Here is a 102,869-nt window from a genome sequence, read left to right as displayed (position 1 = left end):
ACTAAACAGCTTACGCCGGAAGAGTAAGTTTCTGAGTTTATGTCAACGAACTTCGACAAGATTAGTGTCATTCGAGAACTACAGTTTTTCTCTCTACCTCTTTTTTAAATACTTTCAGTGTTGAGAACTTTCTTTGGTATTTCTTCTGTTGTTGTTGTTTTTTTAATTATGTAAGAATTTCCATTATTACAAAAATAGTAATGTTCAGCGTAGAAGTGGAATCTTCCAAATAGGATTAATTTTTATATGCTTATATCATGGAACATTCAAAAACTACTGTAAATCTCAAACTGAACCTAAATAAAAGCCCATAAATAAAATATTTGCTGAACAGTATATGTTTGTTTTTGAATTTCGCACAAACCTACTCGAGGGCTCTCTGTGCTAGCCGTCTCTAATTTAGCAGTGTAAGACTAGAGGGAAGGCAGCTAGTCATCACCACCCACCGCCAACTCTTGGGATACTCTTTTACCAACGAATAGTGGGATTGACCGTCACATTATAACGCCCCCACGGCTGAAAGGGCGAGCATGTTTGGCACGACAGAGATGCGAACCCGCGACCTCTCGGATTACGAGTCGCACGCCTTAACGCGCCTGGCCATGCCGGGCCGCAAACAGTATATGATTTGAGAAGTGTCACTTGAGTGAAAACATTGCTTCTTATGCGTTTTACTACAGATTATTACAAAAAAAAGCACAAAAATATTTTTATAAGTCTAAGAAGTAATAGCTTTTTTTAAATTATTTGATTTTAAAAGCCCTTGAGCTTTTAAATTAATAACTGTTTTCTTATTGTTACTAGGACCAATGTATTTATAATAGTACTTTGCGGTTTTTTGAGTGGGTTACATGAAAGTGGGTAAGTGTAGCGCCATCTTTTCATTAAGTAGAATACTAAAGTCTTATTGGAAACTATTGCCATTTATCAACTTTTATTTATAACATAAATTTGTTAACAACAAACTGTGTTGACCTTTAATTAAGACGATAGGAAATATAAGGTAGGCCTAGCCCTTCTAATAAGTATTATATCTATGAATGTATTCCAAACTACATCTATCTTAATGCTTTTTCAGTTATAAATAAAATTTGTTTCATACTAAATGACATGTGATTTCCATTAAAAACTAGAGGTTTATTGTTTAAGATAGTTCAGCAATACATTTTAACATAATAGGCCACTAATTTGACATATCATTGCTTAATTTGAGGTTTATGTTTATACAGTCTCAATATTTGTAGAAAGTCTTCAGTGTGTCAACAATTTTGATTTATACTAAATTATATATATGCCACAAACACTGTCTTCTATACAACAACTCTTACCACATATTTGCAAAATTACATATATTATTAGCTATCCTTACAAAAGAACTATTAGCAATGAATATTTGATTACAATGTATAAACATAAGATGTTAGATAGCATAACCAATTAACAGTTGCACGATATTTTATCCTATCACTCCAGTGCAAATGTAAATCGTCTTAAATTTATTCTTCTAGTGACCAAGAACTTACCGATAATCTTGACATATTAACCAATTATGATTTACAGATATTAATGGGAAGAAATCCTAAGATTTAAGGATGTCCTTGCATTAATTGACAAAACACAAAAGAAGTGATTATCAAATAGTTCAGTTCTACATGAATGCAATACAAAAAATGAAGGTAAACGCGTTTAGAAAACGGTTGGACACAGTGAAAGACACAATCCACAAATGTGGGGCATGGACTGGCCTTGTGATAGGGATCTGGTTTGGAAACGTGTGAGCTGAATTCGAATCTGTGTAGTACCACAAAACATTCCACACACATTAAGCTGTAGCTGCATTATAACAGTGACAGTCACTGTCCTTTAACATGGATAGTGGGTGATAGGGTGCAAATGATAGATTGATTTCACTATGATCAATAGCTAAAAATTAAAAATGGCGATAATTAGTTTTTTTTTTGTTATAAATACAAAATGTTTGTTTCATATTGAAGCAAGAAGCTTCCGAAAGGGCTACCTGTGCTTTTCTCACTACGGGTATCGAAACCCAATTTCTACCTCTGTAAGTCCTCACACATACCGCGGTGCTACTGGTGCATATAAAAGATACAAATCCAAATCAATAAGTGCATAACATACTTAAATAAATTTATTAACAACAATGAACATTTTATGAGTAAGGCACATTTTACCGAATATTTATATTATTTACAGTCGTTAACAATTTTGTTTGCGTATCTAAAAATTATATAACAATTTTACGTTTGTTTGCTTCTTTAATTTCACGCAAAGCTACACGAGGGCTATCTGCGCTAGCCATATCTAATTTAGAAGTGTAAGGCTACAGGGAAGGAAATTAATCATCACCACCTACCGCCAACTCGTGGGCTACTCTTTTACCAACGAATAATGGGATTGACTCTCACATTATAACGCTGCACGGCTGAAAGGGTAAGCATGTTTGGTGCAACGGGGATTCGAATTCGCAACCCTCAGATATCGAGTCCAGTGCCTTAACCACCTGGCCATGCCGGGCCTACAATTACATCTTCTAATTGGGATTTAACTTAGAAACATTAAAAACTATAAAATAAATTGGTTTGGTTTGTTTTGAATTTCGCGCAAAGCTAGTCGAGGGCTATCTGCACTAGCCGTCTCTAATGTAAGACTAGAGGGAAAGCAGCTAGTCATCACCATCCACTGTCAGCTCTTGTGCTTCTCTTTTACTAACGAATAATGGGATTGACTGTTGCATATAACGTCCCCACGGTTGAAAGGGCGAGCATGTTTGGTGTGAAGGGGATTCGAACCTGCAACCCTCGGATTGCGAGTCCAGTGCCTTAACCATCTAGGTGGCTATGTGGGGGCCATGAAATAAATTCTTCAGACGTTTCACGTATTTACATTATTTGAATAACATTTTAATAGCTACTGGATTAACCAATAAACCTCTGAAATCTTTTTTCAATACTTGCGTTTTCTTTATCCTGTGGGTTATGCGTAAGATTCATGTGTTGTAAAAATTTAAATGGTTTACGCGCTAAACTATTCACAGAAGACAGGACTATTGGATGAAAAAGTTAGTTACGATTTACCATGATGGTCTTAACAATCTGGTTAAACTAATATGTACAATTTACCCTTATAGTTTTAACAATCTGGTTAAACTAATATGTACGATTTACCCTTATGGTCTTAACAATCTGGTTAAAGTAATTTTCTAGATGTTACAAAAATACAAAAAGCTTATTTCGAGACCTACTTCAAGTTTTTATTCAAATTAAGAGTTTTAGAAGGTTACATGTTACGAAGTGAATAAACACGTAGAAATCGATATAGGAAGTGTCATTTCGAAATACCTTACAGTTTGATCAGACTTTAATGTACAGGCCCGGCATGGCCAAGCGTGTTAAGGCGTGCGACTTGCAATCTGAGGGTCGCGGGTTCGCATCCCCGTCGCGCCAAACATGCTTCTCCTTTCAGCCGTGGAGGCGTTATAATGTTACAATCAATCACACTATTCGTTAGTAAAAGAGTAGCCCAAGAGTTGGCGGTGGGTGGTGATGACTAGCTGTTTTCCCTCCACTCTTAGACTACTAAATTAGGGACGGCTAGCACAGATAGCCCTCGAGTAGCTTTGTGCGAAATTCAAAACAAACAAACAAACAAACAAACTTTAATGTACATTCTGTTAAACCTTACAATTTGATAATTAGATTATTTTACGGTCGTGGGTTTAAATCCCCCTCCCACCAAACATGTTCGCCCTTTCAGCCGTGAGGGTGTTATAACATTTCCTTCAATCCCTCTATTCGTTGGTGGTTGGTGATGATGACTAACTACCTTTCCTTTAATCATTCATACTGAATTAGGAACTGCTAGCGGAGATAGTCTTTGTGTAGCTTTGCACGAAATTGAAAATAAATAAATACAAGAAATACTTAAGGAAGGAAGTTTCAAGCCACGAGTTATATTTATTCAAAGTTGGATAATCATATATAACAAATATTAGTGAGAAAGACGGTATACGTCTAGTATAGCTTAGTATGTCACTCGACACTCGTGCTTTTGATGGTGTTCTAAGTGTCAAGGTCATTTTAACACTTCCAATAAAACAAAAAAAAAAACTTATCCGTTAACCAAAATAAAGCATACCGTCTGAATTTAGATATCAGTATCATTCATGAACCATTCAAGTTCATAACTGTCGATAAAACGTCTTACGTCTGATTTACCGTACGATATACCAATGCAAGCCACTTATTTATAAACCAAAAGCTCTACCTTTTGCCGTTGTACTTCAGTAGACATGTACCAAGACTCATCCAACCCTGAGAGAACTGATTGACAACTACACCTCTTTGTGCGAGTTCTTCAATGCAATCTTCCATGTTGGTTGCCAGGCTTGACTTGGGGTATTCTAATTTCCTGGAGCTGTAGCAGTTGTATTCACTGCTTGCTGTTGCAGCATTGGTCGAAACCAATCTACCTTGTTGCTTAGCACACTATGAGTAATTCACTCGAAAGTGGCCCAATGTTCCACATAAAAGGTAGATACTTCAACTCTCCCTTTCAGGAAACCATTCTGGCAGAGACATTGGTAGGACAGGTTGAAATACATAACCCCAGAAAGATCGGGATACCCCTTCCCACTTATTAAATACTAATGTGGTTGCATCGCAATGCCGGAATGTATGGATGGTGCACTTACCCTTGACTGGGCTCAAATTTGACAAAATGTTGGCGTCTGGGTAGGATGGTTTGTCTACAATAAAGTCACTGAAGCCGCCACTACGGGCTCTTCGTAAACTGTGAGAACTTGCTAGTTCATACTGCATCGCAACATTCAGGTGATAGTGCACCGTTTTAAAGAATAGCTCTTCCACGAACTTATAAATGAGGATAGGCCGATGATCTGCTGAGGCCATGACACAGTATTTTTTTTTTATGTAAACAACGCAGCTTATTTATGTAAGTTGTCAAGTATTTCAAGGTACTCTTCATCAGAGTCTTGAATTGCATCTTATGGATTGATCTGTTTCCACAGATGTTTCCATTCAAGCAGCCACAAACGTCTATGACTGAGTAGTCTGACTCTGGACCAGTTATTAGACAGTTTATCTCAGAGTCCAGCTATTTCAAACAGCTACCTACCTGTAACTCTTTGAAAAATGGTCCAAAAACCTCTTTTTCTTCACCTTTGATTTTAGTGTTTCATCTCATTTACGGTGAACCGTAATCATGGCCAGATTATCTCAACAGCTTCTCGGTTTGTCTGACCACCAGAATGTTCTCGTCACCATATGCAGAGTAATGTTGGCACTCTCAGGATCCTCTACACTCTAAAGAGTGGTAGAGTCTTACTCTATGGTGACAGAATGATGAAAGGTGCTCTTCAGTTCATTCATATCTGCAACACTACAACAGACTTCACTGTGACAAATGGCTGTTCCTAGTATATAAGTATACCACCTGCCCCTGAGAGTTTCATTATTGTTTATTTACTTTGCTATTCAGTGCCTGCTATTTCACATGCTATTGAAAATGCTCCGATCTCTCTCGTCTAGTTTCAGGTGGTTTTGACTAGAACGGGTGGTGAGTTATTCTGGCTGCATTAGGATGCGTGTCTCGTTCATACTGTTCCACTTATAGCTGCTGTTATATTATGGTATACCCAAAATTATTGTTCTTGTTCTGAATTTCGACGTCATAGAAAGAGCAAGGACAGTCGTTCTGGGTATACCATAATATATATCAGCAGCTATTTTGCCTGAGCCATCAGTTATAATGAAAAGTCACGAACTTTTGCAGCATCAGCAAATGTTCGATGTCCAAAAAGATGACTTCTTTATATGTGACTTGACCCCAAGTCTTCCCAGTTGTTGAAAATGTTGTTTATTTGTCTATGAAATCATATAAAATTCAAATAACAACAGTTCAAGTAAATGGCAGTACATACTTCAGCAAAAACAGCAAACACACTAACAACTCAGGCTGAAATCATGGTCATAGCTCCAAAAGTTCTTTCCTCCTATCCATTTCGCCCTCCGCTGGTACAGAGGTAAGTCTACGAATTTACAACGCTAAAATCAGGAGTTTGTTTCCCCTATGTGAGCTCAGCAGATAGCCCAATGTTGCTATGTTATAAGAAAAACACACACCTATCCATTTTATGGTGTATCTTGGTGAAATTAAATTGCCTTTAGAACAATAGGCTTGGCTCACAAAGTAACACGAAAGATAATATTTCTTACAAAGCAATGCTAGATCTTTAAATAAATTAGTTGTGAGAATGAACCAATTAAAGATACTTGATGCAAAGTGAAACATGAAATGAACAATCTTTAACACCATACTTAACATAAACGCAATGCTAGTATATGCTTTTACTTTCACGGAATAGTCTCTTTCTCCTGATTTTTCTCTTCTTAACTAACTAATTAGGCCGAATTAATGTACCAGTCTGTTTAATTTCAATGTTCCTGAATTCGAAAGAAATAAAATGTTTACCCACAATGGTTAACGCCAATCATGTAAATGATAATTATCATCCCATTATAGGTGAGGCCGTTACTTTGAGATATCACCTGAATTATTATTTGAAGAGCTTTGAAGTACTTGAAGCAAAACTCCTAAGGACTTAACAGGTATTATATTTTCAAGAATAACAAAGGAAAGAAGGAAAATAGAATTAAATCAACATAGCGGCTTTCTTGATCCCGTTTTATGTAAAACATGCACACACAAAAAAAATTATAAACTTAGTATATGACATTAATACAAGAAGACAGAAACATGTAGTATATTAATACATTGTTAGGCCAAAAACCGAGTTCTCTAGTAAATTTACTTTTTTTCCACTGTAATTTTATCGAAATTTTGTTTGGAATTTCGCGCAAAGCTACACGAGGGCTATCTGCGCTAGCCGTCTCTAATTTAGCAGTGTAAGACTAGAGGGAAGGCAGCTATTCATCACCACCCACCGCCAACTCTTGGGCTACTCTTTTATCAAAGAATAATGGGATTGGCCGTAACATTATAGCGCCTCTACGGCTGAGAGGAAGAGCATGTTTGGTGCGACTGGGATTCGAACCCTCAGATGACGAGTCGAACGCCTCAACCCACCTGGTCATGCCGGGCCGTTTTTACCGAAATAAAACTATTTCTTACATAAGTAATTATTGTGGAAATAACATTTTTGTTATATTTTAATAACTTTTTAGTTGTTATTGTGTAGTTGAAGGATAATAATGGAATAGTGGAAGTTGTTCATGAAGAGCAGTGTCAGTTAAATAACCCCAAAACAACATAGGCCAGCAGGAAAATTTTTGAAATTCTAATGAGCAGTTAATGCAATCTTCCAGAGTCGCTTTGATTTGTTTGTTAGTTTAAAATTAAGCACAAAACTACGTAATTAGTTATCTGTGTTATGCCTACCACGGTTATCGAAAACCGGTTTTAGGGTTGTGAGTTCACAAACATACCGTTGTGCCACTCGGTGGTACTTTAGTAATACTGAATATTTAGAATGAACTATTAAATGAACTATTAAAAATAAGCTTAATACTATAAAGAAATCTCGCTTTTTTTCAGTGTTATACGTTTAACTCTATTATATTTGATAATTTTAGCTCACGTTTGTTATAAATGTAGTTGTTGTCTTCTTAATACAAAGCTACATTATAGGTCGTCTGCATTCTTTCAGCTGCAAAGAATCAAAATCCATCGGAGAACTGGAAATAATTAAAACGGATTATTCCAATTTTTACAGTCACTTTCCTGTCGATTTTATTTAAATTGTTAATTTCAATCACTTATCGAGTTTCGCCACCCGTAATGGGTGGAGTTCATTGTGTAGTTTTATACTAAATTACAAACAAACAATCATTTACACTATTTCAGCCTTTACGTATTTAGGACATTATTAATTAAATGATAATGAATAAATTAAATTAGACTGCTTTCAGTCTACACGAATATGCACGTATGTGTGTTTGTGTGAAATTGTGAATTTTTTTTTATTATTCATCACATGGTACTGAATTTGATGGGCGCGGGTGGAGCTTTGTAGAGCTCTGGATTTTGAAGCAATTAAACTGAGTTCTGTTCTGAGCTACACTATAAGATATTCCTGCTCTTTAAGCTATGAATGCGTTATTAGACTGACAGTAAATCCCTAAGTGTGGCAAGTGGGTGCTACTAAGTGGGTGCCTTCCTTTACTCAATAGTCCAAAATTAGGGATGGTGGCAGATAGCTGTAGTAGCTTTGCTATAAATCAAAATACTAAAGTTTATGTAATAGACCTACTGACTTAGTACTTTTAAAGAATGTTTCTAACCTAACGACGAGGTAGATAGATTATTTATATTAAGTACGCCGGATCAATATGTTTTTTCGTGCTGTTTCTAACAGCCCGACGTATTTGTAGTAATGTGTCAAAATAAATCTATTGATAGTAATGTCTTTTTTGGAAATTTTGACAAATATAATATATCAGTAAAGAATGGACCGAAATGTAATGTGTATGAAACTCTATGACATTTCTCCCTGTCATATAACAGCAAAAAAATACAGTGGTTTGAACCCACAATATTTTCGCGATGTTGATTTTCATGCCAAAAAATTGAAGAGTGCCCTCTATATGACTCTAAGTGTTGGGCACGGCTCTAGACTGGAATGTTATCTTCAACTTTTAAGTTTACAAACAATAAAATTTTATATCAGTTTGTAGCTTTTATCGTGTTGAAAAATTGGATTTTGGACTATTTTTTGAATTTAGTTTTCTAAATTAGCTATGTTCACCTTGTTACTTCTGGGAATAATATGTTTCGCGACAGGTTTAACTCTGTGTTCTCTTTTGCTTCTCCTCTTCAAATCCAAAGCATCTACAGTTACCGCTGATGAGGTAGGTTTTACCGAGGAAAAGGCCAAAGTAAATCTATAGGATTAGTTAGTATACATTGCTCTGTTACGAAGTTTTATGTTTCTGTGCAAAACAAACCTGTTTGCTGATTAATGTGTCGATATGTTAGGTAATAGTTAGGCTTGGGTAGTTTAGCGGCAATAGTGTATAATAACAATTTAATATATAGTACACTTTTAATGTAAAGATTCTACTTTTGAGAGAATAAAAAATGAAATTACATATTCAGTGGTGTTATAACATTAGTATATGTTAGTGAAGTATACATAGTTAAACCCAATCATGATGCAGTAATTTCATTGCATAGAATTTATAATATCAAAATTTGATCAGTGGTAAAGCTAATAAAGTATGGTGTGTTTATTTTGTTTTTTTACTAAGCTTGTAATAATGTAAGTGTAATGAGTCATCTAGCTTTAATACTAATAGTTTCATACACACACACACATATATATGTATATAAAGATAACATTTGGCCTGTAGGTACATCTAAGCCATCTCATCCACTAAACTAAACTTAAAAAATAAAACACTAAGAACCAGTCTTTTTCATTCAGATATTCACCAAGCCTTCTCTAAACCTTTATTAACTTTACTGCACCTGCAACATCTGAAAGCAACTCATTCAAAAGGCTAACAACCCTGTTAGAAAATAACGTTTACTTAGCTGGAGATGACTCCTACTATACCAAAATGTATATCTGTACCTCAAAGTTCAACCATTTTCACCAATAAGTATGAAAAAAGATGCTTCATAAATATTCAATTTCCTTAACAATTTTAAGTATCTTAGTTAGACTCCTTACTCTAATTTTTTCATGGTAACTATTAACATAGTTAATATATTGTCTTATGTAAGTTACACTATAGGTAGAAGGATTTTAGGAAAGGTTTAGTTAGTAAGACTTATAAATTTATATTTAATTTGAAAGTAGCTGTGTTGTAATACTGTTGAGTGGGTGCACTGAAATTGCTTATTAAGGGTTTTTTTATAAATGCAAAATATTCTCTCACTTGTCTGAGGGTAATGTTACATTATAAGAAAATATTTTCACTGTTTTTTTACCTGTGACACTTAGGATTATACAGAAGCATAAGAAAAAATTGTATATAGCAAACATATATACTAACAAAGAAAAGGTATATGAAAATTAATGCTTATCTTAATAACATTAATAACTTGATTTAAATTATACTAATATTTAAATATAAGAATGATTGTTATTGGTGGTGTGATGATTGCTAAAAAGTTTTAATCATTGTTTTATAGAGTCAAGCAATAGAAATGTACAAACTGGTTGAAGCCTTGAGAGAGGTATGACACATCATTATATGTATGTGAACTGCAAGTTAGCATAAGTAATGCAGAAATATATAAATACTTCATTATTAGAGAAATATTTATTAATTTCTTATGTCTTTGAAGTATAAAATTTTATATTAAAAAATTGTGAGATACACTTTGAAATGCTGCATGATATATTTTACCCATTTGATATAACTCTTAACTGTTACTGATTATTATTTCAGTGATATGTTTGTATAGATGTTTTATTGAGGTGCATTAATGAAGCTTACTTTAATTTCCAGAGCTATCATCTTTGGCAATTATTATAAGCTATTAGCCAACCTTGGGAAATATTTTATTTCAAGGCAGGTTGTCGTGTTTTTGGGAGGGGGGGTTTAAGTGGAAATCTCAAAAGTCTGTGATCTGAATGTGCCTAAAGTATTTATGTTCTCATACCTGTTTTTCATGTTGATCAGGAGAATTTCATTTTAAAACTGCTTAGAAATAAGCAGAGTTTAAAGAAAAATTGTGCACTGGAAGTAAAGAAGTTAAATGTAAATTTGATATGAAAGGCAGTCATTAGACTGGCTAAAGGTCCTTATATAACCACCTTAATTAACAAAATAAAATGACAATCTGAGTTTATTAGTTAATAACAACTAATTTTCATTTAAAAATATATTTCCCTGTTATTTTGCTATTATATGGTCAGTCATGAGTTACTATTTAGTAATTTGTTAAAAACATAAGCACTTTTAACTGATTTTTAGTTCGTGCTATGACTGGTTATTTCATGTTTGTGGTTCTACATCTTACAAGCTTGTATGATTAATATTTAAGGTGTGTCCTGTGGGATCATCTAGTGGCTGGGTGTTATTTCGAGTTTCATCTATGCTGCGATGTTGGAAGAGAGATTTTTCATTCAAATTTCTGGGCTCAGAAGTGGAAATCTATGGCTCCTCTGTGCTACTCAATACATCAGCTGTTGTAAGATATTACATGTGTGAAATGAAGAAAGATTAATGTGTATCTGAATGATTTCAAACTTATTTTGTAAGGCAAAGTGTCTTCTATAAGACCAAGTTTTGATAGCTTCAGTGGAACCTGTCAATGTTTTTGTAATGGGCTTGCTTGCCACTAGGTGTTAATATGTCTTTAACACATGTAATGAACTTACTACTTTTTATAAGTATTTTTTCCATATTTTCATTTTTTATTGTGAACTGATCACATTCCCTTACAAACTGTAAAACAGTAATGTTTTAATGTTATCTTAAACATTTGTAACAGACGTTCTTCATTGAAAGTTGTGAGGTACTAGTAAGTTGAAGATTAACTTATATTGGACTGACTTTTAAGGAGAAAAATGTCATTAAATCTCACATAAATGATTGAGAGATTACTAGTCTGTGATAAAATAAATTCTTCAAGAGCATTTAGACAAGTTTCATAATGTTTAAGGTAGGGAGAATTTTCCCTGATTGAGAAAGGGAAGGGCTGTGTTTTGTGAATTGACTAACTTTTGTTGAAGATGTTACATTAAGTTTGGACATAAGTGATGTGGTGAATTTGATGTACTTGAACTTAAAGAATGCTTCTGCTAAATATTGTGTAAAAGACTTAGAAATATGTTGACAAGAGGTAAAATAATTAAATAGAGTAATTAATAAGAGCTTGTTTGGTGATAGGAGGCAGTAGTTGTTATACAATGGGATAAAATCCGAGATTAATGTTCTGTGCTTGTTTCATTGCTGTTTTTAATTTCATTAATGAAAATAAGAGAATAACTAGTAAATTAGTAAGTTTGCAGATGTTACTAATGAGTTCATGTCACATACAGTATGTGAAGTTTTGGATTTTTTGGTGAGATGGGCCAAGATCAGGCAAATGCTTTTAAATCTTAGTCAAAATAATATTGGTTATTACAGCACTGATTGTTATTGTAGCTTTGCATGGGGAATTATAGCTGATATTGACAAGGCAAAATATGGGCAAAGCTATTTTAAAGTCCCCAGACAATGTATGTTAGTTTGTAATGAGGCAAATGAAATACTGAGTACAAGTTGAAAAAGGTCGTACTGTATAAGATGCTGCTTAGGTATCATTTAGAAAATTGTGTTCAGTCTAGTCATGACTTTAAAGCAGAAAATTGAGTTGTCAGAGAGGATTCAGAGGTTAGAGAGGAGATTGTTGCCTGAGGGTAATTTGTAACTTCTTGTGTGTTTTCACTGAGAGGAAGAAGAGCCTGGGAATACAATTGAGGTTTACCATACATGAAACCAGAGGGATTCATCAAAATATTTGAAGAAGTAAAACTGGAGGACACAAAAATATGTAAAAACTGAAATAAAACTACAGTTAAGGCAGTTTTATTTTTCTAATAGAGTACTTAGCATGTGGGATAGTGTCTTCAGGTGTAGCATAAGCTGCAGCACTGATGGAATTTAAGAAGAGATTGGATTAGTTTTTCATTGAAGTGGGTTTTACATAATAAAAGGTGTTTCTTTATGTGTTTTGGAGTATGACAGAAAGAGCAATGGCCTGTTATTGTCACTTGTGAATGAAATATGTACCAGCTACATTGGCAGTTAATAAAGTATTAAAATGATGAAGTCTTTATAAAGGTCTTGTACAAATATGTATTGAATTCCTTCTTCTTTAAAATCAAAATTTCTCATAGTTTATAAAAGAATAATACAGAAACTTTGTTATTACATATGCAATTGAATTTGGAAAATTTGCAATCCCTGTGAATTTATTGAAAGAAAATTAATGTATGTTGTAACATATATAAAATATTTGTGTAAAGATAAGTTTGAAAGTTATCATATTAAGCCCAGAAAAGGGAAAGAAAGAAAGTTCACTTTCTTATTTTGATTCATTTTTTTTCTGCTTAGTTATAGTTTTTTTCTATACATTATTTTAGAAAGAATATATATGCACTCTTATATATATTAAAATTACAAGTATATACTGAACCAAGATGCTGCGTGGCATGAGTTGAATTATCCTGTTATTTTTCTGTTTATATTGTCTGGTTGTGAGCCGAGAACATGGATATTTTATTGTTTTAGGCTATACTGAATGTCATTGCTGATGTGTCCACATGGCCTGAGTGGGAGCCAACAGCACAGCAACGCCCCCTGCAAGCAGAGTTGTCAGATGACACCAACCTTCATGGTGATCAATATATGCAATGTGATCAAGTTCTAACCTCAAGGAGTGGAAATTCTTTACAGAAACCAGGAATACTCATGCATAGGTAGAGTTTTTATGAGTCAAAAATAATGAAACTATTAAATTTTGTAATATAGATTCACAAACTTTTTCAAACTGGAAATATTTCTTTACAGATTTCGGTTGAACCACGTGATTAGTGTGTCAAACTCTGTGGTTGTGTAGTTCATGTCATTAAACAAAGCCTTCCTCCTAAAATAGACAAAAACTGTATTATACACTGGGGCTGTGGAAGTATTGTAAGAATGACAATCAAAGACAACAGTAGATGGTGTTGACTTTAAAATTAGGGATGCACAAAATTTGACAAAGAAATAAACAATATAGATTTATCTTTAGAAAGCTTCTTCAGGTTTAATTCAGTGTGTTGAACTTTGGCTATGTATTTATCATTTTATCTTGTCTTCTGGCAATATTAAAGAAAATTGAAATTTATAGCATAATATTTAAGGTAAACAAGGGGTCTTTTGATTCATCTAGGCCAGTGATTCTCAAATGGGTAATCGCAAGTAGGTTTCCAAGAGCAATGAGTCAAAATTTCTTTTATGAGTCCTTGAGTTGTCTGAGAGGTGCACATATCCCCCTTATTATGAACTGTGAAAAACAGTTTTTTTATCCTTGTAAAGATAACGAGTGGTCTTGACAACCAAAGCCCAGACACGAGTTGTCTGCCAAAGTTGGCAGAGAAACAGTGATCTAGGTTGCTTTGCCCACTAAACTTAAACTTTCAAAAAATTCTTAGAGAAGGTCTTTCTTATTTGTTTTCTCTTTTTTGGCTTTTTTGTTGCTTTGAAAGATATATTTCTTGGTATATTTTTTCGTTGTTGTTGAAGAAACTTATTTTGTGGTCTTATATTTATGGAATAGCTTAATGGATAACTAAAATGTCAAGCATGAGCTAGTTATTTTAGGAACAGAAAGTTTATTTTTAATGAAATAATGCTTGAGTGCCAAATTAACTATTAGAATCATTTTATTGGAGAATTTATTTATGCCAAGTCATAAGAAAATGTGATTTACATACTAACCTTATAATAATGATCAGTCTGACCAATTATAAAACTATACATACTGTAGCTCTAAAGTTACATTATGTATTTTAACAAAATTTGGCAAATGTGTAATAAACATCAAAATATCTGTTGTTCATACACAAAAAAACACCTGATTTCTTAATGAAGTATTTCTAACTTTGCCTATGAATTTCTAAAGCTTTTATTGAGTTAGTAAAAAAAAGTGACTTTCATGCTATAAATAAAAATTCTTTTCACCTTACAACTATCATATTTCATTTGTATAACCTCTGGAGCCTTCTAAATCAATTTTATTTTTTTATATTGTAAAAAATTTCTGGTTTCTAATTTTATTTACCCTAGCACTAACAGTAGAGGAATATGTTGACAACTATGTAATAAAATGAGTAATAGAGATGTTATTCCTTTGCATGAGTACAGTTCTGATCAGAAAATTCCAAATTACTCTTCTTTACATTTTACTGTTTTCATTTTCACTCTTGTTTTACTAATAGTAATCTTACCATCAAAAGCAATAAATTGCAGAGGGGGGGGGTCTATTAGTTGCTTTCTATTAGTGTAAACGGAACATAATCTTAGTGTCATATTTCATATCAGAGTCTTCTCAGAAAGATTGTATCTGTTGGGGCATCTGATAAAACAATGAAATAGATGAAGAATTGATTTGGTAGTAAGAGATATGGAGTTGTGAAATAATGAGATTAAATCACAAAGGTTTAATGTTTTAAGTGGTGTACCTCAGGATTCTGTGTTTGTTCCTTTACTGTTCATGAAATGGCTTAGAAGTTAACTAAAATTTTGTAAGTTAGTTCTTTTCGAAGCAAAAATAGTTTATGTTTTTAACAGAATAATGTTTAAGTGCCATACTAAAGCTTGTAATTGCTTTGGAATTTTAGACATTATAATTTGCTGAAGTTTTTGTTAGGTTAAACTGAGAATTTAATAAATTTAACATTTTAGTTACTTTTATATAAAAAATATAAAATATTTATCAAAAGATAATGATTTACAGTACTTACTGCATACTCAAGCTATTTGCATTCAAATAAAAATATTTGATGTTATCTCTGAGCCACAAATTTTGGTGTGTAAAAGTATTTCTTGTAGCTTTCAAGTATGCATTTTAGAATTCAAAATATTCATCAATCACTAAAGTAGAATATGCCAAATCTGCTGTAAGTTATCTGGCTTGAACTGTAAACAGATTAATAAAATTTTCCATGATGATAAGAGACCCATTTGAAGTAAAAATGTATTCTAAAAACATCTGGTATGGGTGTTTAAACTTTAATAAAAATAAAGTACAGAACAATGTTTTGACCTTTTTACATCATCTTCAGGATAACAAAAAGAGCATGCAAGTGACCATTGTTGAGGACATGTCTTAGGGATAAGAGTGAATTTAAAGATGGTCTGAGAAGGTTGAAACATTGTTCTGTACTTTAATTAAAGTTTAAAAAATGTCACTGTTCAGAAAATCTGATCAAGACAATCCAAACAATATTGTTGACCTATGGCTTATGACTGGAAAATTGAATGCAGAATTTGGGATTTACATAGGGGTTATAAACATGTCCATAAGCCATGTCAAGTTAGTTAACAATTTCAAAAGTCAGAGAGGCAGGGAGGAGTTTTTCTGATAGATTTGACAAATAAAGGAAATAAAGAAAGCAGGAGGTTCGAATTTTGGGTTCTTGCTCATTATTTTATATATATTTCTAGTGGTATATAAATTTGAACAGCCTATTCTAAAGTTAGAAAATGTTGACACTTGGAAATACCATTAACACAGAGATATGAAGATTGAGATTTTTTTTATATTTCTTTTTAAATTAGGAAGTTAAAAGCTAGGTAATATGAAAATTTGAATTCTAAACTGTTTTCATAGTAAGTTAAATGACAATAAAGTTGTTCAATTACATTTTGAGTGTTACATTGTAGAAGTTCATGACCTGCACACTCTGACTCAGTCATATGGAAAGAGTTAATTAGGAGAAATCTTTGAACAATCTAGCATTTTTATACAATATTTTTTTATGTTATCAGTACCAATTCAATTTCTTATCCTCTCTTTCTCAGTATTATTTTCATATTTAAATGCTCAAATATTATTTATATAACATACTTAACATTTAAGATTAGCAGTGGACATACAGCTCCATCTGGGCTAGCCATTCCTTTAAATTCCAATACAATACTTTATTTCCTCTCATATAATAGCTTTTTTCATTTAGTGATACCCTGTATATGCAAACTTTTTGCATGTCACAAGCCTTAAAACTTCTACCTACTTCACAATCAATGTGGTTCACTGCATCTTCATACATAAATCATCATGCAACAACCCTCCACCAATACAAGTGCAAGACACCTTCCTGGTAATCATGAATTCCTGCATTTGATTCTGCCTAACCATCACTTCTTGTTAGGCAGTTGTCTAGTGCAGACATTTTGAATTCGTACTGATTTAATTTGATAATTTTATTCTTTTTTGGGGGATTGTTTTAACATTTGTACAGTTAGTTCATTGTAGTTTATTGCCAAGTCAGCTTAACTTTGATTTGTCATTTTTTTCCCACTACTTTTTCTCTGTTTTTGACTTGTTCACAGTCAATTATGAACTCTGAATTTTGTTTCACAATTTCAGTTTCTCTTACTACTACTGTGAGTGTTGTGACACAAGCTTCAGAAACAAGGGTCTTGGCTGATAGTTTTTCAGCCCTAATTCACTGGGAGATTGACCCTCCTTTTCCAAGCAATGTCCAAGCTCCTTCTGTCACTGTGGACCCTGTTCATGATGAGGAGGATATTGATATTCTTTTTCCACCTGCTGTTTTTTGTCCTAAGCCTAGTTTAGTTTTCTCACTTTCATTTTACCTTACATCTCTCCTACAATTCCTTTGATCCATACACCTCCTTTCTAAGATTCTCGACCATCCTCTGAGGTGATATTGGAGGATAACTATTCTCTCATTACTTCCATATTCACACAGTAATCATCCTCAGTCCCAACCCTCACATGCATTTATTTGCAGTTGAGGTCTCCTTTGTGGGGATGCTGTCTTGTCTCAGGTTCACCTATTTCCACATGTCTTTGTGTCTTGAGAGTGTTTTCCTTTCTTCATAGGTCTTGTTGTAGAGATATTCCTGAATCTTTGATGTCAAGTGTGGAATCTATGAGGCAATACTCATTCCTTTTTCCTTTGGTTACTTGTTTGTCTCAGTATGCTCTTATACATTCCTCTATACCTGTTTCTCATCTGGCACTCCCCATCCATTGCCTGTTCCTTCCTCAAGGGGTCCATTTATTTATCATTGGGCTTGCCCTTGTATTTATCATTACAGACAGTTCTGGTAACTATCCAGTGGATTATGGCTCAGGGGGGTCATTTGTCTAAATTTTTTCACCTGTGATGGGAGTTCATTCCCAACTTTTGGGTGGTCTGGGTTTCGTCATATAGCTTTTTTCTTCAATTCCTCTCTCCACCTCCTTTTTCTCTAGTTCCAATATCTTTCTCCTTACCTTGAGATTCTTCTGTTAGTCAGTGTCTATCTGAGGATGTTCGGAACTTTTCTTTCAGTGTCCTGCAGTACATGTCAGTCTTCTTTCCCCAGGTTTTTTGTCATTCCCAATTAAACCAAGTATTGATATCCTGTGATCAATCTGTCCCACCTTAACCAATTTCTGGATCTTCCTCACTTTACCATGGGATTTTTTCTCACCTTTAATTGGGGTTTTTCACCAGGTCTGTGGATGAAAAGATGGAGATGTTGATTACATCAATATTTCCATTTCCCTTCAGTCCCAGTGGTATCTTTGGTTTGTTCACAGTGGATTGCATTTGAATTTTGTGCTTTATCCTTCCAGTTTGCTTCAGAATCATATGTTTTGTTGAGTAGTCAAAGCCTTTGCCCAACTTATGCATGCTTGAGGACTAACTACACTTTTACCACTACATTAAAATGTGATAGCTCCTTTACAACTGTTGTCTTAACACACTCATCTGCACTTGACAGAAGGAGCTCGTGTGTGTTAGATTCTTAAGATAGAGAAGTTTTCCCTAGGTAAGTGTTGAGAAAAAAACCCAACCTTCTCTATTTTGATTGCATTTGATGGAGCTTTTAACCCTCCACACTCTTTCCCCTTTCCTTTCCCTTTTTCTACACATGAGGTTTTATCTCTTTCAGTGTTTTGACTTCCATGGAAACCGTTATCTCTTCAGGTCACAGTCATACATATTTTTTTCAGTGGACAATAAATGACCAATGGAATTTTGCTTAGGATCCCATGGACTCCCTAACTACTCTCTTTCCTTTAATTCTTGCCCCCCAGTGGTTCAGCTGTATGTCTGCAGACTTACGACACTAAAACCAGGTTTCAATACCTGTGGTGGGCAGAGCACAGATATCCCATTGAGTAGCTTTGCACTTAATTCAAAACAACAACAGCCTTTCATTCTTGGCAATTTGTTTTGGTGGTTGAACAAGAACAACAACCCAACAGGGGTGCCATCATATGCTCCCTGATGCTTCTCTGTGGGGTTGGGGGGGGATATGGGTTGATTAATGTGAAACTTCTCTGATTGAACAATACTACCATATTTTCATCTTAGAGCTTCTGGTGGTATCATGTATATTGGATCATTTTATTCTTGTTGTATCCAACAAACGTTTCATGATCCATTCAGACATTTCTACCATTGTCTTCTTCATCAATCACAAGGGAGGCATCTTTTTTCTTTTGCTTTGTGGTTGAACATTGAAACTTCTTTATTGGGCCAACTCATTGCAGATATATCTAAAAGTGTTGCATGTTCTGGGTACTTTCAACCTTGTGTTAGATCATTTTTCTTGATTTGATCAGATGTATCATTCTTGGAAGTAGACAAGTAGGAAAGTCAGACATAAAGTGGTCCCTTGACCCTCAGGTTTTCTGGTTACTTTTAAATCAGTGTGGTACTTTTCATCTGGATGTATATGCCACTTCTCTCAGCATTAAGTTACTTCATTATTTGGTTTCCAGTTTCTTATTTACAGGCCCTGGCATTGAATACTCTCAGTTAGGACTGGACCAACTGTTATCTTTGTCTACTTTCTCATCTGACTACTTCTCAGGGTAATTTCAGTAATTAATTCCAGCTAGTGAGGAGCAATTAGAAGGTCTTGACACAGAGTGTCATCCTTTCACACTATTTTACTTTCTTATCTGACTACTTCCCAGGGTGATTTCAGTAATTAGTTCCAGCCAGTAAGGAGCAATTAGAAGGTCTTGACACAGAGTGTCATCCTTTCACACTATCACTCCTCCATCAATTTCAGTGACTGGTCTTTCATCCCACCCTTCACACACTGGCTACACACATGGCATTTATCCAATCCTTTGTGAAGTTTATCAGTGTAAGTGGAATGTCTTTTGATGTTGGTCTTCAAGCTGTGGACTTTCTCTTTCTAGGCTCACTTTTCCATGCCTTAAAGATATTCTTATCTGGCTGTTCAGTTAGGGCTCCTGTCTCTTCCATTGTGGGTTATTGAGCAGCCTTGTTCAGGAACAATGTTATGTTATCCTCCTACTATTGCACTTTTTATTGCATTCCTTCTGGATTTGTCAACCCCTCATAAGATGATTCTTTCAAATTGGAAGGTCAGTATTGTTTTTCACACCCTTATACTATCCCCTTTGTCCCTCGCTGCTACAGTGGTAAGTCTACGGATTTACAATGCTAAAATCAGGGGTTCGATTCCCCTCGATGGACTCAACAGATAGCTCGATGTGGCTTTGCTATAACAAAACTATCTCCTTTGGTCTCTTATTTCATATAATACCTGTTCATTTAAGACTCCCCTCGGTGTGGATTCCTGTACATGGTGAGGAGATCTTCCAGGGAAGGTTCTGTTCTTCCAGTTTACCTCTTCTGGGATCTAAACATCCACCCATGTGTTTGCCGTGTGTGGCAACCCATGAAGAGGAGGAGAGGGGTCCAACCCTAACACACCACTTTGGCTTTGAATTCCTGTAGATGGGCAGTCTTGGGGTGGTTCCCCTTGGGTCAGTTGGCTGATCCACTTGGGCTAGGGTCAACCAAGTACCAGTGTTGGATGTAGTGCTCACAAAACCCTGGCATTGAGCAGTGTTCTTGTTTGACATTGTAGTGAGTCCCTTCATAGGGCTTCATAATGGGTGGGGTCAGTGGGCACCAAAATTTCCCTTTCTTTTTTATGGATACTCCAATTAAAAATTTTAATAAAATACTAAAAAACAGTCTATAGGTAAACAACCACATCTTGAAGATTCTGAGCAGCAGTCCTCACCATCTGTACCACCTGTTGTACCTCATTTTCTTATATTGCATTCACTTTTAGACAAACCTTTAGGACAAATGTCTCCCTTTTTGATTCAGGAGGGATTAGAGGGACTTGCTGACTCTCCAAAGTCAGTAAAGAAGCTTCAGTCTGGTGACATATTGATGGAAGCATCCACATCTCGACACAGTGAACTCCTCTTGCATTCAAAGGCAATTGGTGATATACCTATTGAGGTTACACCTCATGCTACTTTGAATTCATCATGAGGAGTTATTGTTGAGAGGGATTTGAAGAACATCCCAGAGTCAAAGATTCTCACTGGTTTCTCCACCCAAGGAGTTTCTGCAGTGAGATGTATCTCCACTTGCAAAGATGGAATTATGGTGCCAGCCAATGTCCTCATTCTCACATTTACATCACCATGCCCACCTGCCACCATTAAGGCAGGTTGTCTTAATTGTAGAGTACAGCCATACATTCCAAACCCTCTCCAATGTTTCTAGTGTTAGTGGTGTGGTCATTCAAAGACATCATGTCGTGGTTGCTTGATGTGTGCTCATTGCAGTGGCAAGGACCATGATGCCTACAAGTGTAAAACAGAGCCTCATTGCATCAATTGCAGTGGCTCTCACCTGTTCTACTATCATTGTTGTCCTAAATGGTTGGAAGAAAAAAGTGGTGCAGCATTTGAAAATGGTTCATGATATTACTTATTCTGAGGCTCGAACATTAGTGTCCTCCACCTCATCTCGGACGTATGCTACTGCACTTCATTCCACAACTACAGTGGGAGTGCAGACAGGTCTCTCTGTGCCTCCAAAACAATTGTTCTCCAAACAAATGAAAAGTCTTTTGACCTCCATGGTTAAAAAAGTTGATGAATCAACCTCAACACCTATCTCTGTCCCTTACATACATTCCAACAAACCCCAAGATCCACATCCTTTGGTTCCAGGTACAAGCATTCCCTTAGATACATCTTTTTCTCCCACCCCAAGCCCCAAGATGCAAAACAATCATTTGTTCATGTCCTCAGTTACTAGAATCCCCTTCCAATAGCAAAGACCTGCCTAATCGACCCAGAGCAGGATCCATGGAGGTCAATAGACCTCCCTCGAATAAGGACAGTAAGGAAAAAAGGCATTGTAAACAGAAAGGTTCTCCACCCAATTCGCCTACACATAAATAAAAATGGCCAACCTGATACAATGGAACTGTCGAGGTTTACATTCTAATCTGGATGTCATTAACACACTGATTACTTCCTACCATTCTGTATGTCTTTCCTTACAGGAAATATTTCTGAACTTACTGATACAGTCACCTATCAGTGGTTTTTTTTGTACAGAAATGACAACCTGTGTGATGGACAAGTGCATGGAGGGGTGGCACTGTTGGTTGATCAGCATGTGCTCACCCTGTCTTTGCTACTTAACACTCACTTGGGGGCTGTAGCCATCCGTGTTTATTCTCTCTGCCTGTTGCCTGGAGAGATATATGATCCATCAGACCTTGATGCTCTCATTGAACAGTTGCTGTCTCACTTTTTCATCTTGGGTGACTTTAATGGACATCATCCCCTCTGGGGAAGTGCTGATATTTATAGGAGGGTTCGCTCTGTAGAGCGTATGCTCTCTGATCACAACCTTTCTCTTTTCAGTACTAGTTCTTCTACTTATTTCCATGCACCTAGTCAGATCTTTAGTGCTATTAATCTCTTAATTTGCTCCCCTTCATTAGTCTCTCATGGAGGGTTGACAATAAACCAGAAGGCAGTGATCATTTTCCTATAATCTTGAAAGAGACTGGCTGTGGTCGATGCCACCTGACCCACATGCCTCGGTGGAAGCTTGATCAACCAAACTGGCCCTCTTTCACTGCTCTCGCAGAACTTTATCCTGCTATTGTCTGTAAGCCATCAATAGACGACTATGTGGCAGCAGTAACTGACTGTATTATACAAGCAGCTGCTCAATGTATTTCTAAAACCTCAACACGTTTTCAGCTATATCCTTGTTCATGGTGGAATCCTGCCTGATGCATGGCATGGAAGGCTCAAAAATGGGCCTGGGATACTTTCCATAGATATCCCACACTCTCAAACCACATTGCTTTCCAGCAGGCCTGTGCACATGCTTGGTGGGTAAGACGTCAAAGCCAGAAGGAATCTTGGATTAAGTTCACAACCAGCATATCTTCTACTACCAGTTCCAAAATCATATGGGACATAGATTTGAAAGGTCAGTGGGGCAGTATAATTCTATTTTCCTCTTGATCTTGCTCTCTGATGGCCAGGAAGTAGCTGCTACCTGGAGCATCGCTGATAGTCTAGGTGAAAGCTTTTGCCAGGTATCTAGCACTTCTGCTTCTTCTTCCACCTTCTTTGCCATCAAGACTTGGGCAGAGCAATCACCTCTTTTCTTTTGGGCTGATTGTCCCTGTGACTATAATCGTCCCTTTACACTGGTGTAACTCAAACTGGCCCTTCATCGGTGTGACAGTACGTCTGTTGGACCTGATGATATACATTATGACATGCTCTGCCATCTATCTTCTGCTTCTCTTGCTATTCTTCTGATTGTTTTTAACTGGATCTGGCAGGAGAATGTTTTTCCTGATGCCTGGTGCCAGGCTATTGTCCTACCTTTCTCTAAGCCTGGGAAGGATCCCAAGATTCCTTCAAACTATTGTCCAGTTGCTTAGACGAGCTGTCTCTGTAAGACCTTAGAGAGGATGGTTAATGCTCATCTTGTTTGGTTCCTCAAATCAAACAACCTCCTCTCGTCCACCCAGTATGAGTTTCGATGACAGTGCACCACTGTGGACCACCTGATTCATCTTGAAACATCAATCAGAAAAGCTTTTCTCAAACAGCATCATGTTGTATTAATATTCTTTGACATTGAGAAGGCTTATGACACAACATGGAGGTATGGCATTTTGTGAGACTTCCATATATATAGGTTATGTGGCCATTTGCCCATTTTTATTAAAATGTTTTAATGTACAGGAGATTCCAAGTTCGTGTGGGTTCGACACTTTCCCATTGTTTTCTACAGTAACTTGGAGTCCCTCGGCTGTGTTGTGAGTGTCACACTTTTTAGTACAAGAATTAATGCCATCACTGAACTACTCCCTCTCACTGTTGCAAACGGGCTCTATGTCGACGACTTTCAAATCTTGTGTCAGTCTTCAAACCTGTGCTATATTGGGCAGCAGCTACAGACTGCCCTCAGTTGTTTACTGAAATGGACCACAGCAAATGGCTTTAACTTCTCTCTCTCTAAAACCATTTGCATTCACTTTTGGCACCAATGGGTATTCACCCTGATCCTGAACTCTTTATCATCAAAGTTGTGCTGCCTGTGGTCCCTGAGACAAAGTTCTTGGGACTTATCTTTGACTGTAAAATGACCTTTATACCACAAATTAAGCAGCTGTGTTTCAAATGTACAAGAGCACTGAGCATCCTCCATGTCCTCTCTTCCACCACTTGGGGAGCAGCTCGACATTCTGTGCTAAAGGTATATCGTGCTCTTATTCAATCAAAACTTGACTATGGATCACTGGTATATGGCTCTGTCAGACCATCAGCCTTAAAGATGCTAGACCCTATTCATCATCAAGGACTTTGGCTCTGCACTGGGGCTTTCCACTCTTGCCCAGTTCAGAGCTTATGGTTTGAAATCAGGTGACTGTGAGGTCTCTGCCATGGTTTGTTGTGGTTGCATGCAGAATCCCCTTTACAGCTTCTGTGTTCACTGCTGAACTGTATGCCATTTCTCTTGCCCTGGATTACATGGAAGCTAAGCAGTACTCAAACTGCACTATTTATATTGACTCGCTTAGTTCTCTACTGGCCCTGGAATCGCTTCATGTTGGTTCACACCCTGTTCTCATCGATATTCAAAACCAACTAGCCCATTTCTCTTTAACATTTACTTCTCTCCATTTTTTCTGTATATTGGGCCATGTTGGTATTCATGGGAATGAGCTCGCCAACACATTAGTTAAGTTTCTCTACTCTGGCAGTATCACTGCGTGCCTGTCCTATACATGGAGTATGGTCCTGTATTCAAGGCTTGGCGCTGTGCCAGCAAGCAGTCGACTTGGAGTGAGCAATGCGAAAACAAGCTTTTCCAAATAAAACCCTATATTGGACTTTGTCTATCTTGCTTCCATAAGGATTGGAAAGAGGAAGTTATTCTAACTAGACTATGCATTGGTCACAGTTTTTTAATTTGTTTTCTTTTATCTGGAACTGATGCAGCAGTGTGTAGTTTGTGTAACACTCAGATCACTAAGCAACATTTTACTTTCTTGTCGTTGTTACGACTCAGTGATAGCACCATTTTAAATATGTTCTGTCCCAAGGTTTATTCATAATGTTAAACAATGTTATTGGCGATAGTGACACTGTCCACCTTGGTAATGTGCTTAGTTTTTTAATTTATACATTACACCTTTTTAATGTGGCTCCCTTTTAAAAATCACAGTTCATCTAGTTTGATTTGAAATTGAAGCATTAAATAACTGGAGACCAGGACTGGAAAGGCCAACTTCAGGTAACTGATGGTGGTTTTTGTACTTACCTGTTAGTCTTCCTGGCGAGTTATGATAATTAATGATAATTACAGTTACACTACAGAAAGTCCTTTACAACTTGAATTACTGTAGTTTTTCTCTTAATGTTGTGGACTAGATGTAAACATTTGTTTTTTGATATTCATGTGATTTTTTTTAAAACTTTGTTTTGTTTTACCTAAATTTCCTTTTATGAATTTTACTAAAGTTATTTTTAACTTTTTTACAAGATGTTTGGCACAGATAGCCTAGCTGCTTTGTGTCATAAAACACTAAATCAACCAACCAATCATTTAAGACTTAATTTTCTTCTTTTTGCATCTTCTGGGCATCATCAGTCTCATATCTCTGGCAACAATATTTCATGCTCTGTTTCTTCACTCATATGTTCTCTTTTATCTGGATTTAACTTTTCTGCCCAAAACTTTCGTGGCTTGTGAGGAAAATTCATTATTCACATGCATCTTTGTTTTCTGAGAGAGAATGGTTTCAGAAATTTATTTTTTTAACCTTTGCATTACAGATATCAGTTCTCTTCTTAACTTTTCTAACATAAGCCCACCACTGGTGACTGAGGGATAAGTCAGTGGGATTATAATGCTAAATATCAGGTTTTGATACCCATGTTGTGAAGCTTTGTGCTTGACATCAAATAAAACAAACAAATCATATTGTATGGGAGCTCAGGAACACAGTATTTCATGTTGCCTAACCGATAACTTATGCAATTAAATTGTCGCTTCTTTTGTATCATTTTTAATATTTCTGTACAAAAAAAGTCAAAAATTGTGTTTGATATGCCACTAGCATCAGCACATTTCTTGGATGTCTTAAGACACTTATCAACTAGAAAATCTTTCAACAACACACATATATTACCTTGAATTTATTATAATTAAGTCACTTGCCATTTTTTTACCTCACTCAGCAGTTGATATAAATCCTTCTGTGGACCACTCATTCATTAACAACTAAGGTCATAATATCAAAAACAAAGTTAAGTAATTTATTGACCATTCTATAATACATAGGAAGAAATGTATGAAGAGCTGGATTTAGAATATTAGTAATAATTGTGTGGTGGTGTTTTCATAATAAAATAAAAATCATAATGCAAGTTAATTGAACAGTTGTTAGTAGGGTCCATGTGAGTTCTAGCAGTTTTGTAAACACATTTTTCTAAACTAATGATGCGCCAAGTTACTTGTGGATACATGATTGTAGGTTACAGGATCACTGAGAACATGCGAGTTACACAAAAAGTTTACTAAAAGTACTATCATTATTTCAGTTAATCTAATTTAATTTCTGATGGCAACCCATATGAATTTTAAATATAAAATTGATGATTTCACTAAGTTCTTACAGGCAGTTCTTTAGAGTGAAATTTGTAACAGGTAAAAACAGAACATTAGCCAATTTGATGAAATATGTAGAATTCACCAGTATGAAATTGGGTCTATAGTTTCTTAGGTAATCATACATTAATGAAGCTAAACATCTACATGTATCAATTAATTTGTGAAAGATCATTCAGTTTTCTATCTAAGAAATGTTAGAATATTAATGATTATAACCTTACTGCATGCATAAAATACATAACAGATGTAACATAAAATAACAAGCATAATGTTTTTACTATATCCAAAGGTTATTACTTTTGTAAAACACTTGGGTAACTGTGAGTGATCCTATGTGGAAATTTTTTTATTTTTATATAACATGTTAAAATGTATATTTCCTATGAAAATTACATAGTTTTATGAATGTTTTACTAGCAAATTTTCATTTGTAAGTTCTATGGTAATGTTTTTGATTTCCTTTCTTTCCTTAGGTTTGGAAACCTTGAGAAAAATGGAGTAGGTTGGATCTTGTTGTGGCATGTGATGCAACTTGATTGGTGTTTTTTTCTTGCCCAGCCTGTGGAAACTAATTCAACTGGTAAGTTGTAAAAATGAAAATTCATTTTTTTTTGTAAATTTAATTTCATAAATAAATTTACATATATCAACACTTATTCAGTAACAAACAACATGAGGATTATTTTTTACAGTTATATTTCCATAAATCTGCAATGTACAATAATGTACACAATGTAACAGATCCATTTTTTCTGATATCTAACTTCCTCTCACAGAATTGCTTTTCCCAACTTGTACTTCCTTCTATATGCACCAAATTTTCACTCACCACTAGCCTTGATACTTCCATCTTTCCTCATGTATTTTTACGTGAGGCAGCTGTGTGATAGCATGCAAATGAGCATGCAACAGTACTACAGCAATAGGAATGCGACAAAACTGCTAACCCAGCTGACTCTCTCATTGTGGCTTAGTCCAACTTCACTTCTCAGTTGGCCCTTATGGTGTTAATATGCGTTTCTTTTTCATGCTTTACAGGATTTTCAATTAATTTCTTTTTGGTTTGTTTTTATGAAAACTTAGTTTTTTCTTTGCATTTGCTGTACTTCAGCTCTGTAATTTTAGTTTATGCATGTGAGTGATCCTTTATTATGTCTTTTATTTTAATACACAATTCTTTGTATCTCTGTATTTGGATTATTCTAGTTCCACTTATAGTTACAATGAATTCTGAGTTTTACTTTATTATTGCTACCAGTGCTGTATCTAATGCAGTTAACCTTCCTTTGAGTACAATGACTTTGGGCCCACATTTGTTGGTGGAAGATGTTATGGCCTTGGTTCATTGGTAATTAGCTACTTTTATGAAGGGCTTCTGATTTAGCTGAGGATTATTCTACCATACTTTATTCAGGATTATATGAATAAGAGGACAAAAATTTTGACAGTCTGTTCCTCTCTAGGTATGTTATGTTTTGTCTTTTTCCCCCATTTCTGTCGACTCTTCCCCTTCCCTGATAAATGACACCTTTGAGCCACTATCTTGTTCTCCCCCTCTCCCATCGTCACTCAATGAATATTGGAGTTGATGCCAATAGGTGTGCTGACTAACTACATGTAGGAGTCATTATCCCTTCACACCCACAGAATATAGAAGCCTGTTTTCTGGCTTACTGTAACTCTGAAATTCATTTTTTGGATTCTCTTCTGCTATATAGTGTTGAGATTCCAAGATTTTGTTCATATTTTCTCCACTTCAGTTTTTCTGTATCCACTTCACTTTATCCTCCCTCCTTTGTTCACTTTCCTTCATTTACCTACTGTCTGAGGATGTTCATTGTTCTCCTCAGTGATCTTTAGTGAATACTCATGCCCTGATTTTTCCATGCTTAAATAATTGTCCTTTTCTGCCCTTTCCTTCCAAATGTAGCTCCTTTGTTGTTGGGATCTCTTGAGTAGGATGCCCTTTTGTCTCATGTACTTTTACCCACAACTCTTTTACAGGACTGCATATGATCTATTTCAAGCAAAATGTATTTGGGTTCATCTTGACTTCTTTGGAACCAGAGTTGAGACTGTATGCCTCCCCTTCCTCAGTGGTTTCCCATTTGTCTCAACCTCCTCCTTAACCTATTCCCATGTTTTGTCCCTCTCCTTTACCAATTCCTACTAGACATGTCCCTGAACCTCAGTTTCTTTGATTGATAACTTCAGCAACCCTTTTGATCCCAGTGACTACATGGTAGGCACCAGTCCAGTGAGGGCCAGGCTTTTGCACTTTACTGCCATTTGAGAGACCTTTGCCACAGACCCTTGGGTTCTTTCTGAATAATTTATTCTTTATTTTATTTAACCTCCTCCCCTGTTCTCATCCTGTGGTCTTCCCCTCTTCAGGATCTCATTTCCAACCACTGTCTTTCCAAGACTGTTCTAGATCTTCATCACAAGAGAGCAGTAGATTGGGTGGATCCTTCTTGGCCAGGTTTCTAGTACCATTTGTAAATAATCTCCAAGAAGACTGAGGATTGTTCCCTGTCATTGATCTCTCTTCCTTGAAAAACTTCCTCAACCTTCTTGAATTCACCATGGAGTTGTAATTATCTCTTTAACAGGCTTTTACTCATGGTCTTTGGATGACAATGGTAGATATCTCGAATACATATCCCCACATTCTCAACTCCTCAACATCCTGGCATTTGTTTTATCTATCAGGATTGCATTTAATAGTTCTGGGCTTTTCTGTTCAGACTGACCAAAGCTTCCTGTATTTTATTAGGTGGTTTTTGCGTATCTTCTGTACTCAAGGGGATTTGTTTTCACTATTAAATGGATGACTAGTTACTTCTAGCTCCTTCCCATACCACCTCTTTCTTTCACACTTAATCAGGCTTTATTTCACTTCCTTCCTTCTCTTTAGAACTGATCCATTCCAACAATTCAACAGCTGTCTCATACATCACTTGTCAAGGGGCACTCAGTCAAGGTCTTTTTGTTTCCATGCATTGGACCTCCAATTTTAGGACCACAACCATCACATTTGATTGCTGGTATGTTATACACTGAGTGCCCTGAATTTGGTTGTAAATCATTTATTGTGCTTTAACAAGATTCTCCTAATAGTGTGGTCCCACAATCTCCAGATGTTTGGGTAGCTATGTTCCTGGGAGAGTACTCTGAAACTGTATACATTCAACACTCACCTGAATTACAAGCTTCCCAGGTTTGGGACCTCTTTGGCTTTAACTATCAATTCCCTCAGTCAGGATTGGGCAGGGTGTTACATCTCTGCCATTCCAAACCATCCATCTTTTTTCTCATGTCTTCATTTTGAGTCCTCTTGGTGGCACTACTTTGTCTTGTGCAAAAATAGTTTCCACTTCTGTCTGTATTCCTACTGACACCTCCTCTTCCTATAACACTCTGCCTTCACCCTTCTCAAATAACCTCAGTTGGATGCACTACATCTTTCACTTCCAACAAACCATCTTCACTTCTGGTTTATGCCTGGTCCCTTGCCAGATGGGCTGAACTTTCCATATAGATTACTTTCCTTATTTTTAATTCTGTTGCTCCGTTTCAGTTTACCAACATAAGTGGTAGGTATATTGCTGTTAGAGTTCTTGCCATGGCTTTCCTGCATACCTTCCTACTCTCCCATACCTGACTTCTTTCTTTATCTGGCTTTTCAACAATGGGCTATCAGTATCAATCACTGCTGGTTATTGCATGACTTTGTCAGCCACTTTCCATTTCAAAAGATTTTGCCGTGTCTTCACTTCTCCAGTTCTCACCCCATTTTATTTTTTCCTTCCATCCTTCCCATCCTCCATGTCCTATCAACTTACATAGTTGGAATCTCAGTGTTGTGCTCCATGTCCCCACATTTCCTCCCTTCCAGCCCATATCATACTGTTCTTTACATCATCTATCCTTAAAAACGTTTTTCCTTTTATGGGTATGTGAACGTTGATGTTCAAATTTGTTTGATTTTGATGTCTCTTGCACATTATATTGTGGGACCAATGTCATTTCATTCCTGGATCAGTCTTTCCTGCCCGAAACATCAACTGTGGTTCCTATATCTTCATTTATTGGTACCCTTCTCTTTCCCATGATAGTTGTCTTATTATCCTTATGGGTTGGATTCACCAGCATATTTATGTGGCTTATTCTTCTCTATCTCCTGATGATTGTCATCTGTTCCAAGTCTCCTCCCATCAAATCTGTCATCTTTCATTATACTGGCTGCCTAATTATGTTGTTTGTTAGAGGACCACTTCCTATGTCTTTATTTCACATTATCTTAATCATCTGCTAATTTCCTGCTCTACATGTTACTGTCTACTTCCTGTTACCAGTTTGAGTTCCACAGTTTTACTGTAAGTGAGTAGGTGTTCCTTTTATACTTTTCTTCTCTACAGGGGCTCTTCTCATGTATGTGGTTCCCATTCAGTAGCAAGAGTTGCCTGAACAGAAATACTTATTCTTAAACTTGTAAGATACAATCATTCAGGTTAGTAAGGACCACCATTGAGATGGGGTATTTGCCAAGATCTCTTGTAGGTTTTTCCTCATGGTGGTTTGTATCTTAAATATGTTCACCACAGACCATACAGTCATGGACCAACATGAGTAGAGCACAAGGGGATTGCTATCCATTCCTTCCATTCCTTTGTTTGAAATAATTAAAATAAGGTTTTGAAGTCACCTGTTGCTCTGTATTTAGTGTTGTATTTCTCCAGACACTCCAGTGCATTTATCCTCCTTTCTTCCAGTGGATCATGGAAGCTTCCTCATAAATGTGTTCAATTACACTCGGTTGAGTGTAGGTTATTGATGTTCTGCTGGTATAAATGATATATAGAAACTCCTGCTCCTACAGATTTTCAGTTGTACACGGAGTTCCGTGTACAGTTTTGTTTCCTTGCTTTATGCTACCAAGCTTCGATTTATGTCACGGCATTCCACCTGGAGTTGTGTTTTTTTTCCTTGGTGGTCTGTGCTATTTGGGAATAGATGGTATGCCATATTTACTTTCAGCTTTCATATCCATACATGACTTGATGACTTTGAACTATCTTGTGATGATATTGCAAAGTTTAACAATCATCCCATCCCATCTTGGCTCATTACAGTCCCCACTTATGACCTATCATTCAGTCGTCTGAGGAAGATAGATACTCTTAATTTGGGTCCTCTCTTTGCTCAACATTGTTTAAACCCTTCTTTTGTTCCCATTTTTACAAATGGTTTGAAATCTGATGAGTCTGGATTTTGCCATGATTTGTTGTGGCTTGGTGATTGCTCACAGGATCCTCTCTGTAGTTACTGAGGTCATAGCTAAGTTGTATGCCACTTGCTTTGGATCACATAGAAGCTCAGTAATACACTAACTGTAGTATTTACACAGACTTTCTTAGCTCATTACTTGCCTTGAAATTGCTTCACATAAACCCTTATTCTGTTCTCATCAATATTGAGAAACAACTGTTTTACTGTTCTCTACCTTCTGTTTTAACCTAGTTGTTGTATTTTGTCAGTATTTGTGTGAACAAGCTTGTGGATGCCACAGCTTAATTCATCTGCTCTGGCACTGTCACAGTTGATAGTCAGTTTGGTGTGAGAAAGTTCATAGTAAACTTCTCTAAGTCAAACCTACTGTAGTTGTTGTTTGGCCATCTAGTTTTCATAAGGATCAAAGGGAAAGAGTTTCCTTGTGTAAGTTTTGCATTGACTGCAGTTTTTTTACTGGTTGTTTTCTTTTATGTGGGATTGATCTGCTAATGTTTGGCTTTAGTGACACTTAAGTCATAATTGCCCACATTTTGTTTTCATGCTGTTGTTACGATTTCAAATGGCAGCATCATTTTAAGCATGTTTTCACTCCAGGTTTACCCCTGATCTTGGACAGTATCGTTGGTGATGGTAACACTGTCCAGCTTCATGATGTTTATAGCTTTCATGGGCAGTTGGCCTTTTAAATGTATATTAAGTTTTTCTTACCTGATTTTTGGACTTTTTTCTTTTTATAAAGTTATACTTTTTGTTTTCGGTTTTCATACTGTTTGTTTGGCACAGATAGCCATGTTGCTTTGTGCCAAAAAATGCTAAACTAATCATCCCTCTTCTTGAGCAACTTCCTTTCTACTGTTGCCCATATGTAGGTTCCCAGAGGGTACTAATGTTGTTTGGAGATGGACGATTCACGTAAGTTGTCATGTATAAGTGGCTCAGATACCCTTTCCCTACTGTAAACTGGATATTTCATTCCAATTGTTACCTTCTTCTGGCCTTGAGTTGAACTAACTCATTGCTGTTTGCTCTCATACCATTGCTTTGGTGTTAGTTTCTGGGGAATGCTGATGTTTGTTGTGTTGGATGTGAACACATGATGATGGAGGTCAGTAGAATGAAAGTTTCCAAGTCCTGTGACATGTGGTGGTCTTGTCTATGTGGATTGAAGTTAATCTCCCGACAGTCCATCAAACCATAGCCAATGTACATGAGGGGTCACTCCTATGATTCTTCCCTTTTTGTGTTGCACTTCTATTGGTAGAGGGTTATTGCAAGCTTATTTTCATGCTATCATGCAGCTGCCTCACATGAAAACATGAAGGTAGATGAGAGTATTAATGCTAGTGGCAAGCAAAAATTTTGTGAATATAGAGGGCAGTACTAGTTGAGAAAAGCTATTCTGCAAACAGGAGTAAGAATTTATCAGAAATACATTTTCAGTACAGGAAAGTTTTCCAAAACATCATTTTTGTGTAAAGCAGATGATTAAAAGCTAATTTGTCAAGTATTATTAAAATGCTTTCCATAGCATCTGGTCAATTCATCATCTGAGACAGTTATTTCAAAATGTCTTGCATTTGCTCATTTGTAATTGTTTTTCAATGAATATTTGGAAACACTCAGTTCAAAGTTAAATACAATACTGAAGTACTCATCCATTTCTTTATTGCTATACTCTTATATCTATGTTGGCAAGTAGACCAAGTGTGCTTGTAGGTTACTATGTAGTTTCAAAAGAGAAAATAACTTACTTAAATTTATGTTTGTTTTTAAACCAACAGTTAAAGTAAAAGATATCTTCAACTATAAGAATAAGCTAGGTTATAGAAGTCTCTTCCAGATTTTCAGAGTTATTCCTTTACTTTCAATAACATGTTGTACACCTTTTACTAACTAGCAAAGAATGATTACAGTTTTGCTTGGAATAAGATATCAGTATTAGGCCTATTTCACTTTTAAGCTCTATGCTCTTAACCTAGTCCCATAGTAATTTTCAAGCATTAGAAGAGTGTATAATAATAATGTTCCAATCACACTTTATCTGTCATATTCATTGCTGGTGACATTTTTGCTCAAACTAACAAAGATTTTAACAAATACAATTATTACACAGACTTATCACTAATAAAGAAATAGTTTTTCATGAAAACAAGACTAGACATTGATTGCTTAAACTTATAAAATCACAAGTTCCAACTTTACAATTCCAAAACTTTTATGGACCAATGGTCAGTTTTTCTGAATCTTTAAAAATTTGTAGTTCCTAATTAAAGTTGCTAGGAGTTTTTTTACATTCTAATGAAAATATGTTTTAGACATTAAGCCTTTCTGGATTTATAGAAATAATGCTAATCTGTGTTTTGTTCAACAAATCGAGTTTTTTTCTGATAACAATGAGATTAAAACTGAATGTAATATTCCAAACTAAGCTTAGTGAGAACATATCTGCATATTAAATTTCAAGATTTCCATGAAAATAATAATTCTAAATATATTTTAATGATTTTTTTTATTATAAAGTATTATGAAATTGGACATTTGTAGTTTCATAACGGTTGCATGATGTAATCCACAAATAAAATGAAAAGATGAACGTTCCTGCTTTTAATACTGTGCAGTTATGAGTAGTCCTGCCTGTAAACTTACTAATTTCTTTTAGAATTTTCTAACACTTTTCACATGTTGTACGTTTATATTCGCTAAAATAGTATTTTCCATATTGTGTTTTTCATGATTTGATTTTAGTTTGTATGTTACGATAAGTCTTTTTGCAATGATTTTTTCATGTCACAATATGTGGTTCAAACAGTTACTAATGAAGCACAGCCTCATTAATAGCAGTGTTTAAATATGATTAGAAAGAGTATATTATTAACTGTTTACATCAGACTCCTTTTAGTTCATGTATGGATGAACATATATAGTAATAGATAGTGGGAAGTTTAGAAGAATTAGGAATATACCATAGATATCATTATACACTCTTTTGTCAGAATGTTTGTATGGTTTCTTTAGAGTTTCTTTTTATTTCTCAAAATGTTTCTATGTTAAATGTAATTTTTTTGAAAGGTATATAAATTTTCTGTTATGTTAAGACATCAGGTAGTTTTATTGAAGTTTAACAAGTGTAGTAGGTGAGAGCAAATTTTTCTGATAACTCAAATTCTCGGTTTATTCAACACTGTTATTAAATTTGTCATGTTAAAATAATGTACGTAAATAACATAATGTATTTTTTTTAAAAAACCTATATTTATTAGATATATAGTATCAGATGTTCAGTGATTTCAAATGTTTGACAACATTATTTTGGATGAAATGTTTCTTTAAATAAGAGATGAGAGCAGATGGTTATTCTGGTTACAAAGTGGTTCTGTTTAATATAACAAAAGAATAAAAGCATTTATTAACACTTTAAATATTGCATTGTATACAAAACGTTTGGTCATTTCATTATTGTAATTTGGAATGATAAATGATAGTTTTCTGTTTGTTAGCAACTACTGCTGTAAATACTGATATATCAACTATACTTAGCAGAGGTTTATCTTTGAAGACTTGTAACTTTCCATTTTATTATATACAAACAGAAGACTAACCTTTTGCTCCTGTGATGGACAGTATCATAAAAAATGAAGTAATTTTGTTTCAAACATGGGCAATTTATTTTTTAAAAAAGATCAGGAAAATAAATGATTATGTAGATTAATAGACAGGACAATTTTTATTTATCACCTGATTTCCCTGTGAACCAGTAGCAAACTTTGAGGCTTAGTTTCTTAGGTAGGAACTGCACAATTAAACTTTTGTGAAAACTTCTGCTTAATAAGAAATAAATAAATACTAACTGTTGTCACCATGAGAAAAATTTCTTAAGTTTATCAAGTTTAAGGTTTCTGAACGTGCTTTATTTAACAATTGTTTTCCTTTGTTGATGTTTATATGTACTTCCATAAAGACACAAGTACTATTCTTTCACTTATTGTGGTTTCATTAATAAAAAATATTAAACAGTCTTTAAGAGAAAAAGCTACCAGTGTCTTTCAAGGAGTTATCTTATTTGGTGAGTGAACGTGAAAGCATAGGGTTACTCTTAGTGCCAAAACGTAGATATATCCAATCTTGAAATCTGTCTTTAATGCACTTGCCATGATAAAACTTCACTTTGAGTGCTGTCATACATTCATTAGAAAACCTTGATTTATGTGTGCATATTAGTACCTTTTAAACATTCAGTTTGTCTATATAACATTTATATATTAATCATTACAAAGGTAGCAAAACAAAACTCCTTGTTTCTTACAGATATTTTGCTTCATTACTTTGCTAGCAGATCCATTGAGAACTCAGAATAGCATTTTTATTTTTAGATAAAGTTACCTATCTTATAAACAGTAGTCAAAATATTAAAAAAAAATTAGAGAAGTGATGGCTTACTTTATTATTAGCTTGCCAAATATTTTTGGATGTTTGAGGCAACTTAAAAAATAACTTTTGCACTATTATATCTTCCTCTGTGTGTGTATGCATGCATATAATTAACATATTCTCAATGCAAGAACTATTTGGAAAAAAAATTATTGAGTCTTGTTTATCATATCCCCAATTTAAAAGAAACATCTCTGATAGTTTTTAACTTAGATAAAATTAAAACTCCTCAGTAGTTTGATAAATTCAATGTTTTTGTTTTGATTGAGCAGGTGCTCCAAATCAATGTCAATTGACTGCTATTAATACCATAAGTCCGTATGTGAAGACCAGTGAGAATCCTGCTGTGATGGTAACCTGGAGACTTCAGAATCTCAAAGAAGCTTTAACTTTCACAAATGTCAAACTTAAACCCTTCCAGTCTTTGAAGTCTTCCTTATCAGAATCATCAGTTCCTCCTCCACATGTGCCCATGATTCGGTCAGCACTTATTGATATTACTCATGAACCTAATGAACTACTCAAACCCCAAGAAGTAAAATCCAAATCAAATACATCTCAGGAACCTCTGTTAGCTGTTGTACCATTTGCCATGTCCAAACCTATAACTTTAAAGAATGTAAAAGGTTTTGTTTTGGTTACTCGAGTTCAAAAGAGTAATAGTAAAAATTCATCCAATGGATCCTCGTTCAAGTCTGGTGACAAAGTCAGGATACGTAGGAGAGCCCGAAACCAAAGTGGATGTCTTCCTGCTTTTCCAAACTCACAAACCCGAGAGGTAGGAATATAAAGTATGTAAAATAATTAACGTGCCTTAGGATTTTCTCAGGCAGTCGTGCATTTACAGATAGAGTTTAAATAACATGGTTAGATATGCTTCTGCACACACTGCAAAATTAGATATTTCTCTGTTACATTTTATAAATTTTGACATCACACCATCATATTTTTATTCACTTTCATTCTCTGTAGGTGAGGTCAGTTTGCAGTTGAGGAACATTTTCATTTGTAGTAAAAACAAATGTGATTACCCAGTGTTTTTCAGTAGTATACACACATACAGATTTGTTATCGTTATTTTTGTGAATATAAGTTTGCATTCTAATGTTAAAAATGCACTTTTTTTAAGATAAATGCTGTTAGTAAACAACCATCTTGATACTATATTAATGGTATTATAAGATTATTTTTTGTTCAGTTATATTAATTAATTTAAATGCTGAGAATAAAGTGACAAACACAACTTGCATGATAATATTTAACATTGAAGTGTGCTGCTCTTACATTTTTTTTTGGCATATGATAGACTTTGTATATTGAAAGTTGAGCATTGTTCTGTGTAATATTTTGTAATTATTGTGAAGGCAACTGGAGAAAGCATGTAATAAAAAAAAACACCACCACCAAAAAAAAGAAATGTACTTTCAGTATGGTATATATATATATATATTATGAAAGCACTTCATAGAGGGAAATCATTCTTTATCCTAATATTTGAAATATATTGTTATCAATCATTGATAACACTTGACCTGAAAGTAAATTAAGGGTTATTGCCATTAATAAAACTGTTTTGGAAAGGCCAGTATGTAAGGTTACGTACGTTACAAAGATGTATAAAAGACTTTAACATACAAGTTATTTTACCATTTTGTGGGATGTTTTGTCTGTGAGCCAAACAAAGTTCATTAATAATGTTTAGTGAGAAACTTACTCAAATGATTAATTAATTAAAAAATACAATAACAGCAACTTTTAAAGTAGGCAAGTTATTAATTTAATAATTATAATGTTTTGACCTGCAATATTGAGTTATCTGACCTAATACTAGGGGTCAAAGCATTACAAGTGTCCAAATCAGAACTTGGCTACTGTAAAAGCTCTGTTTTTGTATTTTCAATTCAAATTTTTAGTTCTCGAGCATACTTTGCTATCAGTCATGATGTCTGATAAAGACATTGTTTTTTATAGTTTAAATTTTTTTATTTGTATATACTCTAGAAATGACAGTCTTTTTTGAGAAATCTGAATTTGTTGATTGCTTTTGTTACTTTGTTCACAAACATATGAAACATTAACAATTTTTTACTTTTGGTAATAGTATTATAATGTCATTCAGTGTTCAATAAACATGGAATAATATATTTTGTATTTCTTTGTTTTTCAAAGAAAGACTTTTGTGGAGATGAAGAACTTAAAAGGTTAATCGGTGTACACAGCAAAATTTTAGTTCATGTAACACCTTTTTTTTAATATCTGCTAATTATTTGTTGTTTTCCAAATCTTGTAACCTATATCAATAAAAATATTTAATGTATTTTTAACTTCATTGGAAACATTTGATATACAAATAAGAAAAGAGAATTCTATGAAACTTCTAGCATCAGAGTAACAATCTGAGAATCTGTTAATTAATCCATTTTTTTATAAGTGATTCTTATGTTGGTGACTTTCACATTTGTTCATTAATTTAGTGAATGAATAATACTTCTGAAGACACATGTAGCTTTTTTCATAAATAAATGAATTTAAAACACATTCGATTCAGAATCCTAATTATTTAATAATATGTACTTACACTTTTATTAACACCAGAGACCCTAGCAAATTTTAGGATACTCACTGGTTTGATAATAAAACATGATTAAAATATTGTAAAACCTGTAATAGTTAAAAGAAACTGATTTTGATGAGTCTACTTGACATTTTAAAATAAAATACATGTAGGAGGAAGATCATAGTAATCAGTGAAGAATTACTGACCTTTTGGTCATTAAGAAAGTGAAAGGAATAATAAGAGATAAGCATGTGAATAATCAAATTAATGAAGCTATTTCACAAACAAGTAGAAACTTGTTATAGGAAAATTATCATTAAAATATTTAACATATTTGGCTGGAATAGTGTAACCTTAATTTCCATAATCACTGAGAAAATGAACATATTCATGAAAAGATGTTATTTTTTATTGTTCACTTTTTTTTTAATGCAAAGGTACACAGTGAGCTATCTGCACTCTCACCACCTTGGGGATTCAAACCCCAGATTTTAGCATGGACTTACTGCTAACCTGCTAGGGGACTTTATCAAAAGTAAATACCAAATAACAAGTTATAGAGTTGGGAAGCTAAACTATCATATTTTCTTTGCACCTATTTCATTACTTTGTTTTTGTAAAGTAAATTTTAATAGTTAATTATCTTAACAAATTTTAATACAAAACCTAACAAGTAATTAATGTAAGCATATTAAATTTGGTCATTGATTGGAAAATTGCCAGCATAGATAAGTATTACTATGATCCTTTTTTTTTTTACTAGTTTTACATAAGCTTCAAACTTTTAAAAACACAAGTTCTTGGGAATTTATTTTTATGGTTGAATTGAATTCTAAAATATCAAAAACCAGAAGTATCATTGATACATAATAAATTGTGCATTATGGGTTCCATAGTTACAAAATAGTTTCATGTCGTTGTTGTGGTTTATTAACCTTGTTTTCTAAAAGTATAGTTGCATATGTTTTCTCTTTAATGGTTGCTCTTAAATCTCACTTTAAAAAAATGTATAAATATCAAAAGTACAAAATAGTATGCTTTTACTACTTGAAGAATTTTTGAAACAATGCAATTCAAGAATTGAAAACCTTGTAGAAGTTATGAGGCATACCAATAATTTTAAGGGATTCTATAATTTACATTTTTTTTATATTTGATGACGCATTCCATGTTTCAACTTTTGTTTTTGCATTTATACAGACAGTGCTACACTTGTATATGTTTCACTGAATTACAAACATTTGTATCAATCAGATCTGGACAAAAAGTTTAATAAAGACACTAAAGGCAAGCTGTGATCTGATTGGCTGGTGGTAGTTATTTTTTATGATGTGCAAAAAATAATTTCCATAATTTGCTACTACAATAACTTGTGTAGGATTTTATTTTTACATCTATTAGAGTGTTTGAAGAATGGCATTTAAAGGAATCTTTATTACTTTTAAGGCAGGAATAAAATGATACAAAAGTGTACTAATCCTCGTTTATGAAAAGTAACTTAAGAAATGAAATGTTTCTAAATAGGCCTACATGATGTAATTCTGTTGGATGAACAATATTATTTCCATAAACTTCTCAATGAAACACTAAAACTTCTGTAAGTAAATATAAATCTAAACAAACATACCATTCACATGGTCCACCAAAATTATAGGCTAGATAATTATTTCTAAGTATTGGCATTTTCTGGTGGAAGGACAATTTTGAGAAATGAGCTAACAGTCAGAGATATTCCAATGTTACTGAAGGTTCTACAAAGCATGTTTAAAAGACATAGGTTCCTACTCTGTACCTGCACTTTTAATTAATTATTTAAGAATTATAATAGCAACTGTACATAAGATGAGCATATGTTGAAGTTGTAGAAATAGTTGAACAATTAAAAACATCTTCAGTGTTTTAATCTTGTGTGTTTGTTTATGTATTAACCAGTATTCCCAAAAAAATGTATCACTGTAGGGGAATCTTCAGTGTTTTAATCTTGTGTGTTTGTTTATGTATTAACCAGTATTCCCTAAAAAATGTATCACTGTAGGGGAATCTTCAGTGTTTTAATCTTGTGTGTTTGTTTATGTATTAACCAGTATTCCCAAAAAATGTATCACTGTAGGGGAATCTTCAGTGTTTTAATCTTGTGTGTTTGTTTATGTATTAACCAGTATTCCCAAAAAAATGTATCACTGTAGGGGAATCTTCAGTGTTTTAATCTTGTGTGTTTGTTTATGTATTAACCAGTATTCCCAAAAAAATGTATCACTGTAGGGGAATCTTCAGTGTTTTAATCTTGTGTGTTTGTTTATGTATTAACCAGTATTCCCAAAAAAATGTATCACTGTAGGGGAATCTTCAGTGTTTTAATCTTGTGTGTTTGTTTATGTATTAACCAGTATTCCCAAAAAATGTATCACTGTAGGGGAATCTTCAGTGTTTTAATCTTGTGTGTTTGTTTATGTATTAACCAGTATTCCCAAAAAATGTATCACTGTAGGGGAATCTTCAGTGTTTTAATCTTGTGTGTTTGTTTATGTATTAACCAGTATTCCCAAAAAAATGTATCACTGTAGGGGAATCTTCAGTGTTTTAATCTTGTGTGTTTGTTTATGTATTAACCAGTATTCCCAAAAAAATGTATCACTGTAGGGGAATATTTTCCATGATGCCTCAATTGAAATTTCTCAGCCTTATACCCACCCTTCAATTACTCTAATAAGTTAACAACAGTTTGATTAGTATATTGAATGCTGACCATAAAACATGAGACATGTATATTATTTTGTATATAAAAACATTGTCAGTAATACACAAAGTATATATAATGTGTTAGTAGTAGTTTTATTTATTATTTCTTTAGTCTTTCCTGCTGATTAAATGTCCACACTTAAAAAAAAATCTATTTTGAAAAAGTGCAAAAAAATTACAAGAGAAACATACCTGCACCTAGTGTCATAAATGGAGTACCTGCTTCTCAGTATTACACTACAGTTTGTAATTTCTATTTTATTTATTTGTCTTCATTAACTTTGAAACAGTGTCAGTAATTTTCATGAGAATTTGTAATGTCAAAATGGAAAAGTGACAAAGAAATTTCCCAGTACGTAATGTATAAATATGTATATATCTATTATATCCATGTACTTAATCCCCAAAAATTATATAAAGCTATTTGAGCATTCTCAAATTCCACATTGTCATTACTATTTAATAACTAACCAATAAACAACTCCTTTGAAGAACAACTTTTCTTGTGAGTTTCCAAAGTTTAAACTTTATGATTCCACTACTTACACATTCTTTAGAAAAAATGTCCAAACCCTTTGACCACCTGACTTAAGTTTCTTCTCATTCCAGAGAAAGCAAGTTCAGGGTTTTAAGTCTCTCTCTCTCTTTTTCTTTTATTAAACAAATAAAATAGCTTAAACCCAGGTATCATTCTAGTAGCTCATCTCTGAACTCTTTCCAATTCTCAAACATAGATAACAGAACTCCACTTTGCCATTTCAACATAGTTACACAAATCTTCATATTTTTTTCAATAACTGCACATGAGTTCTGTTTCACATTATTCATTTATTCATAATCCAATACAATACTCATATAAGAAGTATGTCCTTTAAAAAATTCCATACTCCAAGTGTATAACTTAATACTTCTCAGCATTAAAGCTAATTGAATAATAAATACAAGGAATATTCTCAAAAGAATTATGTCTGTCTATCATTTTGCTACACATACAAGTATCACAACGTACATATATATTTACACAGTTTTGTATCAATATACCCCTTGCTATAGACAGAACTATATAATGATGATGTGAGTAATTCCCTGTTAGTTGAATATTCTTATCATGATTGAAACGTTTAAAATAACAAAAAAAATAATTTTGATATTGTATTAGATCCATAAAAATAATATTATAATTATTAGCTTGTTTTGCATTAAAAAAATTCAATTTTTTTAAATCAGATTTCATTATCTATGATTAAGTGATTTATTGTAAGGCAATGCTCATCTCTAAAGATTATTTTCAGAAATTTAAACATATGGTGCCTACATACATAAAATAATGAGAAAACAGTTTAAAGTGTGTACCTGTATATTGTGGTGTGATACCGACTTTCATTGATCTGACATGGCCTAGTGGTAGGTATGCTGAACTATAATTCTGAGGGCTTATGGTTTGTGTTCATTCTCACAAAAATTATGCTTTGCATCTTGCATTATAAGAATGATTGTTAAATCTCATTGTTTGATAAAGAATAGCATAAACGTTGGTGATGAATATTATTAATTAGATGCTTTCCCTCTATTCTATCAGTTCAAGATTAAAGACAGTTAACATATATAGCCTCTATGTAGCTTTATATGAATTTTTCAAACAAACAAAATTAACTTTATGTATAATAATTAAACCCATAAAATTCTTCAGAAACTTTTCTTCAGAGATTAACAAGTTGTAAATCTGTAAATTTTCAATAATGGTATTGTTGATTCATATTGTGCTATGCTTTCATTATAGTAATTAATTACATTGTAACTGCTCCATTAAACCATTAAAGTTACATGTGATATTAAGGGATCATCCAATTGAACTTATGGTTTAATTTTCTAGAACATATTTTACACTTAATGTGACAATATGGATCTATATTGCAAGACTGGTTGCTGAGAAAAAGGTAGTCCTCTACATGGTATTTAACTTTCAAAACATTCTTTGGCTATTCTACCAAATTAGAATAACCAGTTACACGTGAAAAACTGAAGCAATAGTAACTAATAAACTAAAATATTTTTCTATACTGCCTTAGGCCTTGTGGTTAGGGTGCTTGACTCACAATCTGCAGGTCATGGGTTCAAATCCCTGTCACACTGAACATTCTCACCAAATTCAGTCATGGGAGCATAATAAAATGACAGCCAGATCCACTTTCATTGGTAAAAGAGTAGTCCAAGAGTTGGTGATGGGTGGTTGAACAACTGCCTTCCCTCTAGTCTGTCATTGGTAAATTAGGTATGGCTAGTGCAAGTAGCCCTTGTGTTGGTGTGAAATTCAAAATAAGTAAAATATACTGTTCTAAGTTTTCTTCTGCTATTGTATATTTATGTTATAATGACAAATAAGTGACTGTTTTCACCAAATTACATCAAATATAATTGACTCTAATACATATTTCTAAGTAAAAAAAGTTACTAATTTATTTCAAGCAATATATATATATATATTTAGTAAATAATTTATTATTCTGCTCATGAAAAAGTGATCATAAATGGGGATATTTGATCTGGCCAAAGTATGTGTATAAACATACAAAACACAGAAAATGGAAAATAAATGTATATGTGTGTATATATCAATGAAAGTAACTTGTGTTATTGTTACAACTTTTTTTTTTTTTTTACTTTGAAATCAATTTGATCAAAAGTACTAACCAGAAAGTGTGTTCAGAGAAACTTTTCACATCACTGTTTATTTGAAAGAAATTATTATCTTGAACAGACCATAGAAACAACATGGTATACATTGAAATGAATGATCTTTGTCACACAATTTACAAGAAATGAATCTAACTTTTAAAATCCAATATTTCCAAAGAAATTGTTAAATTATATTCCTGTTTTGTAGTTTGTTTTTATTTTGAATAATTATCTAAGGTTTACTGCCTGTACTCTGTATTATTTTCTTTTTAAAAAAAATTAATAGGTGTATAATTAGTTTTTTTTCTTATTTTGCTTTAGGTGTCAAAACAGTCAAACATACCAGTTGTTGTATCTGACGTGAATGACTTGAGGCTTATAGGTGGTAAGTCAGATGTACCCAGTGAAACTGGAAACAAAGAGAATATTTCCATGTCTGTTGGTCAAGCTCTTTTCAATACTCTTTTTTTCAAAAGAAGGAAATCTTCAAGCAGTACCGTTCACTTGGCTGCTGTTGCCTCGGCTACAGTGGCCTCTGCAGCTGTTGCTTCTGAAGTGATAGCAGCCAGAGACGGTGGGAGAACCAGTTCTGATGAGTGTGTTTGTGAAAAGAAAAATCTTTCTGCACTAAAGTCTTTAAATCAACAGTTAACTGATACACAAGGTTCTACATATTGTGGTGATGGGAATCTATCTGACTCTGCTGGTTTGGAAATAATTTTACCTAACGTAAGCTCTAAAGGTAATGTAAGAGAAGGTTTTTTTTTTCTCTGTCTATCACAGTTGGGTTGTTCTTTTTTTTTGGTTTTGTTATTTTTCTGTCTTTATTCAGATATTCTGAGTATTGTCAAACCTTTTATACTTTAATTTGTTTGTATAGCATGTGTAGTATATAACATATACAAACAAATTAAAGTATATAACCTGTGTAGCATTCTCTTGTAACATCATTAAATAAAAGCTGACTCATTGACCTGACAGCTAATCATTTTCTTGTATTGAAAAATTCAAAGTTTTTTAACTTGTGTAATTTTAATGTTATGTCTTGGATATTTACCACTTTTTATGCTTGGATTGTGCTTTTAATTATTTAAAAGTCTGTAAAATGTGAGAAAACAATATGTCTCTTTTCACAGACACTATTCACAGAATGAAATATCATAAGCATTTAACCAAAAATAAATATTCTTTGATTTGACTTTAGGAGCTAAGTCCTAATAAAAATACAGCTCAGCTTTAAGAGCTAGGTTTCTCATAATAACATAATCGTAAGGAAACAACAATACTTTTCACGTATCTACTAATATCAAATGGGTACAAAACCAATATTTTGTTTGTTGAAAAACATGGTAATTGAATATAATCTTTGCTTTAATCATTATACATTTTCTTTAGTTAACTTTAGAATACTACTTTTATGACTATTTTAATATTGAATAATAATTTACGATTGAAAATTATGGTTCTATATGTTTTGTCAGTAAGGAAACCATTAGTAATTTATGGATTTTATTCCCCATGTGAAGTTGAGATGGTCAAGTCTGCTATGTGATCATTAGTCAGGTCAAGAGATATGTTTGCTTCCATCTCTGTCTTGTTTGGTTCCTTTTTTTTAAATTCAGTAGCCAGCTCTACATAACTTTTTTATTCAGCAACAGTTTTTTCCTGATGCCTGTTTGTTTACTTCTTTTATAAAATGACATACAAGGTTACTAGGTTACAGAGTATATTCTGAAGCTTTATAAATTTTACGTAGAATAATAATAAAATTTATTGTCTGAAATTATGATTGTGAAGACTGTTTTGCTGTATCACATGATGATAAAATTGTAGTTACTGCTAGAATTAGGTAGACGCTAGGCCTGTTGAAGAAATATGAAGATGAACGAAAATAAGAAATCTTAGTTTTCAGCTCCAAGATGCTCTCGATAGCTGAAAAGTACCATATACATCAGTGCTAGAACAACGAACTTCATATCTAGCTTCTGATGAGCTATATATGTATAAATTTTTTTTAACTCCTTCACATCATATATATTGTTGGCTTCCTGAAGACACTGATTGTGTAGTACAAAGCATTGAATATTTACACGTTACAGTCGTCTGATGTTATCTATTATTGACTGGTAGTTACTGTTTCACTCTGTATTCAAGCTTTTTAAAGGAACACCAGATTTCTGTAAGAAAGTTAACTTGAAAAAATAATAATAATGATTTTTTTTTAATTTTCCATAGAATAATAATAAAATAGATAGTCAAAGTCGTGAAGCCTATTTTGCTGTATCCAATGATGATAAAATTGTACTTACTGCTAGAACAAGGTATCCACTAAACCTGTTAAAGCAAGATGAAGATGAATGAAAATAAGAAATGTTGGTTTTAGCTTTTGGAAGGTTTGGATAGCTGAAAAGTAGTATGTACATTAGAGAAAAAGCAACAATGCCAGGTAGCTCTTTATATCTATGCCAGGCATGGCCAGGTGATTAAGGCACTCAACTTGTAATCTGAGGGTTGCAGGCTTGAATCCCCATCACATCAAACATGCTCGCCCTTCCAGCCATGGGGTCATTATAACGTGACAGTCAATCATACTAATTGTTGGTAAAAGAGTAGCCCAAAAGTTGACAGTGGGGTGGTGATGACTAGCTACCTTTCCTCCGGTCTTACACTGCTAAATTAGGGACAGCTAGCACAGATAGCCCACATGTAGCTTTGTGAGAAATTCAAAACAAACTAAGCCAATCTTTGTATCTAGCTTTTGATAATCTGTAGAGAAGAGAGCTCTGATAACTTTTGTATTGTTGTAATACAAGTATCTATACACTGTCCAGTAACAATTTTGTTAAGTTAGTCTGTAAAACTGTTTTAAAAGATATATTGTCAAACTGACTTTTACAACTGATTTTCTTCTTTTCAGATAAAAATATAGACTACAAGGCAATTGGCAGTTGCTGTGTTTCAGAAGTTTTAAAACAGGTAAATATTTGTCCTTATTATAATGGACGTAGTGTGTACATGTGTACCTATCTATGTATGTTACAGAAATAATAAGTACAATGCAGTGCCATCTATTGAATACCACCACAAACAAAAATCCTTAAAACATTTCACGTTTGGTAATCAAGAATTAGACAATTCAAAAAATTACTAATGTATGTTTAATAACCATTTCTTTATCATGGAACACAATTTTAAATTTAAAAAACTTCTCACAAGAAGAACACAACTTTCACTAGGACTGTATGTGGGGGTTTGATTATGTCTTTATTGATGTAGTTTGTAAGTATCTACCGAAATGGTGGAATTCTTAAAAAATACATATGTTTTTGACAAAAGATACCACTTATAATATATAAAGACATTACAATTTATATCAGCATAATTTGAATGGTATTTCCATACAGTACTTCCCAGAAAAATCTTTTTTTACAAAATATTATTTTTGTTTTAAATTTTTTTTAATGAGGTATAAATATTATGATAAGTAATTATTAGCATGAACAACAACCACTCTTAGGGTGGTGTTTCTACTATATAATACTAATTTTCTAAAGTTTTGTAACTATTTTTAGGCATCTGAGATTGTAAACAGGTGAATAATTTATCTTTTTCTATCTGGCTTGCATGTACCTTATTATCATTCATTTGTTTTTTGGGATATAGAAGAAAAGTCAGGCTGCACGGTTATGACTGTGTAAATCTTAATAGTAGAGACACTATTAACATGATAAATTAGGATCTTAAGAACTGTTCTAGTTGTTTGTTGAACAACATTTTTATTGTTTTTAGATCACTGAGGCTTCCAACGTTAACTTCGACAATTCACCTGAAGAACAAAGGAAAGGATCCGTCAGTTGGGTGTAAGTTGGTATAATAAGTTAAGGGAAATTTAGATTTAAAATATTATATTATAATATTAAATATTGAAATATAATATATATATATTATATAATATATTAATATTAATGAATGAAACTTTGAATATGAATCTTACATGAAACATAAGTTAAAAAAAGTCAGTGTTTTGGTCATGTTGACACACAGTGTATTTATAAAGTGCTTTTGCCAGTCATTCTTTGTAAAAGAAAATGTAATAATTGTAATTCTTTAATGGTTAATTAACTTTAGCTTAGTTGAAATATTCCATTCAGATTCCAGACTTCTACTTCAGAGAAATGTTGTAAAGTTGCAAATTGTACTTTTTAGTTTATTTCTAGGTGCCACTTAGTTGGTTTGTCTGTTACTGTCACCCAGGTAGCTAGAAAGTTCAGAGATATGAGTTAAATATTGAGTTTATGTTTCAAATGAAGAAATAAAGGTACACAAGTGGTAAATAACTGGAATTACTATTAGATTGATTATGTTATCTCTGTCACTGAACATTGGTTATGTTAACCATGGAAGTTGAAGAAATAAAATAATTTTTATTTTAACAACAGAAACCATTACAACACTACATGTTTTGTGATTTCTAACATGTTTTTTTTTTCAAGTGTAATGGTTTTCTTGCAGTTTTGAAGGTACCCACAAAGATGTAGTGGTGTTAATGAAGTGGAACACAGACAGTGCCATCAAAACAGTGAGGTAACCAATAATATTTGTAATTTTGTTCACTATAATTAAGTAGTCCTGCAGTTTAATTTGTTGAAGGGCATATTGCATACCTAGCTCTTCTCTTTGTAAAATCCTGACGGATCCAGTGAAAGTCTACCAAAATGAACTCTCAGTCCATAATGGGATTTCTTTTCAAAACTCTTATCTAATGCACTTTAAATGTTTTACCTTAAATGTTTTGTAGTTTGTTTTAAGGAGGCTGCACTTCTTCTCCTTTCTTTTCTTTGTAAAACAGTGAAAATGCACAAATTTGTTAAAAACAAGCAAAATTTCTGTGAGGATTTTCAGCAGTGTTTGTTCTCAAAGGAAAATTATTGTAAGACAATGGATGTGGAACATAAGTGAGGAAGTGTAGTAGTGCAGTCAAGAAACTTAGCAGAAATGGCAAAACAGTTGCATCACTTCTTATTCAAAGCAGCACATTTCACAGTAGAGATGTGGTCAAGGTTTCGACTCTCCTAATTTGGTACATTTAATACATCAAAATTAATGTTAATATTGAATTTAGTTAGTAAATGTTTATGTGGGTAAGACATACAGTTTGCAGTCGTTTATGTTATGGGTCTGATTTCCATTACCAACATCCTCACTCTTTCAGCCAGGAAGGCATTATAATGTGATGGTCAATGCCACCATTCATTGGTAAAAAATAGCCCAAGAATTGGTGGTAAGTGGTGTTGACTATGTGCTATCTCTAGTGATTTGCTTCAAAATCAGGAAAAGCTGACACAAATAACCCTTGAGAATCTTTGCAGAATATTCAACTAACAAACAATGCTTGTGTTTTCAATGCTGCTGAAAATATAATATTTGTTTCCTTTAATATCTAAAGCATCTGAATAAAAACTTAATATTAGTAAAAAATTGTTTGTTTAATGAAATGTTATTAACTTTGGTTTTCTTTTGTAAGTGGTTATATTAAATCCATAAACAATCTTTATTTTGATTTATCCAAATATAATTATTAGTAATTTCTGATCAAAAGCAAGCTAACAGTATAAATAAGTATCAAAAAGTACTTTATAAGTTAATAAATCAAAAAGTAACTCACAAGAGCTACTTAATATCATAAAACAGTACACAACAAAACAAACCTGTAATGATTAAAATGCAAATTTACCTCACAATGTTAATCAAGTTATAATACTTAGGTTAGCCTTAAGCTAACACTAAAAAATGATTTTCAAAATTGTAGACATAATAATGATATACAAAGTTATTTTATATATTAATAACAATGTAAAAGGTTAACAAAAAATGAAATAAGTTATCAGTTACTGTACTGAAATATATTTTTTATATCCATATTGCAGTTATCTTTGCAAAGGACAAATTAATGTATCACCAAATACCGTGTGGAAAACAATAAAAAATCCTCTCACAAGGTTTATGTATGATGAAACAACAAAGGTGTGTGTATGTATATATATACTTAGTATGTGTTTTTCCTCTTTATAAAATTATCTCATAGAATATATCACAGAACATTATATTTGCAAAAACAAGTTGGTAAATGTGCAAGTTATACTTTGGAGAAGTTAATTAGAAGTTCTGTTACTAAAAACAGTGTGTAAATAAAGCTACAGCTTGAGAAATACTAATTATAATATATAATAATAATATATCAACAACACTACATAAGTTATTCTCAGTGCTTATGAGGTCTTAAACTCAACACCAAGACTCCTCAGCTGGCTGGGATATTATAGACATAGTATTTATTAAGATGCTATATATAGTAGTACAACAGCTGTTATGGCATATGAAATATTAAGATGGTAAAGTGATATTTTTCATAAATTTTTACCTATGTCACGACATCTGAATTGCAGTAGATAATTTTAGCACTGTATTAATTTGTTTGTTTTAACAGCATGTGTATCCCCCCATGACTCTACAATAACTTAAAGGGTTTATAATACTAAGCATTGGATCATAGCAGACTACAGATAGTTCACCATGTAGCTTTGTGCTTGTCAACAAACAAACAAACATCATATATTATTAATTATTATTGTCAATAACATCAATGTATTTTATGTTTCATAGTACATAAAATTTTGCCCTCTAGTGGCAAAGTAGTGCATCTGCAGACTTACAAAACTAAAAACCAAATTTTGGTATTGTGGTGGGCAGAGCAGAGATAGCTCATTGTGTAGCTTTGTGCTTAATTCGAAATAAGCAAAAAAAAAAAAAAAAATTTTTTTGTAATATTTGTTCATTTTCTCCAAATTTACTTCTTATATTGATAGTTAATATTTACAGATTTGTTTGGAAGCCTCTGTTGTAAGTTTATAATCTACTTTTGAACTTCTAGTTACTTAAGAAAATCTTTGAAATATTTAAAAAATTTGGCTAGTGAAGACTGATTCCTTTAGATGTTTTTTTCAGGGTACATACACATCCTTCAAAGTCCTTGAAACTGTGAATGAAATTTCAAGTGCTTTAAAAAGGAACTTTTTTTTGCAAAAGCACTTGAAAATATTATAACAGCAGAATACATCAGTGTATATATATTAAATAAAATTGTAATGTATGTTGCAGAGTTGAGTACAATAAATAGTATTTCTCTTTCTTTTAGTTTGCATTTAACATAGTTGAACAAATAAATAGGAATTTTATAACATTTTAGCAGAATCTAGTTGATTTTGATGTAGATTTTAGCTTACAGAAAGTGCTTGAAAAACATTCTGAGAGTGCTTTGAAAGTCCTTGAAAAGTGCTTGAAATTAATCTTGGTAATTCAGTATGAACCATGTTTTTAATACATTTATGAAAATATTGTGCTTTTAACTGATGGTTTAAGCGTAAATGTGACATTTGTGATCTGTTCTTGTGTTGACAGCTTTCAAACGTTTCAGTTGTTTTACTATCTCCTTTAATCAAATAACTTTCTTTAAACTCATAAGAAATATGGAATTATAAATGAAATAAAATAGATTAACAAATATTTTCTACACATGTTTTATTTAAATATTTTTCTTGACTGCTTGCCAACAGGCCAGTTAGGCCTTTGTTGATGAAAATTGTGCCCGATAATTAATTCAGTACTGGAGTCAAAAGCTTTAACTGAATAAATCTTAAATAGTGCATAAAAATCAGGTTGTTAATTTATTTTGTTATTGTTGTTATTTTCTGAATTTTTCTTTTTCCATAATAGTGCTCATGTCAATTGTTTTCACTTCTATTTGATCTTTTCCTCATTTTGTTTTAGAGTGGAAATATTTTGAAACATTGACATAACTTTGTTAATGATTACAGAAAGTCAATGTTCTCCAGGAATTTCCAAACAGTCAGAAAATCAGTAAGTGTATTTTTGTATCTAAGAACACTTGAGTTCTCTTTTCATCAGATGTTACAGTTTCCAGTACACCATACTTTTATTTGCCTTTGTTTCATGGTTTTCACTGTAATTGTCAGTGTACTATTAAAAAAATGCTGTGGCATTAATGTTTAACATCTCTTATTAATGCACAATTTATATATAGAAGCACTGATAATTTACATGGAAGTAGTTGTTTTATTTTTTATTAGGTAATTAATATATGTAAGTGTTTAATGGATATTTTTCATTAGTATTGAAGCTGTTCAGTCATTTTGCTGAATATTCAGATTGGTTAGGTATTTATATCTATTCAGGATGAGAAAAATTGAAGTTTTCATTTAATTTAACAGGAACAGTATGATTCAAAATGTACTATAGGTGCTTGGAAGTAAGAAATTATTAATCATAAATAGCAAATACTGACAAAAGTAGTGTTAAAGCAAAGGTACCCAACTAATTTTTCATTGCATTCTAATCATCATAAGGTTTTGTTTTATGACATTCATGCTACTAGTTAGGTTGGAATTGTTAAATTATATGAATTAATCAGTGGGTTAATTTTTAGTTTTTAAATATGTAAGTAGCTTTCTTTGGTTAGAAGTTAAAGATAAAAAAATATAAGACTTAGAAAGTCAGTTAATAAATAATTCTATTAATGTAGAATAGTAATAACATTAATAAGAGTGCAAGAAATATTAAACTTGATTGTCAGTAAAATGTTCTATGTTTGAATGCATAAATTTATTTAATTTTTATATTTTCCAAAACACATGGTTCGGTTTTTTATTTCAAACAAACAAATCTTATTAAAGTGAGTTAAATAATTCTAGAATGGTAAGTGAATATTATGGTTTAAGAAATTATTCTAATTTTTATAAGTTTAACAAAATGTTTTAATCAGTCTTTTAGCAAATAATAATCTTCAGGAACCACAGACGTTTTAAGAAGCATAACAATCATTTTACGTTTTTTAACCTAATGCACTGTTTCCTCAACAATACACATTTTGTCACCCATTCATTGGGTAAGATTATTTAGTATAGACCTTGTATGATAGTATATTATTAAGCATATTATATACTACTGTTATCCACTGAGAACACATCACTAGTTACATCTGATTGGAATTTTCATGCTAACTGTGAGGTTTTCAAGAACAAAATAGAAACATGCCAAAATGAGTATATTGTCACATTAGCTGTGAGGTTCTTTACAAGGACAAAAAATGAAAAATTTGTCAAAACTTAGTACTGTGCAAAAGTGTTAAGACAAAGTGAAAAATTAGATTTCAGGCTACTTTGAAAGAAAAGTGGAAGGTTAATCACAGTTGAAACATTAAAATTTTATTACGCTTCATATTTAGTACAACAGAAACTCAGTGGAAGTGTTAGACTTCAGCAAACAGATAATATTTTCTGTGTCCTCCTTTTGCTTTAATAACTTTGGACAGTCTTTCAGTCATTGGTGCAACGTATTTGATGAAAATGTCCTTTGGGATTTTATTCCAAATGTCTCTAATACACTCTCATAAAGTTTCTTTCAAAGTAACTTTTGATTAGTCAAGTTTTTATATATCAAATCCCAGATCCACTCTGTGGGAGACATTGCATCATTTGAATGACTCCAGCAGCTTTTTTTTTTAGCTAAATAATTTCTGCATAGGTTGAATGAGTGTTTGAGGTCATTATTAATATGTAAACCATTGGGTATACTCTGATGGATCAGTACCTTATGGTACTTGTGCTGTTCTATTATTTTATTTATTTTGCAAGTATCTCATGTCACCTCAGTAGAAGAGCATCTCTAAACCATCACACTGCCTTCCCCATGCTTCATGGGAGGTGTTATGCATTGAGGTATCTTCCACCTTTCTTCCTTTGGATGTACAACCTATACTTTGAACCAAGCATTTCAAACTTGGACTCATCCATCTATAACACTCCTTTTCAATCATCAACAGTCAAGTTTTATATCTTTTTAGCAAATTTCAGTCTATTAACAATACTTAGAGATGAAGTAAAGGGTTTTTTAACTGATACTTGACCAAATATTCTATTCTGGTTGAGTCTTCTTGATATTGTAGAATGGACACTTTTCTGTCATTTGATACTTGGTCATTTATCTCATGCTTGAGATCAGTGGCAGTTTTCCTTCTGTACTGAAAGCTGCATAAACAAAGATACTTAACATCAGTATCATTGAATTTAGGTGTTCTGTCTCTTCCTTTTGTGTTTTCAAATATACTTGTGTCGGTCTTACAATCTATGGTGTACTTGACAGTGTTTGGGGAACATTTCATGTCTGCAGCAATTTGTTGGAGTTGAACCAGCATGATGTATAGCTTTTATGTGAACTCTCTATTCTTCTCTCTATTTCTTTTGGGCCATGGCATGATGACAAAACTTAATATGTGGTGTTCAACTGTTTCTGTCAAGGTTTATTTGTGGAATGCTATTAAATTTTTTTTTTTAGCATATACAAGTAACATACTAGCTCATTGCTAGCTTGTCTCTATATAGTTAAGACACTGCATGGGTTACCATGACAGTTATTTCAAGCCATAAGTTTGATCAATTTGTTCCTTCAAGCAGAACATTTATATGTCCTTGATACAAGTATATAGGAATTCTTTAGAATGCTAACTATTTTTACCTTGGTTAATTCAACTGTTGACAGGAATCAGTGAAACATTACCATAATACTGAAATTTCTGTAATGGCATGGAAGAATTAGCCCCGTAAGATGGAAAGAATGACAAAATATTCTCTTGTCCTAACAATTTTGCACATTTATGTACTTTATCAAACTTAGCTGAATGTTTATCTACAAGAACAAAATAAAACCAAAAATCAAATCAAATCCTGTTTAGCTAACCAAGAAGTTATTTTAAAAAACAAACAAATAAATGCTAAGATGAATATTTTATACAAGTTAGTTGAGAAGTTGTTCACAAGAATGAAATAAAAACATGCCAAGATAAGTATTCTACTGAATGCTATAAGATTAGCTAAAAACTGCATTTTCAGAAGATTCGTGATCACTAGTCTTACTGAAAGGAAAATGAAAGCATAATTCATTCAATAATGTAGCATTACTGGAGCTTTTTTTCAAAACTGTTACCTTCTCCTCCTGGTAGTCGTCATTTTGATGTTAATACTTCCTGCACCTTCTACCATTCCTCTTATGTTCTCCTGCATCCTAATGATTCATTCCTTCCTAAGATATCCACTACTCATAATGGTTGTTTTGTTTTCTTTCATATTTCCATGCTTTCCATTTCCCATTCATATTCCTGTTCAGGTCTAGATTATTTTCTTTGTCCACTTCATTCCCCTTGCTGTTATATATTTTGTATTGATTCCTCTCATGGTTTCTGTTCTTGTCTCTTTATTCTGTAGAATCCATCTGTTTCTCATGACCTTTCTTCTATTCCCTTACTGGTCAGGTTTGGCAACTGATGTGACTATTTTGACTTGTCGATGAAAGGTTGTCAGCTATTTAATGTTTCTTGACACCAAATATACCATTTAACTATATCTTCAGATCTGCCCTCCTCAGGAGCAGATTATTCAAGGAAGTATGCAGACAACTCCCATTACTTTCATCACACCTTATTTGCGTGACCTAGCTGTGGCTTTCTCAGTTGGGTGTTGTCTTCTGCTTGAAGTGTTTCTCCATATGTCTGTTCGTCTATGACTGGGGTAAGTTCATATTTTATATTGTATCTGTGTTTTGCCTTTTTCCTTACAGTTGATTTACATTGTATATCAGGATTCTACCTAGTGGCAGGTGTTGTCTGTTGAGGTATGCTGAATTTTTTATCTTAGCACTAACTCTGCATATTTTCTAACACTTACTGTAGATATGGATTGTTTCTGTAAGACCACTGGCCACTTTTTCAGTGGTACATCTATGTCTATAAATCACATTTTTTTATCTTTCTATATATATATATATATATAAAACCATCATTCATCATGTTCATGAGTAAATCAGTGCCCATGATTCTTACAGCTTGGGTCTTTTTTCATTTCAGAAGAGGGAAATGAGATGTCCATTGCACTGTCTCTGTTGTGTCTCTCCTCTGGAACCCCAACAGGTATCCCCTTTTCTTTTATCTTGTGGGAAATGGTGGACCATGGAGAGTTCCTCATGAGTGGAATTTGTAAAAAAAAAAAATCATAGTCACATGTTCCCACCTCATATTATACATTATCATAGTATTTTCAATCCAAGCTGGTGCTTCTGGATGATTCTTGACCAGCTTGGCCACATTTATTGATCATGACGTACACTATTAATACAAAGTACTTCCACTAGATGCTTTCTGTCCAGTTGGACTGTATTTGTGATATTGTCATACTCAATACTGATACAAGACACATCCTCTAAATCTTTTTATCCAGTTGATTTTCTCTCAATACCATATATACAAGATATGAAATTCACAATCTTATGCAAGATACTTTCACTTGATATTTTCTGCTTGGATTTACCTCACTTGTTACATCATGTCACAAGGAGTTTCACTGGGTATTTTCTGCCTAGGCACACTCACACTTGTTGAGATCTAAATGTATTACATACAAAATATGGAATGAAAAGTACTATGCAAGATACTTCCCTCAGGTGTTTTGCCTAGGCTCTCTTGACTATCTTAATATAAGTCCAAGATGCTTCCTCTGAATTTTTATTTTTGGCCTGTGTGGACTGCGTTTGTCGGTTGTATTAACTTCTGCAAGGTTTTTCCATGTTGTTTTTGTCCCTGGACTGTGCTTGGCATAATACATTGTATCCTAAGATGCTTCCTCTGGATGTTTTCTGCCCAGATGGACTGCACTTGTCCTAATAATGTATAGTTCTCTAACCCTAGCCATTTATTCAATTTGATTCTGTTCTATATGTCTTCCTTCCTTCTTTACTTGGTGAAGAACATATTTGTTCCAGAAGTAGTACTATACCCAATAAGTATGCCTCTTATTTTACTCATAGCAAACCTGTTTCTTCATGGCAATTATTTTCTGCTTGTTTAATTGTTTTAGCACCTTCACAAGTCTCTCCACATTTCCAGTGTGGGATTCTAGCTTTGGGTGTGTGGAGGTAGTACTGTTTTGGTAATTCACATTTTCTAACACTGAAAATGTATTTGTGATAGGTACTTACCTCCTCCCACCCACTCTCCACTCTTCCTCCTCTCTGATATGCCAGTGTTTCTGGTTTGTATATGTCAGTTCTTGAAAGTGAGGATTTTAATCTGCACTTGTTTAGGTTGTGAAGTATGACTGGTGGAGGGTTGTGTCATGATCAGCACATGGTGGTGCAATGATGTGAAAATAAAGGGGTATAAAAGACTGGTGTCTTTCAAAATTTTAGCAATGCTTAAAGAGCAAATCAAGGTTAAAATAGCTTTGGGTGACAGAAGGTAAGTACTTATCAGAAATGCATTTTCAGTGTTAAAAAATGCTAACTTGTGTCACCTTTTCCAGACAGAGATCTTTCTTGATTATCTTACATACTGCTATGTAGGGAATGAGGATAGCTATCACCATTTATATTTGATTTTATGAAGTATTTCTTGTTACAAGATGAGATGACACACTTTGCTTAACATGATCAGAGTACATCTTGTTATATGTCTCTTTCTGGATGGTCTTGGTACCCCATGTTGATACATATTCCTTTGTGTTCCAATGTTGTTAAATGGAAAGGATATCCCTATCTTAGAAATTCTAAATCTCTGACTTGTATTTAATATTTCTGTTGAAACAATCTTAAAATTCTATTTGCTCTACCAATAACAACATTAAACTACTTGAATATCTTAAGAGAGTGATGAATTAGAACACAAGATCTTTTTCTTCTTTAATATTGTTAAGGTTATTATCATCAAAATTATATTCTACATTCAAACTGTGGTATCTCACATGCATTACCTTGTATTTACTGTAATTAAAAGTCATCTATCATTTTATTTGTCTAACTCACTAACTAATCCAAATCCTTTTGCAAAGTGTCTTTCTCCTCCTCACATCAGGCAACATCCAAAACTTTAATTTCATCAGCAAATTTAAATAATATATTGACCATTCTTCATCTGTGTCAAAAAGAGCAAAATTTCTAACAGTGAAACCCGAGCTGTCCTACTCATGGCATTAATCCCACCAGTTTTCTATTCATTAAGCCACCCTATCTCCCACACCTACAGAGATAAATTTTTAACAACCCTTTTATGTGACATTTTGACATATTCGTTTTCATAATCCAGATATACCAATTCCACACATTTACTCTCATCTACATAAACCATACTGAATTCATGTTAACTTTCCAACAAAATTTTAAACTTTGTTAAATGATTTTTGCAAAGCATTTTTTATCAGACTTTTGAAAACTTTCCCACCATTGATGTATGACTACAGGCTCATAACTACCAGAACAGTTTTTATTATCACAGACAATTTCCAATCTCTTGGCACCTGGCAACTATTCAAAGACTCAGAAAAATAGTACCAAGTGAATCATATTTCCATTCCTTAACTTATTTCAAAACCTGATTTTTCCCCCAGTGACACAGCTGTATGTCTGCTGACATAGGATGCTAAAATGCTAAAAACCAGGTTTCAATGCTTACCTGTGGTGAGCAGAGCACAGACAGCCCTTTGTGTGGTTTTGTGCTTAATTACAAACAGCAAATCAAAACTCGTTGGTTAGTATTATCTGGCCTAAGATCTTTATCATTTTTTAAACTTAGATTTTTGTTAACAAGCTCACAATGAACATGATTATGAATGAAAGTTCTCCTTTCAAGACAGAATTTCATCTTTTAAGCATAAAAAATATCATTTTTATCCAATTCATGTAAATCTGGTTTTATAACTTTCCATTTCATTAAATTTCTTGATCTTTTATAAAAAAAGTGAGAAAACATTCATGAATGGGCACAGTGTGATAAAACTTCATGTGTACAACCTCACAAGAGGGCATGTTCAGTATCCAGTCTATGCCTAATTTCTCTTTCTGTGTTCATGATAGTGTACAACTTATGGGTACATGTCAAAGTTATGTGTTTTTATAGACAGAAATGATATTTTCTACAGAAACATCTTAGGATTTTGACTAATGCAAAAAATCTTGTAGCCTTCTTATGCAATTGCAAAAGGAGGGATGAATTATAAATTACAAAGATAAACATACAAGTTAGGGGCTGTGCAAATATCTGATTCCTCTTATGTTGCATAAACAGACTTTACAATATATTTTTTTCCTTCCAGTAATTCAATTCAAAGAATCATCTACTTGTTGTATCATAAGCATAACTAAGTTTTATAAGTTTAGTCCATCTGGCTTATTGTATAAAGGATAGAAAGAAGAAATGAAGTAAGCATGTACCATATGTTGGCATGAGGTTGCACAGCTAAAGTTTCTTTAAATCATGCCCATTCCTACCTTGTTTCCTCACATTTTTGCTGCACTCCTTCCAATGCTTTCACTTTCTTTTAAATGCTTTTCCCACTTGTATTTACAATGCTTTTCTTTAATTTTAACCTTCATACCCTTTGTGAGCCAACCTGGTTTTTTTACTTGTAGCAACCCTTTTTTTTTCATCTGTAAGAAACATGTGTCTTTAATCTTAAAAAAATTTGTTTAAATAGTCATGTTAGCTATTCAGCAGCAGGTATCTGACCAAAATACTGTGTGATACATTTTTTTTTATGTATACACATACATACATACATATTTGTGAGAAAAAAAAAATTATATATATATGTATCTGTGTTCCTCTCCTTTATTATCACAGTCTTTTACAGTATTATTTGGCATAATTCTTGTCTAATATCTCTTGAATGTATATACGGATGGTTAATTTCAATCAATTGAAAGATGAATACATAAATATTCATATTGTGTATTTCTTTTTTCATTATTAATTAAACCTCTTTTGTTAATATTTATTTATTTAGTACACATCTACCATGAATCTATTTCTTTGCTCAAAAAAGAAGCCCAGGATTTTTGTTTGTTGCAAACAGAAGGAAAGGAAGGCACTTACCTTGTGTTAGCTTTACAGTCTGTTGATTACTTTCACTGTCCACTAATGAAAGATGTCACTCGTGAAATGGTTTGTTTGTTTTTAAATTGGCTTTTCTTTCCAAGTGTAAGAAAAAAACTTTCTTTGAAGATTCAGAAAATGATATTTGTTTTGTACAATTAATTATTATGATAATATTTCTCAATTAGAACTACCTGTGATCTTTATAGATTATTTAGAAATTATGAGAAACTTTTTATAAGTGTAAAACTTATACGTGAAGGTTTTTCTACTTGAGTTTGACTATTAGTTGTCAGTGATGCTTCTGACAGTGGGTTTTTCTTAAAGTTTCCATAAACTTTTGAAAGTTAATTCACAGTAATATTTCAATTAACTAAAAAATTTAAAGAAACATAAACACTAAACTGTTTATTAATTCTATTCAGCCCTCCAAATCAAGCTAACTGAGTACTGAAACAAAAGTGTTCACCAGCATATTAATACTTTTCAGCCCTTTAAACTAAGCTAATTAAGAAACAAAAAGTGATTGTAACATTGTTAAGAAAGAAGGAAACTACATTTCTGTGTAAACATGGAGATAATCTTTAAAACAGTGGGCTTCCAACTCTTCAAAAATTGTACATTTAACTTTCCTTTATTCCAATAAAACTTGAAATGTTGGTTATGTTTGCATTTCGATAGAAATTTAAAAAGACTCTGAATGATTCTGAAAACATTATTTTATTGTCAGGCAACTGATGTCTAAACAGTTTTACCTTAGTAATTTTATTTATTGTTTTAAATGGCAACAAACATAGGAGTTTCTAAGATTTAAGTACAAGCTCTTGTTTCTTTTAACAGATCCTTCCAAGTGGATGGGTTATAGAACCTTTATCTGATGAAAACAAATCTATGGTAGCTTATCTTTTTCAGGTATAAGTAAGAACTAAGTTGTATTTTTGAAGAAAACAGTTTAAACTTTTTTTGTAATCCCAGCATCTTTAATTTTAGAATTTAGTGAATGTTTTTTCTTTCTCATATTATTGATAGTAACACTTTTAGCCAGTAGAGGGGGCTGTTGTTCATTGTATTGATATTGACTAAAGAACAAAACTTGTTAAGTTTTGAATTAAATATGAATATGATTGCCCTTGTTATTTCAGGACATCAACGTATTGTTTTTCATCAGGATTGTTCTTTATTGTATCCTCATTTGAATGTGTTTATTATCTTACAGTTTTGTCAAACGTAGCTGTTCAACTTCTCAATCATTGAAATTTTTAACCACTTAAAATTTCTCTGTTCAACACAAGCCACTCCATTACTAATATATGTCTAACAATAAATAAATAACATTTTTGCTAATCTTTCCGTAAGGCTAGAAATGTAATTATATGTTTTTAAGTGAATTATATTTCTTTATTCATCTTATAATGATTAAAATCTAAATCAAAGAGCTCATAAAGCTTAAAAATACTTTTATTTATACAAATACAATGGGAATATGAAAGAAAACTATAGTAGTGTATTTTAGTGACATAATGTCATTAAAATAACTTGTTACGCTGTTTACTTGCAGTAGATACTAGTATGGCATATGAAGTTTATATATTCTTAATGTCTTCATACTTAGAAATAATATATATAAATATATATCACATATATCAAACTAGTCTGCCCCCTGGTGGCTCAGTGATATGTCTGAGGGTTTATGCTGCTAAAACTTAGGTACTGGTAACTTCAACAATTCCTTTTGGTTGCTCAGCAGTATGTTTGTGGAATTATAATATGACAATTTGAGTTTTGATATCTCTTGTGGGCAAATGACAGATAACACATTGTGTATAGCTTTGCACATAAAAAGAAACAAGCAACCCAGTCTTTACTGCTAATTCTTTGATCGATTTGTTGTTTAAATTTATTCTGCAGTTGATAGTGAGCAGCCAAGACAGTATGTTTGTGGAGGATATGGGAAACATCCTACCTCAGTGTATCAGCAACTTGCGTACTTATTTAGCCACTGAACCCCCCTAGCACAATCACTGTGAGCAGCCAAGACAGAATGTTTGTGGAGGATATAAGAAACATCCTACCTCAGTGTATCAGCAACTTGTGTACTTACCTGGTCACTGAACTCTCCTAGTGTGATCATCTCTTGAAATAAACATTCACATCACATGAAGCTCAGTTATCTTCAATTGAGTGACACAGAAACAAGACGGAGCAAGAAAAGTTGCATATTTTTGAATGAAGTTTTAATTTTTCTGTTATTCAAATATTGTCACTTAAAGCTACTCCTCTTAGGTGAGTTAGTATGTCTTATCTGTAGTTACTAGTATAATCCATGGTGATGGTGATTTTCCACGACTGTGGACTGCTCCTCCAAAGAAACTTAGTCAAATCAGAGTTAAATTTACTTGTAAGAGTGAAATAAGTAAGGTGATATTCAAGCAAAATATAATATATTAATTAAAAATATATATGTGGACCACATCTGTATGAAATATATTAGAAATAGGTAGCTACATATAAAATAACCAGAAATGTGAGCAAAACTGATATTCAGTGTAGGGGGTTTATCAATATTTTATGAGCATATTTATCCTAATAACTTTATCCACTAACTTTACTGGTTAGGCTTTCATTTTTTATCATAATTATCAGATTATTATATCCCATCAGTCAGAGAAATTGCTTTTTATAAAGTTGTTATTGAATCATAACACTTATTATATGAAATATCTTTGAGTGTTATTTTAGATTGTATAAAACTTTTTTTTTTTTAAAGTAGAGAGTTATTTATGTTGATGAAATATTTAGTTAATTTGTATGAATTCTGCTGTTGGACTTAACCTAATGATCAACAACTCTATATAACAAAGATTTAATATTGTTTGATTTGAGATAATTTTGATTTGATTGCTTTTCAAAGTTTATTTTAGACTTTCTTATGTCCTTTCAATTTACATTCACTCAATTACTTGTGAGGACATAATCTGATTTTACATTTTGAAATTTTATTTGCATGGGACAATACAAGTTTTTTGACATTTTTATTGAGTTTTGCTTTTCAAAAGCAATAAAGATCAAATTTCTTTTGGTTGTTTTTTTTACGAGTTAGAAGGTAGTACATCAGTATCATTTGAACAAATAACACAGACACTTAAAAATGTCTTTTGGTGTCATTTTGAATCTTTAATGAATAATAACAGTTTAACGATTCTCTTACATTCATTTATCAAACACTTGGTTGATCCAGTGTTTAAGTGTGTTTATTATTCAATAGCTCAAGTTAAAGTTTTATGATTTATGGAATTTGTGATCTCAGTTGTACTTAGATGACAACATGAACTTACAGTTCCCACAGATGGCAATAAAACACTTGAATATGGTCTCCAGGACACCAGTATTGAAAGATATGCTGCATTGTGTATCTGTGTAATAAACATTCTTTTGTCTATTTGTAATCACGTTAAGCAAGTCCTTAAAAGTGTAGAATGGTTTATTACAAATAAACAACATTCTCCATCTTTTTAAAAGTTATTTTTATTGCAAGTTTTATTCAATATATTGGAATGCTGCTTTAGTTATTAGGTTTTGTGTACTTTCTATTATCATAGTATAAATGCTTCCAAATATAACATAGAAATAGTACATTTAAGAAACATTAAGTAAACAGAATTAATAAACATTCAGAGAAGTAGGTATAACAAATGATGTTTTGTTGTAAACATTTTATTGAAGTAAAATTTCGATTATCTATGCCTAAAATAATATAAAACTTAAGATATCAATGACTTAATCAAAGTGACTTTAGTTTTATTAAATATACAGAAGTTTATAGACATGAAAAATAGTAACTCTGAAGTAAGATATTTTTTCTATTTTTTTTCTACCAATACAACTTTTTTATATGATGTTTCAAAGATCAGAAATCTAAGTTTTAAGTAGCAGCTCAAAGCCATACAAGCTTACTTACTTTGGATTCTCTTCTAAGTGTGAAAACAAAATTGTCTTGATGGTTTGGAATATACTTTTGAGGTATTCAGTCTAGTAAAAGAGAGTAAATGTGTTTTGTTCTATTTGTAAAGTTACTGTTGAAAATTTCACCAGTATATAAAACATAATTAAAGATTGTTTCAGAATGTTTTATGCTATTTATATTAAGCAATTATTTAATGTATGTTTTGAAATTGTTACAATGACTTGATCATTGTAATGAACGTACAGTATTCGAAGTATGTGTTTGCTTTAGTTGTACAAAAGGTATTTGAAAAAAAAAGCACATTTTACAATATCTGTCAGTAGAAATAATCTGAGGGTGTCAGTTATGGTAATAGTAGTATAAAAATGTTGGGAATGAATAACTTATAAAAAAACAACAGCTAGAAATGTAGATATGGTTATAATTATGTTTATAAAAGAAGTGAATTACAAATATTTAAGTATGTTTATTTTAAAATAATACATATTTCCTACTTTTTCAATTAATGTTTTTTAATAACCAATGCATATATTTCACCAGGTTCATCTTTGGTTGAAAATTTGTATATAGGAACACTTTTGTAAGTCCATATTACAATTCTTTAGAACCTATAGTATAGTATAATTTTGATTTTATGAAAGCCAATAAGAATCCTGCTTCTTGGTGAAGCTCTGGTTGGTCCTGTACTTTACTTTGTGTAATCTACTGCAATTAATCACGATCCACTTTTCATGCACTAAAAGCTACTGTAAATCCTATTTACTTTGTTGAAACTGTTTTTACCTCAAGGAAAATCTTTTACATCTTTTCTTCCCTTTTACAGTCTGTATGAGGCATCAAATATTCATTTTGCTTTTTTCTGTCCTTGTAGAAACTATTTAATTTGTTTTCATTTCAGTGGCATTTGTTTTACATATATGTAAGACATTCTGTAAGTACTCAGTACATTTGTTTTCAATTTTTGTCTTAACTCATTTTTATTCACTTTGTGGAAGCTTTCTGAATCTTTTTTTTCACTCTGTGGCAGCTCTTTTGAATTAATTTCTTTGCTCTGTAAAAGCTGTTTTAAATACATTTTTGTTCACTATCATTATATCTTTAGTATTGCTGTATTGAAATTATTCTAAGCCCTTTTTTTGTATTATTGAAGGTATGATATATTGTTTTAACTTAACCTGTTAAAATCCTTTTATTTTCTCTATGAAAAGAACCACCATTACACAGTTGAAGCTTTGCAAGATTCTTTTTCACCATACAAAGTGTCCAAGTTTTCCATTAAAGTATGATGTTTGTGTTAATCAGCTTGCCTCAAGAAAATAGATATCAGTCCTACAAATAAATTAATCTTAGGTATTACATAACATATGATGTGGCGTCCTTACTTCTCCATGATGTAACTTTTTCTGGTTTTCGAATATTACATGAGATCTCAAAGTTTCCCTTTAGTAGTCAAAATATATTTAAAATTATATGATATCCAACTGTTTAACTATATACCATGCAGAGTCTTGTAATGTTGCATGGTAATCCATTGATTCATTAACCACTGTCACTTTTTAAGTCAGTGGTATTCATCAACCATTGTCTCACCTCTTGTAATGTTATATGATCACTCAGTGATATACTAACCATTGTCTCAACTCTTGTAATGTTGCATGATAACCCCGTGATTCACTAACCATTGTTTTACCTTTTATAATGTTGAATAATAACCTAGTGATTCATCAACCGTTGTCTCACCTTTTGTAATGTTGCATGATAACCCAGTGATTCACTAACCACTTTCACAACTCTTGTTATGATTCATTATAATTCAGTGGTATTCACCAACCATTGTCTCACCTCTTGTAATGTTATTTAGTCACTTCGTGATATACTAACCATTGTCTCAACTCTTGTAATGTTGCATGATAACCCAGTGATTCACCAACCATTGTCTTACTTTTTGTAACGTTGAAAAATAGCCCAGTGATTCATCGACCATTGTCTCACCTCTTGTAATGTTGAATGATAACCCAGTGATTCATCAATCATTGTCTCACCTTTTATAATGTCGAATAATAACCTAGTGATTCACTAACCACTTTCACAACTCTTGTAATGTTGCATGATAACCCAGTGATTCACCAACCATTGTCTTACTTTTTGTAATGTTGAATAATAACCCAGTGATTCATCAACCATTGTTTCACCTTTTGTAAAGTTGAATGATAACCCAGTGATTCACTAACTGCTTTCACAACTCTTGTAATGATTCATTGTAATTCAGTGGTATTCACCAACCATTGTCTCAACTCTTGTAATGTTGAATGATAACCTAGTGATTTACTAACCATTGTCTAAAATTTTGTCATGATGCATGATAATACAGTGATGTTTACCAACCTTCATTTCAAATTTTATTATGTTTCATGATTACCCAGTGATTCATGTATCTTTCAAATTTCTAAAGAAGTAATGAAAAATGTAATGATATTTGAATGACATTATGATAAATTGAGAGTTTTAAGCAGTAGAGAAATTTGCTGTTTACTGTGTCATACATTTGTATTCAAATAATCAATAGATATGCATTAAGAAGATAAGTAGCTTTTCTGAAATTCATTTTGAAGAACATTCTTAGAACCTCGCATAAAATAGTATATTGTGTCTGTTGGTTTTATCTTCTCATATGTTGCCAGGTTTATTCTGTATAAAATTTGATTAACATAGATTATAGGAGGTATACACACCATTTAAACAATGATAACCTCAACTATGTGAGGAACATTCCAATAATTCTCAGTGAATGAAGACATAATTGCTCCAATATTTATACTCTTAGGTACCAATAAAAATATTTTGCCTAATGTGAAGTCAATATTCTGTTGATATTTTTATTTTGAAGTAACAGAGAAAACTCTGGAAAGACGAGAATAAGAATATATAAGGAGACATGTTTTTGATAGCTTCCTCATTTTTGGTATGCCAAATGTCATTACACTAGATAATTTTTTGTTTGTTTTAGAGAATTAAAAATCATTATTAATTGCTTTTATAATAGAAGAAAATCAGTATATTTACTGACGTTGACAGTTTTTAAGTACTTTGTATGATTGTATGTGTTTTTAAAATTATCTCAAAAGGATTGGTGATTGTTGTTCATTTAACTAAACTAATTGTTTTTTTGTTACAAAAAAAATTTATGGATGTGATAGTTATAACTCGTTCCATACGCGTTACTTTTATCAGTAGAATAATAATTACATACATGTATTGCCATTGTACGGTGCAAATTGTATTTTATAATTGTTTAAATAACTGGCACGTTTCTGTGGTTACGTGAGTAAGATGTCAAACAGTAGAGTATGTCTTTCAGTACTTAGATGTCACTGTTGCGATTTCCATTAAAAGGAAAAGGTGCTAATGTTTGTGACCACATCAAATGGATGAGATGTTTGTTTCCAGCTTGTAATCCTTGAACTTCTCAGAAGTTACTTAAAATATTTTGTTAATGTAGTAAATCATGACACTTTAATGTTTCAGTTTTACAAAGACGAGTTAATCACAAGCTTTAGTGCAGCATTGATTTCTTTCTGTTGTTTCAAGAATAAGCATCTTATAGTTAAAAAAGATCGAATGTAGGTATAGACTGGATAGTTTGATGTATTTGTGTACACTTCTTAACATTGTTATTATTTGAAGCTGTTTTATAAATATAAAAAAGCCAGATATGTAGTGCCATTTCACGCAAAACTTGTAAAATCAGTTTGAATATTTTTAATGGTGCCATTTTGCGCGAGGGAAATAAAAGTTATTTGATTAAGTTTAGTGTATTACGCTTAATAAACTTTGACGTCTCTTCTCCACTTTAAAAAAAAACGCAACGTTTGATGTTGTGATGTTAAAGCAGTGGAAATTTGATATTTGAAAATCATTTACTTTCGTATTCTGGTTATATCTGTGTAATATGTGTTTAGGAGCTACGATATTGAGAAATGTTTTCTGTAGCAGTGTGATGTGTTGGTGCTACTGGTTTAAACATGTGATAATCTCTAATTGAGATTCCGTGACTCTTAGTAATTGTAAACAAAATGTTTATAAGAATTTTGTGTGTAGATTGTCTATATTTTGTCTGTAATCTATTTTTATCGTTAAAGCAGTCGGGCTTATACATTTACTGAAGGAAACCGCCCGCAATTCAAACTTGACTATGAGTTTCATTATAAGGTGCTCTTACCAGCAAAGTAGATCCAACATGGCCAAGCGGCGCTCGACTCGCAATCTGCGGGCTCGAATCCCCATTACCACCCTTTAAGTTGTTGGGCGTTAGGGTCTTACGGTCAATCCCATTATTCGTTGGTGAAAAAGTAGCCCAAAAGTGGGTGGTGATGACTAGCTGCCTTCCCTCTAGTTTTTCACTGCTAAATTAGGGACGGCTAGCGCAAATAGCTCTCGAGTAGCTTTGCACGAAATTCAAAAACAAACCAACAAAGGATGATCTTAGACTTGCATATCTCTCTTCACTTGATTGACGTATCAGAAGCGAAACAGGCATAAATCTCAAACGGTTCTAATAGGCCTTGAAGTTGAAAGATCAGAGAAATTTGACGAAATAATGCTAGAGATAAATGTAAATTATTCGGAATGGATAATTGGTTGTTTTAGAATGTAATTAATGAAATAGTTAAGTGTTTCGTCACAAGTTCAAAATTGGACTTTTACATTTTTTGAATACCTGACGTCAGAATGCAACTGCTGACGATAAGACCGTATATTGTGTAAGTTTGATATTTTGTTTTGAATACAAGTTAATAACGATGAAGTCAAGCGAATCTTTAAACCAATTTATCCCAGCGCGTTGCTATGTTTTACAGTAACGAATAATTATAGCTTGAAGTGGACAATAAGATGTATTGATTTAATTACATATATTTTATAGTGGTGATATTTAACTTGTTTCAGAAATACGAGTAGAGGGTAGGGTTGGTAGAGAACAGTTGTGTGTTGAATAAGAAAAAAATATGTATAGAGAATTAAGAATAATGTGAAATGAATTAAGAATAATGTGAAATGAATTAAGAATAATGTGAAATGAATTCGAAGCCTGTAAAAAGAAAATGTTTATTCATTTCAAAAAGGTGGGAATTAAATGATCGAATAATTAACAAAATAGTTTCACGAGAAAAGTGTAATTAGTAATAGCTACTTAACTTTAAAGAAAAGAGTAACAGAAGTTTATTTATGGAAGAAAGGTTCCGTCTCCCTGTTTGTTTTAAGTTTTGGAAGACAATTTAAATGTGTGTTCTTTGTATTTTAGGTTTTTAATTGAGATTGGGTGAATTCATAATAATGCAATCGAGGTAGTCTTAAAATCATTGTTTTTATCTTCGTCTTTTGGTTTAAAAAATAAACACAAAACGAATTTCATATCCAAGATCAGACAGAAATTAAACACTGGGTAGAATTATGCCACTGAAATAAAGGTTAAGATTACTTGGTGTATAGTGCTAGGACCTTTTAAATGTATTCTCGTGTGATATTTTTACAGTTTGTAGATGTTATTTTTCGTTGTGATAAAAATGTTAAAGATTGTTATAATTTTTGATGTTATCATACTCTTATAATTGTGATAAGTCAATTTTATCAGACATTTTAAATTATTCTTGAACAAAACTCTTGATAAATCCTGGTGAATTTAACGTTACTTAAGAATTGAATGTGTGTATGTATGTATGTTTAGAGCCTTTTCTTTTGCTTGAACTGCTTTACACATCTAAAATTTGATATGCCTTTGTCTCAAGACTATATAAATTCCACGTATCCAAGAAATCGGCATTGGAGTTGTGTGGTATTTTTTCCCCTATGTTACGTTAGCTATACTTATTAGATCAGTGTATTTCAAACCAGCATCAGCATTGGAGTTGTGTGGGTTTTTTTTTTTCTATGTTACTTTAGCTATACTTATTAGATCAGTGTATTCCAAACCAGCATCAGCATTGGAGTTGTGTGGTATTGTTTTTCCTATGTTACGTTAGCTATACTTATTAGATCAGTGTATTCCAAACCAGCATCAGCATTGCAGTTGTGTGGTATTGTTTTTCCTATGTTACGTTAGCTATACTTATTAGATCAGTGTATTTCAAACCAGCTTTCTTATTGGATGGGTGTTCACCACCACCCCTTTTTGGTTTTTTTCCTGCAACTTTTGGCTCTGTGTACCTTTTCAGTTCTTATGGTATTTCCGGTAAACGCCATGACTCTTATGTGGTTACGCAGCGCCTCTATCGGTCATTAAAATTACTGTGGGCTTTTCTCGGACTTTTTCTTGTTGTTAAATTTTATTAATCGTTTCCTTTTTTAAAGTTCATCTTGTTTTTTGTAAGTAATTGTTAATTTCGCCTTTGATTATTATATTATTTAACCTTAAGGTTGACAACGTTATAGTTAAATAGTGTGCCTTATGCGAAAACTGTGTCTTTATAGTAACAGCACCGAACTTCAAGTAAGAAATTAATTACCTTAGGTTTTATTACATTACTACCTTCCTACTGGTGTGTTTGTCTTATTCTATGAAAATACTTTCACCTACAGTTCCAGTTCAGTGCATGTAATACAACTTCAACTTAACCATAAACGTGGTGTGTAGTTTTCCCTCAGAAAAGCCATTTGCAAAACTAAACTAAGAAGCTATGCAGGTATTTGCAAGTTTGTATGTGTATGTGTTTTATGAATTTATAAAACGGTGTTTTCCCTCAAACATTGTTTAAATTGCTATCAGTGGGTTATATGAATTTTGCAGGAATGAATTTGATTAGTCTGTCAGTTATTCTGTGAACGAAACAGGATTTCCACATTAAACCATTACTTTCATGTAGAATTGTGTTATTAGATATTTTTCTTTTAATTGGTTTGGTGATGATTTGTTTAAATGTTCGTATCTCATGTATCGGAATGTTGTTTTTTTTACATATATATTATGGAATTAATTGCCGATTATGAAAGGTTTATTGTATATGGTTGTTTTTAAAACTTTCAATAAATTCAAGAAGTGTATGCACAGTTCTGTTAACTTCGTTCTTTAAACACAAATAGAAATTATGTTCGAATATTCCTTATGGCAAGGCTTATTGAGACGAATTTCAATATTAACCACCAGATGACGCAACTCGTTTAGACTATTGCACTGAAGTGTGTCGAGCTTAAATGTAGTGGTGACTAATAATTCTTAGACTCATAAACATTGGTCATACAAAATAATTTTTTCTTACGTCATGCAAATAGCTTAAGACTTAGACAAAATTGAAAAGCAGTTGTATCGCATCTTTATAACCTATGGTTTACCAGCGGTAATTCTGAGAACTTATAACACCATTAGTTGTGTTTTTTATTATACCTGTGATTGACAGAGCATACATAACTCATTATGTAGCTTTGGGTTTAACAGCAAACTATGTATACAAAGAACCTAGGTAAATGAAATGAGTTTTATAAGATTTGAATACTACATCATTATTTGAAACATCTATTAATTTTAAAAAATGCCACTAGGCCAATCATCATTATGTAGTGTTGGGTTTATTAGAGACTTCGCTTTGTCACTGTGTGATATACTAATATATCACCTGTTATATATTATAAAAATAATTTGTCGGTACTCATATTTGTATTAAGTAGTTTGTTTGGACCAACACCACGTTATTCTAGTTTTTAATATGCAGTTATCTAAGGCTTCTACACGTGCGAGACGTTTGGTAAACACGACAGGAACTAAGGGAACAATTCGAATACAATTTATATGCTAAAACGGCTCGTTTGGGTTGAGAAAATATTTTACATAGAAGAGCGAACAACGTTTCGACCTTCTTCGGTCATCGTCAGGTTCACAAAGAAAGAGGTAACTGACCGGAAGCTGATCACAAGGAAACAACCAACAGAAAGAAGACAACTTAGATAATTTTATTGACATCCAACAGCCAAACTTCCCAGGTAAAATTACAAATTTATATTTTCCAGAAACACCTAAAAACAACATCTTAAACGATTTTTTCAAAGAATTTTCTCACAAAACCATCAACATAATTTCACAAAACAGAAAACTAAAAAACAACCTTACAAAAGGAGACATTAATTCCATTAAAAACCTAAAACAAGACAAAAACATAAAAATTCTAAAAGCAGATAAAGGTAACGCTATAGTCATAATGAACACGAATGAATACATCCAAAAAATGAATAACATCCTATCAGACACGAACAAATTTAAACCAATACACACAAGTCCAACAAAGACACACGAGACGCAACTGAACAAAGTACTACTACAAATGAAAAAAGCCAACACAATTTCACAAACACTTTATTCCTACCTACGTAAAACCGACTCACGCACACCGCAAATATACGCCATCCCCAAACCTCATAAACCAGATTGTCCATTACGACCAATAATGTCCGCATATGAATCGTTTAATTACAATCTTGGTAAATACATAGCATGGGCATTCTCCAAATATGTAACATCAGCCAGCTCATTCATCAAAGACTTTTAATTTCAAGTCTAATCTAAATCAACTTAATCATAAAGCCTTAATGGCCAGTTTCGATGTTATATCCCTCTTTACAGAAGTTCCAACTACTGAAGCCTGCAAGATAGCCTTAGAACTCTATATCCGAGACCCTAACCCAACTATAGAAATTCCCAGTAACCAGTTAGCAACCCTCATAGAATTCACCACGATAAAGACAAACTTCATGTTCAACAACCAAAACTACATACAAACAAATGGCCTAAGCATGGGCAACCCAGTGTCACCAGTTCTAGCCAATATTTTTATGACACAAGTTGAAACACAAGCAATTAACACAGCATTACATCCACCACTATACTGGTACAGATATGTAGATGACACGGTTGCGGGATTCAAATCTACAGAACACATACTTAATTTTTTCAATCACATTAACTCTATACATCCCAACATTAACTTCACATGTGAACAGGAAGAAAGCAATCAAATATCATTTCTTAACCTCAAAATTACAAGAACTGACACACAATTCAAAACAGAAATCCACCGAAAAATCACCCATACTGGACTATACATTCCTTGGGACTCAGTACATGAAACAAAACAAAAACTCAACATACTAAGAAACCAAATAAACACAACCATAAAACTATGCTCACCAGATAAAATTAACGATGAATTAGACAAAATAAAACAATACTTCATCAACATCAATAAGTTTCCTCCACAAACCGTAGAAAACATTATACGCACACACCTAGACAGAAAGCAAAATCAACCAACTAAAGTAAATATATCTCACGAATCAAAAAAATCACGAAACCATATACTACTGTATACCATATATTCCTGACATCAGCAAACAAATAACCAACATTTGGCAAAAATTGGTAACAAAATATAACATTCCAGTTAATACCAAATTTATTCAAAAACCAGGCACAAAACTGAGGTCTATACTATGTAAAAAACTACACTGACAAACACCACACCAGCATTATTTATAAAATACAACGTGATAACTGCCACTACTTCTATATTGGAGAAACAAGTAGAAAAATGGAAACCAGATTCAAAGAACATAAAAAGTCACCTTCACACGTTTTCGAACACTGCAAGTCAAATAAACACAACATATCCATAGAAAACACTCAAATACTAAATAACAAACATAAACAAACGCAAAATTAAAGAAGCCTTACTTATACAACAACTTAAGCTCAAAATAAACCAATATAAAGGAACGCCTTTATACCTATATTAATATAATAAAATAAATAAAATTATGTATTCAAACATCTAACACCGCCCTCTACATTCCGACACTCAGTTACACAACCCCTTTCAAACATGTGGTCAGCTTCCGGTCAGTTACCTCTTTCTTTGTGAACCTGACGATGACCGAAGAAGATCGAAACGTTGTTCGCTCTTCTATGTAAAATATTTTCTCAACCCAAACGAGCCGTTTTTGCATATATATTTCTCTACAAGTGGGTTTCTCGACATCACTGAATTCGAATACAAGTTACCAAGCAACAACAGGAAACAAGAATGTGCTTGTTGTTTATTTTAGTACAATATGGAGATTGGTATTAAGTAAGATTAGTTTAGAACAGGTACGACATTTCGATCACTAGTGCGGTCATTCTCAAGTACACAAGTTTTTTTTTATAGTAAAGAATATTTTACTATAAATCAACATTCAAAATTAACAACGTGTATTTAATACATTGTAGAATTGCAAAAATTACGCACAGATTATCTACGTGCTTGAATTACAAAGAGGACTGCTCGTATTCTGGAAATATACCTCATGGTGGGACAGCTGGTAACTCTTCGGAATTAAAACGATGAAACTAAGGGTTCGATTCCCCTCGGTGGACACAGCAGATAACAGTGTCTTTATGGTAAATGTATCAAATTATACCTCTAAGTTTACTCAGTGAGATACTGATCTTAACCCAAAATACAACAACAAGCTTAAAAAAAAAAAGTAGAAGAGGCCAGGTGGTTAAGGCGTTCGACTCGTAATCTAAGGGTCGCGGGTTCGAATCCTCATCACACCAAACACACTCACCCTTTCAGCCGTGGGTGCGTTATAATGTGACGGTCAATCCCACTATTTGTTGGTAAAAGAGTTGGCTGTGGGTTGTGATGACTAGCTGCCTTCCCTCTAGTCTTACACTGCTAAGTGAGGGACGGCTAGCGCAGATAGACCTCCAGTAGCTTTGCGCGAAGTTCAAAACAAACAAAACAAAGCATCATTATGTCCAGCTTTGATGTCGTAAACCTCTTTCCTCAAATCCTTTGTCATGAAGCAATACAACTTTCTGGAGAAACTGTTTCACAAGATTTCAAGAAAATAGAATCAACGTAAGATAGAAACATCTAATTGAAGCCATATTTAGTTGCCTTCAATACAAAAATTCGTACTTCTTTCAGTTAGACGGATTTGCCTTGGGAAATCTGTTGTCGTGTACTCTGGCCACTTTTTTTACATCAATAGAATATAATGTCATTGTCACTACCATATATAAGCCCGTATTTTAGCTTATTTATGTAGATGACGTTTTTGCGGGCTTCCTTGTCAAGACGAACAAACAAAAAATTTTAACATATAAACGACTAAATAAAAACGTACATTTCACAATGGAAATACAACGCTAAAAGTAGGGTTTCGATTCCTCTCGATGGGCTCAGTAGATAGTCCGATGTAGCTTTGCTATAACATAAACACACACACCTTGGAAAATGAAAACAACTAAACGATAACGTTTTTAAACATTACCATCACACATGGCCAGGTGATTAAGACAATCGACTCGTAATCTAAGGGTCCCGGGTTTGAATCCCGGTGTTATAATATAATGGTCAATCTCAATATCCGTTGATAAAAGAGCAACCCAAGCGTTGGCGGCGGTGGGTGGTGATAACTAGCTGCCTTCCCTCTAGTCTTACACTGATAAATTAGGGACAGGTAGCGCAGATAGCCCTCGTTTAGCTTTGTGCGAAATTCAAAAATAAACATCACACAATCTTCTTAAGGTTTCACTACAAAAACACATTAACAAAACACAACAGAACTTACACAAACTGGTTTTCTATTCACGCTAGGCACTCTTAAAACCTCCTAAATTTGGCATCGATTCTATGTACCACAAAAAATATCGATGAATAAATTACACAATTTAATATTAATCAGTTTGTTGCTAAAGTAATTATAGAAACTATTAATAAATTTAAAAAAGAACAGACAAGAGGCCTTTAATAAACAAATAAACGCTCTACAAAGTAAATAAAACCCAAATACTTGCACAAGCCCATATATATATATATATATAAAACAATTAGTGTACCTCTGTAAAAAATTTCGAAAAGACTAGTACATAAATATAAACTTAACACCTAGGTTTGTTTTCACCCCTGGAATAAAAGTTAAATACATGTTAAAATTTTATAACGAGGTCACCTCACCAGGAAGCATTTACAAAATACAATGTAGCGGCTTTCCAGCCTTTATCACAGGTGAAACAGAACATAACTTGAAGATCATGCTAAGAACCCCTTCCAAAGTTCATGAGTATATGAATATAAACATTTTTTTTTTCCTGAACCCAACGTTAGATTACTAAAACGTGAACATGACACTATCAAAAGAAAATTCATAGAAGCTTCATTAATAAAACCAAACAATCCCACAATTAACAAATACCTCGGCTTATCTCTATATATCTTTGACCATTACTTCCTCACACATTTTGTTAACCAACAACATATTTTAAGTCGACTTCTTTCACGACCCCGCGATAAACTTTTACGTATAAAATAAAATATGCTAGCAAACTAAGATTAATGGTAAACCAGGGATTTTTCTGGTGTGACATTGACCACAAATTGTGCACCTATTAAAATGTTTTGCAGTTAAAAATATCAACTATGTAAGTAAGTTGAACGACGTTTACAGAGATTACGAAAACTCTAGGTTTCTTCCCACAGACAGTTTCTTTAGTTGTAAAAAAACACCTAAATCGAACTAAACAAAGAAATCTACAGATATGTCTTCTACCGCACAAACAATGTGGACAAAATGTTGCACAACAACAAAGATAAAATTAAAAAGAACAATGACGGTGGTGCTTTCCAAATAATAATGTATACGTAGGTCAAATAGGACGTCCCATAAAAACAAAAGTTAAAGAACATTCTAGAAACAGGAGATTAAGGAAAACGGACTCATCTTTTGCTTCGCACTTTGATCCGAATAAAAAACTGCCAAATTTTTCCCAATTGTGAAATATTAAATAAGTTGAATTTTTTAGAACTAAATAGAAGCGTAAAAACAAATGAAGGAAAAGACCAAACTAACATAAGCTTCTTTCCACTAGTCTCAAGGTGAATGTCAAGGTTACTTCCGGTTATTTGGTTAAACATGTTTAAACGTATTTTAAAATCATTTCAGTCTGTAACTAATGGTGCCTTTTCTGGCGAAACCATGGTTGTTAGTGAATAAAGTATTTGTAAAGCATACAGTTGCCTTCGTTATTGTTCTTTCTACGATTCTGTAACGAACTTAATAAGTTACAGTACATTGTCGTATTATTTTAACTTTAATAGAACTAACTTCAGCAACTAAGTAGGTCTGAATTTGTTATCATTAAAAATAAAAATTCAACATTCTTGGTAATTAGAAATGAAACTCAGCTCGTTTAAGATGCTAGAAGAACCACCTGAACAACTAAGAGGGATAAATTATGAAACAATTTAAAATAGTGTAAAATGTCATTCTAATGTTATATTCCAACACAACTTTTTATTATCTCCAACAATGTAGAATCGTCTTATTTTCATCTACAATAAAACACACCAGGAAAAAAAACATCATTATTTTGTGGCTCGCTTTATAAGGTGATACAGTCGTTTTGTTCATTTATACGAAGTATTATAATTTTCCTTTTATAAGTACTTTTAACTGTATGACAAATACTGCATTTAAATCCTTTTGATTAATTAGAAACATATTAGCGGCCCGGCATGGCCAAGCGTGTTAAGGCGTGCGACTCGTAATCTGAGGGTCGTGGGTTCGCATCCCAGTCGCGCCAAGCATGCTCGCCCCTTTCAGCCGTGGGGGCGTTATAATGTAACAGTCAATCCCACTATTCGTTGGTAAAAGAGTAGCCCAAGAGTTGGCGGTGGGTGGTGGTGACTAGCTGTCTTCCCTCTACTTTTACACTGCTAAATTAGGGACGGCTAGCGCAGATAGCCCTCGAGTAGCTTTGTGCGAGAAACAAACAGAAACATATTATTGTCCAGAAATATTTGTATATATGTACATATTAAACTTTTACGTGTGTGTATAGGTCTATGTTTTGGGAAATTTAATGCTAGGGTAATATGTTCAAGTTTTAATGAGTAACTTTTATATGTGTGTGTATAAATATATATATATATAACGCATTTCAAATATGCGCAAAACAAAACACTCAGAAAGTAAAATATATCTTTCACAAATCGGTGTGAAACTATGTACTAATGTATCTCAGAACGGCTGGTATGGGTATTCACACTTTTACTAATAAATGAGAGAACGACGTTTCGATCTTTCTAGAACTCTTTATTAACCTGAAGATGACCTAGGAAGGTCGAAACGTTGTTTGCTGCTTATCAACAATAGTGTTAATACCCATACCAGCCGTTCTGAGAAACATTTTTATTTCAAGTGGGTTTCTCGTCATCAAGAATAACTCTGTGCTAACACTTAACACACTGTTGAAGATACTCCGTTTCTTGAGTTGTACACCAGCGTAGGTGAAAGACTGCTGTGCAACAAACAGATGAAAACATTGAAACTGTTCAAAGGACAGGTTCAGGTGCTTAGTCCTATAATATCCTATCTGCACACTCAATGTCTACAGCCAATTATTAGAAAGTCTTTCCCCAATAATGAACTTAAATATTTCACAATAAAAATGGCAAAGAAATAATATACCAGGTACGAAAAGTAAACAAAACAAAACGAGAAACGGATCAAAACCGATTATATTTCTCAGCCATAAATGACCAAAAGCAACATGTGTGTGTGTTTCAAATTGTGGCTTCCCTGAATTAAGTCACTTTTACTGCGGTGCTTATTTCACATGGAAAATTTCACAGTTTGATGTCTATTTTCCTTTCATGGTTTAATATAGAAGCGGTAGAAGTGTGTGTGTGTTTTTTTATAGCAAAGCCACAAAGGGCTATCTGCTCAGCCCACCAAGGGGAATCGAACCCCTGATTTTACGGTAGAAGTATGTTCAACAGTAACGTTTCCTTCTTCTCTTTCATAATCTTCATCTCAGATGTTCCAAACATTTATTATGAATACTAATCTAAGATATAAACAAAAATTAAAAAGAAAGTGAAGTGAAATATACAGAACAAATAAATCATTATCTGGCTAACTACTCATCCATTCAGTTCGTGATGGTTCATGTTTTGTCGTTTCTTCTCAGTGGGAGTTCACAGACTCAATAATTTGCACCGCCAGAGCAAAATATCAGTTAACAATAAATTCGTGAACCACATGATCTTTGTGTGATTGATTTTCTTTCAAGCCATTTCTCCGATTATCTAAAAACTTCCACAATAATATATCTTCTAAACAAGTCAAGTCAATCATACGAATGGCTTCCACTTCATCCTCATCGGTTTCAGATTTTTTTTCAAACAAAACTTAATACATGTGACTAAACTTTACGTAAAAAAAATGACAGAGTGGCATTAATTTATCACCATAAAATAGGTTTATTTAATTAGTTTAAAAAATTAAAATAAAACAGTCCCCAATGAGATGCTGTAAGACCTCTAAATACACGCAATGATCACACCATTTTTGAGTGATAATAATAGATCTATCACTAGATGGTATTAAATAAAAGTGTCGTTTATTAGGCCAACGGTTCGAAATGCTCCTCCTATATCAATAAAGCAACATTAATAAGCAGGAATGTGCTTAAGAATCACCTGATTTTAACAAGAAATACTTTTTTGGTTTGCACTTATATGTAATATTTCAACTTCAATAAAATACTGTATTTGAAATTTCTGACAATATTGCACAATACATTCGAATGATAAATGAAAAAAAGACCTTTAGAAAGTCTGAAGTTTGTATCCGAGAAACTGAGAATTTCATATAGATTAATTACGAGAGCGTGAAAGCGTACAGAATAAAGAATCAAAAAACAGGAAATACAGTGTACCAGGAAATAAAAAATGGTGGTAGAAGTACGGCTTGATAGAAACTCTCAATCTACATTCAATCAAGATTTGAAAGATCTTCCATAACTGTCATTTGTCAAGCCACTGGTATCCTAGGAAAAAATAATTATATACTAGAATATGTCACCAACAAAAAATTAAAGTATTTCATAATCTGAACTCTGGTCTCTTCCAGAGCCATCTCCTCCCTGAAAGTTTTAGTTGAAATCCAGTAGTTGGTATAATGTAGACAGGCCACTATGTTAGCCCTGCGTTTAAATAAAAACAGTCTTGTGCTGACTGACCCTCTCACCTTTACTTGGTTTCTTTAGAATTGTAATAAGAATATTTTCATCACGTGCAAGAATTATTAGGTTTAACTTCTAAATCCTTTATAAACAACGAAAAAAAACGGATCATTTTTCTAATTGTGTTTTTTTATAACAAAGTCACATCGGGCTATCTGCTCAATCCACCGAAGGGAATCGAACTCCCGATTTTTAGTGTTGTAAATCCGTAGACTTTCCGCTGTACCAGCTGGGGATACATGAAAAGTAAATATTTGTTTACTGTTGCGATATTAGGAGTATTCCTTGTATTTATAAACTTATTAATTTGTTAAACAGATTTTGATTTATTTTCTCGGAGTAAAACTAAAGATAAACCCACTTTTTATTTTGATTCAATACATTATATTAAAGCAATTCTGGAGCCTTATTTTGTCATTGTAGTCCGTGTCGACATTCCCGCCATGCTTCATCTAACGACCGTGTATCTTGACTATATCCCTACAGCGTAGTTTCTATTTTCATAAACGTTCTGTCGTTAGGCTTTCATATCCAAAGCACACCATTACGGTTCAATACTCCGATCGTACAGAAATTAGTCGGCGCTGTGTCTGGCAACCTGACCGGTATGTCTCTATGAAATCCGAGGGTCGCGGGGTCGAATCCCGGTCGCACCAAACGTGCTTGCCCTTTCAACCGTGGGGGCGTTATAATGTTACGGTCAATCCCACTCTTCGTTGGTAAAAGAGTAGCCCAAGAGTTGGCGGTGGGTGGTGATGACTAGTTGCCTTCCCTCTGGTCTTACACTGCTCAATTAGGGACGGCTAGCGCAGATAGACGTCCAGTAGCTTTGCGCGAAATTCAAAAACAAACAAATAATGTAATTAAAGCATCTACTGGCACATGGCGTCAGGAGGAATCACTGGGAATACACGACATGTTTATGTAACAGTCTGTAAACCCATCCTCAGTGTGCTTATCATCTTCATCTTCGAACCTTCTGTATTGTGTTATCTTTCTTATCTTCATCTTCGAACCTTCTGTATTGTGTTAATTTTCTTATCTTCATCTTCGAACCTTCTGTATTGTGTTAATTTTCTTATCTTCATCTTCGAACCTTCTGTATTGTGTTAACTTTCTTGTCTTCATCTTCGAACCTTCTGTATTGTGTTAACTTTCTTATCTTCATCTTCGAACCTTCTGTATTGTGTTATCTTTCTTATCTTCATCTTCGAACCTTCTGTATTGTGTTAACTTTCTTATCTTCATCTTCGAACCTTCTGTATTGTGTTAACTTTCTTATCTTCATCTTTGAACCTTCTGTATTGTGTTAACTTTCTTTCTTTTTTAAACTCCGTAAACACAAGAAGTTTATATTGGAGGCACGCGCCATTCAGCTTTTAAGTGCTAACGCACGCCCACCTGTCAGTTTGTCAATTGTCTTATTTTCTTAGATCGACTGGTCTGCGTGAGTTTTTGTTACGTGAGACCAAGCTCCTTGTAACGAAGGTGCAGTTCTGTTTTCGTAAAGTGACCCGTTCACAGAACAGGAAATCGCAGACACGTGTAAGAATATAGCAGAATAAATCTGTGTGACCAGTAGCTTTGCTCGCTAACGTATTTCACGTTTATCCTCTGGTGGTTCAATGATGATCAACGCGACTTATATCGCTTGAATCCGGGGTTAGATCCCCGTCTCACACAGAGGAAGGGGGGTAGATAACCTCTTGAGTAGACGTGTGCTGAACGTTAACAAACAATTTTTTTACGCCTCATAGACTTAATTTAAGACATACGCTCACATATATTTTACTAAAAGCTATGTAATACAAATTCGTCGTAAAAGTTTTTGCATTGCATGGTTGGTGAGGACGTTATCATGTCATGGTCGATACCAATATTCGATTAGAGTAGCCCAAGAGAAGCGATGGGTGGTGGTGTTGAAAAGTTCCATATCCTCTAGTCTGTCATTTCTAAATCAAGGCTGGCAAATCGTCCTGAGTATGTACATTATTACGTTTTCTATGACGTGAAATTGTTTGTCGTGTGCAAACTTTAGCAACAACGGATGAAGAGCAAATGTATTTATTCACACGAATATTAAAGTAATTACCTACATGAACATTGCTCCGTAAAAGGTCAGAGTATGTGCCGGATACGCTAACTCTCACGTAGTAATTAAATATTATTTGATAAAAACCAGGTTTTATCTACCAGGGGAGAGAAAAGGCGAAATGTATCTAACCCTATCATGTCTGTAATACGTAAATACTAGAAAAAAGTATGTGTGTGTTTTCTTTTACCAAAGCCACATCGGGCTACCTGCTGAGCCCGCCAAGGGGAATCGAACCCATGATTTTAGCGTTGTAAATCAGTAGACTTACCGCTGTACTAGCGGGGGAACCAAAAAAAGAAGCCACCCATTAACACAGCGGCATTTCCACTGGACATATCGCTAGAAAACGTGTTTTGATACGTGAGGTGGGCAGAGCAAAAACGTTTATTTGTGTAGCTTAACCACAAAATAACAATAAAGCGACAGAGTAGGCAACAGTATAATAAGTCATCGTTTCAACGAAGTGAGTAAAATTTTTAATCAATCGTTTCACTCAGATGATTATTGGTGATATGAATTTGAAGTTTAAAATATGTAAGTGAACAGTTTGTTTGTTTTGAATCTCGCGCAAAGCTGCACGAGGGCTATCTGCACGAGCCGTCCCTAATTTAGCAGTGTAAGACTATAGAGAAGGCAGCTAGTCATCACCACCCACCGCCAACTCTTAGACTACTCTTTTTACTAACAAATAGTGGGATTGACCGTAACATTATAACGCCCTCACGGTTAGGAGGGCGACCCTCGGATTACAAGTCGAACGCCTTAACACGCTTGGCCATGCCAGGCCAAATTGTTTAGTAACAGGCTACTTAAAAACAAGACCAAATTATAATAAATAATTTGATATTCAGGGAAATACAAAAAAGAAGTTCAAAGATTACTTGCATATAAAATTTTTTTTAACGAAATCTGATTAATAGATTAATTAATAAATTGATTTTAAACAGACGGATGTCAAGAAAGAGTCTATTTAAATTGGCAGGAGGAACATAGTAGGAATATAGGAACATAGTAGAAGTTCACAAATGATTGTTACATCACTAGGATATGACAATAGGCAAAAATACAAGAAAAAACAAATGTAGTTAAAACGAAAGCAAAAAGATTAAACAAAATAGCCAAAGATTACAGGTAAATGTTTATGAAATTATTGCTATGAAAGAGCATCCCAGTCGCACAGCGGTATTTCTGCGGACTCAAACCGCAAGAAACCGGGTTTCGATACCCGTGGTAGGCAGAGTACAGATAGCCCATTGTGCAGCTTTGTGCTTAACCACACAAGAAAAATTACAAAATTAGACACAGAGAGAAAATAGCTGAGTTTAAGATAATTTTAATATTTTAACTGTAATAAATGTATCGTAAGAGACACGAGGAACGAAACTCGGTAAATGAACAGTAACTGAGAACAGTTAAATAGTGTTACGATTGGAACGCATAATATGAAACTCACTACGACAAAATAAAGTTACCTCAAAGAGGTATTGGAGTTATGCCTAAAATGTCATGGAACTAACGAATGATAGTATTTGAAAATGACATATGTCGTGTTTGAAATTCGCATACACTACCTGCAATTCGGTAAATCTAGTTACTCTACGGTTAGCATAAATTTATATGCAAAGAAACATTTAACTAGCGCTCTGAAGCGCATATTTAAAACTTTGTAATTCGTAGTTATATTTACAACTGAAAACCTATCCAAAGATGAATTTATTACCATTTTATGTCCTCCGCTGTTACAGCGGTAAGTCTACGGATTTGCAACGCTAAAATCAGGGGTTCGATTCCCCTCGGTAGATGCAGCAGATAGCCCAATGTGGCTTTGCTATAACAAAACACACACATTTCGTATGTCATCACTTGATTTTAAAATATACGATTGCAAGGAAAGTAGATAAGTAATTGAAATCATAAATTTAAAATTTCTCAAATTTGAGGGGAAATTCGAAAAATCTAGTTGAGGAATGTTTGAAAGCAGAAACGGGCGCTAAATAAGCAGCTATAGAAATGTAAGCTGCTTTGTTATTGGTTGAGAATAACGAGTCATATTCGTGTAATGGTAAATTTTTTCAAGACAGCACAGGTTAACTTCCCTTTATATAAAGAAATGGAAAAGTGTAACGCGATATACGTTGCTGGTATATCAAATGTTATACATTCATCAGTGAATCTGAAAGCGTTGGACAGTGTTATAACAGACTTTCTCTTTATAATATTATTTAAAACGTTTATGCAGTGAATAAAATAGGACGAATATTGACGTAGTTTTAACATGAAAAGAAATACTGCTGTTTCCTCCTGAATTTATTTCAAAACTGAAAAATGAAACGAGCTTTGCGAAAGTTTTGTTTTCTTGAATTTTCGCGCAAAGCTATTCGAGAACTATCTGCGCTAGCCGTCTCTGATTTTGAAGAGACAGGCTGGATAGAAGGCAGCTAGTCAACACTACTTACCGCCAAATTCTTAGGATACTCTTTTACTAAAGAATATACGTGTTGTGACGGATTATACATGATAACGTTGCCACGGCTGGAAATGCAAGCTTGTTCACGGACGGATTTGGTCCTGCGTCCCGCAAAATTCGAATGGAGTATTCTAGCTAACAGGTCGTGCCAGGCACCAACTCTGTAAAAAATGTAAAAGTTACCAAGAGAAATAACAACGAAGTATTGAAGACGTTTCAAAGGAAAACAAGTCAATATTTTAATTAAATATGGTCAAAATGGTGAGATCAAATATGAAACATGAGTGGTGGGATTATAACTCTCAATTTGTAGAAATAATAAAACATTAAAACATGTTAAAAGGTCAGTTCTGTTCGTTGATCTTACTTTGTGAGAAAAGAAAACCTCTAGAGATCTTTGTAGCTAAAATAAAGTATTATTCTACCTCAAACCTAATTTGTTTTTGTTCGTTTCCTGTTAAGCACGAAGCTACACAATGGGCTGTCTGTGTTCTGCCCACTACAAGTATCGAAATCCGGATTTTAACGGTATGAGACTTCAGATTTAGAGCTGAGTTGTTGGGGGACAACAAAAAATTATGAATGAATTTAAAATAATTCTCAAGTTTTCTGGCCCCAACTAAAAAAGCTTGAGAAACGTCACAAGTATCAACCAATAAAATAGCATTATTGTAGCAGTTTAAATATTCTGAGAAAGTTATTAGTGGTTAAAAACAATAAAAACAGTGATGACATATTGGAGGTTATAGGATACAGAAGATGAACTACCAAAAGTAGAAGGTAAATTATTCTTGGAACATACAAGCTTTTAGTTTGGTTTAGTTTTGGAATTTCGCGAAAAGCTACTCGAGGGCCATCTGCGCTAGCCGTCCCTAATTTAGCAGTGTAAGACTAGAGGGAAGGCAGCTAGTCATCACAACCCACCGCCAACTCTTTTACCAACGAATAGTGGGATTGACCGTATCATTATAACGCCCCCACTGCTGAAAGGACGAGCATGTTTGGTGCGACCGGGATTCGAACCAACGACTCTCAGATTACGAGTCGAACGCCTTAACCCACCTGGCCATGCTGGGTCCTACAAGGTTTTAAATGGCACATTTACAGCATAAAGAGTTTGAAGTGTTATAAAATACCTATCGAATACAGAAAGGTACGGGGAATCATCCTTGGTTATTTAATTCAGCCTTGAACACCTGGTAACAACTGAGAAAAATTTTACCATCTTATCTTACTGGAGTATCCATAAAACACTTAACCTACATATGGAATTTTGTGTGGATTTAGGCTTAGTTTTAATGCACCAATTTGACGTAAGATCATTGTTGTTAGATATGGTACTAACTACTGTAACTAACTGCTGGTTTAACTCGAAGATCTTCCTGAGATAAAAAATATTTTTTAATTTCCATTTTTAATGACCAGTTTCTTACATTAAAATGTAATAATTAAGTTAGACATATTTTTAAATACGTTGCTGGGCAGAAATATTGGTTTTTGTGAGTGTGTGTGCAGTTTGATGTAGATGTTACATGGAGTTCTTCTCTGTTCGTGGCTTTGATTACAATTTAATGTCAGATGTAAAAATTACATTATTTTAAAAATAAACAATTCATTGTTACTAAAAACTATTTATGTGCATTTATGTATATGTATATATATAAGGTAATAGGAACACACGGAGCGAATTTCGAGCTGTTTCGTTTTATTAAATTTAATCACGTCTTGTGTTCTTATGAATGTAAATCCGGCCTACCTAAACAGATGAGCATTTACTAAAGTATGTTTGAAGCAGTTGAATCAAGAGGAAAACGTTAGACGTATAGAAGGAAGCGAATTATCATTATACCTAAAAAACTGGTCATTTCAGCCGTGGGGGCGTTATAAAGTTACGGTCAATCCCACTATTCATTGGTAAAAGAGTAGCCTATGAGTTGGAGGTGGGTGATGATGACTAGCTGCCTTCCCTCTAGTCTTACACTGCTAAATTAGGGACGGCTAGCGCAGATAGCCCTCTTGTAACTTTGCGTGAAATTCAAAAACAGACAAACCAAATACAGTTTCTTAAAATTTAGAATTGTCCCCACATAAGATTGATTTCAGCTAAGTAGTTTACTGACCTTCTCATCAAAGTTTGTTGAAAAAAAAACTGTGCCATTTTCTCATTTACAGCCAAATAATTCAAAACATGCATTTATGCTCAACGTTTGCGTATTTTTACGCAAACAACGACGACACTGTGCTTGTTTTTTTTTATGGAATTTTATAAATTAATTGATTTGCTAAGTAAATTGTGTCGAATAAGTAACCTATGTGTGTTTGTTTGTGTTTTCTTCTAACAAAGCCACTGCGGGCTATCTGCTGAGACCACCGGGAAGGAATCGAACCCCTCATAGTAATGTCTGAACAATAGGAAACATTTTGATGAAACTTTGTATAATGGACGGCAACTGTCTGTTGTGGAGACAGAAGTGTAGAGGAAGACGTTTCTGAAGACGAAAAGAGTGTGTGTTTGTGTTTTTCGTATAGCAAAGCCACAAAGGGCTATCTGCTCAACCCACTGAGGGGAATCGAACCCCTGATTTTAGCGTTGTAAATCCGGAAACACACCGCTGTACTAGCGGGGAACAAGACGAAAAGAAGACTTTCTAAACATCGTCCCCTGTACTTGTGTCTCCACAATAGGAAGTTGCCGTCCATTCCACAAAGTTTCATCATGAATACTCTGCCAAAACAATCTATCAGAGGAAACGTTTTTCTCCTCTCTACAGAACAATAATAATGTTTTATTATTACCCAAAATATTTGAGATAAAAAAACTGTTGTTATTCGTAACATTTTTCTTTCATTAAGCACAAAGCTACACGATGGGCTATCTATGCTCTGCTCACCATGGGTATCGAAACCCGGTTTTTAGCGTTGTAAGTCCACAGACATACCGCTGAGCTATTCGTAACATAACAAAACCTTAATCTCAGTTATGAAGAACTGAGTTTCGTTTGATTTCGAAGCAAAGGATGAATTTTACTTTTTAAAGTTATTTTGTAGTTTTTGGTTTTTCAATATATTTACTTTCGCATTCAAGGGTTCCGGCAGGCCCGGCATGGCCAAACGCGTTAAGGCGTGCGACTCGTAATCCGAGGGTCGCGGGTTCGCATCCCCGTCGCGCCAAACATGCTCGCCCTTTCAGCCGTGGGGGCGTTATAATGTGACGGCCAATCCCACTATTCGTTGGTAAAAGAGTAGCCCAAGAGTTGGCGGTGTGTGGTGATGACTAGATGCCTTCCCTCTGGTCTTACACTGCAAAATTAGGGACGGTTAGCGCAGATAGCCCTCGAGTAGCTTTGAATATTTAGGACCTTAATGACCTAATGTACAAGTTTATCTGGGAGAGGTGTTTAGGACTCTCTTCATCATATATGCAATACCTGTCTAGTTCACACAACAGCTCATTTCTTCTCCAATTTCTATCGAAATATTTTATTGTACTATGTAGGAGTCTATCTGGTATTGTTTGTGTATTTGAGTATTTGTGCATGAACTTTGAGGAAGTGGGTTTAGGTACTCTGTATGCTGTTTTATTGATTAGTTGCAAAGTTTTGTTTTGATTATTTAAATGTTGTTTTTCATCACAGGTTTGATCTTTCTGTTTTTAATGCAGTGTTTCCTTTTTAGTTAACTGTTAAAATAATGTTGTTATAAATACGGCCATATATGCAATAATTTATAACAATTATGTTAAATACGAACATGATAAAATTTTTATCTCATCCTCCAAAGTAAAAACGATAAAAACGCAATTATAGAACTAACATTGAAGTTTATTGAAATCTCAAACTATTTAAAAGTGAATATTGTGATAGATATTACACAAAAACTTTGCCATTTTACTCAAAAATTGAATTTTTTACTGACAGATACACGTGGCATATTGGTGTTTTTTTCATAAATATCTAAGAGCTTTGCTATATAACCAACATTTTTGTTACAGACATTCAGTTCAATATGTCGTAATTTTACTTATATTGAGCGTGTGTAACTTGCGAATTTTAGCAACGAATCCATCTTAGTTTACAGCCAATAAAAATCCAATACTTTTCTAGTAATTTTTTCTTCTCTTTAAGCAAAAACGCCCTAAGTTCAAAGCCTAAATTTAGTTGTTATTACATACCATCCTTCATATTTGTGTATTGGTTACGTTCTGCTGTCACACATCTATATATCGATGTAAAGTTTGCAATCTAAAAAACAAGCTGTACTCTGACAAATCAGAGTTCCAAAACACATACCAAACTGTCAAATACAAGAAGACATTCTAGCTCTAGCTCCCTCTTTTTTATTTTTAACAAACCAAACAATTCTCAGTGTTTCTTGGATACTTGATTCTATATCCTAGGACTAAGTACGTATAATTGCTTCTCTCCACCCAGGGATTGACAGTAAATCCGTGTACCAAGCTAAAGTTCAGTTTTTTCACGTGACAAAACCAATAACCTGGTCCTCTGCTACTTTCATTTCTGTCCCTGTCTACTACCCCCTTCTTTCACTAGTCCCTCCCCTCTTCTGCTTAAGCACTGGGCTCAACATCTAGTCCCCTCCGCACGCATCACCCGGTTTGCAGCCGAGATTGTCTGTCTCTACAAATTGTCTTGTAATTCCTAGAATTCCTATAGAATTCATTAAGTATTGGGAAATGTGATGGGCTTTTTTTAAACGTGAAAAACATCTTTAAAAACAAATAACCGTGCAAGTTCAACACTATGTTCTCTGTCTCTCGTTGAAGAAGTAAAAACTTTTTTATCTAGATTTAAACGAGCTGCACTTTTTTGTTCATGTCTCTCGTGCACTAAGTGGTACGCTTCAGTGTGTTTCACACGAGTTTTTGGTTCTGGTACAATTGATTTATTATAAAGGCGCGGTTCGTTTCAAGTTAGATGATCAGAAAGGCCAACAATATCAATGTTGATCATGTAAATATTAACTGGCTAATACTTGTAATGTTTATTGTAAAAGCACATTGATCATTATACAGTCATATTCCTGTTCATATTTGTATACAAATAGCCTTGCAGAGCAACTAGGTTATGTATATCTATATATATTGCTTTCTATAGAAAGAGTACTTAAACAAGTGCTTTGTCACCAGTGCTAAAATGACACAAAGTGTAGAAATTTTTATTGCATAGTTTATCATTATTATTGAATTACACCTTACACATCTATTGTGAGCCAAGCACACTGTGGGTTTGGATCAACTATTTATGTTATACAATGTATTCATTTAAACAAAGTAATTCACCTTTTAAACCACGATTGGCCCGGCATGACCAGGTGGGTTACGGCGTTCGACTCGTAACCTCAGTGAGGGTCGCGGGTTCGAATCCCCGTCACATCAAACATGCTCGCCCTTTCAGCTGTGGAAGCGTTATAATATGACGGTCAATCCCACTATTCGTTGGTAAAAGAGTAGCCCAAGAGTTGGCGGTGGGTGGTGATGACTAGCTGCCTTCCCTCTAGTCTTACACTACTAAATTAGGGACGGCTAGCCCAGGTAGCTCTTGAGTAGCTTTGCGCGAAATTCAAAAACAAACAAACACGATTATTTACTGTCGAAAACAAGGATATTTTGCAATCTATATAAATCAACATCAACATGTGTGTCTGTTTGTTCCTTATACTGATACACATTTCTCGACCAATCAGCATCAGACTTGACATGGCGATACAGGATGACATGAGGTATGAGTGGACCCCCGCAATCTAATTTTTTATTGATATAATTCTTTAAAACAGTATGCCTTTATTGTCAATACTGGTACCTTATTGTACTTTAATGCATTTTTAATGTTTATTATATTAAGAAAGTAAAAGCACAATTTGTCATCCTTTGCTATAGAAAAGGTTTTAGTTCATCTGTCCAATGGACAGGTATTCCAGGTAGTAATACATAACTGTAGTTTAAACAATATATTACTTCTATTAAATGTCCTCAGATATATGAGTAGCCCCAAGTAAACAAACACTGATTGAATGTTTCACTTTAAATTGTAATTCGTAAGACGTGATAAGAATGGAATTTAAAACAGGTCATGTATAACATTAAACTTTACAATTTGTTTTATATTTTATAAAATCAATGAAATTATTGTAGTGTTGTTTCGATGTTTATTTATGTTTGAAATATGTCACAGTCTTCCCATGTTAAATTTATCATCTTAAAATCTATACCGAGTCAAGCACGGCCACACGGCTAACGAATTGGACTGGGGAAACTCAAGGATTTCGGATTCAAGACGTGCTGTCACATAACACGTTTCGTATGTTTACCTGCGGGTGTTATATACGAGTATCAGTCATTCCCGCTATTTGGTAAGAGTAACTGCTTCAAGCCGTAAGCGTTATTCTCTGTTTGCCTTCCTTCGAATCCCAGTAAGAAATAAGGATGAATGAATCTGTAATATAATTTATACATGCTTAAAATTTGAATATTCTCGTACATTAAACACCATGTCATCTTCCAAGAAGCTCCCATCTAAATCTTGTGGACATATACACTAGTTAAAAATATATACAATGCTTTTCAAGGTCTGTATGTTAACTGCGAATATAATCAAGACCTAGTTTCACACCAACTTTCATCTAGGCTGATGATGTCTACGTCCTTTGTACAATGGCCACAAGCAGTGCATTTGGATTATACTTGATAAAAGTAACTGGGTCAAAAATCAACTAGTAACTTTTCTAGTGGATTCTGTGTTAGTCTTCTAAAAAAAACTCATTTTCAACGAATCGTGATATATATAGTTAACTTGATTGTTTATATACTAGTGTGTTTATGTACATAGTGGTGCAGGAAAAGGGGAAGGCTCCCTCACTTTTCACTCTCTCCCAGTAAAAATGCATCAGAATTAGAAAAAAATTACTTTCAGAAAAAGTGTAAGATTGCGTCAAACTTAATATAGAAACTAAGAGCTTCTAGGGTCCTCGTGCGAGTCCATGATCCCGGCAATAATGGGTGCACCTGTGGTGTACATTCTCTCGTTTCTCTCTTCAAATAAACCTTGGGCTCTCCCATTTTTAATTTGCCTCCTACACCTCTGGTGCTTTTCCAGGTTAACTCTCAAACAGAAGATCATTTGATCCTTTCTATTATACAGGTTGGTATATCGTGTTTGCCACCAGTGACACAGCAGAATGTCTGCGGACTCACACCCGCTAGAAATCTGGTTTCGATACCAACCAGTGGTGAGCAGAGCACAGACATCTCTTTGAGTATCTTATCATGTATGCTATTTTTGATATAAAGGAAACATTTATGTTCTCTGTTGTACGTAAAGATCCACCTCTTTAATCTGTTATTTAAACTTTTCGATTTGTTACTACAACTGATCTACCGCTCTTTATGAAATTAACTAAGTAACCGTAGTCATACTTACACGAGCGTAATAATCATAACTTTATTCTTTTCCTATAATTCAGATTTTTTTAAGATAATGTATTGGTTATTAGTACAGTTCAAGCTTCTAGATAGTTATATCATTAAAATACCCATAAAGAACAATTGGATTGGAATACAATTATCAGAAAAGAATCTGGTTTCCATACAGAGGTATCTGTTGCTTTATCCATCATTCTGCAGTAGTGTACAGGCATGCTTATAAGTATCATCTTCTGGCTTACAAATTTTACGATATTTCATTATGTTAACAGTAAAGGTGAACAACGAACTATTTCCACTTGGTAGACAGCTGCTATGTTTGTTCCGAAGCTCAGTCTCACGTATTCAGTGAACAGCGAGAGCATGAGTGGAGTTTCAAAAACACTTCGCGCACTCTTCTGCTGAAAAGATGGGCTGTCAAACGAGGACCTCTGGAATAACATATTTACGCATTAAGAATAATATATTAAGTACTTTAAGCGTGTCTTGATTTGTTAGACATGTTTACTCAAATAATACACATAAACTTTAAATGAAAAAGAATACATCTGTTGTAGCCTTACATATAAAGCCTAAAATGTTTTTATTTCTTAAATAAATTGTACTTCAGCATACTGATCCTAAGAACTCTTCAGTTATGTCAGTTCAGATTTCAATGAGTTAGTACAAAATTCACTTCTTGCCCCATGTCTTCTGCTATGAAGACCACGTCGCCTGATACAACACATAAGAAGGATAAGGAACACTTCAAACCTCTTCAATGCTTTTCGTGTACTTACAATGAAAGGTTATAACAATACCTACACTTCTATCTATATGTATTCATAAACAGTGTGTACACGTTTCAGGTGAGTAAATAATAAAACGAGTCTAAAAAGGTCATGATAATCCAAGCCTGTTGCAATGTCGTTCCTTCACTGGCTTACAAACTCCAGCCCTGTATCATATAATGTTTTAAGCGCCCTCTGTTAGCTCTTCTGTAGCAAACTTATGTTTTTATTTCCTGGACAAGTTTTACTGCCGGTGGATCCGCGTTAAGCTTGAGGGGTTATAACGCTAAAATACGATGTTCAATCATTGTGACTGGGGATAGCAGACATTGCGGGAGCTTTGGGTTTAACAACGAACAAATTGAAGAAACTGAATATTGAAATACAGTCTTTTCATAATAAAATGTGTCTAAATCATCGTTTTTCTCTCTTTTACATCACGTGACCTCGATATATTTGTATATTTTCAAATGAAAATCTGAATAAGAATTCGTTTCATTACTCTGTATTCTTACATTTTCAGTAAGTTGTTGTTGTTTCTTTTTTTCTGTTACAGGGTTGTCGGGTTGAGTCGTAGATCAAGTCCAAATGATCGTAGAAACAAAACGGTATTTTTGAGAATTTTCAATAGCTGCATATATGATATAGCATTTACTGCTCAAATACAAAATTGTATGTTACAACAGACGCAAATATAGATGCTTCTAAGAACATCATAACTATTTGATGTTATTACATCTTTTCTGTGTGTCTATGTATGTCCTATACACGACTTTAATAATCAAACTATGTTTATCGATGTGTATGGTAATTCATGTTTACATCCATGTTCACGTTAAGTATTTTAACACGTTAAAGTGCTGACACCTTTTGTTTTTCACAAAGTGTACGGAAATAAGAACGTGGACTTGAAGAAACGAGTTTCAAGTTTGAAATGTAGTCACACGTGTTTATACAGCTTTCATGAGGGACAAGGAATTTAAATTTCATCGCAAGAGACGTTGAGACCAGTCAACCTGGTAATAACAATTTATCAGAAACTACGCGAGAAAGAAGGAAAAGTTATACTTAGATATCTAATTAAGGTGCATGGCACGTTGGATAGTCTATAAAACTAAATAATTATTGTAGAATTAACGTTAATATTCAATTTGAAAATCAGTTATTACGAAGTGTGATTATTCAATCCGTTATATGTATGTATGTTAACACTATAGAACACTTCTTTATCTGCTATGAAGGCTTCAATAGACATTGAGTTTCTAAATTTTTCTTCACTAAGGATGAACTGTAAAAATTATATTTTTAAGCTCTTTGACTTTCCACTATTTGTTCAGTTTTTGCTTTTTTTATGCAATTACATTTTATGATTCCATTAAATCAAAGCTAATGATGTTAATAAATTCACAATTAATCAAAAACAGAGTCCACATCTCTGAAGTATTTGAAAAAAATATTACATTTTAAGAGGTTAGCTCTTGTCCATCTCTTTTACCTCCACGACGGAGGTTAGCTCCTGTCCATCTCTTTTACCTCCACGACGGAGGTTAGCTCCTGTCCATCTCTTTTACCTCCACGACGGAGGTGGACGGAGGTTACGTTTTCACCACTATGTGTGTGTTTCTTAGCAAGATGTTTTGAAAACAAATGAATTGATGTGGACAAAAGTTGTTATGCATTTGGAGTATGACCAAACTTAAAAAGTGATTAGTTTTTGAAGAGTAAACATCAATGTTCAAGGTCGCACTAAAGTCATGAACATCCAAAAAAATCGCTATTTGTTAACGTGGGACCAGCTGTTTTTGTTTATATTATTTTTGGTCCTTTAACTCAGTCAAAAATAATCTGATTTTGATTAAACTTGGTGGACTTATGTAGAATGTCCGTTAATGACGACGGACACACAGACACATGATCGGCGCTACCTGGTGGAGTTGTGCACTAAAATGAGTGCCCCTCTAATTACGTTTTTGTTTAAGGTTCTAACGTAAATCTACACTTATCTGCTCATAGCCGTCACTAATTCTGAGCTCATAAATTATGAAGAAAAGAAAGTTATTCAATAGCGCCTACTGACAACTTTTGAGCTATTCTCATCTGTAAATAGTGAGATTCGATCAATGCTCTTACAGTGCATTAAAGGTCCAGAAATGCAACACGTGTTTTTTTCAGAATCAGGACGTAAAGCATGAACCTTCGAATTCACGGTCCAAACACGCCAATCAAATTGTTTAAGTCACCCCTTCTTCGTGGCGTATGATTACAGATCCCTTCAGGTACAGTCCACACGTTAATAACGAATATACACCTTAAACTTCTAAATTCATTTATAACTTCTCAATATCTCAGTTTAAAATATAGAAAAGTTTAAAAATGTCATTCCTATCTCAAAAATGACGGCATGTTATAAAACAACTGAAATGATTTAGGTTGAGACATAAAGAAACTTTGGTTTAGATTTTGCGCACAGCTACATGAGGACTGCGCTAGCCGTCCATAATTTAGTGATGCGACGCTAGAGGGAAAGCAGCTAGTCATTACAACCCAACGCCAACTCTTTTCATACACTTTTACCAACGAATAGTGGGACTGACCATCACATTATAATTCCCCCACGCCTGAAAGGACGAGTACATCTGGGGGAACGGGAATGCAATCCCGCGACCCTTAGTTTAGGAGTCAAACTCCCTAATCACTCGGCCACGCCGGGTCGAGACTTGAAAAACGTCTGAATGAAAAGCAGTAAACTGTTAATATAAAATATTTGGTGTTTTATCAGTTGAGACAATAAGCATGTTTTATTGTAAGCGTTTTGAATGTCTGAACTCAAACTCATAATATGTTTTAAAATTAGATCTGTTTCAGAATATAATAGAGACATTTAAATTTACAGCTCAATGCATACTGAATCTTTGTGTGTTTTGCATTAAATTAAACATGCGTTGTTTGCCCTTAGCTTTGGACACAAACTGGGCAGTTAAAGTCATTTTGGGAAACAAAGTGGCACAGAAACATTGAACTTTGATTTTTGTTTTCTTGTATTTAATTTTTAAACTGGATTGTTTTGTATGTTATGTGTTGCATCTGTATATGTTTCACGGCCCGGCATGGCCAGGTTGGTAAAGGCGTTCGACTCGTAATCTGAGGGTCGCGGGTTCGAATCCCCGTTGTACCAAACATGCTCGTCCTTTCAGCCGTGGGGCGTTATAATGTGACAGTCAATCCCACTATTCGTTGGTAAAAGAGTAGCCCAAGAGTTGGCGGTGGATGGTGATGACAAGCTGCCTTCCCTCTATTCTTACACTGCTAAATTAGGGAGGGCTAGCGCAGATAGCCCTCGTGTAGCTTTGCACGAAATTAAAAAAACAAACAAATTGTATACGTTTCGCATTTTGATTGTAAGATGGATGATGTTTTAATTTTTCGTTTTCTTTTATTTAAATATTAAACTGGGTTGTTTTGTATGTTATATGTTGCATTTATATACGTTTCACATTCTGAGTAGAAGCTCCGTGGATGATGCTTTAGTTTTTCTTGAAGCTCTTCAGACGTAAGTACATCTAGCAAGAAACTTTCCAAGTAGTCAGTCATGTGTTTGCTACGTGTAACATGTGGTTTTCAAGTAGTTGTTCAAACGTGTTACGTGTAGCAAGTAATCTAGTAGATACAAACACTACAACATTAATTGTTTCCTAAACCAAACAGTTTTTGGAGGTCAAAGCACTCTGAAGAACACTTACTACCCCCTGTGGTATCTTTGACATGAATATTTACACAGGTGGCTATTAGAAACCCACAAGTATTCGAGTATTCGAGGATTTGGTTTGCAAAAAAATAGCTGAAAGGTGTGATTGACACACTGGATAGTTGGGTAAAACGAAACACGTATGTTTGTTGTACACCAACATCACGCAAATGCCTGAAGTAAGTAGAATGAGCACTGAATATACAAAGAGAAGAAACGTGTGAGTGTAAAGAGTAAGCACTGGACATCTCATTTTTGCTGTGCTTACATTGTTTAAACATGAGCACCCTCAGAAGAGAACTAAGAGACTTAAACCAGTGTATGTAACTAATTAACTAACTAACTTATTAAAGGAATGTGAGGTGACAGTATACTCAGCCTACAGCGAGTTAACATATATAGAGGGAACCCGCTTTCTTTCATATCAATATTAGAAGAATTGTTTGTTTGTTTGTTTTTGTTTTCTTGAATTTCGCACAAAGCTACTCGATGGGCTATCTGTGCTAGCCGTCCCTAATTTAGCAGTATAAGATTAGAGGGAAGGCAGCTAGTCATCATCACCCACCTCCGAATCTTGAGCTACTCTTTTACCAACGAATAGTGGGATTGACCGCCATATTATAACGCCCCCACGGCTGAAAGGGCGAGCATGTTTGGCGCGACGGGGATGCGAACCCGCGACCCTCAGATTAGAAGTCGCCTCCTTAACACGTTTGGCCATGCCGAACCTTATTTGAAGAATCGTAGAATGAAAGGAGATCACACTTTTGGAAACAGACATTCTTTAAGTCTGGCCTCAAATTATCCTCGGAAAATATTTATTTGTTTTGGAATTAAGCACAAAGCTACACAATGGGCTATATGTGATTTGCTCAACATGGGTATCGAAACCCGATTTCTAGCGGTGTGAATCCGCAGACATTCCGCTGTGCCACTGGGGGTCTCCGTAAAATGAACTGAAACTTTGGGGAATCATCTTTCCTCACAGTCATTCATCCTGGTGTTACAGAATGAAATTTCTTGCACACGTGGTTAAAAGATTTGCATTCAAGTGATATTTCAGATTGAAAGACTGTTTTGTAACAGTAGCTGTGAAAACATGGTCTAAAACAGATTATTTCAAAAATTAAAACAGGAAATGGTTTAGTCACTATCTTATTATGATGTTAGTTTTGGAACTGGAAAAAAATATGTTACTTCATAAACACGAGTAAGAGCAAAATAAGTTCATAATTCCGTCGGGTTGTTTTGAATTAAGCACAAAGCTACACAACGGGCTATCTGTGCTCTACCCACCACGGGTATTCCGTCGGAAATGTATAGGAACATTAAAGAAGTAGGCTTAGCTGTTCCAAACTAGTGTATATGTTTCTGAGACATACCCTTGCTAATAATAACTACTGGATTACAGGCTTAAAGAGGGCCCAGCGCGGCCCCATGGCTAAAGGCTGAAATGTGTATCTGAAGATTCAATGTTCGCGTCCCGTTACACCTTCCCATTATCCTCCATGCAAGAAAAAAAAAGAAAAACCATACCAAGCACATTGGTGCTGGGTGGTTTATGAGAGTATGTGTGTGTATATTGTCTTATATCAAAGTGACATCGGGCTATCTGCTGAGTCTACCGAGTTATAAGAGTGATGGTTAAATAACACAATCCAGTTTGACAAAGACAGCCCGAGAACTGGCGACGAGTAAAGTCGACTAGTTATTTTCTAAGTAGTAATCCATTACTTTAAAGTTAGAGATAGTTAACGCAGAAAGACCTCGTGTAGCTTTGCGCACAATTAAAAAAAAACAAAAAAAAATACAGACTTAGCGAGTGGCTGAAGATGGCTGCAAAAGTTTACTAATATAAAAGAAAAAAACCAACGTGGCATAATCCTGTAGTTACGTATTTTGTTTTTGTAACTATAATTGCGAACTTTGTATACGATTCTGTTTTTATGATACGTTTCCTGAAAACTACGATGCATAAACATTCACGAAAAACGTCCGTTTCGGTTGGCTCAACTACAGAGTTAGATCTACAAAAGATTACTAGTACAGTCTCGGTGTTAGATTTACAAAATATCTAAGTATAACCGTAGAATGAAGAGTTGGTACAGTGATATCCCTCTTCCCATACACGTATCTTGTAACTAAATCATTGCTTATAAATACATTTTTGTTTTGTATTTTAGCTTCTGTATAAAAAACAAAAGAAGAAATAAGCATAACCGGCTTTGATATGTCCTATGATGGGACCGTAGTAAGTTTCCTCACATACAACGCTAAAATCGAGGGTTCGATTCTCCGCGCATGACACAGCACATAGATCAGAATGGCTTTGCTCTAAAGCCAACAGTGGCCAGGTGGTTAAGGCGCTTGACTCGTAATTCGAGGATCGCGGGTCTGAATCCCCATCACACCAAACATTCTCGGCCTTTCAGCTGGGGGGACGTTATAATGTGATGTTTAATCCCACTAATCGCTGGTACAAGAGCAGCTCAAAAGTTGGGGTTGGGTGGTGATGACTAACTGTCTTCCCTTTAGTCATACACTGTTAAAGTAGGTACGTCTAGCGTAGATAGCTCTCGGGTAGCTTTGCGCCACTAACATACAACCACAACTAAACAGAATAAGTGAATGCTATCAAAAATATTGAATCAAAATAAACACAGCAAAGACACAATTCGTGATATTTTCAAAATCAACGACGCATCAAAAAGTACAACCCCAGACTTACATGAACGGAGAGCTTCTCCAGACTGCTACATTTAGGAGTAACAAATGATTCTAAACTTACCTGAACAAAACATGTAAGTAACATAAAAACTAAACTTTGGCAAAGTATAAACTATGATAGGGGTCTAACCGGAAAAAAATTATGGAACAACACCTGAAAACATCCTTAAAATATACAAAAAATATATAAGACTTGTAGTAGACTATGTAGCTCCTGCATGGATTAACGTAAGTAAAAAAACCAACTGCAAACTAAACTACAATCATTACAGAATACATTAATTACAACAGCATATAGAGTACCTAAACCCACTTCCTCAAAGTTCATGCACAATTACTCTAATACACAAAACAATACAACAGACTCCTACGTAGTACAATAAAATATTTCGATAGAAATTGGATAAAAAATGAGCTGTTATGTGAACTCGACAGGTATTGCATATATGATAAAGAGAGTCCTAAACACCTCTCCCCGATATACTTGTACATTAGGTCATTAAGTTAAAATTAAGTATTGAAAAAAAAAAAATTAAAAGTAATAATAATAATATATATATATATATATATACTAGTGCTAAAATAAAATAGGCCACCTATGTTTTAGACTTGGAAAACCTGAAAGAACAATATACATGGACATTACCCTGAATAGGGCCTGAATTATGTCCATCACTCTGGCCTTCATGTATTTACTTTAAATATACTAATAAGTCCACTTTAACAATGGAATGGAAGGAGGAAGAGGTCTAGTGTAACTGACTCTCCTAAGTATACAAATTTATATACCCAAACACCTGGAGAGAGAGAGAGATTTCGTTGGTGTTGAATCCTAGTCCAATGACAATAATAATGTTTCATTGGTTGAACGATTATTCATTATTGTTTTACCACGAAATGCAGCAGTATAATCGAAAGAGAAATAACTAAAGCCGATCACATAAATCATTGTAGACAATTATTCAAATACAAAACTCAGCAGTATTCTCAAGAGTTTGGTACAAACATACACAATGGGTTTATATGTATTGCGCTAATTGCGTGTGTTAAATGGCCCTGAGCCATCTTAAAATATTTTTTGTGAAATTTATAATTTCCATTCGTTAAAACAGTTTCCACTTTAACTATTATTTAGATTAACTGAATCGCTTATAGACCATATCTAAACGACTGAAAGATTTGGTTTTCGTGATTTTTATTTTCCTACGGGAGAATCGAAAATGTAAATTGTGTTTTTATATCAGTAAAAGCAACACTGCTTTGACAACAGTTCAAATAATGACGTTTAAAATGAGGAAAATATGAAAGTATTAATTTCGTTAACAAGCTCGACAAGATATCAGAACTGTGCTAGTCACATCTTTGAGTCATGCGTGAATTTGTCACAACAATGGAGTCACACACGCGCTACATCATCATGTAAGTTAGTGAACACATCGGGACGGGTTTGGCACGAGCTCAACATCGCGTGCTCACTGAAAATTCGTGATGTTCGTCACTTTTCACAGTGGACGTGACAGAACGAGCGAGCGCCTCTGATTTTGGCGTTAATGAGCGTGTTTCCGAGGTGAGACAAATTAGACACAGAATATGAGCGATCACGGCCGGTTTCTCCCCTTTTTTTACGTGCCAACTACCGTTGTAAAGCGACTCGTGACAAGTTACTAACCTAGCTTGAGATTGTTAGATACATATAAAGCTAATAGTAGGTTTTGATTACCACGTCTGAGTGAGTCTTCGAACGGCACCACCGTCATGCACCCAAATTACCGAACCTGACCAAAGAACGTATAGGAAAGACTTTATCTCTTGGTAGATTACGTTATGCCACCTCGTGTCACATATTTGTTACTGCTCTGTTGTTGTTGTTTACTTTACTATATATATATATTTTTTTATGAAATCTTGCTTAGTCCTTTGATGGTTGCATCAACTTTTGCAATGTTCGCAATTTTAGTCTGTAAATTTTCAGCTATTATTAAACAATATAAATTTTAATTATCAGTGTAAGCTATATTAAGGCTATTTGAATTTCAGAAAAGGGACTTAAAATAATTTTGGAAGCGTTGGACCTTATTGAAAGTAACTATTGTACGTAACGTGATTCTCGTAAATTGAAAATAATGTTGTCTTAAATGTTTCTCATTCGAAATAACACGTGTTTTCAATATCCGTGCCTTTCGTTTCTCTAAATGTTCGTACGTAACATATACATGAAATGTTTATATGCAGTCGCAACGTTACGCATATATGTTTGCTGTGTAACGTAAATGAAATGCCCTTTTCCTTGAAACATTAAGTATTACAGCCTGTCTCACTAAGCACTTGCTAATAGCGAAGCGTTCACACATGCGAGGTTCGGTTTCGAACGTTATAATTATATAAATCATATTGCGCTGAGGATCGAAACATCAGGGGACTGACATCTGTGTATGACATGCAATACGAAGCAGGCCACACGATGTCTCTTTCGAGCAGATCTCCTGTTGGGCTTTAGAACTGGAACGAAGCTGAGTGTAATTTTAAAACTCATTCTGTGCTGCATCGTTTTGACTGGCCTAAAACAGGAAAATCCCAGCAGGAGACGTGAACAGCTTATGGTTTAGTGAAATAGTACCATCTACAGAGAATATATTATAATAGCTTGATTTCACTCAGCTGCCCAGCTTGGCTATTATTGATACCCAATACATTTCAATAGCGTACACGAAGTACTTATCCTTGAGATCATGTATATCAAATTCTCGCCAGTGAGACAATATATATGCATAAAACCTTTAAACAGACGACACAAAATACTCACTCTTAAACAATGTGATCTATATGATATATCATCATCTGTATGTTCATTGTTACCAATATCTTAATGTCAAGTTGATATTGTGTTCAAGATGAGTTTAACTTTCCCTTTTATATAATAATATGGCTGTTCTACCTGTTGTTGTAAACATAAACCTATGAGTCTATGTATCACCAAACTCCATAAGTCTACACATAACCGAAATTTATACGTCTATATATTACCAAAATCTATAAGTCTATGTATCACTAAAATCTATAAGTCTATGTATCACTAAAATCTATAAGTTTACATATATAACCAAAATCTATAAATCTACATATAACAAAAATCTATACGTCTATATATTACCAAAATCTATAAGTCTATGTATCACTAAAATCCACAAGTCTATG

The 102,869-nt window shown here is 33.8% G+C and overlaps 1 protein-coding gene across 3 annotated transcripts; it reads left to right on the top strand.

The window, feature by feature from the left end:
• Nucleotides 1-8,631: 8,631 nt before the first annotated feature.
• On the top strand, nt 8,632-71,413 carry LOC143228153 (uncharacterized). 3 transcript variants are annotated; one of them, XM_076459478.1, is made up of 15 exons: nt 8,632-8,906; nt 10,195-10,239; nt 11,053-11,199; nt 13,287-13,474; nt 27,205-27,311; nt 36,727-37,232; nt 44,748-44,811; nt 47,344-47,402; nt 48,216-48,286; nt 48,939-49,010; nt 50,354-50,456; nt 52,301-52,343; nt 60,326-60,483; nt 61,255-61,326; nt 62,323-71,413. In XM_076459478.1, exons 1-15 carry the CDS (start codon nt 8,796-8,798, stop codon nt 62,425-62,427), a joined length of 1,851 nt encoding a protein of 616 aa, XP_076315593.1. In that variant the 5' UTR covers nt 8,632-8,795; the 3' UTR covers nt 62,428-71,413. The 3 variants fall into 3 exon arrangements, with proteins under 3 accessions (XP_076315593.1, XP_076315587.1, XP_076315584.1); XM_076459472.1 differs by having other exon boundaries at nt 44,748-45,168; nt 50,354-50,450; XM_076459469.1 differs by having other exon boundaries at nt 44,748-45,168.
• The last annotated feature ends 31,456 nt before the right edge of the window (nt 71,414-102,869 follow it).

This window comes from Tachypleus tridentatus, chromosome 1, assembly GCF_004210375.1.
Source record: "Tachypleus tridentatus isolate NWPU-2018 chromosome 1, ASM421037v1, whole genome shotgun sequence".
Lineage (NCBI taxonomy): Eukaryota > Metazoa > Arthropoda > Merostomata > Xiphosura > Limulidae > Tachypleus > Tachypleus tridentatus.
The sequence above is the reverse complement of the archived record's forward strand: the minus strand, read 5'-3'. Positions and strand labels throughout refer to the sequence as shown.

Excerpts from the sequence above, each read along its gene's own strand:
- LOC143228153 (XM_076459469.1), top strand. The coding sequence starts at position 8,796 with ATGTTCACCTTGTTACTTCTGGGAATAATATGTTTCGCGACAGGTTTA. Across the intron at positions 11,200-13,286 it reads TACTCAATACATCAGCTGTT|GCTATACTGAATGTCATTGC; the intron begins GTAAGATATTAC and ends TTATTGTTTTAG. Across the intron at positions 27,312-36,726 it reads TGTGGAAACTAATTCAACTG|GTGCTCCAAATCAATGTCAA; the intron begins GTAAGTTGTAAA and ends TTGATTGAGCAG.